Genomic DNA, 144,179 nt, shown 5'->3' with positions numbered 1-144,179 from the left:
CGTCGGTAGCGGAGAGGAGTGTGGTCTTGGTGCTGTTGTTGCTTTGGAAGCTGGATTTGGGAGGTGTCCAGGATATGGCTTTCTTTGATGAACTCAGAGATTTGGGCATTGATGGTCTCCCTGATGAGCTTGGCTAGGAAGAGGAGGAGGGAGATGAGTCTGAAGATCTTGAGGTCTGTCGGTTCGGCGGGCGGTTTCTTCAGCAGGGGGTTGATCTCAACGTGTTTACAGTCAATGGAGAAGATGGTGGTTTCGATGGAGCAGTTGATGGTGCAGGTAAGCTGTGGGGTGCAGGAGGTGGCTGCTCTGTGGAAGATGTGGTGCAGGCAAGGATATGATGGGGCTCCTGAGTGGATGTTCTTCATGTTCCTGAGTGTGTCATTTGTGGGTAGTGGAGTCCAGTTGGGCACGATCTGTTGGTGTAAGGCGTGGTTGCGAGTGGTGGTGGTGGGCATAATGGTGGGGTCATGGGTGTTGGCAGAAGAAGGGGCTGAGTTTGTTGCAGAGTTCTTGGGAGGGTGAGCCATTTGTGGTCTCGCTGTTGGGCCTGCCAAACTCCTTGACAATGGCGAAGAGTTCTCTGCTGTTGTGTGCATTGGCATTTTTTCTGTCCGTAAGGGCCATTTTGTTTGTGGTTTTGAGGAGACGGTGGTGTGCATTGACGGTGGTTTTGAAGGTTTCTTAAGTTTTGTTGTTACTCCATCTCTTCTCGAGTAATTGGCAGGATCGTCTGGACTCGTGGAGGGTGGGATTGAACCAGCTGGCTTTCTTGGACTGTTGCTTGCCTGGTGTCTTCTAAAAGGTTGCCAGAGTGTCAGTTGAAGATCTGTCGGTGCAGGTTGCGAGCTGCAGTGTTGGTGTCTGTTGGTGCTGGCAGAGTGGTCGTGCTGTGGAGGTCAATGAGACAGTCACAGTGATTAATTTGCTATTGGAAAAAATCTACAAAATTGATAACTGAAGAACCCTAGTTGTGCACAATTTTTTTATTGATCTTGGCTAATTATTTTGCACAGGATTCTGCCATTCCCGTGAATTGGCCTTCCTTAATGTTAATTGGGTTGAGGTATCAACACCCCTGCTTCGCCATGGGATGTCAGTGCCGTTCTCCAATCTGCGAGATACATTGTATTATATGATAAAAAGTGGCAGACGGAGAATAAAGTGGTTTATTCTTTTCTGCTGCCCACAGGCACTTGCTACAGTAGCTTGTAATTGGTTTGCAAAACTATATCTTTTAGTCCGTTGCTATACAGTGTTAGGCATGGTCAAGCAGCCAAGGCTTAGTGTAGAAGTAGTAAAGGGTTAGGTTCCAGGTACAGTTTACCATTACTGATCACACACAATAAAAAAAGATCAATGTTTGACAAGGGCATTTAAAAAAAAAATGGGGCCTCCTCTGGAGAAGAGACAAGTTCTTATTTCATCACAGAGAAAAGTAAACCATTGAGTCAGGGTCACTGCACATGTTGAGTGACTTCTGGGTACCTGATGATTCATTGATTCTCTTTTTTTTCTTGTCAGCCACCTGTTGCTCTTTGTCCATCATCAGTGAGTCTGGGTTCTTGGCAGCATTCTTGGCTCTTGCTGGCTTCCTGAGGCTAGGCTTCTTTTTTCCCCACTAGGCAGATTGTCAGAAGGCAACCAGGAAAAATGTCCCTCTTATTTGTATAACACAGAGAGGAGATGGCCCACCTAAGAGTTGCATCAGTTTAAAGTGTCACATTAAGTCTAGTTGTGGACCCAATAATCTAGTCTTTATTCTGTTCTAAAAAGCAGGACTGAAATAATTAGAAGTTGTACACCATTCAAAGTTCCTGGCAGATGCCATTTAGATTAAACGTAGATTCACAGTATTTTCCACCAGGTTTAGGATTTAGGTAATTTATTTGTTGGAATTGATGCTGGCTGGCTTGACTCATTTTTTGTATTCTAACCTTGAAGCCAGGCTGTTGCGATACTTCTGCTACAAGCAGCAGGATGGACACAAGTCATTGGCAAATACAAAGGCCACTGTTGAGCCTGGAGAGGTCTGTGACAACATAAGCATACCACATGTTCCTGGAAGTGCTGGGGAACTCCTCAGAGAGGTAATCTAATCTCTATCAAACAGAAAGCCATTCCGTCAGGTATACCAAGTTTACAGAAGCACCAGTTTGTTTACATTCGTAAACATACTCTGAGGGAGAAATATATTCACTTACGGGCAGTTGTCCAAATATCAAATGGATGGTGAGTCAGTAGGCTTCTTAGAAGGATTCAGTAAAACATATGGTAAACCTCAAAAAACACTGACGGGGGCTCACAGGCTCCCATAGATCCAGATGTCTCCAGGGAACTTTGTGTTCCATCTCCATCAGCGCCAGGAGGTGCAGCGCTGCATCGTGTTGAGAGGGAGCATGGCCTCTTACAACACGCTATAAAGAGCATTCTGCTGCCCCACTGTCTGGAATTCCAAAAACGCTGATGGGGGCTCACAAGACCCAGGAGACTCCAGAGGACTTCATGTTCCATCTATGCAAAGTGGCAGGAGGTGCAGCTGCTGCATCAGGTTTGGGGATGGCATGGCCTCTTACAACGTGCTTTAAAGTGCATTCTGCTGTCCCACTGCATGCGACGTGCCTGGGAAAAGCCTGGTCCAATGGTGGGCCCATCTGTTACCATACATGGATGGGCAACGCTGGGCTGGGTTACCCCCTTTGTTTTTTTTGTCAAAAGTGTCTTTATTAGTAATTTGTCACATCATGCATCAGAGCTGTACAAGAATAACATCAGGATAAATGTAAAAGCGCGGCAGTCATAAACAAACAAAGAATGATGAACGTTATTAGCTATAAACCCCCAGCCAATACTTCGAAGAGATCTACAAGAGTAGGTACAGTTTCCTTTAATGCAGGGGCCAGAGATAGTCTTGTGCTGGAGCAGCCCATGTCATTCACTCATCGTCCCAGGTGACGATGTATAACCAAAGCCTTCCAACTGGGAAGGTGTCCATCAAAGAAATGCAATCCCTGAGGTCAAACTCCCAGGGTATAGTGAAGAGAACCAAGAAAAGGATAAAGGAGCCCACCTCTGACCCTCTCCCACCCACCCCTATACTGGTGGCGGCTATCCAACTAAAATTTAGGTTTAAGGCAGAAGACTTACATAGGAATTAAAATTGGAACAGATGCATAGCTCTGATTGATGCAGGGCAGACGGCTGGCGGCAGACCCCTCGTGAGGAAAGCAACCAGTGGACCCCAGCGATACTCAAAGTTTTTGTAGTCATCTCTGAATATGTCTGCCATCCTTTCGAGGCATAATAATTTCCAAAGCCTGGAGTGCCACAGTGAGATAGCGGGGGCCTCTGCCTTCTTCCAAGCCACCGCAATTGCTACCTTCGCTGCCCCACTGCAAGTCCACATTATAGCCTTGTCGGCCTTGGTTTGGTACTTGAGTGAGGGATCGCGAAGGCCCAGCAGCACCTCTGTCATAGTAGTCGGGATTGGGTAGCCCAACCTGTCTTTAATCTGTGCGAGAATTTCCTCCCAAAAGGGTCGGATTACTGGGCAATCCCACCAGATATGTTGGAAATCCCCCAGAAGTCCACAGCCCCTCCAGCACCTATCTGATGAGTTGGGGAAGATTATCTTGAGTTTGGCAGGATGTAGGTACAAGTCCATCATAGTTTTTAGGTGGGCTTCCCGTAGTTCTACAGAGTGGTTACATTTTGTGATATCGGACCCTAGACCTGACCATTCCCTGTCTTGGATATCACGGTGCAAGATATCTCCCCACATGTGCATGTAGCGGGGTCGTGGAGTGTGTGTTGCAGTAAGAAAAGATTTATATAGATAGGAGATCACTCCTTTCATGGAGTCGACATTCTGGACAAAGGCTTCAAATCTCGTGAGGGGGCGTGTGGCTGCTTCGTGTATAGCAGGTGTGAGAGCCCAGTGCTTTAGCTGAAGGTAGCGAAAATGTTCGATGGATTTTAGCCTGTAGTCTCTCCTGCAACTATCAAAAGTTAAAAAATCATAGTTGTGGAAAAGATGTGTCAGTGCTCCACAGCCCCCCTCCCTCCACTGATCAAATGCACCCTCCTCGAGGGCCGGTGGGAAGGCCGGATTGTAGTGGATTGGTGTGTATGGTGATGGAAATGTGGTCCACTGGGCATTATTTGATAAAGAGTCCCACACTTTCAGGGTAGTCCGTGTTGGTGTGCTGAGGTAGGTGTTCCTAGACCTTTCCCTCTTGGGCCTAAATATAAGGTCCCAAATCGTCCTCCGTGCAATAGCCTTATCCATATGGAGCCAATGTTTCTCCGATTCCCTCTTCGCCCATTCAGTCACTACTCGTAGTTGAGACACTTTATAATAAAGATTAAAGTCTGGAAGGCCCACCCCTCCCTCTCCCATCAGCCTCCTCAAAATGGAGAAGAAGCACGCCCGACCCCCTTGCCATATGAACTTTAGGACAATGGATCTTACCTTAGGTAGAAAGTCATTTTCGGGGTCAATGGGGAGTGCTTGGAAGAGATAGAAGAGTTTAGGAAGCACTGTCATTTTAACCGCATGTACGCGGCCAAGCCAGGATATGAAGACTGGCTTCCAACGGACTAAGTCTGCCTGTAAACGTGTGAGAGAGGGGGGGAAATTTGCTCTATATAGATCCTCTACTTGTGGTGTCAAGTGGACTCCCAAATATTTAATAGGCCCGGAGGTCCACTGTAGGTGAGTGCGTGTCTGGAGTGCCCTGACTTCGGCCTCTGGGACGGTGAGATTAAGTATATAGGATTTATCTGTGTTGACCTTGAAGCCTGCTACCGCCTCAAAATGTGTGAGTTCTGTTTGTACCGTGGGCAGGGAGATAGCTGGGTCTGTAAGCGATAGGAGCACATCGTCTGCAAAGAGCGATATCTTGGGCATGTCTCCACTAAAAGGAATGCCCCCTATTCCCGGTGCCGCCCTGATAGCCATAGCTAAGGGTTCGATACTAAGAGCGAACAATAGGGGTGATAAAGTGCACCCCTGACGGGTACCCCTAGTAAGTGGGAAGGGAGCCGATAAAATCCCGTTTACCTGAACACGCGAGCGAGGTTGGATATAATTAGCCCGGATCATAGTGATACATTTGTCAGCAAACCCGAAGTGTGCGAGTGTGTTGAAAAGGAAAGCCCAGTCCACTCGATCAAAGGCCTTCTCGGCGTCCAGCCCGACCAAGACTGCCGGTATTCGTCTCTTATTAGCTTTCTCAACAAGGTGGATTATACGTCTAATATTATCGTGGATTTGGCGGCCTTTAATAAAGCCCGACTGATCTGGGTGCATGAGATCAGGCATGAGGTCGTTAATCCGTGTAGCCAGAATAGCCGAGTACAATTTCGCATCGAGATTGAGATTGACAATGGGACGGTACGAGGCGCACAAGTGCGGATTCTTCCCCTGCTTAGGAATAACCGTGATTACAGCTTCCGCCATTGAGGGGTGACCTCACCCGTCTCCGCCATTGTGTTAAAAATAACCCTGGGCGTAGTTCGCGAAGAAGCGCTACGCGTAGCTATGCAAAGTGCACTTCGCGAGCTATGCGTAGCACTTCGCGAACTGCTTAGTACCCTGTTCGCACTGTGCAAGATGTTGTTTTCAATGATTGCACAGTGTGGACAAGCAACCGGCACTGTGCAATCATTGAAAACGGCATCTTGCACAGTGCGAGCTGTAGTTTTCTGCTGCTCGAGTACATTTTTACTCGAGCGGCAGCTTTCTCAACGCGGACTGGTAGTTTCTCATTGCGAGCGGTCGCGAGCATGCGCGACCACTCGCAATGAGAAACCTGACCTCCTCGCGTTGAGAATCTCGCTGGGAGGTTTATTTTCCACGCTCGCGATCGCCAACTTGATGTTGCTGATCGCGAATGAGGAAAAAGTCTGGCCGGGATGTCATTTTGCTTGCTCGCGGTCGCCAACTTGACATTGAGGACCGCGAGCAAGCAAAAAATGACCGCTGCACTACGCAACACTATGCTACGCGTGTTTGCACTGTGCTACGTGCAATTCGCATAGTGCGAAGTAGCGCAAACTTCGCAAACTACGCGAGCGTAGGGTACTGCTTTGCCCAGGCTTAGTTAAAAAGATGAGTGAGGTGTGGTAGAAGATCCGGGGCAAAGGTTTTGTAGAACTGGGCCGTGTAGCCGTCCGGGCCTGGAGCTTTCTGAGTTTTAAGAGATTTGATGGCTTAAGCTACTTCCTCTGATGTTATGGGAGCCGCAAGTTTGTCATTCCATTCTTGTGAGACTTGTGGGAGCGGCAGGGTCTCTAAATATCTGTGTTGCGCCTCGGCGTCCCACGGCTCCTTCGTGTAATGAGCACCATAAAAGGAGCCAAAAATAGTGGCCTTTACTGCATCCTTATGGGTCAGCTCTCCCTGTCCAGCCTGTATGACGCCTATGTATTCCCGTTCCCGCTTCTCTTTTAGCTGGCGGGCTAAGTGTTTACCTATCTTGTTCCCCTGGGAATAAGAGAGCTGGCGGAGCTTCAGGAGGGTGTATTTTGCCCTATTATCGTATATGGTTCTGAGTTTCCCCCTCAGTGCAGTGAGCGTGCGGAGAGAAACCCTGGAGGGCTTACTCTTATGAGCTGTTTCCGCCTGGGTCAATTTGGCCTCCAGTTTTTCCCGTTCCTCAGTCTGTCGTTTATTCAAGGAGGAGTTAAGGGCGAAGCATTGTCCCCGAAAAACCGCTTTAAAAGCATCCCAGTTATTAAACACCGAGGTGTCAGTGGGGGAGTTTCGCGTAAAAAAGTCTGAGATCGTTTCCCTCAGTTCTGTACACAGGGCTCTGTCCCTCGTAAGGGATGCCGGGAAGTACCACTTGGGGGATGTAGATGCCAAATTAAAGGCAGATCGAGACCAGACAGTGGTCTGACACGGAGAGTGGGAAAATCTTAGCTTCTCGGAGAGCACCCATCAAGGTCTGGCTAATAAAGATGTGGTCAAGCCTAAAAAACATGCGGAGCACGTGGTAGTAGAAAGTATAGTCTCGAGTCTGTGGATAGAGGGTCCACCAGGCATCCCTAAGGCCCATCTCGTGAAGTTGCTGCTTAGCCTCTGCGAAAAAGGAGCTAGACTCCAGTCTGTGGGGGTGGGTGCAGTCTAGATCTGCCTGCCATGTCAAGTTGAAGTCCCCTAGTAGGAGTGTCGGGCCCTTTGCAAAGTCCTGTATCTTCCCTAGAAGTGTCTTTAGAAAGGTTGCCTGTCCTGTGTTGGGTGCGTATGTTGAGATAAATGTACAGAGTTTGCTCCTCAGAAAGCCTTTAACCATCACCCATCTCCCCTCTTTATCCGTTCTAGTGTCCGTGGGCTGTAATTTCGCTGAGGAGTGAAAGAGTATCGCAGTCCGCCGGTGTTTAGTGAGTGCAGAGGCTCTATAAATCAGGGGGTAGTGTTTGTGGCGGAGGCGGGATTCCTCCGTTCGGGGTAGGTGCGTCTCTTATAGTGCTACTATATCTAGATGGTGATCTAAAATGTATTTCCAAACCTTTCGTCTTTTCTGCGTGGAGTTAAGGCCTTTAACATTCCAGGAGCCTACAGTGAGAACCATTCCTACTGGATTAGACTCCTCCGCACTCTCATGGCTCTATGAGTCAGTCTCCTCCCCCCTCAGTGAAACCTCGTAGTAGCAGTGAACCGGTGCATGGTGTTTGTGTAGGATGCATTTCAATTGAAGCGTAACTGCCCAGAAGTCCTATAAAAAAGCCGCCACCAGCCTCCCTACTCTTCCTCCCCAACAACCCCAAAACCCCAAAACAAAACATAAATGAGAATATCAAGTGTTGGATCGGTGGTGATTGTCCAACAGTGGGCGGGGGATCCCACGTCGCCTTGACGGAGGGAGGCTGTGACCAAGGTCCCGGCTCGCTTCCCCACCGGACAATCGAAAGAGTGCAGGACACCCCATATGCTCAGTCTGGCGACGTCGCCTAGGCTGTGCGTTCGAATTCCCCCTCCACGCGGAGGAAGAGCAAGAGTGTCTGTCTGTACCTCCTGGCTTGCTATTGCGTCAAAGTAAAAGGTGTATCAGCCTGAAGCAGCATGCACTAGTAGGTCCACCCCAACTGCAGGCTTATATCGTGCTCTTGCCCCTCAGTAGTAAAGGTCTAAAGAGCTAACTCACAAGATCATGTTCTCCGGTAGTGGCACGGGGTTGTTAAGTGTGACCCTGCCATGGGGTGTGTAGGCACCTCCCGCCTGGAGGTCCTCCCCAGTCACATCAAAGCCGCATCCAGTGACACGCCCTCCAGCCAAAGGACGCTGTCATTGTGCACGAGCAGATTAAATCATCTGTGAGTTCCTCGAGAGCTTATGGACCACTGTGATGTGGAGGAGCCAGTGGCCCATGAACCCTGTGTCTTGCCCCGCGTGGAGTCGGAGTCTTCTGTGGAGAGACCCAGCAGAGCCAGTCCCTTCTTTAGATCGGCCACATGTTGCTGTTTGTTATGGTACTCAAAGCTTAGGCCGAACGGGTAGGTCCAGCATTATCTGTTCTTGTCGTCGCGCAGCTTGGAGGTGATAGGCTGGAATTGTTGTCGGCGTGCCAATGTCGCCGGTGCTAGGTCTTGATAAACGGAGCAGGAGTGGTCCTGGAAGGAGACAGAGCCTTTCTTGTGAACCGCCAGAAGCACCGCCTCTTTCACTTGGTAGGAGTGGAATTTTGCAAGGACATCCCTTGGTCTCTGACGTCCACCAGATGCGATGTTCCCAACTCGATGCACTCGGTCGAGCTTGATCTTGAGCGTCTGCGGGCTGATGATCTTGGCAAAGAGGCCCTCCAGGAATGCCTCTTCCTCCAGGTCCAGGATTCTCAGGTTCTCTCGGCGTGCCCTGTTCTCTAGGTCTTCTGCTTTCAATTGGGTTTGGCGGAGTTGATCTTGGAGATTGAGCACCGTCTCGTGCATCTCGGTTGTTTGTTTTTCCACTTCCTAAGTATGCGTCTCCAATTCCACCACTCTAGTGCCCACTGAGTCCACGTCGCTTTGGAGGTCGGTCAGCCGTGTGTTGAGGTCAGACTTCAGTTGGTTGATAGAGGTTTGGATGTCGTGGCGGAGCTCCCTCCTCAATTCCTCTTTAAAATCTCGCAAGGAGGACATAAGGTCTTCCTTGGTGAGAGTCATAGCTGTCGTCCCTTCGTCGCGGTCCACAGAACGGTGTTTGTCTGCTGGTGGGATGAAGCTTGAGACTTTATTAGAGGTTCTAGTCACTGTCTTCTTTGGCGGCATACAGGCTGCCCCGGCCCTCCCTCCCCAGTGTCGGTGCTGGGAAACTTGGGTGTGGGGACTGGGCTATACCGTATCTCCTGTCAGTTGGTCAACCAGGAGCCCGGCCGTTGTAAGTTATTCGGGGGCTTTACCCAATGCAATCCTTACGTGGTGGTGACTGCCCAGTGGGTCTTGGAGGCGGGGGCAGAGTCTATGAATTACGTCTCCATGGCGTGTTCAGGGAGTCCAAATGCAGTGTGTGATGCGAGGTTTGTCAGCTTGGGTGGGCTGCTCAAGTGTGCCACTGGCGGGGCACCATCATGCTCATTGTAGAATAAGACCCGTGACAGGCGGCAGTCGCTTCAGGGGGGATGATAGGCGGGGCGCTGCAGTAGGAATCGGAGCTAGAGCCTCAGGGCACAGCTCCGAGGGAGCAGTGCAAAGAATCAGTATACCTCCTCCACACGTGCCAGCAGCAGGGAGCTTGCAGCGGTAGATGCAGGGTCCGTTATGAGCCTGGCCGCCATCTTTAGGTCAGGCGTGTCTTTCCGAAGTGGCAGAGAAAGGAGCAGAGGATGATTCACCCCTTGAACAGGCCACCACCGGAGCTCACCGCCACAGTCCAGGCACACTACCTCTCCAGGGAGCCTCTGGTCACCCGCCCCGCCCCGTTTCACACAGATGTTACCGGGGCAGGGGCCGTCGCCGCGTCACTTCACTGGGCGCACTTGACAGCGCACCTCGCATCCCAGGTGTGCGGAGGCACAGCGGGAGGCAGATCACATTGGTAGATGCCAGTGGCAGGGTCACAGTGCCAGGGCCCCCCGCTCCATTCACTCCGACGCGATGTGAAGAGCGGCAGCCCCCATTTTGACCCGCTCCACGGGCTCCGCGGCCAGGTCGCTGCCCGGCACCCAGGGACACTCACGGGAGGAGTTCACGAGCTCTAAGGCAGCCCCAAGTCTGGAGTCATCAGGGGATGACCTTCTGTGCAGGTAGGGTGTCGAAGAAGAGCGGAATTATATCCGGGACACCAGCATAGCCCGGGAGCCAATAAGGATTAAGTCTGGTCAGCCATCTTGCCCAGCCACGCCCCCTTTGTTTTTTTTTTAAGAGGAATTTTGGTGAGCTGGACTTTAGCAATCCAACTTGGACTTTTGCTGGAGCAAAGAGGAATACACTAACTTTAAAGGAGGACTGGTAAATATAGTAAGTTTCCTTAAATATTTAGGCTGTTTTATTTCGCTTGTGTGTTTCCCTATGTGGGCCCTGCAGGTGTCGTGATAACAAGACTTTTGAGCATTTTCTTTTAAGGTCATCTCATTGTATGTTAGTCCAAGGCCAGCTTTACATTTTAATTGCCTGTATAGCCAGGAAACTTTAACGACTTTTAGATTTCTTTGTTGGTTTTATGAATAGCTTGGATTTTTCTACAAATTTTTAAAAATCATATTTAATGGTGGCAGGCCCAAAGAGCACAGACTCCTGTAGCTTGACAGCACAAGGGCAGGTTTTAACAAGGGTGGGATTTTTTTCTTATGTCGGATTGTTTCTCATCTCGGGTCTTAGCTGGAAATCTTTAATAAAAACAAGCATTTGCAATGCAATAGGTCTTGCATTACTGAAAGTTTGAGCTATTGGCATTGCTAATAATATTGCAATGCCAATAGCATAAACTTTCAGTAATGTGAGACCTATTGCAACTATTTTTTTTATTTACTTATTTTTTAAGCAATCGTTGCACCTGCACTGTACCTGAAGATGTTTAAAGTGAAACTGCAGGTGCCGCACTTGTAGCAAAAGCAAAAAATAGAAAAAAAGGCGTGCAGCCGTATTTGTTTTCTATTTATTGACTTTTGAAGCTCTCATGCACTGGGTCAAAAACTGTTATGAATAATAGGCTCTGGTCCCCAAAAAAGGAGTGTCGGTGTCCACCACCGCCAACCCCCTTCACAAAATATGCAGTGTACCTCAATGTCAAGTAGCACCATATTCTCTGTTTTGCTATTCAGCCCCACTGGTCTGGGGATGGGAAACATCTTCGTCTGATATTTTTAATTTGGCTGGTATCTGGCTCCAGAGGGTTACGGTTTGGAGGCACACAAGCACCGTCTCAAATTAAAAACTTGTTTTAAAAAACTACACCACAAACAGGGCTGGTGTAAGTGGTTTTGATTACCGTGGCAAGCTGACATTTGTGACTCCCCTATTCCTTTGTCAGTGAGGTCACATGTTACTTCTGACACTCTACCTGGTTTTGCCTACCACTGAAGGTGCCCCAACCGCAAGATAGGGCATCTGTTGGCAGAACTGCAAGGCCTTGACCCTAAGAAGTTGCCCTGGGTGGAGGCCTGAAAGATGCTGAGAATGAAACAACATTGCTGGGTCACGAAGCTTTACAATGAGGGTGACTCCTTGTTTTTTACCCCTAATTCTAACTTCACAAAGTTTCCTGCGTATTGTAGAACAGTGTTAGTCTTTCAAGATCACTTTTACTTCATTTGAATCCTATCACAATGGAAGAAGCGTGCAGTCTCTTTCTCAGCAAGTTTAGCTTTTGTGCAGCTTTACTTTGCACATCAGTAAATGTATGCAGCGTTTCTCAGCACGTTCACCTTCTGCAACATCAACTGTTGTAAAAGTAACAGTTTTTACACAATGTAACGATGCAAAGAACTCTTCAATCTTTACAGAATTGCAAAGGATTTCATAGAATGACACACAGGTTACAAAGGAAAACAAGCACTCCCTCTACTAGAAGGGGAAAATAGCCGCCATTGGCTCAGTGAGATCTGCTCAAGTCGGCATGGCATTCCTGTTGTGTTGTAGGTATCCCCACTAAAAGGAACACAGGATTCAGGGATGTAGGAACACTGTATTTCTTTATTTGTATAATACAGACGCAAGAGCGCCGGGCAAACACACCCTGCTCCGTGCCGCGGCTCCGCTCTCTGCCGTTCCGCTACTCGCGCATGCGCATTGCCCTCTAGTGCGTTCTGCCCTTGCGCGCTGCGTAGCCACGCAGCGTGCGAGAACTAGAACGCACACTACATATCTCCCTCCTTTTCCATGGCCCTGATAACATGCAGTCCTCACAGTCTCTAGGGTATACACCCTCCATCTAGTTCAAAGTCTTTGAAGCGGCTAGGCCTCACAATCACTCTGCCAGCTCGGGTACGTCTTACCGGGGTGCCGGGATTTCCAGGATCATTGCTTACGGCTGGGCTCCCCTCCATACCTCGGGGGTCACCTCGCCCCGCTCTATCCGGGCTGTGGCCTTCCTCCGTCGGTAGCTCTTCCACTTCCATCGTCCCCTGGTCTCCCTGCTCCTCACTGTACTCTCTCTCTGGTATGCCTCTTCCTTCAGGGAGTTTACTTCCTTCATTGTCTTTTGTGTATGTCTCATGGGATAATTTCTCGTTCTCTTCCTCTGGCCATTTTAGGATCTTGTTGCATTTCGCCATGCGGTCGTGGGACCACACGTTCCCATCGCTGAGTAAGGCGGCTCTCTCATATACCTCCTCCACTTGTAGAGGTGGACTGTACTTGCTGTCTCCCTTCTTCCTTCGTACTGCTAACTTGACTCTCACCCACTCCCCTTTCTCCAGAGTGGCGTTTTTGACCTTCCGTCTCTGGTTGTAGTACTCCGTGTACACTCTCTGGGCCTTCTCCAGGTTGTGTTGTACTACCGACGGAGACCATTTGCTTGTGATCGTCTTTTCCCTCCACATGACGTTGTCCTTGGTGAAGGGGTGTCTCCCCCTTAGGATTTGGATGGGGCTTTCCCCCGTCCCCGTGGGGGTGATGCGGTAGACCCACACCATTTTCTGTATCTCTTTCTCCCAGTCTTTCCCCATCATGATGGCTGCATGGATGGATCCCATTAGCACTCTATTGAAGCGCTCTACCTGTCCATTGCTCGACGGGTGGTACACCGCCGTGTGTAGCAATTTGATCCCATTTCGCTCCACGTACTTGTTTCATTTTTCAGATCTAAATTGGGGTCCGTTGTCACCCAATAACGTTCTGGGGATGCCTTCCCTTAGGAAGACCGAGGTGAGAAATTTTATCACAGTCTCTGCTTCCATTTCTTCCTGTATGTGTATCTCCGGCCATTTGGAATACTTGTCGACCAGGACACAGAGGTATTGGGGCGTTCCGTGGATGTCCAGCACCAGTCCCAGGATGTCCACCGCCACGTCTTCCCATGGCCCACTTGGTAAGGGGAATTTCCCCAGCGCCGGCCGTAGGGGAACCAGCGTCTTGTCTGCTCTTTGGCACTGATTGCACTCTCTCACTTGCCTTTCCACCTGAGCGTCCATTCTTGGCCACCAGTACATGTGCTTCGCCCTCGCCTTAGATTTTACTATTCCTAAGTGCCCTTCGTGTAGCATTGCAATTAATCGGGGAACCACTGCTGCTGGAGGAACTACTTTGTCTCTCCTGTACAGGAATATTCCTTCGTTCCCCACTGATAATTCTTCTCGTACTTCATAATATTTTCGGAGTGCCTCTCCTAGCCGTTTCTTCTCCGGCCATCCTCTTACTATGTGTTCTTTGACTTTGCAAATTTCCTCATCTTCTCCATACGCCTGTATACAGTCTTGTTTGCTTATTACCCTTTCTGGGTCGTCCATTATTGCCACCATCTCGTCTTCCTCGGTGGTCATGTCCGGGGCTCCTTCCATGGCTGCTGCTCGGCTAAGATAGTCTGCCACCTTGTTCCTCGTCCCCGGAATATACTCCACGTCGTATCTGTACTCTAGCAGTTTGAGCGTCATTTTTGCTATGCGGGGTGTGGCGCCAGCATGCCCGCTTGAGGTGAGCACCTTGACCAAGGGCTTGTGGTCCATCTTAAGTAGGGCTCTTGTGCCCCATAATAATTGGCGATATTTTCCCATCGCCCACACCACAGCTAGCATCTCCTTCTCAATCACACTGTATTTCTGCTCAGTGGGTGATAGTGTCCTGGACGCGAAGCTGAGTGTTTCCACCAGTCCATCACTTCTTTCCTGCATGAGTACTGCCCCTAGTCCTTTTTCGCTGGCATCTGTCATCAGTATCGACTGGCCGAGTGGATCATAAACTTGCAAGGGCACCGCTTGACTGATGTCTTTCTTCAGGGCCTCAAATTCCTTTTGTGTGTCCTCCGTCCATTTGTAAGTCGTTTTGTCCCTCGTTAGTTGTCGGAGGTGATGTGTCTTGGTGGCGAAGTGTGGTACGAATTTGCTGTAATACTCTGCCATCCCTAAGAAGGACCTTACTTCTTCTTTGTTGTTGGGTGCTGTCGCCTTGCATATCGCCTCCACATTCGCTCTTTTTGGGGTGATGCCGTGTCCTCCTATCTCGTGCCCTAGATACGTGACTAATGTCATCCCCAGCCTGCACTTTTCCCATTCCGTAGTCAGGCCTTTGTCTTCTAGTACTCTGAGTACCTTCTCTAGTCTCTCATCGTGGTCTCTTCTATCTGTTCCCATCACGAGTATATCGTCCTGAAAATACTGGACGCCCTCGATGTCCTGAAACAGACAATGCATCAGTTTTAGGAACACCGCCGCTGCGGAGGCGAGGCCAAATGGTATTCTCCGGAATTGGTAGCACCCGAAGTGTGTGATAAACGATGTCAACTTCCGGCTTGATGGGTGTAGGTCTATCTGGTGATGGGCTGACGTTAGGTCGATGAAGGAGAACCACTTTACCCCTTTGGTCTTGGCTAGCATTTCTTCGATGCGAGGTAATGGGAATTTCTCTACTATGAGACACTTGTTCAGATCCCGAAGGTCCACACACAAACGGACTTTCCCATTTGGTTTCATTGCCACTACCAAGGGGGCGAGCCATTCCGCACTGTCGATCGGCTCTATTATCCCCTCCTTTTCCAATCGGTGTAGCTCCGTCTGCACCGCGTCTTTCACCGCTAGGGGTATATTTCTGACTTTGTGGGACACTGGACTGGAGTTTTCTTTGAGTACTATCTTGTATGTAAATTTCTCCAGCTTCCCCACCTTCCCTCCAAACACTTTCGGGAATTTATGCTTCATCGCTTCCAGTACCGGCCAGTTCCCTGGCGCTGTCATGAGGACTTGTGTGTCGCCTCCCGGGTCTAGTTTGATCCCTAGATCCCCTTGGTCCATCCATCCCAGTATGGAGGGGCCTTTCTCCGCTATGTACAATTTGCACTCGGCTTGTCTTCCTCGGAATTCAAAGGTCAGTTTCCTGTACCCCACCATGGGTATCGGTTCCCCTGTATACGATACTGGGCGAATGTCTGGTGGTTCCAGCCTTGTTCCCAACGTGGGTTCAAATTGCTCCTTCCATACCGCTTTCTGGATGATGGTGTACGGGGATCCCGAGTCTATTACTATTTGGATGTTCACCCCTCCGATCTTCATGTCGCATTGGGGTTTGCCGGTTCTCTTCCCGTCTATCCCCAGCACCTGATCATCGACACACAGGACCTCCACGTCTTCCTCCTGCTCTTCTTCCTCTTCCCGTTGCTCTTGTTCCTTGTACTTCACCACGGGCCTCTTCATCTTCCTTCGGCAGACTTTCTCATAGTGGCCCATTATGCCGCAGAACATACACTTCGCACGGAACGCTGGGCATCTCTTGTCCTGAGCTGTATGTGCAGGGTTACCGCATCTGTATCAAGCTCCATTGTTGTCTCTAGTCGGCTTCCACGTTTGTCCAGTCTTCCCTTTCCATTTCGGGGGTCCTCTGCTCTCCTGGGCCGGTTGTTTGCTTCTTCCCTGTGCTTCTGCGTCATCCACTTTGTTCACCATGGTCTTGGGGACCACCTCTCTTTTTGCCGCCTCCGCGTACCGTTTAGTCTTGTACACTTTTGTTCGTAGTATGCATGACGATTTGGTCCTTGATGAACTCATCGTGCAGAGCTCCGTATTTGCATGGCACCGCCAGTTTCTTCAATGCCGCTACGTATTCGTCGATGGTTTCTCCCGGCTCTTGTTTCCTCTGTTGGAAGTTGTACCTATCTATCGAGACACCCACCGCTGGGCGGTAGTGGGCATCGAGGTCCTCCATGGCGTGTTTAAATACGTCATCGTCCGCGTTTTGCCGGAGTTGCGGCACTAGATTCTGGTAGACCCTTATGCCTTCCGGGCCTAAATTGTGCAGGAGTATTCTTTTCTTCCTCGCGCTGGGGAACGCTTCTCCGTTTTCATCTTCGAGGGCCGCTAGGTAGTTCTTGAAATATTCCCGCCAATCCTCCCACTTCATTTGGGGTTCTCCTGGTCTTGGCAGAAACTGTATTAGCACCGTCAGTGAAGATCATTGGGTGCTCATCTCTCCCCTCCTTCCTGGTGCCGCTCCTGGGCCTCTCAGACTATCTGGCGTGTCTCCCCTCTCTGGTTGCGCCTGCTCCTGCTGTCGCTCCTCTTCCGACCCCCCGTCGCTGCGTGCTGCCGCTTCCGCCAGGTTCACTATGACTGGGCCTCACGTGTGCTTCTTGCGGTTGCACGCCTTCTGTCGGCCTCTGCACGTGGTCTGTACCTTTTATTTACTGCCTCTGCCACGCTCTTCGTGTGTTTTCTTCTGGGACTGCTCTTCTTCCTGTCTTCCCCCTTGGCTGGCTACTGCTGCTCTGGCCTGTGCTCCCAGTCAGTGGGTCAGGATTCTTCTGCTGTCTGTAATTGCAGATATCCCAGTCTCGTTGCCACTGTTGTGTTGTAGGTATCCCCACTAAAAGGAACACAGGATTCAGGGATGTAGGAACACTGTATTTCTTTATTTGTATAATACACACGCAAGAGCGCCGGGCCAACACACCCTGCTCCGTGCCGCGGCTCCGCTCTCTGCCGTTCCGCTACTCGCGCATGCGCATTGCCCTCTAGCGCGGTCTGCCCTCGCACGCTGCGTAGCCACGCAGCGTGCGAGAACTAGAACGCACACTACAATTCCTTGTGTTTTTTTTCCTTTGCTCTTCCGTGCAAGTGTGTGTCATTGAAAAAGGTGCCCAGGCTGTAAATAAAAAGTATTGCGGTGACTCTAAAAGCACTCAATTGCCGTAATATTAGCGCTAAGTCTATCGAACATCCCGGTTCTGAAAACCGCAGGTTAAGCAGACTTTCCCAGAGGGTGACAACTGAACGGGAGACTACTGCTTTACTAAAGCAGTCTATGAGCAGGTATATAGTAGTCAAATTTGTTGAAGGGATAAAGCCCTATCTTCTTCTGGACATGCCTAGCCAGGCCAGCACCACCGTCTCTTGACATATTTGAGCCTGGATATATTGCATCAGCTCATGTTCCCTAAAGGGGTTTGGTATAAACCATCTAATCTGTCTATCTGTAGTTGTGATAACACCTCATATGCATATGCAATATGCATATAGCCTGATATGTTTGAAGTTTTCCATGCTTTGCCACAAATACCTAAGGCCTTTCTGATTCTTGGACAGATTTGACCTGCATACTTCTATCTACAACTCTTAGCTACCCTTAAACTGTTCTCTTTGGTTTCTTGTTTTTTGTCTGGTGTGCTTTATGCAAGTCATTAGTATTGTGTCTATAGGTCTCAGCTATTTTATGATGAGGATGGTAATTTTATGAACTGCCTTAATTGGAAATGTAGGGGAATATGTACAATGAAGTGGCAGAGCATGTCGTTAGCCTCCTGGGATTAACGACACGCTCCGCCACTTCGGAAACGGAAGGCTGCACCATATTTACAAGAATGTGGTGCAGCCTTGTGTTTCTCACTGCAATGGCACTAAGTTTAACAACTTAGCGACAACGCAGGCACCCTTGCACCAGAGTACAACGGTGTCTGTGTGCAGGGGAGGATTGGTTATGTGCAGGAAGGTGTCCCTTCCTGCACATAAACAATCCTAAAGTGCCATTTTGTAACTTTCATGTGTGCTGCTTCATGCAGCACAGATGAAAGTTACAAAATGGCATTTTTTTAAACAGGTTTGTTTATGTACAGGAATGGACACCTTCCTGTACATAAACAAGCCATGGCATTTTGCTTTTTCCATGTGTGCTGCACAAGGCAGCACACATGGAAAAAGCAAAAACGAGGAGAAATAATGCATTTCTCCTCGTTTCGCCAACTTAAGACCAGGATTTTCCTGGTCTTAATTTTGGTGCTGCCTCCTATATACCCCACCCTTGTACATACGGGGCAGCGACAAATACAATTGGTGTTCTGGTGGAACGCCCACCACAACACCCCCTGCATGCCCCTTTTACGCTAAACATAGCGTGAAAGGGTGCCTTATGTACAAGGCAGTGGTAAGCCACGTTTAGTGGCTTAATTCTGCCTTCTACATAAGGCAAGGCCCCAATTGCCACGGGAACGTCACAAAAAGTGATGTTTCCGTGGCGATAGGGGCTTGTATATATGCCCGTAGTGTTTTAAGTGTTCTTGTTTCCTTTTAAATTCAAATCAACAGTCAATGTATTTGAACGTATGTACTTTTGTTGTCATAATGCTTGCTATTTTATAACATGTACACTTGTATGACGTGTATCTAAAGTCGAATAAAAGTTTATTGACTATGACTATGGCAATATAGAAACCCAACTATCTGATTACTCTGCCTTCAACTGACCTTCAGTAACCGGCATTCATTGAGAAGTCAGGCAAGTGGCAGAATACAGCTAAACAATGGAAGGGGAGTTTTGGATTCCCTTCAAATCCAACAGGCTGTAGAACTCTGACGGGCTGCTTACAACATACAGTGTTATGTGAGTGCTCTAGAGTTGACTCTTGCTAATGAGCCACACGCACCTTGGAAAAGAAAGCACTTAGTGGACAGAATGCTGGTCTGAAAGCAATAGAAGTTAATCTAACCATGAATAAAAGCACAAACCAAGATGCCCAGTGGGCTTACTCCAAATAAATAATTGAAATCCCCTCATTATATCGACCCCTTCCCGCATGTGCTTCTCTGTGCCTATATGCATCTATTTCATGGGCTCAGCATAGCTATTTGTTCAAAAGCAATCAATTATTGTGTTCATTTGGGGGTGGAGTGGTGTGCTGTGCTGGTCCGATGCAGGTGTTTAACTGTACATAAATTCAGATAGAGGCACGCACACGTCACAGAGAGACCCGAAATTATTTATAAAGACATTCAGTTGTGCTTCAAGGTGTTCCTAAGTAACATGTGTATCCATTAAAATGTATTTTAAGTCTCAGTTCTGCATCATAATTTTCATACCCACCATAACATTGCAATAAGGCTTACGTCATAGCAATAGATCAGAATGATATTCCAAAATATATACTTCAATCAATCCAACCTTTGTAAAGCGCAAACTACTCACCCCTAAGGGTATTAAACGCCTGGGGGCCGTCGGGGAGATTAAGGGCCATATGTAGGTAATCTGGAAATACTGATTCCTAATTTCCAAATTTTACAGAATCAGTATTTAGAAATCGGTATTTTCGATGTACGTAATAATTCGGTAAACATTATTTAATCGGTAAAAATCGGTAAATATTTACCGAATCCACAATACCGATCAGTTTTTCCGATTTGGTAAATACCGATTCGGTAAATACCAAATCAGTAAATACCGAATCGGAAACTCTAAAAAACAGCAATTGAGGAATCAGCCAATCCTGTGCAACCACCACCCCTCCCAACCAGGAAGTGGCCACACCCAGGCAGGTGCACACAATCAGAGCCTTCTGGAGAGGCTGGGAGTGTAGAGGAGAGCAACAGAGCCACTGCCTGAACTTTTTCTGCAAATCGTGCACAATGGCCAGCCAGGACACAGAAAGAGATGGAGGGGAAAGGAAGGGGAAACTGAAATTCAGTCAGAAGGAACTGCAGGTCCTTGTGGAGGAGGTAGTGAAACAGCACACTAGGGGGCGTATCAACAAGCAGGTGATAAAAAATTATCGCCGCTTTTGCGGCCGTTTTCGGCCGAAAAGCGGCGATAATTTTATCGCCTAATCAGCAAGGTCACGCTAACGTGTGAAACCTTGCTTTAGCGTCAGGATTCCTAACGCCCAGCTTTGCATCTCTAATGAGATGCAAAGTGGGCGTTCCTGACCTGGCATGACAGGAGAAATGTCGCAAAGCGACATTTCTCCTATCAGCAAGCCTAACGCTATGAAGCATAGCGTCAGGAAAAGTAGCGATAACCCCTGTTATCGCTACTTTCCTTACGCCTGCTTCAGGACTGACTTAGCCATGATATCCTATGGAAGGTGGATATCATGGCTAAGTTTGTGAGTCCCTATCAACTAGCTAATGTGACATTATCGCTGGGTTTCCAGCGATAATCTCACGTTAGCAAGTTAGCTCTAGGATTTTTATCGCTGATGAGAAAAGCGTTGCTAATAGCACGCTATCTCAGCGATAAAATCGGCGCTAGCCGGTGATAATTATCCGAGCGCTAAGTGCGCTCAGCGATAATTATCGCCGGTTGTTGTTGATATGCCCCAAAACTGTTTAGAAAGCAGTCCCTGCAAGTTGCAGATTCAATAAAAGAAAAATCTAGCTTGGAATCCAGTCTCAGGTTAATGCTATGGGAGTGACCCCCAGGACATTGATGTGCTCAAGAAGCGGTGGTATGATATCAGGTTCATCACCAAGAGGAAGATGGCTGATCTTAAAAAACAAGCCAGCCAGACAGGAGGAGGAAGGAACAGGGCACCTGCCCTGACTGAACTTGAGCGGCTCATGGAATCCACGATAGAGCCAGAAAGTGTCTGTGGGATCGGGGATGCAGACAGCTCTGCCAGAGCTGCTTCCAAACAAGGTAACAAGCATGCACAGCATTGTGCCCCCCCTTCCCCTATCCCAAATCCACAATTGGGCTATGTGAATCCCACTCCAGTACAGGTTTTTGTTCAGACCAGCAATGCATTATGGGGGATGTAGTCAGTGAAACCCCTATCATGACAGAATTCGCACTGAACAACAAGGCATGTGACACACATCAGCGATAAGCAGGCAGAGGACAATGAGATAGTGTTGCATAAATGTATATTAATTTTTGCAATGCAGGGCTGCAGGTACACTGAGCTAATGTAAAATTTCTGTCCACAGGCGAGACATCGTGCAGGACTGCTCAGGACAAGGGAGAGAGGGCACCCCGGAAGGTCATCACAGAGAAGGCCAGTACGAGTGCAGGGCACACAACACCACCACAGCCAGCCTCACCACCACAGCCAGCCTCACCACCACAGCCAGCCTCGCCACCACAGCCAGCCTCGCCACTACTGCTAGCCTCACCAGCATCAACACCACCTGCAGTGGTTAGACCTAGGAGGCGTGCTGTTGCCAGACTGCAGGAGTTTGAGTCCATCTCAGAAGACTCGAGGGGGGGGGGACATCTACTGTGCCACTGGAGGGTAGCAATGCTGGTTTGCTGTCCACTTCTGATGGAGAACACACAGGTGCCAGACGCTGCTGCAGGGCTCGTGTGAGCAGTCCACCTCCACAGGGTGAGAGCCATGGTGTCTTCGGAGGGCTGGAGGCAACCATGGTGAAGGTGCAGCGCCTACAAGGCAAGGCAATTCAGTCAGTCCAGCAACAAATGAGGCGCCTCAATGACAACATGACCAACATTGACAAGGGCATTAGCTCAATGGCTGAGGGCATGAAGGAGATGGCTGCGGGCATGTGATGCTGCTGTGCAGCAAAATGGATGAGGACAGAGTAACACGGCGCAGGGAGAGGCCGAAAATGGAGCACCATACGAGGTACTGCAGCACTGATGTCTCTAGGGGGCTGGTAAAGGTGACCACTGCTCTTGAAGTGCTGCTTATGAGTCAGTCTGCCACTACTGGTGCTGTGGAAGTTGGGGACAGCAAGGACACGACCAGTCGGAGCAGCATTACCCCCCTGTAACAGACACCCGGAGGAGCAGCAGATGGCATGGGGCTGCCACTGGTTCCACAGCCAGTGAGGACAGTCAGTTAATGGCATCCAGCACTGTTGTGCGTGGCAGCAGACGCTGATGCAGCCCACACTTTCAGGACAGAATTGGGTGAAGTAACCCATGACTTCCTACTATGGATGTCACAAATAGGAATGCCAAGTTTGGCCGTTTGTGTTGTGGTGTAGTGCCCAGAAATTAAAACTACGTCATTACATTCAACAACTGGCTGTGTCTCCTTACTTACTTAAAAATAGTTGCATGTGATCTCTGCCCGTCTCTGTCTCCCATCTGTTGCTGGTGGCACTCCTGCTGCGTTGGGCTCTGGCTGTGCAAATTCATCATCATTGTCCTCAAAATCAGTTAATTTCACTTCTGTACCTTTCTTTGTGGCAAGGTTGTGCAGCATTGCACAAGTTGCAATGATTTTGCAGCAGATGATGGGTGTGTACTGACGTGCACCTCCGCTTTTGTGGAGGCAGCGGAGCCTGCTTTTCAATAGTCCAAACGTGCGCTCCACAATGTTGCGTGTTGATTTGTGTGCCACATTGTATCGTCTCTCACTCAGGGTTGATGGGTTTCAGTAGGGAGTGAGGATAAATGACCGCTCGGCATATGCACTATCGCCTAGGTGAGAAAGAGAGTGCCATTAGTCACATATACCAATACACATTCATCTGCAGTAATTATAAGGGAGTGTCACAGTGATTTACCTAGCAGGTATCCTTCTCAAAATTCTCCCGCAGCCAGGCGTGTGTAGATCCCACTGTTCTGGAAGATGTATGAGTTGTGGGTACTCCCAGGAAATTTAGCCACGATGTCAGTGATTATGTTGGCAGCATCGCAGATTATCTGCAAATTTATAGAGTGGGTGGACTTTCTGTTCCTGTAGATATACTCAGTGGCTGCTGGTGGGCAGATTGGAATGTGTGTGCCATCAATACAGCCTATGACATGAGGGAACTGTTCCATCTGGTAAATGTCTGTCTTGGTTTTCAGCAGTTCCGCCTGTGTGTTTGGGAAGCTAATGAAGTGATGCATTCTCTGCATCATGGCATCCAGGAACTTTCTGAAGAAACGGGACAGGCAACTCTGAGACACCCCGCCTACCACAGCTATCACCCCCTGGTAACTGCCAGATGCGAGTAGATGTAGGCTACAGAGCACCTGCACATGTGGTGGTATGGTGTGCGCCCTTGGTGTTGGGTGCTCCAGGAGTGGGTGCAGGTCCCTTATCAAGTCCAGGATGGTGTGGGGGTGTAGCCTGTACCTTTCATGGATCTCAGCCTCACTCTGTTGGAAGAGTGTGATGCGCTGTCTGTAAATGTGCTCCTCCCGTCTCCAGATCCTCACTACTGCTGCCTGTAGAAGTAGCCACCTTCCAATCACATAGAAAGCCGCCATAGTGATCACACTGTTGCATTTTGGGATTGCTTATATACACTGTAGCTGATTACCACCTGCTTTCAGTCAGTGTTAATTACAGACTCTTAAATACCGAATTTCATGAAATTCGGTATTACCGAATTTACGCACATCTCTTCTCGTTTTTACCGTTTCTTATTTACTGATTCGGTAAATAAGGAATTGGTAATTCCGAATCGGTAATTTTGAATTCGGTAACGATGAATCGGTATTTACCGATTCATAATTACCGAATCCTTCTTTTTGGCCTCCTACATCTCAATTGCCTAAATACCGGTCGGTAATGGGAATTTTACCGAATTTCGGTCTTTACCGACCGGTATTTAGCTACCTACATATGGCCTTAAGTGAGCTATTGCTCAGAGTCACATAGTGCTGAGCTAAGCTGCTGCCAGCGATCGAACAGTGAGCGGTGCGCTCCAGAGTCAGCTGCCCTGGCCACTGCGCCACACCTCTTCCATCCTATATGCACATGCAGTGCATCGCCTAACACCGTGGTTGGGACAAGCAAGCAGGATGAAGTATTGGGAGCAATAGGAATTGACTTCAAACTAGGACTTGATGATATCATTCTCAGACCACATGGCATCACAACGAAGGTTGACAGCACCATGAGGGAACTTGGGTCTATCACGGTCTCTGACAACCCAACAGTTTGTTCTTTTGTTTTCTTTTGAATCATACTGTCTCATGACCTATAGTACAAATGAATTTTCAGAAACAAAATGGACAAGTACTTGGGAAGGTAACTTGGAGCAAAGGTTTTTCGCTGTCACCTGATGTGAATTGATGAGAAAGGATAAACAACGGTTGTAAGAAACCCCTCACCCACCTACCTAGTAGGTGGCATGCTTCATCATCGGGGCCCAACTGGATTGCCTAATGCAACCCAGCTGTGCTACAAAGCCTGATTTACAGCGGAGCAGGTTGTTAAGTGAAAGGAGAGTGACTTAATATGTGACGTGAAACTATGTGTTAAAAATGTCTCTGAGAAATGCCCTTTTGACAACCGTTATTTATTACAAGGGTCCCAGGACATAAGTAAAAATATAATCGGGATCTCTACTAAGGTTTGTTATTGGCCTTGGTATCCCTTAATAATGAGGTCTACTAGTTTCAGCCTTCAGATGGTTCTTGAGGCTTTCTTCAGGACCCAAAAAAATTAGTGAGTGGCCTAAAAATGAGAGAGGCCACATGTGAGGTGAAATATCAGCACACACCCTAAAGTGTGCTGTGAGTGTAGTGGTTAGCAATGATTACTCACCAAACCCTTTGTTGGGAGTACCTGAAAATGAAAAGGTTAATCAGTACAGATATACAGTTGTTTATTCGTGCATCTATTTCTTTAAATGCATTCTCCTATATCTTGTAGCAGGTGGTAACATGCATGTGAAATAGTGGGCATGCATGTCCACTAGAAAAACTTGCGTGGCTACAATGTGCCCCAGTGTTGTGGGTATGCGGAGAATCATATAAAATGTAAAAGTAAGTGAAAAAATACGCGTAGTAAAATAGGGCACTTGGTGTTCTTAAACAGTATAATCTACAGAAAATGTGCACGTATTTGTGCACATTAGGTCTAAATGCGAGACATTTCTGCTTCAATGTGACGTATGGTGTCAAATCACAAAGACTAAAAACATACTTCAGACATACAAGATGACATATCTGTGACATGGATTATCTCGTGGCGTATAAAATCGTGCTATGGTAATCACGTGAATACTGACAAAACACCGACAAAACCAAACACTGACAACATGAAAGACTGAAAAATCGGGCTCACTGAGAAAATGAGGTCGTTATGCCTCTGGTATCCAATCAGTTCGTAACGTCCCCTCTGGACCCTGTCAAAAATGGAGAGGTAATGGGGCTCGACCAACTGATGTGAAATTATCCCGTTGAGTAAGCGGGTGTGGGCAGAAATGAAAATCAGAGCTATGCAGAAGCCGGAGTACTAGCGATAATAAAGGGTAAACTGGTGTAAGACTGGCCCGTTTTGGCAGCAAATGTAGGCTTAATGCAATAGGGCTAAGCAAAAGATGGGGCAAAAGGGTCGCAGCCTATTACTCACGTTTGACCAGGGGTTAGGTCCGCTATACCTATACGCAACCGATCGGGTCCGCTTGGTTAGCCATCTGCTGCTGAATCGGGTGGTTCTAATCAGGAAGCGGAAGGGGGAAGGTCACGTGTAGCAGCTGAAACACTAGAGCGTAGCCGGTTTCCCTGAGGATTAACTGCGCAGGCGTGCGCGCGATGTGGAATGCTCCGCTAGCACGAAGGGAAGAGCTGTATTGAAATTTGAAAGTATAAATATAAATATAAATTATACTGGCAATATATGCAAAGTGGTAAATTGAAGGGGAGTTTGACCTTATGGAGAACAGAGATATGTTTTGAAGCTGAGAATGAGTGTGTGCATTGAATGTTTCAATAAAGTTAGTAAAAAAGTTAATAAAAAAGAGCAGGACTAATTAGAATTGGCTGGGTGCTAGCCATTACCAGGTAGTCAAATGAACTTGTGATGCCTCAGTGAAGCGCTGTATAAAAGAGTAAAGACATGAATAGTCGCCATGTCATGTAAAACAATATCAGATGTTGTAGGCTGACAGAGATGGGCACAAATCTGTGTCGTAACTCACACGTAACCAAGGGAAAATCGAATATCAGAGAATGGGTGTTAGGGAACGTAAAAAGCTACCTAAAACTTGATAGTGAAACGTGTGTGGGATATATGGTACAGCAATTTATTGTGCTTAGACGGCTCATAAATATTGGGAGAACAAGTACCACAAGCATGTGTGGGGGTTATATAGCTAAGTGTGATTCTGGTTCTGGAATGTCATCATGGGCAGTGTATGCTGTTCCACGGGACGTTGTCATTCAGCCCCGAGATGTGGGTAGAGAGTCTGTATACCCATCGCTGTTCTTTTTCAAGCAACCGTTCTTGGGTATTGGTCTGGTTTGGCTCTAGTTGTTCAATTACAACCCAGGACATATCGTTGGTAGTGTGTCCATTAGTCAGGTAGTGTTCTGTAAGTTTCGTGGTGCTGCGTTTACATCGGATGTTACTACGATGTTCACATATTCTTGTTTTGATTTTTCTGCTGGTCATGCCGATGTAGCGTAATTTGCAAGGACATGTTATCATATAGATTACGTTTGCAGAGTTACAGTTTGTGTGTTTTTTGATGGTCCAAATTTTGCCTTCTTCCAGATGTAGGGTTTTGGTTGTCTGTGTGAGATGGCATGCTTACCACATGGGAAATGGCCGGTCACTTCTGGTAGACCCCATGCTTGACGTACGGTGCTAGGGACGTTCGTTTCTTTTTTTGGTCTCGTAGACACAAGGCTATCTCTCAGATTGTGAGATCTTTTGTAGGAGAACAGTGGTTTTTCCCATTGGAGTTTTCCGGAGGTTACCATTTTCCAATTGCTTTGGATTAGTCTGGCCACTTTGTTTGAGATGGAGTTGAAAGTGGTCACGCAGGTAAGTGGTATGGTTGTAGTTGTGTTGGTTTTGGGTTCTAATAGACTGTCTCGGTTTTGGTTCCTAGCTCTTTTTTTGGCTTTTTGAATGATTTTGTTGGGGTAGCCTCGGTTCTTCAGTTTTTCTGTCAATTCTTCTGATTGGGCTTTGAATTCTTTTATGTCACTACAATTCCGGCGCAATCTTAAGCATTGACCAAACGGTAAATTGTCCCTCCATGAATGCATATCACTTGGAATGTACACGCCTTTTGGATGATCCAAAAAACTACAAAATCCTGGAAGAAGGCCCTACAGATAAACTGAAGACCAAGATTGACATCATGGTACACGAGGCAGAATCTAATGGCCACATTAGTAGACAAGAAGCATCCTTTCTTACTTCAGGGGGTACCTCAACGCCATATTTCTACACAATTCCAAAAATCCATAAGAACAAAATACCACCTCCTGGCAGACCGATAGTCTCTGGAATAGGCTCACTACTTGAACCTCTATACCGCTTTTGCGATTTCTTCTTACAACCATTGGTCCAATCAACACCTGCATACCTTAAAGACACCAAAGATTTACTGAACCAAATTAACAACCTTGAGTTCGATCCAACCACATCCATTCTAGTGAGTCTAGACATAGAAAGCCTATATACCAGCTTGCCTCAAGATGATACCCTGGAGGTCATTCTAACATCCCTGGACAAAATAACTTGGGACTAAAATACACCCAAATCCTTCATAATGGAATGCGCAGAACTAGCTCTAAAAGATAACTTCTTCGAGTATGAAGGCACCCTCTTTCTACAGCAATACGGTACATCTATGGGGAGCACATTTGCTCCCAGCGTAGCGGGTCTGTATGTGTCCAATTTCAAAGACCTACACATCCTCAATCCTCAATCACCATACAACAGGGACATCACTTTCTACAAGAGGTACATTGACGATGTATTTTTGATATGGACAAATGAAAACCAAAGACTTAGTGAATTTTTAAACTGGATCAACACACTAGATCCTAACCTACGATTCACGTATACCACAAGTCGCACAAACATCACTTTTCTGGACCTGGAGATTGAAGCACGAAATGGGGTATTGATGACAAAAACACATTTCAAACCCACAGCCAAGAACTCCCTCCTTCATTTCCAGAGTTTTCACCCAAGACCATTGAGGGACAATTTACCGTTTGGTCAATACTTAAGATTGCGCCGGAATTGTAGTGATATAAAAGAATTCAAAGCCCAATCAGAAGAATTGACAGAAAAACTGAAGAACCGAGGCTACCCCAACAAAATCATTCAAAAAGCCAAAAAAAGAGCTAGGAACCAAAACCGAGACAGTCTATTAGAACCCAAAACCAACACAACTACAACCATACCACTTACCTGCGTGACCACTTTCAACTCCATCTCAAACAAAGTGGCCAGACTAATCCAAAGCAATTGGAAAATGGTAACCTCCGGAAAACTCCAATGGGAAAAACCACTGTTCTCCTACAAAAGATCTCACAATCTGAGAGATAGCCTTGTGTCTACGAGACCAAAAAAAGAAACGAACGTCCCTAGCACCGTACGTCAAGCATGGGGTCTACCAGAAGTGACCGGCCATTTCCCATGTGGTAACTGCAGCATCTGCCATCTCACACAGACAACCAAAACCCTACATCTGGAAGAAGGCAAAATTTGGACCATCAAAAAACACACAAACTGTAACTCTGCAAACGTAATCTATATGATAACATGTCCTTGCAAATTACGCTACATCGGCATGACCAGCAGAAAAATCAAAACAAGAATATGTGAACATCGTAGTAACATCCGATGTAAACGCAGCACCACGAAACTTACAGAACACTACCTGACTAATGGACACACTACCAACGATATGTCCTGGGTTGTAATTGAACAACTAGAGCCAAACCAGACCAATACCCAAGAACGGTTGCTTGAAAAAGAACAGCGATGGGTATACAGACTCTCTACCCACATCTCGGGGCTGAATGACAACATCCCGTGGAACAGCATACACTGCCCATGATGACATTCCAGAACCAGAATCACACTTAGTGATATAACCCCCACACATGCTTGTGGTACTTGTTCTCCCAATATTTATGAGCCGTCTAAGCACAATAAATTGCTGTACCGTATATCCCACACACGTTTCACTATCAAGTTTTAGGTAGCTTTTTACGCTCCCTAACACCCATTCTCTGATATTCGATTTTCCCTTGGTTACGTGTGAGTTACGACACAGATTTGTGCCCATCTCTGTCAGCCTACAACATCTGATATTGTTTTACATGACATGGCGACTATTCATGTCTTTACTCTTTTATACAGCGCTTCACTGAGGCATCACAAGTTCATTTGACTACCTGGTAATGGCTAGCACCCAGCCAATTCTAATTAGTCCTGCTCTTTTTTATTAACTTTTTTACTAACTTTATTGAAACATTCAATGCACACACTCATTCTCAGCTTCAAAACATATCTCTGTTCTCCATAAGGTCAAACTCCCCTTCAATTTACCACTTTGCATATTTTGCCAGTATAATTTATATTTATATTTATACTTTCAAATTTCAATACAGCTCTTCCCTTCGTGCTAGCGGAGCATTCCACATCGCGCGCACGCCTGCGCAGTTAATCCTCAGGGAAACCGGCTACGCTCTAGTGTTTCAGCTGCTACACGTGACCTTCCACCTTCCGCTTCCTGATTAGAACCACCCGATCCAGCAGCAGATGGCTAACCAAGCGGACCCGATCGGTTGCGTATGGGTATAGCGGACCTAACCCCCTGGTCAAACGTGAGTAATAGGCTGCGACGCTTTTGCCCCATCTTTTGCTTAGCCCTATTGCATTAAGCCTACATTTGCTGCCAAAACGGGCCAGTCTTACACCAGTTTACCCTTTATTATCGCTAGTACTCCGGCTTCCGCATAGCTCTGATTTTCATTTCTGCCCACACCCGCTTACTCAACGGGATAATTTCACATCAGTTGGTCGAGCCCCATTACCTCTCCATTTTTGACAGGGTCCAGAGGGGACGTTACGAACCGATTGGATACCAGAGGCATAACGACCTCATTTTCTCAGTGAGCCCGATTTTTCCAGTCTTTCATGTTGTCAGTGTTTGGTTTTGTCGGTGTTTTGTCAGTATTCACGTGATTACCATTGCACGATTTTATACGCCACGAGATAATCCATGTCACAGATATGTCATCTTGTATGTCTGAAGTATGTTTTTAGTCTTTGTGATTTGACACCATACGTCACATTGAAGCAGAAATGTCTCGCATTTAGACCTAATGTGCACAAATACGTGCACAATTTCTGTAGATTATACTGTTTAAGAACAGCAAGTGCCCTATTTTACTACGCGTATTTTATCACTTACTTTTACATTTTATATGATTCTCCGCATACCCACAACACTGGGGCACATTGTAGCCACGCAAGTTTTTCTAGTGGACATGCATGCCCACTATTTCACATGCATGTTACCACCTGCTACAAGATATAGGAGAATGCATTTAAAGAAATAGATGCACGAATAAACAACTGTATATCTGTACTGATTAACCTTTTCATTTTCAGGTACTCCCAACAAAGGGTTTGGTGAGTAATCATTGCTAACCACTACACTCACAGCACACTTTAGGGTGTGCGCTGATCTTTCACATCACATGTGGCCTCTCTCATTTTTAGGCCACTCACTAATTTTTTTGGGTCCTGAAGAAATCCTCAAGAACCATCTGAAGGCTGAAACTAGTAGACCTCATTATTAAGGGATACCAAGGACAATAACAAACCTTAGTAGAGATCCCGATTATATTTTTACTTATGTCCTGGGACCCTTGTAATAAATTAACGGTTGTCAAAAGGGCATTTCTCAGAGACATTTTTAACACATAGTTTCACGTCACATATTAAGTCACTCTCCTTCCACTTAACAACCTGCTCCGCTGTAAATCAGGCGTTGTAGCACAGCTGGGTTGCATTAAGCAATACAGTTGGGCCCCGATGATGAAGCATGCCACCTACTAGGTAGGTGGGTGAGGGGTTTCTTACAACAGTTGTTTATCCTTTCTCATCAATTCACATCAGGTGACAGCGAAAAACCTTTGCTCCAAGTTACCTTCCCAAGTACTTGTCCATTTTGTTTCTGAAAATTCATTGGGGAAAAGGACAAGTTACCTTGTTTTCCTCGCTCTCTCTTTGTTTACATCTATAGTACAAATGTACTGAATAGCTCTCAGAATGTCAACTTATGCACAGGTACAAGATCTTCTCATGTCCTAATGTGGCAACCAGCCTAAATCATAGGCCTCATCATTATGGAATGAGCACTGCTAAATGCTAGATTCCCCATGCTATTTATATGTGAATAACTATTTTTACTCTAGGCTTAAGTGTGACTATGCTCCTGAATTTCCAGTAGTAATCCCCACATACAGGAGAAAGCTTGTGAATTGGGCCCTAAGAGAATATGACATCATTAGCGCCTAAACTTGACATAGCTGACAGAAGTATGTCATGTTTCTCTATGTCCAAAACGATGATGGTGTAAATTAGATGGGTGTACGTGGTATTTATCCATCACCTATGTCACTTGCACTGTAGAAGATGCCAGAACATTGTAGAAGAGACTAGAACATTTGAACCTTGCTGTCAAAAAGTTGTAGATTGTATAGTGAGGAGGCTGCACTCGCCTGAACTGGCAGTTGTCATGCTGTGGCTTAGACGTATGAAATAAACCTGATGCTTCTCTTCACCCTCTGGTTTGCTTATTGCATAATCCTCCTATCTTGCATTGGGCAGCATGCCAGCCCAAGGTTCTAAAGTTAAAAGCCTGCGCAAAAACTGCTGGTGTGAAATGAAGCTTGGCACTGCAATAGATTCACAGTGTGCTGGTTAGGAGGCCTGGGGCTGCTTTTGACACAATACTGCAGGTAAATTACAGATATATTATTATGGTATTGAAGGCAAAAAGTTGTCCATTATGCACATATTGCATAACTTATGAGGATGGCAGCGACAGGAGTTATTCCACTGGTTTGGGTTACGTTTATTCTATTATTTTTCTGCTTTCACCTGACTTTGTAGTTTTATCCAACTTTTGACTTTAGTTGGAAGTATTGTGACATTCTACACTTTCAGCCCTTCATATCGGAAAACATACGACGCATTAGTAAGCTCAAAGCTAAATATTATGCAGCTGACCACATGGGATTGGGTATGGTTAACTGCCATTAGTAACTGTGAATCTGAAATATGAACTTGTCATGGTTTGCTTAGTGCCACCACTCACCTGGAGGAATGCAATCCGTGGCTGATGTATGTGCATCCTGGTGGGCATAAATGTATGCACATGCAAAATCTAGGAATTATAGCTTCAAGGAAGTGCATTGCGTATTTTTGTGTCATAGCTTATGAATGGCAATCAATCGCAGGTGACACAGCCGTGGGTGGGAGACTCAGCCATGGCTAACAAGAAAATAAATGTCTTTGCGCAGTCAGCGCTAGAAGGCATGGATTTCATTTACGTAATGTGTAGAAATAGCAGGCCCTGTGCTCTGGAGCATGCCTGCTAGAAAGTCACCCGTGACAGCCTCTGCGGTAAAGCATGGACAACAGTAACCAATCATGGCATAACTATTGAGATGCTGCGCATGTCTTTTTCCTAACAATGCCTAAAATGATCAGAAAATGCCAAATTCATGGCAACAAAGCACAACACAGAATCAGACATGAAAAAAAGCTCACAAATTCAGAACTCACAAAAGTAAATTAAAGAACTATAGGCAAAGGAACCTACCACAGGAGAATTGGACATCTAGATAAAGACAGGGTAGACTGCAGGGCTGGCTGCTGCCAAAATAAAGTGGTGAAGCAAGAGGGACAATAATATTTTTTTAAAAGCATGTACCTGCTGTTCCCACTGCTGGCTGCCTCGGTGCGCCTCTCTTCCCGGATGTCCATGGGCCAGTACAGACTCCCCACCCAATCCAGATGCTGCTCTAATGCTATTACCTAGCATAAGAGCAGCACCAAGATAGTTCTGAGCAGCCTGGTTCGGCGCTCACTGAAGTACTGTGAGCCTGCGCCTTTAATCCACCCGGCTGTACAATATAGCTGGGTTGGAGAAATCTAAGTGCACATGCCGGTTTGGCAATCTTAAGACAGCCGGCCAAACTGACATGTGCACTTACGGCCCTTTTACATGTCTGGTAGTCTGAGGACCGCCAGACTCGTGGTGGCATGGCGATGGCGGATCCAGCCACCATCGCACCAGAGGTCTGACCGCCCAATTACGACTTGGGCAGTCAGACCACCCTGTGACCATTGGCTCTGCCAGGGAACCGCCATTCCCTGGCGTTGGAGGAGCGATCAGAGGCTGCAATATGCTAGGCAGGTCCACCACATATATGCCATGCATATTATGAGTTTCCTCTCCTCCAGGGTTTACATGGAGGTTCTACCTCGAGAGGAATCAAAGGGGGCTCTACAGGGCCCCCATGTGCCTCAACTGCATGTGCATACACACAGGAGGGCATAACACGTGCCCCCCTGTGGGCATGAAATCTCATACACCCAGGGCCAGTGAATTAAATGATACTGGTGGGCTTGCAGTGCTGCTTGTGCCACCCACCAAAGTAGCCTTTCAGACCTGTCTCAGGCCTCTACCACTGCAGGGCCTGCACGCGCAGTCTACTGCCCCTGTGATGTGGCACCTAAAATGGTTGCCACATCTGTGACTCCCCTTTTACTACATATCAGTCACCCCTAAGGTAAGCCTTAGCTAGCCCTCTGGGCAGGGTGCGGTGTAGGTAAAAAGTAGAACATGTGCTTTAACTGTGTGGCAAGTACTGGTAGTGACAAACAGCCTATTTGGATTCTCACCGCTGTGAGGCTGCCCTCTCATAGGGATGCATTGGGGATTCCCTGATATGTGCTTCAGTGGTAATTCCTGACATGAGAGGGGTAGCGTGATCAAGTTTGGTATGTTTGGAATAGTGGTGATAAATGCTGTGTATTGGTGTTCACAGATTTATTATCACTATTTTAGAAATGCCGCTTTTAGAAGTAGGCATTTCTGTGTACTATGTCTTTATGCCTGCCTGTTTTGTATTGACTGTCTGTCCTTGGAGTGACAGGGGCTGGGGAGGTGCAGTGGCTCCAGAGAGTCTGTATGAGTCAGCGCTAGGCTGAATAGGCCTGGTCTGCATTTGGAGTGATGGGAGGAGTAGCACCTGCACCTGAATAGGGGTGTGCCTGCCTTCCACAATGATGACTCCGCCCCCTGTGATGTGTCTAGGGCCAGGGCTTACACTGACAATAGAGGTTGTTGTGCACTTACAAAGTGCCCCCAGAACTGGTTTGGACTGGTCTCAGAGCCTGTGCCGGGGGAGAACAAAGAATGTAGGTCTATAAGTACTGGGGCTGTAACCCCATGGCTGGTGTGCTTACTTTGGAACTGAGCTTGTTGGAACTAAGGCACTGCATAGACTCCAGTGCGCGAGGAGGAACCACCACTGGGGACTGACCTGCCACCTACTGGGTGGCCTAGTGTGCTGCCTGCCTGTGCCTAGATCTGTATTGATGATTCTTGGGGAAGGGCGCTGCCTGCTCCTTGTTTGTGGCTTCAGGTGGGAAACAGGCTGAGCACTTTTATTATTGCCCCCCTAATCCAGCGCATGGTGAGCACTGTGTCATTTGCCTTCTTGATCGGGGAAGACGTGTGGAGGGCGCTTTAGCTTCCCCAAGCCAGAGGAGCAATTATTGTAGCTTCAGCTCCCTGAGCCTAAGGAGTGGGTTCCAGCAGCGCGGGTAGTGGGTGCTGTAGCGCTGAGGCCAGAGAGCTGTGAAACCGACGGAGATTTTGCTTCGTGATTCCCAGCGTGCAGGAAGTCAGGCAGAGGACGCCTAACATTGGGCGGGGTTCCCGTGAGGAAGTGGAGCACCCCAGGGGTTCCCATAGCCTGGCTGAGGGCAGGGCCCAATGAGGAGATCGAGCTGGAGCCTCGTGAGCTCCTTGGGCAGTCAAGAAAGGGTCTTCCCACCAGCAAGAGACCGAGGAGCCCTGTGCATATTTCCCGCATCGTCGCAGCTGCGCCGCATGGTTGTGGGCAGCTACATCCATTTCTTCCGCATCAGGGGCATTCTCCAGTGAAGGAGATAAGGTGAGGCCACCCCCTTGCACATTTTCCCCGCAGCCGTCCGTGTGGCCTCGGAGGGCTCCGGACAGGTTAGCCTTTGGGCCTGTGTCTGCGGGTTGAGGTCCCGTTGCGGGCTTGTGAGCAGCTTTGTTTTCTGCGGAACTGTTGTGCTGGGTGGGGTCAAGTGAACTGCCACATTCCCTGTTGTAGGTGGGCACATGGCCCAGAAGCCTACGGTAAGGACACCGGGTGACACAGCGGTCGAGGAGTTCACCTGGGCAGCAACAGGTGTTTACCGTGATGATTGAAGGACAGAGGTACTTCTTGTGCTGGAATTTACCTACTGCTTTTGCCTAAATGTGTGCCCTACGGAAGTGTGGTACTATGGTACACTATTATTATGTCCAGTGGTGATGGTTAGGCACCCCGCCTCTATGCTCATTTGGTAATGTGTGCACACTATAAGTTGATACTTTGGTGCACTGCATAACGTACGGTGCTAAGCGCACTTCTATCAGTAGTGACTGGTCAGCCTAATGTGATTTGTTATGACAGTGGCCCGATTGGCCTAATGATTTATGTAATCCCTGCAAAGTCATGACAAGTGTCAGGTGGCACAGTGTATATATGTGATTGGTGTTCTAATGTGTTTTATGAATAATACAGAGGCTATTTTTATATAACTGTGTGGAGTTTCTTTTGTGGTGTGCCTAGTGTGTCTCTGCTGAGTGTGTTGCACAAACGCTTTACACATTGCCTCTGGGATAAGCCTGACTGCTCTGCCAAGCTACCAAGGGGGTGAGCAGGGGTTATCTTTAGCATGTAACTCCCTTGCCCTGACTGGAGTGGTGGTTTCTGCCTGGCTTAGGCACATGCCCTAGCCAACCAGAAACCCAATTTCTAACAGTATATAACAAGGGGGGGTCTTCTACACTCCACCACAACAAAGAGTTGCAGAAATGCATAGGGCACAACCAGCCCCCTCAAAAGTTCATACAGGCACCTGAGGTTTGGAAACAAGCGTAAAAAATAGCGATTGGTTAACCAGTCATTTACCAAGAGTTGAGCATTCGTAGGTGACCTTGCTCAGTAGACTCAGCGCCAGCTGGAATTCAATGATGCCAAGAATTCTGTAGTTTCTTTGCTGTGCAGTAGTGGCTGTGGAGGGGTACTAATTGCTTACTCAGGGGAAATGATGAGAAGCTACAGAGCACAACTGAAAAAATAAAATAAATACACTAACACAACAAATAAAGTGCAACATTCAGCCTGAGTGCTTCTTTGAAAAGGAATGTGCTATTAATATATAGTTATGAAGATAAGGGAATTCAAATGAAAAACAACAAGTAAATCAGAAGTATTTAGCTCTTGTAATTGTAGATATAGAACCCCTACTCAGGATTTACATAGCATAGTGTAAACCAAAGCAAAATCTCGGTTCCCAACCGAACATTTTATGAGCCAAAATTACTATACTTATCAGGCTTCACGATTTCGTGGAAACAATTGCATCTTTGGGAATCAGTGTTATTTACCAACAGTCAGACAGCCAATTAAATAATTCAGCGTACTTTTGAGAGCCAGGTGTTTCTAGAATAACAACTTCTTGACAATTTGGTGAGGATTACAAGGCTGCCTAAAGGGATCTGCTGAGGCTGTGGGGCTATGGGCCAAAAGTCCTTTAAGGACAAATTACTTGAATTTGAGTGCTGTTTTTAACTGGGCGGGCCTGGAAATCAAAAGTAGGCCAGGAAAAATTGTTCAAATTAGCCCCAGTCCCTATCCTCCCTCTATCTGGGCCCAATTCACAAAGGCAAATGTAAAACCTTTTTGAAAGTTTACTTCTTTTCGGTATTCATGAAGCTTAACTTAGACCAATAGTCTAACTTTACTACCTTTCAATATTCACAAAGGTAAATTCAAACCAAAAGTCTAACTTTGCCACTTTTCGGTATTCACAAAGATAAACTTAGGCCAAAAGTCTAACTTTACTACTTTTCGGTATTCACATAGGAAAATTTTGACCAAATGTCTAGCTGGTAGTACCTTACCTTAGTGAATACCAAAAAGTAATAAAGTTAGACTTCTGGTATAAGTTTACCTTGGTGAATACCGAAAAGTAGTAAACTTACACAAAGGTGTAAGTTTACCTTTGTGAATCAGTCTCACTATCTCTCTCTCTTTCTATCCATTCATTCTTGATCTTCCTTTCACTCTCGCTCTCAAATTCCAGAGCTGTCCCGCGGGCAGCTCCTGACATTGACAGGATCCGGTGTCATAGCGTCTCTTTCAATGCTGTAAAAGTTTGACAGATGGATCAGTCAAAAAGGACGGCTACCCATCAAACTTTTACAGTTTTTCATTTTTCAGACACAACTCCCAAAGTGGAAGTTTGTTTTTGAAAAATAATCAACTAATGATCTCCACTCCATGGGAGCTTTCTCCCATGGTCTGGGTGCTTATTTATTTTTTAATGTTCCCAACCACCATCACGACGATGAAGGACAGCAAAAATAGGCTGTCCGATCGCCGACTATAAATTGAGCGGGTAATTGGATAACTAACCTCTGATGACCTGTACTCTGTAACAACATTAGAGGAGTCATAGAAGGAGCTGGAGTACGCTCTGTCATTGACATTCCTTCTGTCCACATGCCTCCAAATTGAGTAGGTGGACCATGAATTTGGAGGAGAGGGTACTCTATTGCCATTGCAACGGTGTAGGCTTTCTGCCAAACTCTTACTAATCCCATCAGACTAACTTCATGCTCTCCAAGTTGGGTCACAAGGTGATTCTAGAGCTTGTGACTGGAGTCTTCCCTGTGGTGTATGATCCTCTGGTCCACAGAAAAGATAGATCAGTCGGGACAGAGCCTTCAAATGCTTCCTTCTGGGAGTAGGAGAATATGCAGCCCACACGTCCAACATTCAAGAAGCACCAGTCAGACCTGTGCAGCTCTGCTGAGGTTTACATCTACGAAATGAAATGCTGGCAATGGTTGATTATCTTTTCAACATACGTGGGAGCATAAATAAAAACAGGTGTATTTTAAAATGTAGGGGGCTGATGACTTTGAGTAGCCTCTTTATGAGCTGCATGCCTTAACAGTTAATAAAACTGGTATAGGCTGGTAACAGCTTCCAAGCCAGAAATGCCCTAATGAACATATTGCCAGTGTTTACAGAGGGGAGGGTGCCAGGAAGAGTGAGCTGGTTCTCTACTGAGTCACAATAAAAATCAAACATTAGGGTGGGACAGCAAAAACTAACTGCTTTTGTTGCTAATGCTTACAGTAGGTAGTTTGTCTCATCTTTCTGCCTAAGGGCATTCATCAAGAGTTTTTTAGTTCTGGCTTGGTGGTGCTGCTGTTGCCAGACCTAGTGTGAGCAGCAGAAAAAGAGCAATGAGAACCCCTATTGATAGAGGGGATTGGCTTCATCCAAATGTTCATGTCCTTGAGTCTAGATTTTGATTAGGCGAAGCTGTGTTATTCTTCTGAAAAGGAGTGCTTGTTTTGCACTCTTTGCCCTGTGTAAAAGCATATGTTTAATACAGCAGCACTGAGTTGTTTATGATGACAACGCATTATTTAAGGATATAGGTTTGATCTATTCAATATGAACATTTATGACAAGCGCAGTAGTCCTAACTCACTTATTGTGAAAATCATATGTTACAGGCAATAGTCCCTTTAGGGTGGATTGATATTACACTGTGTTAATTCCTACAGACAGGTATTTTGTTGCATGGATTCTCGGATTACTCTAATAGGCTAGGACATTTAAACTGGTTTCCCTCTCTTCTGACAAACCCTCTGGGGGAAAGACAAATACTTTGATTCATCATCCTTGTCAATCCTCTTAGGAGGGGTTGAATACAGTTTAGTTAACTGTATTTTGGTGCATAGTTGCATTTTCTGAATGTATGCCTGATGTTGCCTTGTGGGAATACTTATGTAGATTTCAGTAGGGCTAGGTTTGTTTTGGTGGCTAGCCAAAGATATTGGCTTCAGGCTTAACTGTTTGTTTGGGAAACCTATGTGAAAAACCAAAGGCCTGATATGTTTATTATGAAAAGCTACAACAAATATAAGCCTTTATGGGTAGAATTGTCAGCATTACACTGTGTCATAGGATGTGGATAAAAGATTTGCAATATGATATTCATTGTTAAGTTCTATCGAAGGGGTTACATATTGTTTTGCCAACAGGAATTTTGTATATGTTTGTTATTTTATGACTCTCTCTCCGAAGGTTGCCAGCTTATGTACAGTTTAGGAGAACTCTGTTGGTTACGGTGACAAGCCAATTATGAAGCCAAAATGCTTAGTTTGTTCACTGAGAAAAGTTATGTCAAATGCCACAGGTCTGTTCTGTTTACTATGAAAAGTTATGACAACGGTAGTAAGCCTGACTTACTTACTGTGAACTGTTTTAAGGGTGGATTGCTATCACACTGTGTTGAGGGCTGTATATTGGTATTCTTTTACATGTAGATTTACAGATTGACTTAGTAAGCAAGGGTTTTGGTTATTCCCTTGCGAAAACCCTTTTGGTACAAGATTTGCACTTGGAGAATCCTGTTTACGCAAATGTTGTATATTGGTTTGCCAACTGTCATTTTATTTGTGTTTATATAATATTGTTGACTTTTTGCCCAATGGCTGCCTTGCGAGAAAGCTTAGGTGTGATACAGTAGGACAGAGCGGGTGATGGTGACAAGCCAATGATTAAGGCAATAGGATTGATTGATGAAAACATATGTTAAATTCTATGGACCTGTAAGGATGAATTGTTATTATACTTGTTAGAGTCGGGGATCTCTGGTTGGCGCAAGGTTGCCCTTGAGTCAAGCAGGAACCCTCTCCTCCACGTCAGGGCGCAGGATAACCCCTCGCGAATGACCCTTGCTCACCCTCTAGGTGCGTGGCGTGAGCAGCCAAGGCGATTCCTCAGGCGTTGTAGGTTAAGCACTTACAATCATACACACAGTAAATTCATCAATCCCCCCAGAAACGGACACCAGACTTGGATATATATAAAAATACGTTTCTTTATGTAAAAATAAGGTATATATCTCTCAGCAGACTTATCACAAGACCAATAACGTTTTCGCTAGGCCACCAGGTTATACAGCAGGTAAATGTTCTTGGTTCGTAGTTTCAAATGGATAGTTCGTAGTCTCTTTACTTGTAGTTCCAGTACTCACAGAGATCGGTTCCTGCGAACGGGGAAATAAGGCGTTGCGGGCCCCGAGCCCGATACTGGAACTTCTTTCGTGATGTGGAGAGTCGGCACAGGTCGGGGCGACTCTCAGCTTGGGAAGTGTTCTTGGGTCCTCAATCAGCAGGTGTGGGCACGTAGGCAGGCGCGGCCAGCGACCCTTTAGCACGGCGGTGCAGGAGGGTCTCCACAGCGGGGGCGGCGCGGCCTGAGATGTCCGGGGATAGCGAAGCGGGGTCACAGGGCACGGTCAGTGCAGCTGGATGACCCGGCGTGGATCACAGTCGTCGGACGGCTTCCGGCAGGAGGGGTGATAGCGCGTTCAGCGCACTCCAATGGCAGGCGGTGACAGGGGTGCAGGCGGCCTGGCCCGGGGACAGAGAGCGGCTCCGGACGGAGCGGGGCTCTCACGGGATTGCGGCAGGCGAGCTCCTGAGTGTCACGGCCCTAGGAGGGGCGATGAGGGGCGCAGTCTCTTTTCCAGCGGGATGCACACACGGCTCGAATTGGAGGACGAGCAAGAAGCACAGAGAACCCACTGTTCCTGGGGTTCAGTTCAGGGGGCAAGCTCAGATCAAGCCCTTGGAGAATGTTCAAGCACAAAGTAGCAAAGTCTTTTCAGTAAGTCTCTTCCTCTCCTTTCTCAGCAAGGCAGGCAGCAGGCCAGCTCCTCCAGCGTCTCCTTCTCCTTCTAGTCGGGCAGAGGTTCTTTGTGGTAAACAGGATTCTGATTTCTTAGGAGCCAGGCTCCTACTTTTATACCATGATTCTTTTGTTCTTTAGCGCCAGGGGGCCTAGGCCTGGCTCAGTCCAGTTCTGGAGCACTTTGTTATGGTGACTCTGCTCTTTCCTTTCAGCAGCAGGGCAGAGACATCAGCCGCCCCACAGGGGGTGGCGCCGGCTTTGTGGTGGCAGCGCACAGGTCTATTCAAGAGTCCAGGTGTACTCCTCCCACCCATCCAGGTGTAATCTCTCTACCCACCACCTGGCAGCCAACCTGTCTCTGGGGATTCCCCAACCCTGCTCCCTACTGTTGCCAGGCAGAACACATACACACAGCAGAGGCGGACTGAGATGGTCAGGTCAGTAAATACTAACTTTCTAAAAGTAGTATTTACAAACCCAGGATACTAAAATAGACTTGACTACAAGAAGTATTTTATCATCCTGAGTTCAGGCATACTAAACTTGACACTTCTACCATGCTCTCTGAGTCTACTGGGGTCACAGCGGTGGCGTGATCCCGGCAGCCCATTCTGGCCTATGGAGAGCAGGTAGCCTTCAATAGTGAAGAACGAAAATGGCTGTAATTCACTACTTAAGACATGCCACACACATCAGGGCATGTCCTACCTTATGCCTATAATGCACCCTGCCCTTGGGCCTACCAGAGGGGTGGCTAATATGTAGGTAAGGGAAGGTTTAGGGACTGGCAAGTGGGGGCACTTGCGCAGTCAGCGCGACGGTCCCGGACCGCGCACAGGGTCTGCGGTGGCAGACCCTAGACACACTTTACACGGCCGCTTCCGTGGGTGGCGCAACCAGCGCTGCAAGCCCACCAGCAGCATTGGCATTCACAAGCCCTGGCACCCCTGGTGCACTTTTACTGGGGACTGACAGTGAATCCAATAAACCAATCATGGACATCAATTACAGGTACACTTTACTTAGGGAGCACTTGCACTGCGGCACGGATTAGCCGTGGCGCAGTGCCCTGAGTGGACAATACCAGCAAAACAGTCGAGGCACACCATCAAAAAGTGGGAGGGAAACTCACGCCAAGGTGCCAGGTCTAACAATACTGAGTTAAAGACTGTAGACAGGTACTTTGTTAATTGGAATCTTAGAAATTACCATAGTAGGCCAGTCCTTAGTGTTGGTTACACCATGTGACAAACCTTGAAGATAGATTGGCACATGTACAATCTTTGTAATGTCATTTTATTTGGGGTTGTATATTGTTTTACCTGCTGTAATTTTTCATACATTTGTCTTTCTATGATAGTATACCAATGGTTGCTTTTTGCCAAAGCTTGCACTTAAAATAGAAGGCCAAGATGGATTTTAAGACATCGAGGGCCTAATTGAGATCTTGGGGGATGGGTAACTCTGTCATTGCGGTGACGGATACCACGCCCACTGAAATATAAAGCCCATTCTATCCTATGGGATTTAAATTTTGGGGGACGGGATATCTGTCACCGTTGTGACGGAGTAACCTGTCCGCCAAGCCCTGAATCAGGCCCTGAGTTTAGGGGCCAAGTTATGGCACTTTGGCCAACCGGGGATCTTACTTATATCATTGTACAAGCTTTCCCTCATGTTTGCTGACACAAATGCCTTTTTACCAATTGTGCTCTCACTCATTGAGACATCGTCTCATCATATGGTTCTGTGGACTGAGGGAGGTTCATTCCTTTCTGGGCATTGCTTTCAAATGAGGGTATTACTGCTACTGTGTTGTCAAAGCAGATATCCCTTGAGAGCAATGATCGGTAGAGGCTAGATGTTTGTGACCCTTTTACCCTTGGATTTGCGGAGATGGGGATGACCTCCAATGCTACATAAAGACTTTTGAGAAGATGGCAATGGTACTGGACAGAGTGTTAAGGTCTTTTTGGGGGCAACCCTCGACTCAGGTGAAAAGCCCTACAATAGGGCATTTAGAGAAGATGAAGGTTATGGGATGTGTATAAAAGCCTTAGCATCTGCCTAAGGAAGATACTTTATGTGGGCTTCGATTCCAATGAGGAGAAATGGGGGGACCTGGAGTGGTAATTTACTTATTACGTGCCTCAATTACTAGGGTTTATTTGAGCTGTGGTTATGAGTTCTTACTGTTGAATGTGTGCAGAGATGCTTCATGCCTGCATTGTTCTATGTTTCCTGTTAGACCTGGCATCCTTGGCGTGGTTTTCTCCTTAACTCTTTGCCTTCAACCCTCCTGTTTGCTGACTTCGGTTTTGCTGCCTTTGGACTCTGCGCACTATACCTCTGTTAACTAGTGCTAAAGTGCTTGCGCTTTCTCCTTAGCACATAGCAGAATAGGCTTATACCCAATTGGTCTAATTAATTTACTTTTAATTCCCTAGTAAAGTGGCACTACCTGTGCCCAGGGCCCGTAAATTAAATGCTACTAGTGGGCCTGCAGCAGTGATTGTGCCAATCACGTAAGTAGCCACTTTACACATGTCTCTGGCCTGCCATTGCTGCCAGTATGTGCAGTTTTAAACTGCCATTACGACCTGCCGAAATAAACTTTTTGCCATTCCCAAATCTTCCTTTTTAATACATATACGTCCCCTCTAGGGTAGGCCCTGGACAACCCAGATGGTACTGTGTAGTGTATTTGAAAAGTAGCACATGTACTTTTCAGTTTTACATGTCATGGTAGTGAAAAACTCTTACATTTGTTTTTCACTACTGCAAGGCCTTCCTCTCCCATTGGATAGCATAGGAGTTACCTTATTACATTTAATATGTTTTAATTTCCAAATGAAACAGGTAACCAGTTTATGTTTTGTGTCCTCTGAATTGTAATAAAAAATCCTCAATCATGGTAAATCTGGATTTTTATTGCTGTTTTGAAAATGCCACTTTTAGAAAGTTGAATTGTCCTGGCTCAGTCATTTAGTGCCTGCAGCTTGTCTCTGGGTCACGTCACTGGGTGTAGCTGACAGCTGGACTTTGTGTATTTCTTCTAGACAGCCACACACAATAGAGAGCTTAGGTGTGTCTGGATGAGACATCACTGGCAGGATGGGAGGGCAGAGCTGAGCACAGCCCTAATTACACTTGAATAGGCTGTGTCCTGCCTCCACACAAAGTGCTGCGTACCCCCTGTGGTTAGTGTGGAGCCAGGATAGGGAAGGCAGGATGCCTGGAGACTTGAAAGGGAAACCTATGGAAGTTTCTCCCACTTCAAAGCAAGACCAAAGTATAAATATTGGATCCCAGATTCCATCTCTTCAGTGCACTTCTGGACCTGTGGAAGACTCTGCAAGAAATGACTGGCATTCTACTGGACTGCTACTCTCAAGGACTGCTGCCCTGCTGTGCTGGCCTGCTGCCTGCTGGGACTGGTCTGCATCTGTTGAACCCAGGATCCCAAAGTGACTCCAAGGGCTAGTTGTTGGTCTCTAGACTACAGCCTCAATGACAGAAGGCTCCAACAACCTTGAACTCAGCACCTGGACTCTGCCACCTATGAGTCCTACCCTGCCTAGTGATGCCACCCCTGTCCTGGTCCTTTGGAAGTGGGCCTCAAAGTCCTCTGCCAGTCCATCTGTGGATCAAGCAGAACTGATGAATCTCCACTGCTACGCCATGTAAACCAGAACCAAAACATTGCCTCTGCTGCAAGGAGTCTGTCTCCCAGTGCAAGGACTCCGCATTGACCTAGCAGTCCATATCAGATCTGCTGCTGCGCAACTCCTTCCAGACATTAGTACCTGCATTGCAAATCTCTCGTCGACGGCAGCCTCAATGACGACTCATGCTCTTCGGAACCGACGCATCACCTCAACTGGGTGACACATCCATGATGCCAGACTTCGCATCACAAGCCCTAGGCACCTTGTCTCGTCTGCGCAACTCATCCTCAACGCGGTACCTCGCAACGTTCCACAACCAGGAATTAAAGTACTCTTGTTTAGGGGGCCTAACTGGGTCCCTACAGCCAGTCCATGCTCCATCATGGTCGACCTGAAGTTGTGACTGGCATGGTGCGCCCAGATAGCCACAGTTGGTGCTTAGAGCTTTGTGGCACTATATTTACTGTCATCTTTAAAATTGCACATCTCTGGTTTTACTGATTGTTTATTTGGTCTTAATTTATTTATTAAAATGTAATCTATTTTTCTAAATTGGTGTGGGATTTTTCTTGCGTTATGTTTTCATTTCATTACTGTTTGAAGTGTTGCACAAATACTTTACACATAGCCTCAGAGATGCTCACACCGCCCCTGAATCAAACAAGCAATAAAGTTCCACTGGTGCCACAATAGGCATGTTTAGTGTCATACGACATACTATGTGGCAATCTGCCTAAGCTGTTCAAAAATATTACATTTTTTGAAATTCACTGAACATCTCTTTGGCAGCATTTGCAAAACCCAGTGGCTCCCAAGTGACAGAACCCATGCTGATTATCAAGGCGTTCGACGACTTAGCTCAAAAGCGTGAGGAGAAAAATAAATCTTCTGGGAATGGGGCTTCAAGATCTCCCCTTTTCATGACAACCACTACCAGTCACCACTACTATCCATTCAGGATCACATGGAACCAGCAGATCCAGAGAAAATGCCGCACCAGACAGCACCAGCTGCACGACATCCCCCTTTGAGCACCCATTCACCTTGGATAATAATCATCCATGATACTCCATCTGAAATGAAGCAGTCACTACACACCCCTTTTTCCATACTCAGAAACACTAGGTCCAACACATCAGACTCAAATTCTGAGAATTTGAAGGAACATTCACTCATCTTCGGAAGCTCCCTAGCACTCAGGCGCTCTAAGACAACCTGACTGGTCCCAACTCTCCTCGATACTGCAGAAAAAAGGAAATTATGAATAGCATGCACCACACAGTCTCACCCCACTAGGAAAAAGGCAACTGACACCAGTGCAAGGCACCCTCACTCTATCTGCTTGTGGAACACACCCGTAATCAAAAATAAGGTCACCAGCGTAGGAGTGATGGAATACCTAAGGTGGTTCCAAGTGATCCTGGTGCAAGGGACATGGGTACCCTGATGGGGTATATGGAAACCATGAAGTTTGCCACCCGAAAGAGTAGCAAAGGCCGCCCAAAAGGGGGTTTAGCGATTTACATCTCGCTTCAGGTTCAATCAATACCCTGTCCTGAGAACTGGCTCCAGGCAGTGAAAATCGAGGGCTGGGCCTAAAGGGTTTTAAATCATTCTCTAATTTTACTGACCGTATGTCTTAACCCAGAACATAAGTCAAAGCTGGCTGCGGCCTCAACCTTGGAAACAACAACTTGAACTCAGCACAGGACGCACAGCTCATAATCATTTCCGTGGACTTTTACTCCAACCTCACAACCAACAGAAATATGATGACACCTCCCAAGCACAAAACACAATATGGAGCCTCCCCCAGCAGGCAGGTCCCCGGTTAAGTCGAAGGGATCGACAGGACTCACCTTGCATCATGCCTTACAGCACTGGCCTACCTATTTTAAACAGGAAATGACCAGGGGACCCGCACATGTCTGAAAAGTCCTTCTTGATGATAGATTATACGGCAGCTTCACTAGCCCTTTTAAATACATTGCAGACATTAAAAATGAAGAGCATGAGGACAGCGACCGCAAGCCCTAGTCAACTGTAATAAACCTTCAGCCTGTCCTCCATGCACCAGACAACATCCCATCCTCTGACACACACGAGAAACCCTGCAGTGGCTGCAGAGGCAGGACCAAAGGCAGGCAGAAACTCTACCAGACTGCATGAATCTATCAAGAGAATATACGATCACACAGCAAATGCCATCAGTGACTCGGAGCAGTACTGCTAGATTTTGGTAACAAAGCACGGTCTCAAGAAAATTCCACTCCATGTATTAACCGCCAAGCAGAGAACTACACCCTGGATGACCAAAAATCTGAATATGGAAAAAAGAACATTAAATCAAGAGTCCCACCAGCTGAAACGTAACCACCTGGCAGAGGAACAGTATGATAAAGTAAGGGAAAAGCGGCAAGTGTACAAGAGGGCAGTGTAGCTGGCCAAGAAGCAACATCTTGACATATTGAGGGTGAAAATATTCTACATTTGTCGACTCGGAGACTCTAGAGACTTTTGAAAAGTGATTCACAGGCTAAATAAGGATAGCGCTGTGGTTTACGGTGCAAATATAAGAGAGAACGACTGGATTCAGCACCTGCAAAAACATTATTCAATAAGATAACCTCAGTTGAAGGAAGTCAACAAGGCTGCAGTAGTCCCCTGACTCAGGTACAATCAGTACAACACCTAGATCTGAAGATCACCGACAGGGACAGCAACAAACGAGGTAGGCAGCTGCTTTAGGAAATAGGTCTGCAGCAGAAAAGCGCAGGACAGGGCATCCAATAGGGAACAAGATCCAGTGAAACTGAACCAAAATCAAATAGAAACCATAATATGGAAGAGCAGATCAGACAAAGCTCCAGAGCCGAATGAACTACGCTCGCCTTGAATAGAGTTAATCCTGAATTATGGACAAAAAATCTCTTTCGACACTTCAGAGCCGTGATTCTCCATTAGGAATTAGGAAGTTTCTGATTCGTGGCGAGGATCTGTAATCCACCCGATCTTCAAAGGAGGTGACAGAGGCGATCCAGAGAATAATAGACTAATAGCCCTGCTTGACATTGAGTCCAAGTATTTTGCAACACTGATCATGCAAGATCTACAAGAATGGGTGGATAACTCTACTATTATCCCATGGAATTGAGTAGGATTTTGCGCTGGCCTGGGAACCTTCTCCAACTTCGCCACCCTGGCACTATGCATGAAGAAGGTCTTCATTGCAAAAACACCGATTTTAAGGCTGCATTTGACAGAGTCCCCCGAAACCTACTGTAGTTGAAGCTTAATGGTATGGGAACACCCCTGTAAATTCTCATAGCCATCCAACTCCTTTACTCCAAAACCTGGCTACTTGTCAAATTGGGTGATGGCTCCAAGCTTTCACAGAAAATCTAAACCACAATTGGTCGTAAACAAGGGTGTGTGCTCTCCCCCTTACTCTTCAACATCTATCTCTCAAACCTGTCCATGGAACTGAACTCAACAAATGCACACCCCTCAAATCTCGGGGTCGATCGCCTAACACATCTGTTATAAGCAGACTACCTCCTCCTGATGAGCATGACCTCTATGGGTCTGCAATGGCTCCTTGATGCCCTCTCAATCTTTACCAAGCAACACAAACTCAACATCAACTGTAAAAAACAAATGTGGTGAAATGCAGCAAGAAAAGAAACACCTCCGAAGCCTGGTTTATAGACGGACTTAGATTATCAGTTGAACAAAAATATATATACCTTGGGGTATTATTAGACTCAAGAGGCACCTTCACAGCGCGCATGGACAACATGAAATCAAAAGTTACCTCCTTAACCTCCAGATTTCATACTCTTTTGAAGTCCTTAAAAGGTCCAATCACAGTCCCACGTTAAAAGACCATGGCAGCAAAGCTACTCCCATCCATCTCATACGACCGTGAAATGACAAGAAAGAAGGTGGCAAGGCTGTTGGGAATGCTAATTGTAAAATCCTACTGGATTGTTTACAGGATCCCAAACTAAACATACCAAGTGCAACTACTCCTAGAGCTTGGCCTAGAAAACAATCTATTACAACAATATGTTCCTTTTAAACAATTTGTCACTGGTTTAGACCGGTGGAGGCCAACACTCTAGCTGCAAGTGTCCTATTGGAAATTAACAAGCCAAACTCAAAATCTACATTCAAACTCTGCCTTCATGAGGCCATGCAGTTGTTCCAAATATCTGAACTATGGAGCAGTAGGGCCTCTCTCAGCTTACAAAAAAAAACCTTAACAAAACAGCCAGACTCCTTTCCTTCACAGAAGATAAAGCGAGCCTAGTGCAGCATGCACTCGCCTAGCAAACTATGAACTCTTATGAGTCTTTAAAACTACAAACATACTGTAGTAATTTACACAAGACAATGTAGATTCAATTTCTTTATTCAGTAAAGGGTACTGCAACCTTCAGCTAGCTGACAGCTGCTCCAACTGTCAGCCACTAGAATACTCACCACTCTCCCATTCTACATTGCATATCATCAGTGATGTCATTTGAAATGTCATCAGTGATGTCATCAGGGATATCACTGACCATGTCATGAGTGTTGTAGTATGAGAAGCCATAAGCAGTGCATTGCAGGCATAATTTATAATTTGCTCAGGTAACTATAACTGCTGAAGTGAATTACACTTGCTGTGTACGAGTGAAAAGTGAGCCTAACTATGTCCCTGTAACCTTTGGTTTTTTAAGTTAATTTCTAAGGTTCTTTTAATCTTATTTCCTAAATGTAACCTGCAACTTTTAAAAATGAGTTTGTGAGTAAGTGCAAGAGTGTCTCAGTGGGTGTGTGACTATGCGCATGAGTGTCTGAATGAATGTGTGAGTGTTTCAGTGGGTCTGGGAGTGCCTGCATAAGTGTCTCACTGGGTGTGTGAGTGGGTGCGTTATTGTCTGAGTAGGTGCATGAGTGTCTGAGTGAGTGTCTGAGTGGGTCTGTAAGTTGGATGCATGAGTGTCTAAGTGGATCTATGAGTGAGTGTGTGAGTGGGTCTGAGAGAGGGTGAATGAATCTCTGAGTGGGTCTGTGAGTGGATGTGTGAGTCTCTGTGTGGGTCTGTGAGTGGCTGTGTGAGTGTCTGAATGGGCCTGAGAGTGGGTGCTTGACTTAGTTTGTGAGTGGGTTTGTGAGTGGGTGTGTGAGTGTCTGTGTGGGTCTGTGAGTGGGTCAGTGGATGTGTGATTTGGTGTGTGAGTGGCCAGGCCACATTTAGGTGGGATTGGGGGCTGTGTACAACCCCTCCCTGGGCCAATTTCAGCCCCGGTACCCCATGCGCCAGGACACTGCCACATTAGAATAGGGGATGGTGCCATCAAAGTCCCCCTCCCTGGGCCAATGGGGGTGGCAGTCCTCAGGGCCATGTATGGCTCCAGGAGGGGGATGCATGGACCCCTCCTTCTGTTTGAATGAGCCACCCTGGGGGGTCTGCGCAGTCTCAGCTATTCAATTTTTTTACTAAGTATTTTATTTGCAGACTCGGGAGGTGGTGGTCTAGGGGTTCGGGACAGTCCACATGGACCTCCCCATATCATTTTAAATTTGTAGCTCTAGGGAGGTGGAGGTCCCCAGGCAATGGGGGGGTCTGCGGGGCCCCTTCTTACTATTAAAATTAGCCCCAGGGAGGTGGTGGTCCATGGGGCATTTTTAAGCCCTTGGAGGAGGGCCCCATGTGCCCCCCATAATTTTTTTTATTAAACCACACATGCCCCCAGGACCTGGCCCACCCGGTGGCTATAATTAAAAAAAGCACAGGAGCTTTTTTTTTAATTCTCAACAATATTCATGAATATGTCACGAAAATCACCATGAATTTTAAAACAAATGGTTTAATGCAATAGTGGGGTCCCAGGGGCCCCTAAGACCAAGACTTGGGGATTAGGGTATTCCTACTCAGCTCCCTTTTCCTTTTTTCAGTTTTTTTGCTTCCTGGTTGAAGTGTTGCCAATCAATCAGAGCTCTGAATTTCCCTGCACGAGCTCATTAGTATTTGTGAATTTGCCATGATCGCAGATATACAACATTGGATTTCCTTAAAATTTTCAACAACTGCTGAACAGATTTACACCGGATAGCTGAAAGCGTGATCTGCAAACCAAAATCTACCTTCCCGCCAAATTTGGTGTAATTCTGTCCAGCGGTTCGGGCTGCAGTCTTGTTTAAAGCTCCTATGAAAATTAACATAGGAAACGCAGTTTCCCCCACCCCCCTTTTCCTCGGCCCCCTCCTTGACAGATCACCTCGAAACGTTCCATATGCAACAAGAATTTATGGGAAAATTTCCTGAAGATTCGTCAAACAGCGGCAAAGATATAGACAAATTTTAAAAAACGCTTTTCCTTTGGAAACATGGCTCTAACTATAACTACCTACTATATATATATATATATATATATATATATATATATATATATATATATATATATATATTCACTGAAAAAAACATAGGTTTCACACACGTTATAGTTAGGAATTTGCATTTAAAAAACCTTGCTAATTCAATGAAAAAACCATAGGTTTCACACACGTTATAGTTAGGAATTAGCATTTAAAAAACCTTAGAAATTCAATGAAAAAACCAAAGGTTTCACACACGTTATAGTTAGCTGGACATTTTACTCATAAAAAACCATTGAAATTCCCCCGTTATAGTTAGTTAAGCTAACTATAACTCGCGCGCCCGCAATGCACTGCTGATGACGTCACATATTACATCACTCATGACATGGTCAGTGACATCACTCATGACATCACTGATGACATCTCAAATGACATCACTGATGACATCACTGATGACATCATCCAGTGAATGTGTGTTTTTCTGAAAATTAAATATGTTTTATATATGTATATCTCAAGGTCGATGGAAGAATAAATGGGTATATAAGTGTCTAAATGGATGATTTGTTTTTGAAAAATTGATTGTGTAACTGACTGATTAGGTGTATCATAGTGAATACATGGCTTAGTGAGTAATGTTTAAATATGTATATATCTGTATCAGTCTTTCACTTTGTGTATAAGTGGCTGCATGGGTTGGTGAGCAGCTACATGAGTGTTTATATAGGTTATTAGTTGGTTTTTTGGGTATCAGTATAAGTGTCTGATGTCTTTATGGTTCGATGGGGGGTATTACGTAGTGCATAGGTGCATGAATGAGTGACTTACTGTTTGTATGTGTTGAAGATAGTATGTGTGCAGGACTGCATGGGTGGATGAGTGTGTGTATGGGTGTGTTAGTGAGTGAATGACTGTCTCTACAGTGTTTTTATGAGTAACTACATATGTTTTAAACTAGTATATGTGACTATTGGTGTATATAAGTGAGTATATGTGAGAGTGAGAGATTGAAAGAGTTCCTGTATGAATAAGTATGTGTTTCTATAAGTGATTGTTTAAAAGACTAAGTATGTGTAAGTTTTTGTAGAAGTAAGTGTGGTGGTGTGTGTATAACTGTATATGCCAGTTAATGGATGTTTGATTCTTTATAAGCATGAGTGACTATGTGTGTGAGTAACTCTACGGATGAGTGGCATTGTGTAACAGGATGTATAGGTGTATGAGTACATATGATGAGTGAGTACATGTATGAGTGACTGTATAGGACTGTTGGTGAATGAGTGGATGTGTATGTGGATCTTAGAATTACTGAAGAGGTTGTTGTAACTGGTATTGGTATGTCCATTGTTTTGAAAAGTTTAGTCTCTATTTATGAATGTGTGTATCAAAGGTTATATTAGGGTGAGAGGAGGTCTGCCACTCTATCACAAGGATGATGTCATTAGTGATGTCATCAGTGATGTCATTTGAGATGTCATCAGTGATGTCATGAGTGATGTCACTGACCATGTCATGAGTGATGTAATATGTGACGTCATCAGCAGTGCATTGCGGGCGCGCGAGTTATAGTTAGCTTAACTAACTATAACGGGGGAATTTCAATGGTTTTTTACGAGTAAAATGTCCAGCTAACTATAACGTGTGTGAAACCTTTGGTTTTTTCATTGAATTTCTAAGGTTTTTTAAATGCTAATTCCTAACTATAACGTGTGTGAAACCTATGGTTTTTTCATTGAATTAGCAAGGTTTTTTAAATGCAAATTCCTAACTATAACGTGTGTGAAACCTATGGTTTTTTCAGTGAATTTGTACGGTTTTTTAAATGCTAAGTTATGTATTTTTTTCTATTTTTTTTACATATTATTTTTAAAATTTTCTATCCTTTTTTTAAGACTGTGGTTAAATTTTTAAAATTCTATAATATGTTTTTTTAAAAAAATTTTATAATACAAAAAGGTAAAATTTATTAGCAATACATTTTTTCCATTTTTTTTTTTTTTTTTTAGTACGCGTACCGTAAGCTTACGGTAAGCGTACGGTTTACGCAACGCCCGTAATTTTTCTACGCTGTTTGCGTATAGTTACGCAATTTGCGTAGCCGCGCGTACTCTGCGTGGGACGCGTACGCGTGTACGCTACACGCGCACGTTACGCGGAAGTGTCGGGTAGTGACTGTTATGCGCATGCGCGCAAGCGCGTGTCTTTTTTACGCGCATGCGCACTTTTGCCGTAAGCGTACCGTAAGCGTACCGTAAGCGTACGGTAGGTCATGTGATCATGAAACACAACTTTTGATTGGTTGAAACTACTTTCAGTTCTAGAACTCTCCTACACCACACCCATTCCCCTCATTTCTGCTTGTGATCCCTTAGGAGAAGGAGCTGGGTTGTCTTTGTGATACGATGGCAGACCAGCAGAGCTCTTCTGAGAGTGAGGCTAGCACTAGCAGCACTACCTTGAGGCAGAGAGCGAGGAAACAAAAGACCTCTTATGTATGGGATTATTTTACTTTTCCTGAAGGCCAGAAAAAGGTAAATGCACCCTTAGTAACTTGCAAGCTGTGTAAGCGTGTACTTTCAAGAGGTAATCCTGACAGGAAGTATTCCTTTGGGAATCATACCATGAAGAGACACCTCAAGGATGTACACAGAAGGACACATGCTCGACTTTTTGGAGGTAACCCTTCAGAAAGTCAACCAAGCACATCCACAGCAGCTCAGCCTGGACCATCATCTGCAGGGCTGACTCCTTCTTCTGCAGGTCAGGTGAGCCCTTCATCTGTGGGGGGAGCATCTCCTTTTGCTGGCCCTCTGGAAATTAACCCTCGATTTCTGAGGGTTGATATTCGATGTGCCTCTTGTCATGATCTAATTTGTCATAGGGAGACCAGTGTTTCCCTAGTGGACCTCAAAATAGATCAGCACACTTGTCACAGAGACTAATTTTCCCATTCTTTCTTTCCTCTCTCCCTGCATGAACACAACGGCTCTTTTAAGAGCCAACCTTATCTTTCATCTTTTTTTTATAGATATTTTTAAAAACTTTTTTTTTTTTTTTTTAAAAACACTAAAAATCAATAATCACATTACAAGGACTTTGAAACACTACAATTATTATTATTGACTTACCATACCCACTCAAAAAAATATTTATTCATTTGTTTTTAAAAAAAAAAATTCCTTTAAAAATGGGTCTAGTTTTCGAAAATTTTCTATATCAATCTGAAAAAAAAGAAAAAAGTATTAATATTTTTTAAACATTTTAAAATACAGTACTCGTATTTACATATTTTTAAAAAAATATTTTTGCCTTATTTTTGCTGTTTTCAGAATATATTGCATTTCACTTTAAATTGTGAAAGCAATTGCATTCATCATTTAACTGTGTGCTAAGAGTCTGCATCTGCACCAAAAAATGGCTCCCCCTTTCCATCTAATGCAACTGTGAAATCACCAGAGCAATACGCAATAAATCTCTGCCTGTAATTCCTATTTGCACACAGAGTCATGTTTTCACATTAGTCACAAAACGAAATTTCTTTGCCAATTTAAATGCACACTTACTGCTCTTTTTTTTTGGCAAGTGAAAATCACTTTTACAGACTGACACATTATGAATCCACTTTTTAGATTTTCTTAAAAAGCCCATGTCCAAACTGCTTTTTCAGACCACCACCATGTGTATCCTCGGTGTCTGCCTACACTCCAGCAAGGGCAACCAGCCTTAGTGATGCTGAATGTATTTGCATTACTGACTGCAACCTCAAACCCTTAAAGTATTCCTTATTTTTACCAGTACACCTTAATTTATCATGAAAAAATTGTCCATATTATTTTACATGTTCCTCACATTTAAATTTCTCCCAAAACAGAAAATAATAAACACAACTTCTACAAAAGGAATTCCAATTCTATTATTCATTTCTTAATTTACCATATACATCCCCTCTCAAACTCTAAACTCACCTTTAAAATTAGTTAGTTGTGAAAGAAATGTGGCACTCAAACAGCAGATTATCAGAGCCAGGATCTCTGTTCTCTACACCTCTCTCCTCTCAGCAGAACCAGATAATGGCAAACTTTCCCTCTATTTTTCCACACATATACATGTAAGTTTCAAATCTCAGTGCTTCCCCCTTTTTTTCAAATGTAATCACACATTTCTATTGGTTGAAAACCAACCCTTTTCCAAAAGTACCCTGCCCCCAACTTGACTTCTGCCTAGTACCCTTCCCCCAACTTGACTTCTGCCTGCTACCATAGCAACAGCTCATGGAACACTGCTGTGTGGAGTTAGGTCAGATGTTCGCCACACAATGTTTCAATTCCACAGAGCAAGAGTGCTTGACTTTTCAAACCTAACAGCAAATCCATAGTACTGTTCTTTGGTAACACATTTTTTTGTACCAATACAAAACATGCTTCTATTAATTTACACATACAGCCTAGTTTTTATTCTAGAATGGTATGAAACAGCCAATCAGTTCTTTTTGTTTTGAAAAAAATATGTATGCCTCCATTTCCAAACTGTCTTTCTTTTCTTATTGCCATTCTACTGAAAGACACCTCCTGAGTGCATCCAGTTCTCCTTTGAAGATGTTCACAGTGTGGATTGTAGGGCACAGCTATGTCTTCTGGAGTGAAAAGTTTGCAGAGAAAACAGGTATGGTGAGAGACCTTGCTTTGCCAAATGTAGACATTAAATGGATTGGTCAGAGAGGGTTAAAGTGGCACCAATTGATGCCATTGGTGAAATCCTTCATGCAAATCCAACACCCTGACCTCATAATAGTGCACTGTGGTGGCAATGACCTAGGCACTTTGACTGGGGTAGGTCTGGAAATGCTTATGAAGGACACCTTTGCACAACTGTTTTCACTTTTCCCTAAAACTGCCTTTGTGTTTTCCAACATATGCCAAAGGCAAAAATGGAACTGGTCCAATCATTTCTGTCCGCAAATTGACAAAGCAAGAAAGCACGTCAACAAATCTGTTTCTGCTTTCCTCCGTGACTATGGTATGGGTGCCATTTACCACAACAACTTGCGTTATGACATGCAAGACATTTATAGAGGAGATGGTGTGCACTTCAATGATGAAGGGAACAGAGTCTTCCTCTTGAACCTTAGACTCTGCATCGGTACTTACTTGTAGGTACCACTTAAAAAATCACTTCATAAACACAACGGCTCTTTTTAGAGCCCCCTAATATCTAAACTCTTAAATCTGCATTTCATTTCTTTTTTAATTTTTTTTTTCATCCGTACGCTTACCGTAAGCTTACCGTACGCGTACCCCGTGATTTTTTTTAAAATCCATAAATGTTTTCTTTGTACTTTTCTGTCCTTCTTTGACCCCCTCACAAATGTAAGGGGGTCTGTAACTCTCCTCCTTGCCCCCTTTTCTTGTTTTCACTCTTTTTTTTCTGAGTGAAACACACAAAATGGCGGCCACCGCTTCCTGCTTCCGGCCGATTCGAATGTTTACTAAGATCTAACAGCCAATCAGAATCGCGCTCGCGCACGCCACCGTACGCGTACGGTAAGCTTACGGTAAGCGTACCGTAAGCTGGCTCAGATATATATATTGATTTAAATGCTATTTTCTCAGGACCTACTGAACAGATTTACACCAAACCTACAAAAGGCACTTCCTTGACCTAGGGACTACCTCTCTGCCAAATTTCTAGTAATTCTGTTCAGCCGTTCGGGCTGTAGCCCTGTCTAAAGGTCCTATGGAAAAATGCATGGGAAAAACGCGTTTTGGGACCCCCCTTTTTTCTCAGCCCCCGCTTGACGAATCCCCCCGAGACTTTCAGGGTAGGAGCGGAGCGTAGCGCCCCACCTATTTTGAGAAATTCGCGAGGATTCGTCGACCGGCGCCAAAGTTATTCAAAATAGAATGTTGCGGATTTCCTATGGAAAAGGGGTCCTAACTATAACTACCTACTGGCGACCGCCAGTAGGTAATATATATATATATATATATATATATATATATATATATATATATATATATCCACCACCAATGCTCACTTTGAATAAAAGCAAGCAGGACACAGCTCCAGATATCGACAAAAGCAATTTATTGAGCTTGACAGCGCTAGCTTGCAGTCCGTGAAACGCTATGGCAGACGCGTTTCTGGCCGGAATGGCCGTCTTCAGTGCCGGTCTCAACGGCTGATAGCTTTACCTTTGAGTGAGAGACCACTCCTTAAAACCAGTCTCTCAGCTCCTCCTTCTAAACCAGGTGGAAATCGTTAGTACCGCTGAACTCAGGTAAGCTGCATGATGGTACTTGCAGTCCAACGTGGTGCCTAATACAGTGGTGTAGGCTCCCCAAACAACAAGTGATGCCCCAAAGTTCTTGGCGCTGGAATGCACATTGCCACAGCCTTCCTGGATAAGTTGATACTGCTCACACTGATGTCTTTATCCTTGTCAGGCAGCCTCTCGCTGCCTCCTCTCTCCCCTCGCGCACATCACAGCCTTGGTGGCAGTAGTTTTCGCTCGGGGGGGGCACCGCGTTTGCACTCCTCGTGCTGTACCAAAAGTTTTGCTGAAGACGCGGTGCACCTGACCGGGAGGGCGTGTCCTGTGCCAGGATCAGCAAACCGGCTATATATCCACCACCAATGCTCACTTTGAATAAAAGCAAGCAGGACACAGCTCCAGATATCGACAAAAGCAATTTATTGAGCTTGACAGCGCTAGCTTGCAGTCCGTGAAACGCTATGGCAGACGCGTTTCTGGCCCGAATGGCCGTCTTCAGTGCCGGTCTCAACGGCTGATAGCTTTACCTTTGAGTGAGAGACCACTCCTTAAAACCAGTCTCTCAGCTCCTCCTTCTAATCCAGGTGGAAATCGTCAGTACCGCTGAACACAGGTAAGCTGCATGATGGTACTTGCAGTCCAACGTGGTGCCTAATACAGTGGTGTAGGCTCCCCAAACAACAAGTGATGCCCCAAAGTTCTTGGCGCTGGAATGCACATTGCCACAGCCTTCCTGGATAAGTTGATACTGCTCACACTGATGTCTTTATCCTTGTCAGGCAGCCTCTCACTGCCTCCTCTCTCCCCTCGCGCACATCACAGCCTTGGTGGCAGTAGTTTTCGCTCGGGGGGGTACCGCGTTTGCACTCCTCGTGCTGCACCAAAAGTTTTGCTGAAGATGCAGTGCACCTGACCGGGAGGGTGTGTCCTGTGCCGGGATCAGCAAACCGGCTATATATCCACCACCAATGCTCACTTTGAATAAAAGCAAGCAGGACACAGCTCCAGATATCGACAAAAGCAATTTATTGAGCTTGACAGCGCTAGCTTGCAGTCCGTGAAACGCTAAGGCAGACGCGTTTCTGGCCGGAATGGCCGTCTTCAGTGCCGGTCTCAACGGCTCATAGCTTTACCTTTGAGTGAGAGACCACTCCTTAAAACCAGTCTCTCAGCTCCTCCTTCTAAACCAGGTGGAAATCGTTAGTACCGCTGAACACAGGTAAGCTGCATGATGGTACTTGCAGTCCAACGTGGTGCCTAATACAGTGGTGTAGGCTCCCCAAACAACAAGTAATGCCCCAAAGTTCTTGGCGCTGGAATGCACATTGCCATAGCCTTATATATATATATATATATATACATAAGCCAACAAAATGCCCCTACTTTAAGGAGCATACAAGGAGCACTCTGGGTCTGCAAATCTTTATTTCACTTCGCATGACGCGTTTCGTCAAGGCTGACTTTTTCAAATGCTGTTTGAAGTGAAAAGAGGTTTTTTGGTTATCGATGTCTTTTAAGCCTCACAGGGCTCCTCCTTCGCAGTTTCAGCAAGGAAGGACTGCATTTGCAAGCAGTACCTCCTAACAGTTCTTGGCCGCCATCTTTGAGTGGTTCGTTATCATAGTACCTTCATAGTGATGTTGTCAGGGTAATTGCTCTTTAAGTAAACTTCCATCGAGTGATGGGAAATTAAAAATTGCATCAAAGATCGCGCTTGACCACTGCAGATTTCATCCGAGAGTCCCATCTTTATACCAGCCCATTCGTCAGCCGCTGTGCATGTTACTCGAGATTCCTGTGTCTGAGGGCGGCCAAGAACTGTTAGGAGGTACTGCTTGCAAATGCAGTCCTTCCTTGCTGAAACTGCGAAGGAGGAGCCCTGTGAGGCTTAAAAGACATCGATAACCAAAAAACCTCTTTTCACTTCAAACAGCATTTGAAAAAGTCAGCCTTGACGAAACGCGTCATGCGAAGTGAAATAAAGATTTGCAGACCCAGAGTGCTCCTTGTATGCTCCTTAAAGTAGGGGCATTTTGTTGGCTTATCTTATACGTGCATGCCATCTGCACGCAGGAGGCACCCGTCACGAAAGGAGTTCAGCAGCACAGATGGCATTTGTGTGGAGTTTTGACTGGTGCTGCCGGAACCGCCGCAATGAAGAGAACAATGTATCTGCCATGAAACTGGTGCATGACTACATGTAAGTGCACAGATTACTATATTTTGTGCCCTCAGACACAGGAATCTCGAGTAACATGCACAGCGGCTGACGAATGGGCTGGTATAAAGATGGGACTCTCGGATGAAATCTGCAGTGGTCAAGCGCGATCTTTGATGCAATTTTTAATTTCCCATCACTCGATGGAAGTTTACTTAAAGAGCAATTACCCTGACAACATCACTATGAGGGTACTATGATAACAAACCACTCAAAGATGGCGGCCAAGAACTGTTAGGAGGTACTGCTTGCAAATGCAGTCCTTCCTTGCTGAAACTGCGAAGGAGGAGCCCTGTGAGGCTTAAAAGACATCGATAACCAAAAAACCTCTTTTCACTTCAAACAGCATTTGAAAAAGTCAGCCTTGACGAAACGCGTCATGCGAAGTGAAATAAAGATTTGCAGACCCAGAGTGCTCCTTGTATGCTCCTTAAAGTAGGGGCATTTTGTTGGCTTATCTTATACGTGCATGCCATCTGCACGCAGGAGGCACCCGTCACGAAAGGAGTTCAGCAGCACAGATGGCATTTGTGTGGAGTTTTGACTGGTGCTGCCGGAACCGCCGCAATGAAGAGAACAATGTATCTGCCATGAAACTGGTGCATGACTACATGTAAGTGCACAGATTACTATATTTTGTGCCCTCAGACACAGGAATCTCGAGTAACATGCACAGCGGCTGACGAATGGGCTGGTATAAAGATGGGACTCTCGGATGAAATCTGCAGTGGTCAAGCGCGATCTTTGATGCAATTTTTAATTTCCCATCACTCGATGGAAGTTTACTTAAAGAGCAATTACCCTGACAACATCACTATGAGGGTACTATGATAACGAACCACTCAAAGATGGCGGCCAAGAACTGTTAGGAGGTACTGCTTGCAAATGCAGTCCTTCCTTGCTGAAACTGCGAAGGAGGAGCCCTGTGAGGCTTAAAAGACATCGATAACCAAAAAACCTCTTTTCACTTCAAACAGCATTTGAAAAAGTCAGCCTTGACGAAACGCGTCATGCGAAGTGAAATAAAGATTTGCAGACCCAGAGTGCTCCTTGTATGCTCCTTAAAGTAGGGGCATTTTGTTGGCTTATCTTATACGTGCATGCCATCTGCACGCAGGAGGCACCCGTCACGAAAGGAGTTCAGCAGCACAGATGGCATTTGTGTGGAGTTTTGACTGGTGCTGCCGGAACCGCCGCAATGAAGAGAACAATGTATCTGCCATGAAACTGGTGCATGACTACATGTAAGTGCACAGATTACTATATTTTGTGCCCTCAGACACAGGAATCTCGAGTAACATGCACAGCGGCTGACGAATGGGCTGGTATAAAGATGGGACTCTCGGATGAAATCTGCAGTGGTCAAGCGCGATCTTTGATGCAATTTTTAATTTCCCATCACTCGATGGAAGTTTACTTAAAGAGCAATTACCCTGACAACATCACTATGAGGGTACTATGATAATGAACCACTCAAAGATGGCGGCCAAGAACTGTTAGGAGGTACTGCTTGCAAATGCAGTCCTTCCTTGCTGAAACTGCGAAGGAGGAGCCCTGTGAGGCTTAAAAGACATCGATAACCAAAAAACCTCTTTTCACTTCAAACAGCATTTGAAAAAGTCAGCCTTGACGAAACGCGTCATGCGAAGTGAAATAAAGATTTGCAGACCCAGAGTGCTCCTGGTATGCTCCTTAAAGTAGGGGCATTTTGTTGGCTTATCTTATACGTGCATGCCATCTGCACGCAGGAGGCACCCGTCACGAAAGGAGTTCAGCAGCACAGATGGCATTTGTGTGGAATATATATATACATATATATATATATTCACTGAAAAAAACATAGGTTTCAGGGACGCTATGGTTACAAATTAGCATTTAAAAAACCTTTGAAATTCACTGAAAAAAACATAGGTTTTAGGGACGTTATAGTTAGTTGGTAATTTCACTCATACAAAAACAGAGAAATTCAAACGTTATAGTTAGGAGAGCTAACTATGACTCACGCCCCCGCAATGCACTGCTGATGACGCCACATATTACATCACTCATGACATGGTCAGTGATATCACTGATGACATCTCAAATGACATCACTGATGACATCATCCAGTGAATGTGTGTTTTTTCCAAAGTTTAAATATTATTATTATTATTAATGCAATTTATAGAGCGCACGGCTACCCCAAATAGGGGTGTCCCGGCGCTAGAGATAGGTGAGTGGTGACCAGAAAAAGCCAAAGGGACCTAAAAAAGCCATGTTTTCAATAATTTTCTGAAGCTAGATTCAGTATTTGCCTTCCGCAAGGGCTCTGGAAGGTTGTTCCACAGTGATGCAGCACCCACTGTGAAAGTCCTTCCTCCCAAACGAGCCTTCGCAAAGTGCGGGGCTTGCAACAGCGTCTGAGAATTTGGGCGTAACACCCGATTTTGTTTATATATGCTCAATCTTTGCTTCAGATATTTGGGACAATTCCCATTTAGGGCCCGATACGCCAAAATCATGGCCTTAAATTGGATTCGCTTCTCCACTTTCAACCAGTAGAGCTTCTGTAAATACGGAGAGACATGTTGTTTAAAAGGAATTCGTAACACCAGTCTCGCAGCCGCATTCTGAATCATCTGGAGACGTCCTATGGCATATTTGGGTAGGCCTAAATAGAGACTATTCGCATAGTCTAACCTGGACGTGACTGTAGCGTGTACTATAGTTTTACGGCAATCCTCCGGTACAAAGTGCAGAATTTTCCGTAAATTTTTCAGGGTGCTAAAACAACTAGCAGACACCTGCTTAATTTGAGCAGAGAAGGAGAGATTTGCCTCCCATTTCACACTCAAATTCCTAGTGCAGGAACCAGGTATTGGTGGTGTCCCCATCTCTGATGGCCACCACAGTGCTGGATCTGGAGCTAAGCCCTTGCCAAAAAACAAGACTTCAGTTTTTGCGGCATTGAGCTTTAGTTTATTAGCATTCATCCAGCATGCTATATCTTGAAGGCAGCCCTTAAAATTCTTGAAAGTATCTACCGACCGCTCCTTAAATGGAAAAACCAACTGGGTGTCATCAGCGTACGAAATCGCCTTGACCCCCCAGTTGGCAATAAGAGTGAAAAGCGGAGCTAGGTAGACATTAAACAACAGGGGGCTCAGGGCTGAGCCCTGGGGGACGCCACGTTTAATAGGCTTAGGTCTAGAAACAAATGATTGTTGAACAACTTTCTGGGAGCGCCCACTTAGGTAAGATTGAACCCAAGCTAGCACCGTCCCACCAAGGCCCGCATTTTGTAGTCTCTGGATCAGGATGCCATGGTCTACCGTATCAAAGGCCGCGGACAGGTCCAGGAGCACCAGCAATGCCGATGCTCCTGAATCCAATGTCCATTTTACCGACTCTGCCACCTCGAGAAGAGCGGTCTCGGTACTGAAACCTGCCCGAAAACCCGATTGCGTGTCATGAAGAGCACGGTTCTGCTCTAAGAACGGGGTCAATTGGCGTTGAACCATTTTCTCTAACATCTTACCCGGGGCAGGAAGCAGAGAAATGGGCCTCAAATTGCTAAGGTCACCCGGGTCGCCATTAACTTTCTTCCTCAGAGGGAGGAGAGATGCGTGTTTCCAAGAATCGGGAAAGATACCTGTCTCTAAGGAGGTATTCCAGATATGGCGAAGTCCCTCGATCAAAGATGGAGCTAGCATTTTCCAAAACTTTGAAGGGCAAGGGTCATCTGGTGCGCCCGACCTACATTTCAATATTTCTGCTAATGCCTCCTGGTGCGATAGCTGGGTAAAGTTTAAAAGTGTTTCCCTCCCGCCGCCATCTGCAGTTGTTTCCAGTTTTACCGTGGCCTCGGAGGGAGTAAAAGAGTCATAGACTTTAGAGATTTTGTCGTCAAAGTAGTCAGCGATTTTTTTCGCACCCTTCTGCAGAGGCTGTAACCTCGAGTTCACTAGCCTTAGGTTTAAAAAAGGATCGAACTACTTTAAAAACTTCTGTGCCAGAGTGGTTCGCATTCTGAATGCGTGCTACAAGGTAGTCTTGTCTAGCAATTTTTAAAGCCTTGTGAAGTTCTTTTATCGCTTTTTTATAAACCACTTTGGCTAAATCACAGTAGGCTACTCTCCATTGGCGTTCCAATTTTTTACAATGACTTTTTTGTTCTTTCAGGGACGCGGAGAACCAAGGCGCCGAGGGAGAGCATCTATCTGGTTTCCTCATTCTGATTGGTGCAACAGCTTCCATTGCGTCCCCAATCCATTTGTGCAGAGTAGCTGCATCTCGAGTGGGGTCGTAGGATAGCTGAGGATAACTCTCCCTCAGTATGGGGCTTAAAGATTCCGCCGACAGTTTCTTCCAGTCTCTTTTTTGCACCATCTGGATATTTTTTACTAACTTGACAGTCGGGAGAGTAATTGAAAAGGGAATTAGGGAATGGTCCGACCAGGTCAGTGGTAGTGGGGGCCCTATTACGGTATTTTGTATATTCGAAAAAATAAGGTCTAACGTGTGACCTGCCATGTGTGTCGGAGAAAGCACCCTTTGTAGGAGGTTTGCCCCCTCTAAAGATGACACAAGTTGCGCTGCTTGTACGCAATCTGGGTCGTCTACATGTAAATTAAAGTCACCTAAAACCAGAAAATTCGAATAGAGCACTGATTTTTGGGCAATCAGATCGCATAGAGACTGCACGGCAGTTGCTGCACATGCAGGCGGTCTATAAATAAGAATGCCAGCTAGGGCAAATGTAGGGGTAATCTGGAAGCAGAAATGTAAGCCTTCAATACCATGCAGGGGCAGCGAGGTAGAAGACATAAGCTCCCAGGAATCTCTAAAGATAATCGCTACCCCTCCACCTCTTTTTCCCCCTTCACGATTAACAAAACATATTTTGAACCCTGGTGGGGTAGCAAGTGAGATCGATGTTATTGCATCCGCGCTCAACCAGGTTTCTGTAAGGAACAGGGCATCCCACTTCTCTTCAATTAAAATTGACCAGATCTCCTCGACATGTTTAGGTAACGACCTGCAGTTAACCAATCCCAAATTAAGTGCGGCCCTCTGATCGGAGAGAGAGCTTTGGGAAGCCTGCCCCACCCCCACCTTACTTTGAACCAGCGTCTGACCACATTCTATGCAATAGTGTGGCAATCGGGAACGAGCCAGATCAAGCTGATGTGCCCTCCTACAGACAGTGCCCTGGAGGCTTAACAGTAACTCTCGTGACCACCTTAGGTGGCTCCTTCCAACCATCCCGACAGCGTGGCTGGCGCTGGCCGCGCGACGGACGCGGACGGGCGCAGACGGGCTTGCCTTAGGCGCGCCTTCGGCGCGCCAGCGGCGCACCCGCAGCGCGAGTCCGCTGCGCGGCCGCCGAGTCTCGCCCATCATATGCCCCCTGCACCGGAAGTCCTGTGGGAAGTGGGCGGAGTCGCGTCAGTCCCTCCGCAACAATCGGCACTGGTATGCCGTGACGGAACGAGGACTGCGACCCGCCCAGATACTGACAGCCCCAAGCAGTGGCCCCCCAAAAAGTGACAAAGTGCAGCAGCAGCAAAAGTAAGTAACAATGAAAAAAGCGTTTTTAAAAACGTTTAAAAGATCGTTTAAAAAAAAGGATCGGTGCTAAACAGATAGTCAAATAAATTCAGGCAATATAAAAGCAAGTTAAAAATTAGAATTGACAGTTTTGATCACCACACACTCAACTCGAGCTGCGCGGCCGCCGAGTCTCGCCCATCATATGCCCCCTGCACCGGAAGTCCTGTGGGAAGTGGGCGGAGTCGCGTCAGTCCCTCCGCAACAATCGGCACTGGTATGCCGTGACGGAACGAGGACTGCGACCCGCCCAGATACTGACAGCCCCAAGCAGTGGCCCCCCAAAAAGTGACAAAGTGCAGCAGCAGCAAAAGTAAGTAACAGTGAAAAAAGCGTTTTTAAAAACGTTTAAAAGATCGTTTAAAAAAAAGGATCGGTGCTAAACAGATAGTCAAATAAATTCAGGCAATATAAAAGCAAGTTAAAAATTAGAATTGACAGTTTTGATCACCACACACTCAACTCGATGTTATATATGTTAATGCCAACGTATATTGAAGAATGATGTATAAGTGTCTGGGTGGAGGATTTAATAGGTGTGTGACTGACTGTATAAGTTAGTGATTAAATGTCTCTTACTGAATGCATGGGTTAGTGACTAAACTGTGTGAATGTCTGTATCAGTCTCTCAGTTGTTGTATAAGCTGCTGCATGGGTTGATGATTAGGTACATGACTGTCTATATGGGTTACTTATTGGTATCATAAGCATTTGTATGGGTGGCTCAGTGTTTCTGTGTAAGTGGGTGGGCGGTGTGTGACTTTCTGTGAGTGGCTTATTTACTGGGTGTATGGGTTCAATAGTGCATGTGGAAATACCTGTTTTGGTGAGTGAGTGTGTGTATCAGTGTGTTGGTGAGTGAATGTATATCTCACTGGTATATGTTTGAGTAAATGCATATGTGAAAGGCAGTATATGTGAGTGTTGGAGTATGTAAATTACTATATGTGATAGTGAGTAATTGTGAGAGTGGCTGTATAAATGAGTGTGTGCTTGTGTCAGTGACTGTATAAGAGAGTAAGTATATGTTAGTATCTGTATGTCTAGGTTAGATAGTGAATGTATAACTGTATAGGTGAGTAAACTGCAGTGTTATAGATTCTTTACATGACTGGCTAGGTGTGTCAATAACTCTATGGATGAGTGATGGTATATGAGTGTTTGTATAGGTGTATGAGTACATATAATAGTGCTGTATTGATGAGTGACTACATGTATGAGTTATGGTATGGGTGAATGAATGAATGTGTGTGTAGAACTAGGAAGTAGTCAGTGGGTATATAGTAACTGCTATTGATTTGTCTATGGTTTAAAAATGACAGTCAGTATTTTAGAGTGGGTGTATCAAAGGTTATGTTAGGGTGTGAAGAGGTGCATCAGATTATCACATGGATGATGTAATCAGTGATGTCATCAGTGATGTCATTTGAGATGTCATCAATGATGTCACTGACCATGTCATGAGTGATATAATATGTGACGTCATCAGCACTGCATTGCGGGGTGCGAGTTATAGTTAGCTCTACTAACTATAATGTTCAAATTTCTCTGTTTTTGTACGAGTGAAATGACCAACTAACTATAACGTCCCTGAAACCTATGGTTTTTTCAGTGAATTTCAAAGGTTTTTTAAATGTTAATTTTTAATTATAATGTTCATTAAGCCTATAGTTTTTTCAGTGATTTTAAATTATCATTCCATTCTCAACCTGGTTAAAACAGTCGATATCGCCAGTTTTCCAGCAATAGCTCCCGTCCCAAACAATTTCCACAAATGAGAGCAACAACTAACGAAATAATATGCAAAGTGGGCGTTCCTGTACATAAATAACACGAAAACACCACTTCCCGATATTTTCAAGGAGCAGCCAAATCTGCGGTGCATTCCAAAAACAGGCGATAAGCTGTGTTAGCAGTAGGAATCTAACATCTGCCTTTTACTGGTGTAAAGTAGGACGACTACCTACAGTGTGAAAGGGAGCACAGCCCAGAATCACATCTGAAGACCAACACATGTCATAGAGCTACTGTTCATGCACCTCTGACACCCAAGAAGGCCACAAAACCCACTACCACCAACCTCAGGACCTCCCCCCAGATCCCCCCTACTACCACCGAGGCAGCGTACTACAGGCCAGCGGGCCTTCCAAAAACGGAATGGCCCCACAGCCACACAATAGCTGAATGTAGCGAGATGTGGCAATCAAACATGTGTGAAGAACACAAGTCACCCACCAATAATAATGCACACAATACCAAGACTACAGGGTGACACATTGGCGCTTGCGGCCCGGGTGGCGCAGCACTACAACAGGGACACCCGCATCAATTGATTCCTCATAGAGTCCAGGACGGAACCACGCCCAGAGCTCCGGAGTCATTGTTCACAGCCTCGCGCAGGACTGGCATACGCCAGGCCAGCCCAATCCGTTTACACATACAGGGAGGGACAACAATGCTACATGGCCTGGCTTTTCATTGTAGTGATCTGCTGCTCACAGGTCTAGTTGTCAGTACGCCATAGCCACTCCCTGATGGCTGGTTTACACCCACACCACACCCATCAAGCACAGGCGTCACAGGACACATGACCCTGCCAATAAAAACGACCGGACGCTCGTGCTCCACGCCATTTCCATTTCATACTTGGTGCACCGGATGCACTGCGGCCGGCACAGGCACACCGCCATGGGACCGTAAATTTCGGTCCACTGAGGTAGGGGCATTGTAAGTGCTGAGCGGGTGTGCAGCCTGCGATGATGCCCCGTCCTGGTGGTCCAGACAGCTCATGTTTTGTGTGCCCTGCTGGACCTCAGTGTAGGCCTGAGCCATCAAACAGCGGGGGCCTACCGCCATGTGCATGGTCTCACTGGTCACTGAGTTAGTGGCACCGCAAGGGCTGAGCGGGTGTGCAACCTGCGATGATGGTGGGTGCACTGGTATGTCCTCTGCCCTGGCAAAATCAAGACGCAGTACCAAATGTAAGACCTGTTGGCCTGCGGAAAAGGGCTGCATGATGTGGAGGGTGCCCTGTCTGCGAAAAGGTGAGCATTGAGGCCTAGGTGCGCAGCGGCAGGCAGACATCCCTGGGCAGTGGAATAGGCCTGGGCGGTAAATTCCGTTCCGTTCGCGGAATTTGCGGAATTTGGGCAATTTCGCGTTCCGCGGAGAACGCGAAATTGCCCAAAAATCTGCATTCCGTGACTTCGCGAAATTTTTTGCTTGTTCGCGTTCTCAATATGCGTGTTCGCGAGATATTTCACCCCGAGCACGCAAACAGCGATCGCGAACAGGAAAAAAGTATCGCGAACAAGCAATTCCGCGTGTTCGCGGAATTTCTGCGTGTTCGCGGAGATTTTTTACCGTTTCGCGGAGATTTGCGTAACGCAATTACGCAAATTCCGCCCACCCCTACAGTGGAAGTAGATGATGTGCAGCAGCCTGGATGCACAAAGGCGGGACAGCGATTTAGGAATGCGCAGTCGTATATACTCTGCCATTCCTGATTCTGTACTATGTTTCAGATGTGGGAGCTTGAGGGCTCCACTAGGTCCCGGCACGTGGTTAGAGACATAGCGGTGGTGTAAAGGTGAGCTGTGAGGGTTTTGTCCACAGTGTGGGCACTCACTGTCCCTCCACATCTCTTCCATTCTCTCCCTCACACTCTTTCTCTCTCTCTTCCTCTCTCTCATACTGTTTCTCTCTTTCCCTCTCTCTTCCTCTCTCTCTCACTTTTTCTCTCTCTCACTCTTCCTCTGTTTCTCTCTTCCTCTTTCTCACACTCTTTCTCTCTCTCTTCCTCTATATCACTGTTTCTCTCTCTCTTGGTCTCTCTCACTCTTTCTCTCTGTCCTCTCACTCTTTCTTTCTTTCTCTCTCTCTCTCTCTTCCTCTCACTCTCACTGTTTCTCTCTTTCTCTGTCTTCCTCTCACTTTTTCTTTCTTTTTCTCTCTCTCTTCCTCTCACTCTTTCTTTCTCTCTCTCTCTTCCTCTCTCACACTCTTTCTTTCTCTCTCTCTCTCTCCTTTGATGGACGCATGACGCACAATCTTATCTTGCTTTTTGTCTAACAAGCTGTGGTTCACAGATTGATGTCCCCCCCAACACGGAACTCCCACCACTCGGTGCCACCAGAGCTGAACGGGTGTGCAGCCTGCGATGATGCGTGGCCATCCTGACAATCAACAACCAGTCTGAATTGTGAGCTCTGCTTTACCGTGTGTCTGCACCGCCTGAGAAGGTTGCTTCGGCATGTGGTGCACCCTCTTACACACACGCCGGTGGCGGAAGGTGAGCAGAGAGGCTTGTTTCCGCAGCAGCGGGCAGTCACCTCTGGGCGGTGGGAGTGGATAGTGTGCAGCAGCCTGGGTGCACAAGAGCGGACAGACACCTCCAGGCACTGGGAGTGGATGGGGTGCAGCAGCCTGGATGCACAAGAATGGGCAGTCACCTCCTGGCACTGAGAGTGGATGGGGTGCATCAGCCTGAGTGCAGAACAGCGGGCAGACACCTCTGGGCAGTGGGAGTGGATGGGGTACATCAGCCTGGGTGCGCAGACGTGGGCAGACACCTCGATGGTGTGAAACAGCCTGAGTGCGCAGGCCAGACAGACACCTCTGGGCGATGGGAGTCGATGGGGTGCAGCAGCCTGAGTGCGCAGGGGCGAAACAGAGAATTACGGGTTTGCAGTTGTATGTACTCTGCCATTACTGTTTCTATACTATGTTTCAGATGACTAAACTTGAGGGTTGAATTATATCCTGGCACATGGTTGGAGACACCGGTGACAGAAAGGTAAGCTGTGAAGATTTTCTCCACAGTGTCAACACTCACTCTCACTCTCCCTCTCCATCTCTTCCTTTCTGTCACTCACACTCTTTCTCTCTCTTATTCTCCATCTCTTCCATTCTCCCTCTCACACTTTCTCTCTTTCTCTGTCTCTTCCTCTTGCTCTCATTCTTTCCTTCTCTCTCTTCCTCTCTCTCACTCTTTCTCTCTCTCTCCTCTCTCTCACACTGTTTCTCTCTTTCTCTGTTCCTTGTATCTCACTCTTTCTCTCTCTCACTCTTTCTCTGTCTTTCTCTCTCTCTCTCTCTTTCTTTCTTTCTCTCTCTCTTCCTCTCTCTCACTCTTTCTCCCTTTCTCTCTCTCTCTCTCTACTTTGCTTGCTGGACGCATGACGCACCATCGTATCTTTCTTTTTGTCTTGCAGGCTGTGATTCACAAATTGTCGCTGGATGACACGCCATACCTGTACCTACTTTTATTTTGTTCTTTTGTTTAAATAAAATGTTTATATGTAAATCCATGCATGACTAAGATTCTTATTTGTCCAATCTCACAAGCATCTTCTTAATAATAATTGTACGACATTAGCCAATTTTTTACGTTCCAGATTCCCTAACATGACTGTCACATTTTTTTGTGGGGGGTGGGGGTGAGGGGGGATGGCGGACATGGAGCTGCTGCTGTGGGGTGTCGGAGCAATGTTGGGTGTCTGACCTCCATGATCGTTGGCTCCATTGCATCTGTTCTCAGAGACTTGCGATTCAGGGGGCTGACTCATAGATGAAGAACTGCGAGCCGACTGGCTGGCTCGTAGAGGGAGAGCCACGGCCCGTCAATTCGCAGAGGGAGAGCTGTGGGCCAGCTCGCAGAGGAACAGCTGTGGTCTGACAAGAATAGGGAAAGGTGCGGGCCATCGGCTTCCAAAGGGATAGCTGAGGAACAGTGATGTGGGGAGAGGGAGCGTGAAGGGGGAATCTCGCAGAGAGAGACCTGAGGTATATTTCCAGTCTTGGCTTCACAGGTAAAACTGCGGGCCCGAGATGTCGCACCCGAAGAGCTGCGAGCTGACCGGTGGTTCGCAGAGGGAGACTTGCAGGCCCAAGAAGGAGCTCCGGTATGTTTTCAGAGTTGCCTCGGACAGATGCGAGCTGACGGACTGAATCACAAAATGGCTTTTCAATGCTCATATAGTGTGACTTCTCAACAATTCACACCCAGGCTCGCAGAGGGACAGCTGCGGCCCATGGGATTGACTCGCAGAGGGAGAACTACGGGCCATCCGCTCCCAAAGGAACAGCAGCGTACTAGCTCGCAGAGGTAGAGGCACAGCAGCGTACTAGCTCGCAAAGGTAGAGAGCTGCGAGCCGGCGGACTGCCTTCTAAAGGCATAGCTGCGAAGTGGTGATGTAGGGAGAGGGAGCGTGAAATGGGAATCTCGCACAGACAGAGCTCCGGTATATTTTCAGTATTGCCTCACAGAGGTAGAACTACGGAGAGATAAGAGCTGACGGCCTGAATCACAAAATGGCTGCCAACACTTCCTAGTCTCAACAGTTCGCAGCCAATGAGCAGCAAGCTCCTGCTCGTAACGCCTCAACCAATCAGATGTCAGAATTCTCAAATATTGATATCTGTACCATATGATATTTCTCAAAAACAACTGAACGGATTTACCCCATTTAAACAAAAGCGTGCTTTCTGGACCACGACCTTTCTCCCTGCCAAATGTGGCGCGTCCACTCTCTAAGAGGCACAGCTGCGTACTAGCTCGCAAAGATAGAGAGCTGCGAGCCGATGGACTGACTTCTAAAGGCATAGCTGCGAGCTGGTGATATGGGCAGAGGGAAAGGGGTATCTTGCACAAACAGAGCTCTGGTATATTAAATTGCCCCCGGCACCTTTGTTTTATATTTTCACTTGATGGGAGGCACAAGATGGCTGCTAACACTTCCTGGTTTGAACTGTTAGCAGCCATTCAGAGGAAACTTCCTGGTTTGAAGAGTTAGCAGCCAATCAGAGGCAAGCTCGTGATCGGGAGTTAGGCTCCGCCCAGATATATATATATTTTGTTCCTTTAATATCTCAAAAACTACTGAACGGATTTACACCATTTCAATAAAAGTGTGCGTTCTGGACCAAGACCTTTCTCCCTGCCAAATTTGGCAGTTTTACCTGTAACTTTGTCAAAAGTTTGCTATGGAAAATGCATTCAGAAAACACGTTTTGGGACCCCCCCTTTTTTCTCAGCACCCCTTGACCAATCACCCCCAAACTTTTAAGATAGGAGCTGATCAAGAAAGAGAAACTTTTTGGAAGATTTCATAAAGATTCGTCAAACGACGCCAAAGTTATAAGCACATGAAAAAATGTTTTTCCAATGGAAACGTGGTCCTAACTATAACTATCTACTGGCGACCGCCAGTAGATAATATATATATATATATATATATACAAACAAGCAAGTCCCATTCAGCTCCACCATTACATGGAAACAGGGTACGGACTCCAGTTTTTGTGCAAATTCAGCTTATTGTTGTTCACCGCTCCAGCTCGCCATGACGCGTTTTGTTCACCATATATATATATTACCTACTGGCGGTCACCAGTAGGTAGTTATAGTTAGGACCTAGTTTCCATAGGAAAAGCATTTTTCTTTTCCCAATAACTTTGGCGCCAGTTGACGAATCTTCGCGAAATGTTCAAAACTAGTGGCCTGCTCCGGTCAGCTCCTGTCTTGAAAGTCCCACCCCGGTACACTGCTGTTTGCTCCCGCCCTGTCATAGCAAACACTGCTTTGGATATTGGAAGCGAGAGCAGGTTTCCTGCTCTCGCTTCCGAAATCCAAAGCAGACTGGTTTTCCACAAGGAAAGCTGCATGTTAGCAGCTCCCCGTGTGGAAAAGCAATGCTGGCTCCCGCAGGAGGCAGGAAGTGGGCAGGGACCGTGGTGGCATTGGGGCTCCCCACACGGTCCCCAACGGAAAGGGCCAGCCCCGGGGGATGGGGTCCCTGGGGCCAGAAGTGGCCCGGTAATGTGGCCCCCCTCTACTGAGAAAAAAATAAATAAAAATAAAACGGAGAGGCCAGGCCCCAGGGGATGGGGTCCCCAGGGCCATATTTGGCCTTATGATGGGGGTTACGCAGCCCCCCTAAAAAAAAGAATAATAATAATAAAAGGCCATGCCCCAGGGGATGGGTTCCCGATGCCTACATTTGGGTGCTAGTTGGACCCCAGGGAACCTCAGGATTCAAGGGGACTTAATCCCCCAACTTAAAACACGCCAGGCAGCGCACAGTGTGTATTACAAGTGTGCATACACAACCCTGGTGCTTTATAAATTGGGGGATTAAGTCCCCTTGAATCCTGAGGTTCCCTGGGGGCAAACTAGCCCACCAGGTACCTCCAGTAAGTGCCACAGAGCTGTGTTGCAGAGAGGTGGTCCGAGGCCACGCCCCTTTTTACACCTCACTGCAATGCAGCTCTGTGGCACTTACTGGAGGTACCTGGTGGGCTAGTTGGCCCCAAGGGACCATCATGATTCAAGGGGACTTATTCCCCCAACTTACAACACACCAGGGGGTGCATTTGCACAGTGGTGCAGGGAGGGAGCGGGGCCTGATATGACAAGTGTGCCAATACACCCCCTGGCGCATTGTAAATTGGGGGATTAAGTCCCCTTGAATCTTGATGGTCCCTGGGGGCCAACTAGCCCACCAGGTACCTCCAGGAAGCGCCACAGAGCTGCGTTTGCAGAGAGGTGGTCCGAGGACACACCCCTATTTCCAACACTCTGCAAACACGGCTTCTGGTGCACTGCTGGTGGGGCGATGAGGTCCTCTTGTTTCCTGAGGATCTCAGGATACAAGTGGACTTCATCGTCTGAGCAACAGTGCGCCAGAAGCCGCGTTTGCAGCGTGGTGTAAAAAGGGGCATGGCCTAGGAACTCCTCTCTGCAACGCAGCTCTGTGGCGCTTACTGGAGGTACCTGGTGGGCTGCTTGGCCACCAAGGACCTTCAGGATTGAAGGGGACTTAAAAGGGATGGCATAGTTAGAAATTAGCATTTATAAATACTTAAAAATTCACTGAAAAAAACATAGGATTGAGGTAAACATTAATTTGAAATTTTTGTTTAAAAAAACATTGAAATTCACTGAAAAAAACATAGGTTTCAGGAACATTGTAGTTAGCAATTAGCATTTAAAAAACCATTGAAATTCACTGAAAAAACCACAGATTTCAGGCACATTCTAGTTAGTTCTGCTAACTATAACGTGCGCCCCCACAATCCACTGCTGATGACATCACATATTACGTCATTCATGACATGGTCAGTGACATCACTGATTACATCACTGATGACATCTCAAATGACATCATCCAGTGACTTTGTTTCTGTACAGTTTAAATATATTTTATATATATATGACAAGGTGTATTGAAGAATGAGTGGGTGTATAAGTATCTGGATGGAGGATTTAGTATGTGCGTGACTGACTGATTAAATGTGTCTTACTCAATGCATGGGTTAGTGAATAAACTGTGTGAATGTCTGTATCAGTCTGTCTGTTGTTGTGTAAGCTGCTGCATAGGTTTGTCAATAGCTACATGAAAGTCTATATGGGTTATTGATCGGTTGCCTCAGTATTTGTGTGGGAGACAGAGTGTATGTTTGGGTGGATGGGAGGTATGTGACTGTGCATAGATGTGTGAGTGGTAGATTCACTGGGTGTAAGGGTTTAAAAGTGCATGTGGAAACAGCTGTATGGGTGGGTGAGTGTGTGTATGGATGTGTTGGTGAGTGAATGGATGTCCCAGTGGTACATGTCCAAGTACTATATATGTAAAATGCAGTGTATGTGAGAGTTGGAGTATATAAATGACTATACGTGAGAGTCCGTGATTGTGAGAATGGCTCTATGGATGAGTGTGTACTTGTACCAGTGATTATATAAGAGAGTAAGTATGCATTAGTATCTGTATGAATAAGTGAGGTGGTGTGTATATAACTGTATAGGTGAGTAAATAGGAGTGTGATTGATTCTTAGCATGACTGACTAGGTGTGTGAGTAACTCCATGGATCAGTGGCAGTGTGTGAGTGTCTGCATAGGTGTATGAGTGCATATGATAGTGTTGTGTTGATGAGTGACTGCATGTATGAGTGATTGTATGGGTGAATGAGTGGATGTGTGTGTGTGTAGACCTAGGAATCAGTGAGTGCATATGTAGTAACTAGTATTGGTGGGTCGATGGTTTCGAAAATGGTAGTCCGTATTTTACAGTGGGTGTATCAACGATTATATTAGAGTGTGAGTCTGTGCATTAGATTGTCACGTGGATGATGTCATCAGTGAGGTCATCAGTGAGGTCATTTGAGATGTCCTCAGTGATGTCATCAGTGATGTCACTGACCATGTCATGAATGATGTAATATGTGACGTCATCAGCAGCGCATTGTGGGGGTGCAAGTTATAGTTAGCTGAACTAACTATAACGGCTGAATTTCTCTGGTTCTGTATGAGTGAAATGTCCAACCATCTATAACTTCCCTGAAACCTATGGGCCCGATTCACAGAACTAACTTAAGACAAAATCCTAAACTTATTACTTTTGGAATTCACAGAAGTTAGGATTTTGTCTTAAGTTTGTTTTAAGACAAACTTAAGACAAACTTAAGACAGACTTAAGACAAACTTAAGTCTGTCTTAAGTCTGTCTTAAGTTTGTCTTAAGTTTGTCTTAAGTCTGTCTTAAGTCTGTCTTAAGTTTGTCTTAAATCAAACTTAAGACAAAATCCTAACTTCTGTGAATACCAAAAGTAGTAAGTTTAGGATTTTGTCTTAAGTTAGTTCTGTGAATCGGCCCCTATGTTTTTACTTTTATCGTTATTTTTCACTTGGTGGTTTTTTCATTTTTCATTGATCATTGTTATTATTATTCTTACTGGTTCACCAGGGTTGTCTTGTACATATTACAAACAGTATCTGACCTACATGCCCACATACATATTCCCCCTTAACGATGAGGATCTCAATATAGACCTGGCCGGCAGAAAGATATAAGCGCAAAGATAAACATACATGTCCAAACGTCTAATTGATTGGGGTTGGACGATGGCATCTGAATTCTCTATAATAGCCCTGTGCATAGTGATTGCATACTGATTGCTCATATGACAGATGGATTGGGTACATTACCAATAGCAATTGTTCACACAATAACTTTTCTAATGGAATATGCAACATTTGGGCTTTTATATGACATAGGCACTTGCCTATGAGATGTTGATATTGTGGGTACATTACCCTTGTTTGCATAAATTTGTATGTATTTTTTCGTCTTTAATGAATTTGAAAGTGCCGTATATCGGGTTTTTTCGAGTCATCATGCCCTTATTTTTGATTAGGAATTTTTTCGCTTGACAATAATGTGCAATATTTGGGCTTTTGGGTGACATAGGCACTTGCCTAGGAGATGGCTGATAATCTGGGTACATTACCTATGTTTTTTGAAAACTGAAATGATATTAGAATCATTCCTTCGCCCTTTATAAATTATATTCATAATTATGAATTCTAATTGCACACGCCTGGATGAAAAATGATTGTTGATGAATGTATTTGTTTTTGTTTCATACCCCACGGGGCGCTCGCAATGTTTTTTTCATGTCTATCAACCATGACCTGTATTTCTAGGGGAATTTGGGCACAGGTCAGCAACTTGACAAAGGCTTCGCGGAAACGCGTAGTTCTGTTTTTGTGACACAATAAAGGTTTATTGTGTTCTCCTTGGTGTGCCGCTGGATTTATTTCGGAGAATTCTCAGATCTTATCCTGGTGAAAACATTTGAGGCGGAGTTGTGACCATTGCTGGCACCGGCGTCGCAAGGGAGGAGAGCGGTGATTTCACAACAAACTTCTATATATATATAAATATATATATATATATATATAAATATATGTATGTATGTATGTATGTATGTATGTATGTATATATATATATATATATATATATTCACTGAAAAAACCATAGGTTTCACACATGTTATAGTTAGCGGAAATTTTACTGATAAAAAACCAATGAAATTCCCCCGTTATAGTTAGTGCAGGAAACTATAACTCACGCGACCGCAATCCTCTGCTGATGCTAATACTGTATTTAGACACTTATTTGCCCATGTCTTCTTCCATAAATTTTTAGCTATACATATATTACAAATATTTTTTTTTCATAAAGACACATATGTCATCAGCAGAAGATTGCGGTCGCGTGAGTTATAGTTTCCTGCACTAACTATAACGGGGGAATTTCATTGGTTTTTTATCAGTAAAATTTCCGCTAACTATAACATGTGTGAAACCTATGGTTTTTTCAGTGAATTTGCAAGGTTTTTTAAATGCTAATTCCTAACTATAACGTGTGTGAAACCTATGGTTTTTTCAGTGAATTTGTACGTTTTTTTAAATGCTAAGTTACTTTACGCCATTCGTGGCGTGCGCGCCCACTTAACGCAGTTTGTTCCGTGCGCGCACGGTGCGCTTCGCGCACCGTGCGCGCACAGTGAGCACGTGGTGCGCTTCGCGCACCGCGCGCCCACTTTACGCACTTAGTGCCATGCACGCACGGTGGGCACGCGGTGCGCTACGCGCACCGCGTGCCCACGTTACGCTAGATGGGCCATGTACGCACGATGCGCTTCGCGCACCGTGCGCACATGGAGGACATATTATACGCTTCCTTGTGATAGGTAATCTGTTGAAATTTTTTGGGGAAATGCTGTGCTCTTATATGACATGCACAAATGGTGGCCTTCGGCCACCATTTGCACACGGGGTGGAGAGAGTGGATTTTTTTTTTTTTAATAATTTTTTACCGTACGCGTACGGTAAGCGTACGGTAAGTGTAATCGGCGAAATTTTCGAAAAATAAAAAATTACCGTTTTTTGCCTTGGGGGATCTTTGAAGACTCAACTAACATGGTTATGTGCATGGGCGCTGTCTAAACAGCCCCTTTATATGTTTTTGGGATTTGTTTATCAGCTCCCCCCTCAGAGTGCGAGAGAGAAAATGGCGGCCGCCGCTTCCTGGTTTCGACTGATTCGAATGTTTACTAAGATCTAAGGGCCAATCAGAATCGCGCTCGCGCACGCCACCGTACGCGTACGGTAAGCGTACCGTAAGCGCACCGTAAGCTGGCTCAGATATATATATTGATTTAAAGGCTATTTTCTCAGAATCTACTGAACAGATTTACACCAAACCTACAAAAGGCACTTCCTTGACCTGAGGACTACCTCTCTGCCAAATTTCAAGTAATTCTGTTCAGCCGTTCGGGCTGTAGCTGTGTCTAAAGGTCCTATGGAAAAATGCATGGGAAAAACGCGTTTTGGGACCCCCCTTTTATCTCAGCCCCCGCTTGACGAATCCCCCCGAGACTTTCAGGGTAGGAGCGGAGCGTAGCGCCCCACCTATTTTGAAACATTTGCGAGGATTCGTCAACCGGCGCCAAAGTTATTCAAAATAGAATGTTGCGGATTTCCTATGGAAACGTGGTCCTAACTATAACTACCTACTGGCGACCGCCAGTAGGTAATATATATATATATATATATATATCAATTACTCGCTTCACCCACGCCATCGAACTCACAGCGGGTGCCTCCGGACGGGGGGTGAGTCCGTCATTGTTGCACAACAACTACGATACGAATCTTCGGAGCACTCTCGGGAATTCAAGTAAGATTTATTAAATGTAAATGCATTTCGGCATCGGCCTTCATCAGTACAAATAAATCCATGTTTCAAACACAGCTTGGGGTTTCTTTTAAAAGCAACAGTGTCTTCCCTTATTGGTGCGGCTCATGTCAACTCTGATTGGTGACATTTTCTTTTCAGGGGTGTGTCTCTCAGGGAACCGGTGGCCTCAGTTTCCCACAATGCAGCAATACTTAATTCATTGTGTCCCAATCGGTATTCTTCACAGCGCCACTCCTGTTCCCTTCCATCTCATCGCCGCTAAAGTTGCTCAGTAATTTTATCACTTGCCGTGTTAAATTTCCCTCGCCTGCTGCATGTGGACTTCACGGGAATAACGCAGGTAACACTCTTATGGCAGTTTACCTTGGATTTGCATAATCCACATCCTTTCGGTTTGGCGCTGTTCCTGCTTGCAGTGGTTCAGACGGCGAACATAAATCAATTACTCGCTTCACCCACGCCATCGAACTCACAGCGGGTGCCTCCGGACGGGGGGTGAGTCCGTCATTGTTGCACAACAACTACGTTACGAATCTTCGGAGCACTCTCGAGAATTCAAGTAAGATTTATTAAATGTAAATGCATTTCGGCATCGGCCTTCATCAGTACAAATAAATCCATGTTTCAAACACAGCTTGGGGTTTCTTTTAAAAGCAACAGTGTCTTCCCTTATTGGTGCGGCTCAGGTCAACTCTGATTGGTGACATTTTCTTTTCAGGGGTGTGTCTCTCAGGGAACCAGTGGCCTCAGTTTCCCACAATGCAGCAATACTTAATTCATTGTGTCCCAATCGGTATTCTTCGCAGCGCTACTCCTGTTCCCTTCCATCTCATCGCCGCTAAAGTTGCTCAGTAATTTTATCACTTGCCGTGTTAAATTTCCCTCGCCTGCTGCATGTGGACTTCACGGGAATAACGCAGGTAACACTCTTATGGCAGTTTACCTTGGATTTGCATAATCCACATCCTTTCGGTTTGGCGCTGTTCCTGCTTGCAGTGGTTCAGACGGCGAACATAAATCAATTACTCGCTTCACCCACGCCATCGAACTCACAGCGGGTGCCTCCGGACGGGGGGTGAGTCCGTCATTGTTGCACAACAACTACGATACGAATCTTCGGAGCACTCTCGGGAATTCAAGTAACATTTATTAAATGTAAATGCATTTCGGCATCGGCCTTCATCAGTACAAATAAATCCATGTTTCAAACACAGCTTGGGGTTTCTTTTAAAAGCAACAGTGTCTTCCCTTATTGGTGCGGCTCATGTCAACTCTGATTGGTGACATTTTCTTTTCAGGGGTGTGTCTCTCAGGGAACCGGTGGCCTCAGTTTCCCACAATGCAGCAATACTTAATTCATTGTGTCCCAATCGGTATTCTTCGCAGCGCCACTCCTGTTCCCTTCCATCTCATCGCCGCTAAAGTTGCTCAGTAATTTTATCACTTGCCGTGTTAAATTTCCCTCGCCTGCTGCATGTGGACTTCACGGGAATAACGCAGGTAACACTCTTATGGCAGTTTACCTTGGATTTGCATAATCCACATCCTTTCGGTTTGGCGCTGTTCCTGCTTGCAGTGGTTCAGACGGCGAACATAAATCAATTACTCGCTTCACCCACGCCATCGAACTCACAGCGGGTGCCTCCGGACGGGGGGTGAGTCCGTCATTGTTGCACAACAGCTACGATACGTATCTTCGGAGCACTCTCGGGAATTCAAGTAAGATTTATTAAATGTAAATGCATTTCGGCATCGGCCTTCATCAGTACAAATAAATCCATGTTTCAAACACAGCTTGGGGTTTCTTTTAAAAGCAACAGTGTCTTCCCTTATTGGTGCGGCTCATGTCAACTCTGATTGGTGACATTTTCTTTTCAGGGGTGTTTTATCTCTTGCCGTGTTAAATTTCCCTCGCCTGCTGCATGTGGACTTCACGGGAATAACGCAGGTAACACTCTTATGGCAGTTTACCTTGGATTTGCATAATCCACATCCTTTCGGTTTGGCGCTGTTCCTGCTTGCAGTGGTTCAGACGGCGAACATAAATCAATTACTCGCTTCACCCACGCCATCGAACTCACAGCGGGTGCCTCCGGACGGGGGGTGAGTCCGTCATTGTTGCACAACAACTACGATACGAATCTTCAGAGCACTCTCGGGAATTCAAGTAAGATTTATTAAATGTAAATGCATTTCGGCATCGGCCTTCATCAGTACAAATAAATCCATGTTTCAAACACAGCTTGGGGTTTCTTTTAAAAGCAACAGTGTCTTCCCTTATTGGTGCGGCTCATGTCAACTCTGATTGGTGACATTTTCTTTTCAGGGGTGTGTTTCTCAGGGAACCGGTGGCCTCAGTTTCCCACAATGCAGCAATACTTAATTCATTGTGTCCCAATCGGTATTCTTCGCAGCGCCACTCCTGTTCCCTTCCATCTCATCGCCGCTAAAGTTGCTCAGTAATTTTATCACTTGCCGTGTTAAATTTCCCTCGCCTGCTGCATGTGGACTTCACGGGAATAACGCAGGTAACACTCTTATGGCAGTTTACCTTGGATTTGCATAATCCACATCCTTTCGGTTTGGCGCTGTTCCTGCTTGCAGTGGTTCAGACGGCGAACATAAATCAATTACTCGCTTCACCCACGCCATCGAACTCACAGCGGGTGCCTCCGGACGGGGGGTGAGTCCGTCATTGTTGCACAACATCTACGATACGAATCTTCGGAGCACTCTCGGGAATTCAAGTAAGATTTATTAAATGTAAATGCATTTCGGCATCGGCCTTCATCAGTACAAATAAATCCATGTTTCAAACACAGCTTGCATTCCCCTGATGCTGAAGCAGCTCTGTGAGGACCATGGCTCCGTGAATGGAGTAATTCATTGAATCATATATATATATATATGTGACCAAGACCACGGCTGTGGTCAAAACACGTAATCTTTCTGCCTGAATAAACATCTTGAATATTGCAATATTGCAGATTGGTGTGGCTCTTGGATCTTTAATTAACTTGCCAAAGATTCTGCCTGTGAAATATATGTATATATATATATATATATATATTCACTGAAAAAACCATAGGTTTCACACATGTTATAGTTAGCGGAAATTTTACTGATAAAAAACCAATGAAATTCACCCCGTTAAAGTTAGTGCAGGCAACTATAACTCACGCGACCGCAATCCTCTGCTGATGCTAATACTGTATTTAGACACTTATTTGCCCATGTCTTCTTCCATAAATTTTTAGCTATACATATATTACAAATATTTTTTTTTCATAAAGACACATATGTCATCAGCAGAAGATTGCGGTCGCGTGAGTTATAGTTGCCTGCACTAACTATAACGGGGGAATTTCATTGGTTTTTTATCAGTAAAATTTCCGCTAACTATAACATGTGTGAAACCTATGGTTTTTTCAGTGAATTTGCAAGGTTTTTTAAATGCTAATTCCTAACTATAACGTGTGTGAAACCTATGGTTTTTTCAGTGAATTTGTACGGTTTTTTAAATGCTAAGTTACTTTACGCCATTCGTGGCGTGCGCGCCCACTTAACGCAGTTCGTTCCGTGCGCGCACGGTGCGCTTCGCGCACTGTGCGCGCACAGTGAGCACGCGGTGTGCTTCGCGCACCGCGCGCCCACTTTACGCAGTTAGTGCCGTGCACGCATATATATACATATATTATCTACTGGCGGTCGCCAGTAGATAGTTATAGTTAGGACCGTGTTTCCATAGGAAATCTCAAAAATCTATTTTTAATAACTTTGGCGCCGGTTGATGAATCCACGCGAAATTTTCAAAACTAATGGGGCGCTCCGCTCAGCTCCTACCCTGAAAGTCTCGGGAGGATTCGTCAAGCGGGGGCCAAGAAAACAGGGGGTCCCAAAACTCGTTTTCCCCATGCATTTTCCCGTAGGACCTTTAGTCGAAGATACAGCCCGAACGGCTGAACAGAATTACTTGAAATTTGGCAAAGAGGTTGTCCTCAGGTCAGGGATGTGCCTTTTGCATATATGGAGTCAATCTGTTCAGTAGTTCCTGAGAAAATTGCAGTTAAAAGCACATAAATATCTATAGCCGCGCACCGTCCGCGCACCGTACGCGCACGGTGCGCGCACCCTAACGTGCGCGAGTGTAATTCTGATTGGTGGATTCATGACAGTCAACATTAGAATCGGTCGAAATCAGGAAGTGTCGGCCGCCATTTTGTGTGTTTTGTGTGTGACAGGGAAAAAGAAAGGTGGAGAACGTGAAAAGGGGGCAGGGTAGAGAGTTCCTGACCCCCTAGCCTTTGTCAGGGGGTCCCTGAAGGACCCCGAAGAGTGAAAAAAACATTTTATTTTTTTTCCAAAAATCGCGGGGTGCGCGTACGGTGCGCGCACCCCCAGCCGCCATTTTGAGTTTTAGAGGTAGAAGAGAGCTAAAAACACAAGTGGAGAACGTGAAAAGGGGGCAGGGTAGAGAGTCCCTGACCCCCTAGGCCTTCTCAGGGGGACCATGAAAGACCTCTTAGGTCACAAAAAAAAAAATTATTTTGAAAAAATATCGCGGGGTGCGCGCATGGTGCGCGTACGGTGCGCGCACGGCGGCAAAAAAAACATAAAAAAATAGAATTAAAAATCAAGTTTAAGTGTTTAGATGTTGGTTGGCTCTAAAAAGAGCCGTTGTGTTCATTGAGTGTTTTTTTGTACCTACAAGTAAGTACCGATGCAGAGTCTAAAGTTCAAGAGGAAGACTCTGTTGCCTTCATCTGTGAAATGAACACCGTCTCCTCTATAAATGCCTTGCATGTTGTAACGCAAGTTGTTGTGGTATATAGAACCCATACCATAGTCTCTGAGGAAAGCAGAAACAGACTTATTGACGTGCTTTCTTGCTTTGTCAATCTGCGGACAATATTGGTTGGACCAGTTCCACTTTTGCCTTTGGCATATATTAGAATATACAAAGGTAGTTTCTGGAAAAAGTGACATAAATTGCACAAAGGTGTCCTTAACAAGCATTTCCAGACCTATCCCAGTTAAAGTGCCTAGGTCATTTCCACCACAGTGCACAATTATAAGGTCAGGCTGTGGGAGATGTAGAAAGGATTTCACCAAAGGCATTAATTGGTGCCACTTTAACCCTCTCTGAACAATCCATTTAATGTCTACATTTGGCAAAGCAAGGTCTTTGAAAATACCTCTTTTTTCTGCATACTTTTCACTCCAGAAGACATAGCTATGACCTACAATCCACACTGTGAACATCTTTCAAGGAGATCTGGATGCACTCAGAAGGTGTCTTTCAGTAGAATGGCAGTATGAAAAGAAAGATAGTTGTAAAATGGAGGCTTACATACTTTTTTTTAATAAAAAGAGCTCATTGGCTGTTTCAGACCATTTTACACTAAAAACTAGGCTGTATGTTTACATTTTTAAAAGCATGTTTTGTATTGGTTCAGAAAAATGTGTTCCCACAGAACATTACTTTGGATTTGCTGTTAGGTTTGAAAAGTCAAGCACTCTTGCTCTTTGGATTAGAAACATTGTGTGCTGAACTTCTGACCTCTCTGCTCACACCAGTGTTCCATGACCTGTTGCTATGGTAGGAGGCAGAAGTCATGTTGGGGGTAGGGATCATTTGGAAAGGGTTGAAATTTGCAACCAATAGAAATGTGTGTTTCCATTTGAAAAAATGTGGAAAGCACTGTGATTTGAACTTAACATGTATATGTGTGAAAAAAGAGAGGGAAACATTGCCATTTACTGGTTCTGCTGAGAGGTGTACAGTTCAGAGATTCTGGCTCTGATAATCTGCTGTGTGAGTGCCACATTTCTTTCTCAACTAACTACTTTTAAAGGTGAGTTATGAATTTTAGAGGGGATGTATGTGGTGCATTTTGATATAAAAAATGTAAATGAGATTCTTGTTTTAAAGTTGTGTTTTACATTTTATGTTTTGGAAGATATTTAACTGCCTTGAACTTGTCAGATATTATGGAGTATGTCTTCACCATAAGTAAAGGTGTACTGGTATCACCCAGGAATATTGTTTTCTGCCTAGAATCACACCATGACTCTGTGTGCACAAAGGAATTGTTGTCAGAGATTTAATTTGTGGTGGTCTGGTTCTGTAAGACTTGCATTCGTAGGAAAGGGGCAGCTTGTTTTGTTGAAGTGTGATGGCTAGCATTCAGCACAAATCAATATTTCACAAATGAGAGGGAAATGCTAACACATTTGCAAACAACAGGGTAGATTTTCCTTCCACTCCTGCAATGGGTGAGGTAGTTCCTATGTGTTACAAACTGCAATTAACCCTTACCCCACATGTACTCTTACATACATCTGTGCAGTCTTCATGCAGTTCTGCAAGCGTCCATGCAGATCTCTCTTGCACCTGACAATACACAGTCTCCAGAAACACATTCTTAGCACACAGGCAGTAGCTTCTCCTGCAGTCCCATGCTTACTATTCAGCACTGTATGGTATTTTAGATAGTAGTGTGTAACGCTACCACATGCAACGTCACCAAGGCTCATTTCCTTTGCTCTAGTCTAATCACTCACCCAGGATCCACATGCTCATGCTCTCAAGTAGCTGTTAGGACATGTGCTCTTTTCTGCCTCTCTAAACTATAAGGAAAATGTGTCAGGCTGTTACAATAATTATCACTTGCAAAACCACAGTAGTAAATGTGCTTTGAAATTGCCAATCAAAAATCGTTTTCTGCCTAGAATCACACCATGAGTCTGTGTGCACACAGGAATTTGTTGTCAGAGATTTAATTTGTGTTGGCCTGGTTCTGTAAGACTTGCATTCGCAGGAAAGGGACAGCTTGTTTTCTTGAACTGTGATGGCTAGCATTCAGCACAAATCAATATCTCACAAATGAGAGGCAAATGCTAACACATTTGAAAACAACAGGGTAGATTTTCCTTACACTCCTGCAATGGTTGAGGTAGATCCTACGTGTTCAAAACTCCAATTAACCCTTACCCCACATGTACTCTTACATACATCTCTGCAGTCTTAATGCAGTTGTGCAAGCGTCCATGCAGATCTCTCTTGCACCTGACAACACACAGTCTCCAGAAGCACGCTCTTAGCACACAGGCAGTTGCTTCTCCTGCACTCCCATGCTAAGTATTCAGCACTGTGTGGTATTTCAGATATTAGTGTGTAACGCTACCACATTCAACATCACCAAGGCTCATTTCCTTTGCTCTAGTCTAATCACTCACCCAGGTTCCACATGCTCATGCTCTCAAGTAGCTGTTAGGACATGTGCTCTTTTCTGCCTCTCTAAACTATAAGGAAAATGTGTCAGGCTGTTACAGTAATTATCACTTGCAAAACCACAGCGGTAAATGTGCTTTGAAATTGACAATGAAAAATCGTTTTCTGCCTAGAATCACACCATGAGTCTGTGTGCACACAGGAATTGTTGTCAGAGATTTAATTCGTGTTGGTCTGGTTCTGTAAGACTTGCATTCGCAGGAAAGGGGCAGCTTGTTTTCTTGAACTGTGATGGCTAGCATTCAGCACAAATCAATATCTCACAAAAGAGAGACAAATGCTAACACATTTGAAATCAACATGGTAGATTTTCCTTCCACTCCTGCCATGGGTGAGGTAGATCCTACATGTTCAAAACTGTAATTAACCCTTACCCCACATGTACTCTTACATACATCTGTGCAGTCTTCATGCATTTCTGCAAGCGTCCATGCAGATCTCTCTTGCACCTAACAATACACAGTCTCCTGAAACACATTCTTAGCACACAGGCAGTAGCTTCTCCTGCAGTCCCATGCTTACTATTCAGCACTGTATGGTATTTTAGATAGTAGTGTGTAACGCTACCACATTCAACGTCACCAAGGCTCATTTCCTTTGCTCTAGTCTAATCACTCACCCAGGTTCCACATGCTCATGATCTCAAGTAACTGTTAGGACATGTGCTCTTTTCTGCCTCTCTAAACTATAAGGAAAATGTGTCAGGCTGTTACAGTATTTAACACTTGCAAAACCACAGCGGTAAATGTGGTTTGAAATGGCCAATCAAAAATCGTTTTCTGCCTAGAATCACACCATGAGTCTGTGTGCACACAGGAATTGTTGTCAGAGATTTCATTCATGTTGGTCTGGTTCTGTAACACTTGCATTCGCAGGAAAGGGACAGCTTGTTTTCATGAACTGTGATGGCTAGCATTCAGCACAAATCAATATCTCACAAATGAGAGGCAAATGCTAACACATTTGAAAACAATAGGGTAGATTTTCCTTCCACTCCTGCCATGGGTGAGGTAGATCCTATATGTTCAAAACTCCAATTAACCCTTACCACACATGTACTCTTACATACATCTGTGCAGTCTTCATGCAGTTGTGCAAGCATCCATGCAGATCTCTCTTGCACCTGACAATAAACAGTCTCCAGAAGCACGCTCTTATCACACAGGCAGTAGCTTCTCCTGCACTCCCATGCTAAGTATTCAGCACTGTGTGGTATTTTAGATAGTAGTGTGTAACGCTACCACATTCAACATCACCAAGGCTCATTTCCTTTCCTCTAGTCTAATCACTCACCCAGGTTCCACATGCTCAAGCTCTCAAGTAGCTGTTAGGACATGTGCTTTTTTCTGCCTCTCTAAACTATAAGGAAAATGTGTCAGGCTGTTACAGTAATTATCACTTGCAAAACCACAGTAGTAAATGTGCTTTGAAATTGCCAATTAATAAATCGTTTTCTGCCTAGAATCACACCATGAGTCTGTGTGCACACAGGAATTGGAAATAGTTATTGTTCTTAGATGATATTTTTAACATATATGTTACATTTCTATCAAGGTATGTTTTACTGAGGAGAGATTCAGGGCTTTTTTTAAACAATCTTTCAGATTGTTAATTTTTTTGCCCGCTGTTAAGTGATGAATGCAATTGATTTCACAATTTGCAGTGAAATTCAATATATTCTGAAAACAGAAAAAAGGGCAAAAAATTACTTTGTTAAATATAAAAATATGTGTACTGTATTCTAAAATGTATTGTTAAATATTACTACTTTTTTTCTTTTTTTTTCAGATCGAGAAAGAAAATTTAGGAAATTTAATCCTTTTTTCTAGCAATTAAAAAAAACTTTTATTTATAATTAAGTTATTTTGTTGGTCAGGTAAGTTTGAAATATCTGTATTTCTCACCCCTTCACTTTCATGCTCCCTTTTCTTCACTTCTCCTCACTCTGCTTTTCTCATTCCCCTTCTCTCTGTCTTCTTCCTTTACTGCTCTTTTGTAACTCCCTCACTCCTTCTATACTACTCCCCTAGGTTTACTGCCTCCATCACTACTTTTTCAACCATGTATCTCTCCCTGTCTCCATGTGTCTCAGTCATTCTAACTGCCTTACTCCTTCTCAGTTCCTTGCTCTCTGTCTCTGTTTCTGTCTCTCTCCCTTTGTCTGTCTTACCCTTAATTTGCTTCACATCTCTGGGGAAGATTAACAAGGCCTCTGCGCCACCACAACGTCACTTTTCATAACGTACTGGTGGCGCAGGGAGCTCCTTCATATTTACAAGGAGAGGAAAAGCCACCCTGCGTGACTTTTCCTCTCCACATAAATACAGCCACTTCACACGCAGCACTGTGCGTTGAAGGGGCGTTCCATGGGTGTTGTTGTGGGTATTCCCACGCAACACGCAAAGAACTAGACACATCTCCAGGTTTACGAGAAATCGTAACTCTGGAGATTCGTGTGAATGCTACGCCACCCTAGAGGTGGTGTTGCGAGGCACAAGGAGGAGAAATGTTTTTATTTCTCCTAGTTTTTTCCTCTTTTAGTGCGTCCTCCATTCTACACCACGCATTGAAAGTGGAAAAAGCCTCTTGTGATTGTTTTTGTGCAGGAAGGTGTCCCTTCCTGCACAAGAACAATCTCCCCACCACACAGGCATCCTTGTACCATGGTGCAAGGGAGCCTGCACCAGTGCATAGCTGCAGTTTGTACGCCTGCGCAGGGGAAGCATAGAGAGGTGACAAAAAAATCGTATAAAAAATAGAATTAAAAATAAAGTTTAAGTGTTTGGATGTTGGTTGGCTCTAAAAAGAGCCATTGTGTTAATTGAGTGTTTTTTGGTACCTATAAGTAAGTATCGATGCAGAGTCTAAAGATCAAGAGGAAGACTCTGTTCCCTTCATCTGTGAAATGTACACCGTCTACTCTATAAATGCCTTGCCAATCCCCTCACTATTTCTTCTTATTTCGTGGGACAAGGAGCAGAACAGGTATTAATTTTAGTTGTAAATGGCAGAAGAGCACTCTACTTCAGGGAGTGAGGAGGACATCTGGATGCACTCAGAAGCATTGGTTCATAGTAATTTCTCTTCCAGAATCTTCATACACCATAGCCACTCCCCTCACTATTTCTTCTTATTACCTGGGACAAGGAGCTGAGCAGCAATCAATTTTAATTGAAAATGGTAGAACAGCTGTGTATTTCAGGGAGTGAGGAGGAGACCTGGATGCACTCTGAAGGTGTCTTTCAGTAGAATGACAAAATGAAAAGAAAGGTAGTTGTAAAATGGAGGCTTATATACTTTTTTTAAATAAAAAGAACTCATTGGCTGTTTCAGACCATTCAACACGAAAAACGAGGCTGTGGTGCCGATTCCGATCCTGGCAAAATTTTCCCCGTACGAATCGTATCCGGATTTTTTTCCGTACGAATCGTACAAGTACCGTACAAACTGGCAAGTACGATTCGAATGGGAAAAAGTCCATACGAATCGCATTGGGAAAATTCCCCCACACGTCCTCGGGTCGGAAAAAGTGTCCGGCACGTCCCCGGATGATTATCCGTACGAATCGGAAAAATGAAGTCCGAGCGCGCAAGTACGATCTGTCCCGTCCGTCCGAAAGTACACCCGTATGGAAAAAACACCATCCGGAGCGAACTTCAATACCAACCATGGAGAAAATGTGCCCGCATATGCGCCGAACCACCCCCCCAGCCCCCGTAAGTATGCGCCGTACCCCCAGCCCCCCCACGGAAGTACGTGCCGTACCCCCACCCGTGTATGTACGAGCCGTACCCCCACCCGTGTATGTACGAGCTGTACCCCCACCCGTGTATGTACGAGCCGTACCCCCACCCGTGTATGTACGCGCCGTACCCCACCCGTGTATGTACGAGCCGTACCCCCACCCGTGTATGTACGTGCCATACCCCCACCCATGTATGTACGAGCCGTACCCCCACCCATGTATGTATGCGCCGTACCCCCACCCGTGTATGTACGAGCCGTACCCCCACCCGTGTATGTACGAGCCATACCCCCACCCGTGTCATGGGTGGGGGTATGGCTCGTACATACACGGGTGGGGGTACGGCTCATACATACACGGGTGGGGGTACGGCTCGTACATACACAGTTGGGGGTACGGCTCGTACATACACGGGTTGGGGTACGGCTCGTACATACACGGGTGGGGGTGGGGGTACAGCTCATACATACATGGGTGGGGGGATGGCGCGTACATACACAGGTGGGGGTACGGCTCGTACATACACGGGTGGGGGTGGGGGTACGGCTCGTACATACACGGGTGGGGGTATGGCGCGTACATACATGGGTGGGGGTACGGCTCATACATACACGGGTTGGGGTATGGCTCGTACATACACGGGTGGGGGTACGGCTCGTACATACACGGGTGGGGGTGGGGGTACGGCTCGTACATACACGGGTGGGGGTACGGCGCATACATCCACAGGGGCTGGGGGGGGTTCGTCGCGTACCGGTCCCCCAATTCCGCTCGCATCACGCCGTACTTCGCTTTTCCGGCACTTTTTGGGTGCCGTAAAAATACTGCCGTCCGGACTGGTGTTGGTACGATTCGTACTTCCTGGTTCGTGAAATGCAGCCTGCATGCGTCCCGACGTCACGTCGGCGCTGTCCCGAATCACATTGGTATGTGTTTTTACAGTCGGTCGGTGTTTTTTCCGACTCGTACGGAAATGGTGTTTCCGTACGAATCGTACTTGCAAGTTTGTAGGGTTTTTTTTACCGGGTACGAGTCGGATGGAGAAAACCCTCCGACCGACGGTTCGTACCCGGTTTTTCCAGGATCGGAATCGGCACCTGTATGTTTACATTTTTAAAAGCATGTTTTGTATTGGTTCAGAAAAATGTGTTCCCACAGAACATTACTTTGGATTTGCTGTTAGGTTTGAAAAGCCAAGCACTCTTGCTCTTTGGATTAGAAACATTATGTGCTGAACTTCTGACGTCTCTGCACACACAAGTGTTACATGATGTAATGCTACGCTAGCAGGCAGAAGTCATGTTGGGGGTAGAAATCATTTGGAAAGGGTTAAAATATTCAAAAAAAAGAAATGTGTGTTTCCATTTAAAAAAAAAAAGGGGAGAACGTGAAAAGGGGGCAGGGTACAGAGATCCTGACCCCCTACCTTTTGACAGGAGGTCCCTGAAGGACCATGAAGGGTGAAAAAAACATTTTATTTTTTATAAAAAAATCGAGGGGTGTGAAGAACCAGAACCTTTTGGGCCTGGCGGCGCAGGGTACGCCTTAATCTCCTGGATTCACCTGCTCAGCTACACAGAGACACGGGACACTCTGTCGGCGTTAGAAGATCAGAATTATTAGCTGCAGCTAGTACAGTTATCCTAGAAGTACACAAGGTAGGTTCTCAGGAGACTGCCACTTCACTCTGTGGCGCGCAATCTTATATACCATATAGAAACATATACATTAACCAAATATACACCCAGAGCATACAAGAAAGAGCCAATAAGGAAAGTTGGAAAACAGGATAGAACCAATAGGAGACATTGGAAAACAAAGTGTCAGATGACTCGAAGAAACCCCTCCTCCAACTATGTTTGTCACCCCTCCCTCAAACTAATTTATTAACGGATTTGTAACTAACTTACAGGTGGCGAGATACATTTGTGTGTGTTGGAGGATAGTTGTAAAACGAGAGAATGCTAGCAGAAGACAGTGAAGGCCAGATGATAAGATAAAATCAGAAAAGAATAGTGTGAACCAACAGATAGTTGAGACGAGGATTAGAAAACCAGACGGGGATTAGTGTACTCGGCCAGTTCTAACACCAGCTTTGCAAATAGAGGCAGAAAGGCTGTTTTTGACACGAAGCTGCAGAAAAAGCAGAATAGACTTTGTTCGCCGTGCTGCCTGAGTGAAGGCAACACAAAATGGCGGTGGAGCACAAAATGGCGGGTCGATTCGATCGCGATCGGAAATCGAAGTTCCTCAGACCCTCCTTTTGCCAGAACTCAGGCAAGATAGACTCATGTTAATCTGAGTCAATGTCGATAGCCATAAGGTCATCGAGCTGTTGCTGTAACATAATTCTTATATTTTCTGTTACTTGTGGTTTGGGTTTAGGGATGCACATAGTAGCACATAGGTCACGGATGGCGGGACCACAGTGCATACAAAGGCAACAGGAGAAAATAATGGTCAAAATTATTCCAAGAAATGTCAACGCTTTCCAACCCCATTTGGACAGTAGTCCCCAAAACCACTCCGTAAAAGACCAATCTCCTTCGTCCTGATGAATAGACTCAGAGATTATGTGCAACTTGGAGATAGCTTGGTATACTGTCGGAGCGTCATTTGGTATGAAAATACAGCAACTTGACCCGATCAATTTGCACACTCCACCATGATCTGGGAGAACAAAATCTAAGGCAACTCGATTTTGTAAGGTCATAAGACGGTCCGCCTGTAGTTCTGGCGTGATATTACTTAAGGCTCCTACAGTGATGTCTATTGTAGTTTCTACGACACGAACCAGTTGCCTTATATTTCTGCTCTTAGCCATTGGACCCCAGAAGGGAAGAAATCCTTTGAGGAAATCTCCTCCCTCTTGTTCTGCTGTGTCCTTCGAATCAATAATCCCTCTGCCGTATCTGTTTCGATGATGATTTGCGGAAGCGGTGTAAGTAGGGGGAAGAAGGAAAGCTATATAGCAAGTACCAGAGAAACCCGTTGGCAACCACGTATAAGCCCTATTATAACAAATGAAATATGTGCCCTGAGACGACACTAGAGGAGGCGAGTTTTGAGAGGAGTAAACATACATGTGGGAACAGCTATTTCTTTGTATAGTGTCAGAAGAGCGATCGTTAATTTGCAGACAGAAATTTCCCTGATGAGGAATCGTCCAAATTGGTGGAGATTTTCTTTGTTTGACCTTATCACTAAGGCTAGTGACGTAATGGGTGACATTCCAGTTTGTATACGCTTTTCTTTCATCAACGGAAATCTTACTATTTTCCATGATTTTAGCCATAACTACCATTCCCTTGATTAATGAGCTATGACTAAAATCTGTACCACCAATATACGAATTAATGGACCGTTTGAACTTGCTTTGGTAGGCATTGGAGAAGATGACAAAATAAGCCCAAGCAGAACCCTCATAAGAAAACGGAAGAACTAATTATGGCATTCCTTTCTCTGTGGTATGCGGCATAAGTCCACACACCCAACAGTCAGTCGTATTGACCACTAACTGGTGTTGGTGTAACAATTGGACAAAGGAATTGTTATAATATTCAGTTCTTCTAATGAGTTCATGTTGAGGAAGTCTATGAAAGAGATGTGGAGAGACAGTAGAAGAAGACGAAGAGGAAGAAGGAGAGACAACTTTTTGCTGCAGAGCATAAATAATCCAACCTATAAACGCTAAAGTAATACACAATAATATAATAATACATAAGGTTATATTAAAACGACTGTACATTAATTTACAGGATTCTTTCTTTATTTCATCCTTTCTTTCTCTTTTCCCTAGTGTAGTTTCCATCTTTCTAATGGATGCTCATGTCAATCTTCCTCGATCACTCAATCACGATTGTCTGCCGTCCTATGACACTGCAAGTCCTGTAGGCCTATTGCCACTACTCAGGTCGCACTTAAGACTCCTACCGTGACCCTGCAACCGGGATAGAATACTACACAAGAGAGAAAAATCCTAAATGTTCTTAGTTCTAGGTCTTAGATTGTAGTGTCCTTTTCCAGGTGTGGTTTGATCTTGGAAAAATGTTCGAGGATTAGTCGTATTCCAGCGACGATGTGATGGTATCGCTTCCTGCAGAATGTCGTCGTCCTCTTTCTCAGACAGTGTCCCATTCAGGCGTGCATCACTAAAGGGCATGAACCTTTTCATTTTCGAAGTCACCAATGCCCCTGCGCACCCATTGATCGTAAGGTAAAGGCAAAGGCACTTTCTTACAATGCACGCCGTGAATCCAATTTTTCTTTCCTTCGACTTTAACTGCTGTTCTCGTGGTGAGCAAAACCATTCGGGGCTCTCTCCACCTGGGTTCCAAATTTCTCGTCCTTTGGAAATTCTTGGTACAGACCCAGTCACCTGGTCGGATGGAATGACCCGGGTCGATGGAAGCCTCCGGTAAAGCACTCTGAACCTGTTGATGGAGAACACGCAATTTAGTCGTAAGATCATGCAAGTAGTCAATCAACATTGGATATGGCAAGTCTGAGTATTTCTTAGGGCGAGGGACTCCCCATACGTTAGCTGGACGTCCAAAAACCACTTCGTAAGGGCTAAGTCCCAAACGAGAGTGTACTGCAGTTCTGGTGGACAGCAGACCCAATGGCAATGCATCGGGCCAATTGAGTCCTGTACTAGCCTGAACTTTTGCTAGTTTTAACTTTAAGGTTCCGTTGTAGCATTCTACTAAACCCGCTGACTGTGGATGATTTGCCGCATGGAACTTTTGCTTGATACCAAGACCTGCACAAACCTTTTGCATGACTTGGCCAACAAATTCGCTCCCATTGTCACTCCATACAATGCGCGGCAAACGAAACCTGGGAAAGTACTCTTTTAATAGAACTTTAGCTGTGGATAAGGCTGTGTTGTCTTTTAAAGGGTATGCTTCTATCCATCTTGAAAAGGCACATACTACCACCAGAACGTATTTGAGGTTGTTGCATCGCTCCATATGAATATAATCGATTTGCAACACCTCAAATGGATATGTTGGAGGAGCAAAGTGACCTGCTGGAGTTGGGGTTCCCTTTCCTGGATTATACATTAAACAAACAATACAATGTTTCACTATATTGTCTGCGCATTTTGGGATTTGTTCATTTTGCCACACTGGAGCCAGAAGTTTGCATATACCTTTTGCACTTAAGTGGGCTGGACCATGCGCCATAGTAACCACTGGAAGTACATAGGCATCTGGTAACAGCCAACGTTGGTGTTCAGATAATTCCACCCAACAACCCATCTCATCCAACATTCCTGTACTTTCTCTCCACTTGCTTAACTCTTTCTCTGAAGCCTCTTTTTGAATCGCTCTTACACTTTCCACTGTATCCTCATACATTCCTCTCTCTCTAACCCAATTCGCAGGACCCGCCACATACATTTGACTTGTATCTCTCGCTGTCTTTTCCGCTATTTCATCTGCAAATGCATTTCCTCGGCCAACATCATCTGTAATCCTTTTGTGTGCACTACACTTCACAATCGCTATTTGGGTGGGTAAGGCAAGTGATTCAAGGAGATCAGTCACTAACTGACCATGTTGTATTTTGGTGCCATGTGAAGTCAGAAAACCCCTTTCCTTCCAAAGACGCCCAAAATTGAACGCTACACCAAAGGCATACTGACTGTCGGTGTACACGTTCACTCTCTTCCCTTTTGATAATACACATGCTCTCGTTAAAGCTATCAATTCTGCTGCTTGAGCTGAATTATGTCTGATGCATGCTGTTTCCACAATTGTATGCAAAGTAGTTACAGCATAGGCTGAAACTGTATCTCCATTAGGCATTTTAAAGCAAGAACCATCTACCCATAGAGTTCCATCCGGATTCTCTAGCGGTGTGTCTTTCAAATCAATTCTTCCTTTTGTCTCTTCCTCAGTACAGAAGAAACAATCATGTTGCTCCTCAACACTTTTCTCATCTGGAAGGGGCAACAGAGTAGCTGGATTCAGGGTATTATATTGTTTGATGTGTACATGACTAGCCAAAAGTGTCAGCTCGTATCCGGTTAAACGAGCACTCGTAAGATGCTGCGTTTTTGTTCTGTTTAGTAAGGTATCCACTGCATGTGGTACCATGACAATGAGAGTGTTATCCAACACTATTCCAGCAGACTGTCGAATAGAAATTGCTGCTGCTGCTGTCGCTTTGAGACAACTAGGCAATGCTTTAGCTACAGGATCTAATGTAGCCGAAAAATAGGCACATGGCCGTTGTTTGTCCCCAAATTGCTGTGTTAAAACTGACAACGCACAACCTTCTCTCTCGTGAACATAGAGTGTAAAAGGCTTACTGTAATCAGGAGTACCCAATACAGGAGCAGAACACAGAGCAGTACGTAAGTCGGTAAAACTCTTTTGGCACTCATCAGTCCATGGAAGGGGCTGAGGCGTATCTTTCAAAGTGGGTGCCAACAAAGGCTTGGCCAACAGAGAGAAGTTAGGGATCCACTGCCTACAATAAGAAGTAATACCCAGAAAGGCACGTACTTCCCTTTGTGTGGATGGCACAGACATTTGCGTAATCGCCTGAATTCGTTCTGGTGTTAATCGCCGTCCCTCCTTTGATAGGAGATGGCCCAAATAGGTAACCTCTCGACAGACATATTGTAATTTGGAAGGTGAAACCTTACGATTCAGATTAAACAAATGGCGTAACAATGCAACAGTGACATTTTTGCAAATATCTTCTGAATCAGCAGCGACTAACAAGTCATCCATGTATTGGATAAGAGCTGTACCAGACGGCAAATGAAAATTATCAAGATGACATTTTAAAGCTTGGCTGTAAATGGAGGGACTTTCACAATAGCCCTGAGGTGCGAGCTTAACCCGGAAGCTTCGGCCTCCAAGAGAGAAGCCAAAAATGTCCCTACTCTCTTCTGCAATGGGAATACTAAAGAAGGCATTCTTTAGATCAATAACAGAGAACCAAGTCGCTGTGGAAGGTATCATCGTCAACAGAGCAGTGATATCTGGAACAACAGGAAATTGTGGTACAACAGTTTTGTTTACCTCCCGCAGATCAATTACGAAACGATATACAGGTGGCTGAGAAGCATCAGTGCATTTAAGAACCTGAAGAATAGGACTATTGCATGTGTTACCTCTTGTTTCCTCAACCACACCCTTTTGAATTAAATCATGAATGATTTCTAAAAGCGCTTTTTCACCTTCAGTGGAAATTCTATACTGCGGGATGCGCGGCAATTCAACATTGGGCTTGAGAGTGACAACATAAGGTGGAATCTCAAGACAACCCACATCATTCGGACCCGTGGCCCAAAGCGTTGCTGGAAGAGAAAGCAATTCAGGTGGGAACTGATCTTTGGACAAATACATTGGGGAAATCAATTTCTGTCCTAAAATAAGATGTACACCAGAAGGAGAACAATATATCGTAGCATGCATTCTTTTCAATAGGTCTAGACCCAATAGATTCTCACCACAACCATTCGTCAACAGAAGTGGAGCTTCCAAATTGTAAGGGCCAATTGAAATAGGCAAAGGGCAAGAAACCGGATTACTAACAGGGGCGCCAGAAAATCCTACAGAAGCATTCGTTAAGCCAAACAAAGGTGCCCCAGGGAGTTTAGAATGAATGATAGAACTTCTCATCGCCCCAGTATCTAGAAGATAAGGCTCTGAAACACCCATTGTAGTGACGTTAACATAAGGTCCATTCTGATCTACTGGAACCGACACAACTCCCTTACTTTGTCCATGGCTGTCCTATTTAGCATGAAGACTTTCATTTCCGTTTTCAATATCATGGTCTTCAATATAGTACTGAGTAGACCTAACATTTTGCTGATCGAAGTAGTTCATGGTATTGGGAGAAGGAAGGACATGCTGTTCTTGAGTCAACACACCTCGACCTCTACCTCTGTTTGCTGACTGGAGGCCAGCACGACCTCGTGGAGCAGATAATGTACCATTGTGCTGCAATAAAACCGGACAACTACTCTTAAAATGACCTTCCTCTCTACAATAGGCACATTGATTAGGTCCTAACAAAGGTCACGGAATGTATGGCTCAGGCTTTTGATACAACCTCTGAAACTGCGAAGGCTGCTGTAACTGAGGCTGAGCATAGCGAGGAGGATAAGCTTGTTGCAAGAGAACCTTTGTTTTTAGTTCTTTCGTCTTTTTCTCTTGCTTCTCTTTTTCTTCTTTATCTCTGTTTTCATAATATTGTGCAGTAGCCAATATCTGGGCAGAAGAAGAAACAGCCCATGAACTTTCTGAATCTTTCAATTTGTATGACAGCTCGGGAAGCAAATTAAATACGAATTTGTCCACAAATAATCGCTGTCCACCTTCTGTAGCCATATCTTGACCACTGTGATCAATAAAGGTCTCCTCGAAACGAGTAAAGAAATCAGAGACACTTCCATCTTTCTTTTGTTTGCATGCTGCTAATTTATCCCAATTAACTCTCAATGCAGGCATCATAGTTTTCATTAATGTAATAATCCTACCAGGGAGTTCTGAAATCAATGCTTCAGGCTTTGCACCACCCACTTGGTCTCTGTCTGTGGTAGTTATAACATCCCAAGTAGCACCTAGTTCCTGGGCGTGATCCTCTTTACGAATCTTAGCCCATATTGTCTGTGGAACTACATTTCCCATTAACATATCGCTATCAGCTAGGTTCATGATGCAAGCATCAACTGTCTGTGATAATTCTTTATAATAACCTGCAGGATTTTTACGAGGATCCGGTAGAGTCTGCTTAAGGGCCAAAACTTCAGATCTCTTCCAGGGGACATGTACCCATATACGTTGAAAATGTGCAGGAATAGCTGGATTAGCACCTACTCCCGCAACCTCTTCCTTCCATACTGAAGGAACCTCTCTCATGGGATAATTTTTCAGTGTCAATTTAACCGACGGATCAGAATCAAGGAAAGCCTGAGAGAGCAACAAGGATCTATAAGAAATAAGTGTCCTTACAGCTTTCTCAACCTTAGAACCCACAATAAGACCTTTATCAAAATCAGTCTGAACATCTAACAGATCTTGTGGGATCGGACTCGAATTCACGTCTTCCCATTCTTTAATGAGAATATCGCACATTGCATTAAAAACATATCTTTGCTTAGGCGCATTCCATTGTGAGAAGGTAGGCATAATATCAAGCACACTGTATTGAGGACCCTTTTTGATCCATTTACGTGCGAGAGAGTCTAACCTTTCTCGTTCTTCAAAATCTGGGAACTGACTACGAGACTGTCTTCGAGCAAAAGCCGGAGACACATTCGAAGCTCCAAAGAAAGGAGATAGAATACCAGTGACAGTGTCTGTGAGACGCTTACGCACAGACGGAGAATTGGGCATAAGAATTGGAGACAAAGTATTAGGAGAACTGACAGGAGGAGAACCGATTATTGCAGGAGGAGCAGAAGGCAAAGGAGATCTAAGATCAGGAGATGAGGGCAAAGAAGTCGAAGTTAACGGAAAAACAGGCAAAGGCGGTAATACTGGAGGAGGCAAATGCGGAAGAGCCGGAACAGGCGGAGGTACCGCTGGCGGCTGAACAGGCTGTAACAATTGGGGTGCATTGGCACTTTGTGCATAGGGCGGAGGCAACCTCAATAAATGGGACATTAGGGGATCTTCTTCTATTTCTTTCTTGTTTTCAGAAGGGGAAACAGGTAACACCGGATAGCATTTATCTATCGCCATGCGATGCTGTCTTTCTGAAATTTCAGTCGCATTATCAATTTCATCATCTTTGAATTGTTGGGCAGCCTGTATAATTGTCATACCCTGTGCTTTTCTATCTCGTTTTGCTTGCTTAATTTCTTTCTGTTTGGCTTCCTTACGCCAAAGGCGGAAAGAGTCAAACATTGCCGGCCGGGCTTTTCTTTTGAATAGAACTGCTTCTAAATTATCTAGCACATCGGGATCAAAACTACCATTTTCTGGCCATTTTAGAACACCATCTTTCTTTGTGTATCGGGTCCATGCCTCGTTTAAGGCAATGGGGCCAATACCATGTTTCGAATAGAGCTCATATGTCGGAGTTCCAACCGAAGGAATCGGATGAGAGTCCTCAAGTCGGGAATCCCTATTACAACCAAAGCAACAAATTCTTCCAAACTTAGTCAGACCAGGCATCTCGTGATTTCACTGGACTGTTCACAAACTTCAAGGGGGTAAAACTCAGTTTACGCAGCACAAATGCACTTACCCTCGGCTTCGGCTATTGCAATAGTCGAATCTAAGGACCACAAATACTAAGAAAACAAAGGACAAAAATTGTGGGCGCGACCCACGAAGATACTTAACTAAGGACATCTTCTCACACCAACAGAGGTCCGTCTATCGTCTCGCCTTACCATACATCATCAAAGGAAGGGCCAAGGCAGGGCAGCAGTCAGGGCAGCGGTCATTAGTAGCCGTCAGGAAGGAGTAACCGTGCTGTAAAAGACCTTCGGACCACTTTCGACATACAGGGGTGGCTTAACGTGGCTCGCGAACCCTCCGGAATTTTCTTGCGGGGTTCCTCACGACCTTCGGGCAGAACCGGTACCACTGAAGCCGCCCCACATTGGGCGCCAGTTGAAGAACCAAAACCTTTTGGGCCTGGCGGCGCAGGGTACGCCTTAATCTCCTGGATTAACCTGCTCAGCTACACAGAGACACTGGACACTCTGTCGGCGTTAGAAGATCAGATTTATTAGCTGCAGCTAGTACAGTTATCCCAGAAGTACACAAGGTAGGTTCTCAGGAGACTGCCACTTCACTCTGTGGCGCACAATCTTATATACCATATACAAACATATACATTAACCAAATATACACCCAGAGCATACAAGAAAGAGCCAATAAGGAAAGTTGGAAAACAGGATAGAACCAATAGGAGAGATTGGAAAACAAAGTGTCAGATGACTCGAAGAAACCTCTCCTCCAACTATGTTTGTCACCCCTCCCTCAAACTAATTTATTAACGGATTCGTAACTAACTTACAGGTGGCGAGATACGTTTGTGTGTGTTGGAGGATAGTTGTGAAACGAGAAAATGCTAGCAGAAGACAGTGAAGGCCAGACGATAAGATAAAATCAGAAAAGAATAGTGTGAACCAACAGATAGTTGAGACGAGGATTAGAAAACCAGACGGGGATTAGTGTACTCGGCCAGTCCTAACACCAGCTTTGCAAATAGAGGCAGAAAGGCTGTTTTTGACACGAAGCTGCAGAAAAAGCAGAATAGACTTCGTTCGCCGTACTGCCTGAGTGATGGCAACACAAAAGGGCGGTGTAGCACAAAATGGCGGGTCGATTCGATCGCGATCGGAAATCGAAGTTCCTCAGGTGCGCGTACCGTACGTTGCGCGCATGGCGGGGAAAAAAAATAAATAAATAAATAAAGTGTTTAGATGTTAGATGGCTCTAAAAAGAGCCGTTGTGTTAATTGAGGGACAGAGGAAGAAAAGACATGGCAAAAATTATAGGGTGCCGCACGTGTGCTGCTGTATCTTGATCTCTATTAGGGGAATGCTGGTCTCCCCCAAAGCAAGAAGAGCATTACACGTATTGCACCGTATATGCACCCTCTTAAACAGAGGGTGTATATCCAGAGGAGCAGAAGAAGGTGAAGCTGGCGCCGCAGATGAAGTGCTCAGCTGAGCTGCCGATGATGTACTCGGCTGAGCTGCTGCGGAGGTGCTTGGCTGAGCTGCTGGAGGGTTTTCTCTAGCAGCTCGAGCATAAGCCACAGGATGTACATCCCTAACGTGCCTGATCATAGTGAAGATACTAAAAGAGTATTTCTTTTAGGATCTCCTCTTGATAAGACACGATCACAAAGAGTGCAGGTGACTTTGGGAGCATTCACTTTCTTCTGCCCCTGTGGAAATGTAAAATATTGCCATATGAAAGAGTCTTTCTGTTTCCTCTGTCTCTGTCTCACAAGGGTCTCCTGCTCACTCCCAGAAGATGACTGCTGCTCTGCCATTCTGAAGTACTGAAGTACTAGAAAAGCTGCTCAGCTCCTTCTCCCAGGGAATCAGAAGTAATAATGAGGGGAGTGGGTGTGGAGTTGGAAGTTTCTGGAACTGAAACTACTATAAACCAATGAAAAGTGTTGTTTCTTGATCACATGACTTACCGTGCGCGCACCGTACGCTTAAGGTGCACGCACGGTACAAGCACGCATGCGCGTACTTAAGTCGCGTGCATGCGCGTACGGAGCACGCGCGTACGACGCACGCGCGCATGCGCGAAAGAAGCACGTGCGCATGCGCGCACGGAGCATGGGCGTACGCATCACGCACGAAGTAAGCATGCGCACGTAAATCACGTACGCTTGCGCACACGGAGCACGTACGCATGCAAGCCACGTGCGCGCACCGTACGCGTACCGTACCGTACGGTGCGCGCACGGTCAAAAACCCTTAAAAAAAAAATTCTTTTGAGGTTTATAGAAGATATTAACTATGCTGTTCAACTATATCTAAAAATTTTTAAAAAGCTGAGCCATTCCATATTGCAGAATACGGTAAATCTATAATTATATACATAGGTAGCATATTGTAAAATAAATAAATAAAAAATATATTAATACATTCATAAATTAGCATTTAAAAAACCTTGCAAATTCACTGAAAAAACCATAGGTTTCACACACGTTGTAGTTAGGAATTAGCATTTAAAAAACCTTGCAAATTCACTGAAAAAACCATAGGTTTCACACATGTTATAGTTAGCTAGACATTTCACTCGTACAAAACCATTGAAATTCCCCCGTTATAGTCATTTCAGCTAACTATAACTCGCGCGCCTGCAATCCACTGCTGATGACGTCACATATTACATCACTCATGACATGGTCAGTGACATCACTCATGACATCACTGATGACATCTCAAATGACATCACTGATGACATCACTGATGACGTCATCCATGTGATAAGTTACCACATCTTCTCACACCCCAATATAACCTTTGATACACCGACACAAAATTTAAGAGTTCCATTCTCAAAACCATACATACTGCAATACCAATAACTACATACCCACTTATTAACTCTTAGGTCTACATACACCTCCACTCATTCACCTGTACAGTCACTCATACTTACAGTCACTCCATACAAAACTATCATATGCATTTATACACCTATATAGACACTCACACACTACCAATCATCCATAGAGGTACTCTCACACCTACTCAGTCATGCGAAAAATCACACTCCCATTAACTCGCCTATGCGGTTATACACACTCAAGTTCACTTACTCATAAAAATAGTATCACATTCTTACGCTCTTATAGAATCATTGATACAAGCACACACTCATCCATACAGTCACTCTTACAATCACACACTCTCACATCTACCCACTTATATACTCTTACACGCATATATACTGCCTTTCACATATGTAGTTAGTCACAAATGTACCACTGAGATATACATTCAATCCCTAACACACCCATACAGACAGTCACTCAACCATACAGTCCATCACAGATGCACTCTTAATACCATGCACCCATAGAATCACCCACTCACACATCTATGCATAGAGTCACACACACCCTACCCACACAAACACTCAGGAACCCATACAGATACTGAGACAAGCAATCAATACCTCATATAGACACTTATATAGGTATTTACAAAACCATGCCGCCACTTATACACCAACATACAGACACATACAAACATTTACACAGTTTAGTCACTAGTCTGCAGTAAGATACATTTAATGACTCACTTATAGAGTCAGTTACGCACCAAAGAAAATCATCCATTTACAAACTTGTACACCCACTCATTCTTCAACAGGCCTTTCCCAATATATATTAAACATATTAAAATTGTTCAGAAACACATACTCAATGGATGATGTCATCAGTGATGTCATCAGTGATGTCATTTGAGATGTCATCAGTGATGTCATGAGTGATGTCACTGACCATGTCATGAGTGATGTAATATGTGACGTCATCAGCAGTGGATTGCGGGCGCGAGTTATAGTTAGCTGAACTAACTATAACGGGGGAATTTCAATGGTTTTGTACGAGTGAAATGTCTAGCTAACTATAACATGTGTGAAACCTATGGTTTTTTCAGTGAATATATATATATATATATATATATGACACAATCCAAGTCGGGTCCTTCCGGGATCAGTCCCTTAGTCTGGTGGTGCATGGTGCCGGTAAACCCAAACCGGTTGTCAATATCCAATGTGAAAAGAGTAAATTACGCACTCTCAGAGGTCTGCTTGCTTGAACCATAAGCTTTATTCCTTAACCACTACGCGTTTTGACACACAATGTGTCTTGATCGCACGATCAGACAGCTTCATAAGGACGTGCATATATAAACAACAAACATGGAAGAGGGACTCGTTTCCTCAATAGCCCACATTACACAGTCAATTGTGGTGGCCATTTTGTAACATGTAGGAAAGTATTCAAGATCGATACTTTATGCTTCTCATTACATTACGGTCGAAAAACACTGTTTATAAACGGTATTAGATATCATATTGCATGTATATGATATGATTATTGGGTCGTACCGTGATACCACAGACAGTTTGTCCCACCATTGCCTATGAACTCAATGCGAGTCGGCGAGGTACTTAGCTAAACGCGGACTAGTTCCACAATCCCCATGTACCGTAAAGTATTTACAATCTATACTTTGCATTCTTCAATACATTTCAGTTGATAAAAATATTATAAACAGTACTAAATAACATAATGTATGTATATGCTGTAATGGATGAGGTACATCGATGACCTTTTTATTGTATGGAAAGGGCTGGGTAATTACCAACAGAGCCAGAAAAACATTGACAAGTATCTAAACCACATAGATCATTCATTGTATGAAGAAGTGAGTTCTCTATCTGTGAGAGGTGAAATTCACAGAACAAGATTGCTCAACATCGACTGAAACCAGTCATGTTTTAGCAGTTTGAAGGCATGCTACAATTTGTAAGGGGAAGCAAGGATCAGTCTCATAACATTAAAGGCTCCTAGCACAAAGGCTATCAACAAATTTACAAACTGTCACTCTTTTGACAAGAATAACACAAGTATTCAGAACACCTTCTCTGAGGGCATGAAAACCATCAATGATTGGATGAGTAACAACTCAGAAAACAGAGAATATGTTATTTAAAGAAGCAGTCACTAGGTGGTCACCTAACTGGTGGCCAGGAGAGCTAGGCCCGGCCCCATCCCCAAAAGAAGTGGTGAAGAACTTAGGGGTCCAAATAGACCAGAAGTTGAGCCTGGAAGAGGATGCTAAATCAACCGCCAGGTCCTGTTACCATGTACTCAGCCTTCTGCTCAAAGTTTTCCTCCTACTCCCACTATCTACATGCAAAACCCTGATACAAGTACTGGTCTTCAGCCGTCTGGACTACTGCAATACTCTGTTAATTTCAGTCACGGAATCTTCCTTAAACAGACTGCAGGTAGTCCAGAACATGGCAGCCCGCTTAGTGACCAATGCCCCACCCAGAACAGCCTCACTTCCCCTACTCAGGAAATTGCACTAGCTACCCATTGGCAAAAGAATAAACTTCAAGATCTGCTGCATGGTGTTCAAAGCCCTGAACAACATGGGACCAAGATACATGTCAGATATGTTGGTCAGATATACTCCTTCTAGGACCCTCCGCTCAGGGTCCAAAGATCTCCTCCACATTCATCGGATAAAACAAGCGAGACTATGGGGTAAATCTTTTTCATATCTGGCTCCATCTATATGGAACCAACTGCACATCCAGTTACGTCTCTGCACCAACTACCTATCTTTCAGGAAGCTGCTGAAAACCTCATTGTTCTGATCTTCCCCTTTTGGTTGCCTCAGGATGTTGCAGCGCGGAGATACCCCGGTTGGGATGATTCATGCGCTCCATAAATGATATAAATAAATAAATAATACATGCCACATATCTGATCCACCAACAAGCTCTTATATGACAGACGTTAAGGCTTAGGGGTGGGCATAACTTGCATAATTCAGTGTATCGTAATCATAGGGAATTACCCACAAATTCTATCAGATTATGCATGAATTATGCAAGAAGAGTAATTCTGTGTTTAGCGCTACTTCTTAATGCAAAAATGCACGCTTGCGTCCAAAATAAATGCAAGGGGGCATTTTTTACTAAGAAACTGCACTAAATGCAGCAGGACATGAATAGTGAGCATTAGTGGCCACTCATGCTCGCTAAATGCACTCGCGCGTTAGGATTTTTTACCTCAAATTACTCTTAATTATGCAAGGAGGATTATTCGCGTAACTAGTGGTAATTCTGCATCAAAGAGTAATGGGGAATTACCAAAATTACTCCAATTACTACGACTTAATCGAAATTCTGCCCAGGAGTCCAGCCAATCATATTACTGCCTCCTGACCATGGCAACACCACCAAGGAATGGCGGTTCACTGGCAGCTGCAGCGGGGCTGTGGTGGACAGACTGCCCATATCGTAACAGGGTAGTCGGGAGACCGCCATCACCGTGGCCCTGCGAGTCTGGTGGTCTGTGGTACACCAGACTCATAATCGAGGCCTTAGTGAGTGAAAACTGCAAGCTCTGATGCTGCCTGTGCTGTCACTGTTGCGTGTACTAGGCTTTACTCTGTAACTACTCGTGCTTTTACCAGTATGTTCAATGCCATAGGTTTGATCTATTTGTTATGAAAAGTTATGTGAAGGCAGTAGGTCTAACCTATTTATTGTGAAAAGCAGACCATAACAATGCATTGCTTCCACATTTAGGGACAGTCTGTAGACAGGTATTTTGTAACATGTATTCTCACAGATTATTCAAGTGGGCAATGGTTTTGACGATGGCACCACAAGATCATTGCTTTTAGGCCCTATTGAGAAGGATTGTATATTGTTTTGTAGGCTTCATTTTTCTGCATACATGTAATTGTATCTGTACATGATGGTTGTTAGTTTATAAGCACTTGAATAGTCCTGTATTAATTATAGTGGCATGCTACTTAGAAAGGCTATAGGCCTTATCATTTCATTGGGAAACATTATGCCAGATTACATAGGTGTGGCCTATTTATTATGAAACATTATAACAAACCAGTAGGTCAAATTTACTTTTTGAGAAAATCATGTGTGAAAGGCAATAGGCTTTTAGGGATGGAGTATTATTACACTGTGCAAAAGCCTGTAGACAGGTAGATTGTTACCTGGAACATCACAGTTTACCATAGTAGGCAAGGGTTTTGATTTTGATGACCCTCTTGAAGAAACGGTGAGGTTAGAAGATGTGCACTACAATAATTCCTGTTTGGCTGTTTTCGGAGAGATTTGATATTTTGTTTGACAACTGTGCACATATTTGTAAATTTATGATATGGTTGCCTTATTGGAAGGCCTATGACCCAACACAGTAGGTCTGAGCCCAATGATAAAAGTTATAGGCCTAATTGTTTGTAATGAAAAGCTACAGTAACGGCAGTAGGCCTGACATATTTATTTTGAAAAGCAAATGTTAAAGTCAATATGCAGCACACATAGAAAGAGGAAAAGAAAGTGGGGAAATAAAGATATTTCTCCTCATTACTCCTCACCTGGGGAAGCATATCTTTTTGGCCCATTACCAGGTTTACCAGGTTTGATAAATCTGGGAATGCATCAAAAAGTAATGGAATTCATATGGCAAAACCCACTGCAACATCCATGGAATGCCTCCCTTGTGCATAGTAATGCAACGCAGTGATTTGATCTGCGTTGCACTACTCCATATTTTTTAGGCCATTCAAAGTCACGAAAAGTGGCTTTGCCTGGCTTCATAAATATGACTCCGAGGTTTGCGTAGTGCATATACCGCGTTGCGTGGTGCAAGCATGATTAAAAGCTCTTATAAATATGCCCCACGGTAAATATCCCCATGTGGATGCATATGAGTGTGTGCGAATGTCTGGTGTGTGTGGGTGCTTGTGCGTAGCTCACACTGTTATATTGAGTGGAAAAGCAAAAACGTTAGTTTGCCAGTCTTGTTTGTCCAGCATTTTGGGCCTAAAATTCCCCGAGCTGCCAATAGTTACCATTTGAAACAACATAAAAAGGTCTCCTTAAGGATATATTAATACCTTTCCCATCAAGAATAGCAGTATAATTTAATTAGCCAATTCACGTGAATGCATTGAATATAAACCCCGCTCTAATTAACCTCTTTTTGTAACAAAACTCACCCATAAAAATATATTAGTTTGAACAATAAACTCATCGGGACACATAAATTATTTCCTCAGTAAATTACAAAAACGTCTTAAACTCTGCTAAATAGCTCAAAATTGCTTTAAGAATCTCTTGTGAATTAAAAGCAAATTAAATACCACCCAAAAATCTAATTCATCAACTCCAATGAATATATCTGCGACTGAAATAGAATTTCTTCTCAAAGTCTTATTTAGTCCAATTAATCTACAGTGCACAATTCATAATAACTCTGTACAAAACCAGTGTAATTAACTGTTAGCTTAACGTCTTCCTAAATCATTTATTCCACCCACATCATGATACAGAAAAGGACAAATTCACGAAAATTATAACAGCGTTAAAGTACGAATTACAGTTTATCTAGCTCAGTGACAGTCTTCCACTAACAGGTGATTAATTGTGGTTCTTGCATAGAAATAATTGTAAATTTTCCTGGGCTACCTTATTGAGTGGAGGTTTTTATTTAAACTCCGGGGGGGCTGCAGAGAAGTTGGGTTTTATAGCCCCCGCTTGAAAAGGTGAAGACTTTCTGGTTTCCTTTTAAGAAGTATTTTGGGGCATATTAACAAGGAACGGGGAAAATTAACGCTAAGGGCGCTTTGTGTTAATTTTTTTAACGCCCGCTATCGCTGGATAATATGGCATGGTTATCGCGTTATTAACAACGCTAACCGCCTAGGCGATAAAAAATCCAGCGATAGCGGCATTTTGGGAGGTTATCGCTGGTAATGCAGTGATAAAACTACAAGCATAGGGATATCCTTGTTGATAGCCCATGGTGGACTTAGCCATGTAATCCACCTCCCATTGGATTACATGGCTAAGTCTGAAAATTAGTAGACGTAAAAAAGCAGCATTAACCGTGGTTAGCCCTGCTTTTTTTGTCTCTAACAGAGTTAGCGTGAAGCTTAATAGAAGAAATGTCGCTTAGCGACATATCTCCTATTATTTTGCTCTGGAACGCCCACTTCGCATCTCAATAGAGATGCAAAGGGAAGCGCAGTGAAAAAGGGTGCTAACATGCGATTTTGCATGTTAGCACCCTGTTGTTGATAAGGCTATATTTTTATCTCCGCTTCTTTGGCTTTTAAAGCCAAAAAAGTGGAGCTAAAGCCCTTGTTAATATGCCCCTTAGTTTTGGGAACACTTCCTCTTAGAACCAAGGATGCAAACCTTTTACAAAGAGGTTTTGCTCTTCCACACTTGCAAAGGGCGTCATGATCGTAGTAATTACGAAGGCCTTCTGGAAACTAAAACTCCAATCCCGATGGATTGATCAAATCAATTACTTTTCTCCTGCGTGAACTCCAAAAGAAAAAATCACTGTGTAGCCTATTAGACCCAAGCCGTGGGCTGGTGTACACAGAGAATATCCATGTACCAACCCTCACCACACACCTCTTCTCAAACTTACATGCTTTCCCTGTTAAACATGACGTAAATGTGCTCACCAATCACTATAACAATGCATTCCCCAATTACTACAAGCACTTCCATAACTAAAAAATCAGAACTATACGCCATTCAAACTAAAAAGGTAAAAAAAATAAAAAAATCTAACAGGTGGTACTTAAAGACCCTGAACAAGAAGAGGAAATCAGTGAGATCAAAGACTGCATCTGATGCCAAAATCCATGCTAGAAAAGTCTACAAATGCTGCCAACTACGTTTAAACAATACAAGAAATATATATATATTTCTATATATATATATGTATGTATGTATGTATGTATGTATGTATGTAATGTAATCTATATATATATATATAAATTATCTACTGCCGGTCGCCAGTAGATAGTTATAGTTAGGACCGTGTTTCCATAGGAAATCCGCAACATTCTATTTGAAATAACTTTGGCGCCGGTCGACGAATCCTCGCGAAATTTTCAAAACTAATGGGGCGCTACGCTCCGCTCCTACCCTGAAAGTCTCGGGGGGACTCGTCAAGCGGGGGCTGAGAAAAAAGGGGGGTCCCAAAACGCGTTTTCCCCATGCATTTTCCCATAGGACCTTTAGTCCGAGCTACTGCCCGAACGGCTGAACAGAATTACTTGAAATTTGGCAGAGAGGTAGTCCTCAGGTCAAGGATGTGCCTTTTGTAGGTCTGGTGTAAATCTGTTCAGTAGGTCCTGAGAAAATAGCATTTAAATCAATATATATATCTGTAAGCGCGCTCCGTGCGCTTACCGTAAGCTTACCGTACGCGTACGGTGCCGTGCGCGAGCTCAATTCTGATTGGTGGTTACATGACTGTAAACATTCGAATCGGTCGAAATCAGGAAGTGTCGGCCGCCATTTTCTGTCTCTCGCACTGAGAAACAAAGGTGGGGAACGTGAAAAGGGGGCAACGAAGAGAGTTGCAGACCCCCTAGTGTTTGTCAGGGGGTCCAAGAAGGACCCAAAAGTACGGAAAATACATTTAATAATTTAAAAAAAAAATCACGGAGTGCGCGTACAGTAATCTTACCGTACGCGCACGGCAAAAAAAAATAAAAAAAATAAATAAAGAAGTAACAATCACATTTATTAAATAAATTAAAGGACCCACAAGGGAGAAAAAAACAAATGTTACTGTGTAAAAAAAGGCGAGGCGCGCACGGCATGGACTGCGCAACGTGGGTGCTCGGCGCGCGAAGCGCACCGTGCGCCCACAGCGCGCGCACGGTGCGCGAAGCGCACCGTGCGCGCAGGGTGTGCGCACAGTGAAAAACCAGGAAAAAAATAAATAAATAAATACATAACTTAGCATTTAAAAAAAACGTACAAATTCACTGAAAAAACCATAGGTTTTACACACGTTATAGTTAGGAATTATCATTTACAAAACCTTGCAAATTCACTTAAAAAACCATAGGTTTCACACATGTTATAGTTAGCTGTACATTTCACTCGTAAAAAACCAATGAAATTCCACGTTATAGTTAGATCAGGTAACTATAACTTGCGCGACCGCAATCCACAATGTGTAATTTCAGATGTCATCATTGATGTCATGAGTGATGTCACTGACCATGTCATGAGTGATGTAATATGTGACGTCATCAGCAGTTTATTGTGTGCGCGCAAGTTATAGTTACCTGATCTAACTATAACGTGGAATTTCATTGGTTTTTTACGAGTGAAATGTACAGCTAACTATAACATGTGTGAAACCTATGGTTTTTTAAGTGAATATAAATATATATATATTTTTTTTTTTTAGGCTAAAGTAACATTCCTCTTCCTCTGATCAGTAATTGACTTAGCCAATGGATACCCACAAACACCATTTGAGATGTTAAAAACAACACACAACCCCCCCTACACACACTTCAATGACTCATTTGAAAACAGGAAAACAGTAGTCCGATTCTTTGAAGAAAAATTCAAAAAGATCCCAACCTTCTCTCTGTCATCCAGAAATAAATCTTAAACCTGAGACTATTCTTCCAAAACACTTCTCCATATGGATCACGTGTCACATAAATCACAGACTCTCAACTAATAAGCACGGATTAAAAGATCAAACGCTCTGCCCACTTTTAACCAAACAGAAGAATACTTTCCTCACAAGCAGAGAAGTTCCAAACTGTCTGAAAACTGGTCAGGTCACACCCTTGCTGAAAAAAGGGTGCTGTCCCAAAAGACCAGAATAAGGTCTTTCTTATATCCAACCGACACTTTGTCACCAAAGTGCTAAAAAGCTGAGAGGAATCCTAGTTTAAGAAATGCATCATGAGAATACCCTTCTGGACAAATTCCAATCAGGTTTCACAGCGAGCTGCAGCACTGAATCCATAATACATTAAGTTGTTGATTATCTACTCCGCATCCTGGACAAAGGAGACTCATGCCTCTTAATTCTGTGAGACCTGCTAGACACCTTTGACATGGTAAATCACTCCTCTCTCAAACAAACTACCCAAAAACTAATGGAACTTAGGAAAAAATTTCTCAGTTGTTACTCCTCTTAAGCAGACACCCAAGCTCTTTTGTGAATGCTGTATTTCCCGTAAAATATTTGAAGTGCAGCGATACCTGCAAATTTGATTAACTCAGCCACTATAAAAGAACAAGCATTTGCAATGCAATCGGTCTCGCCTTTGGGACTTTATATGCAGCACATTAGCCTGGGTGCTGAAACATCTACTGTTCTTTAACATTGAGGGAAAGTAAGCACAAAACAGAGTGACACGCCAGGTATAGGAACACATTGAGAGAAACATTGCCTTTCAGCGGGAAATGGTATAGTCCAAAGCTCTGTTTTTAATATACAATCAGGTCCTTCGGTGGTCATATCACGGAAAATACAAGATTTGAAAAAAATATTATTGTCTATGGGTGCTTGTGGAAGACAATTTCTATGGAGTGGAATCTAGAGAATGCTAAAGTGATTTTGGTATTTTACTAACCTCTGCTGGTCATTTTCTATCAAGAAAGTTAAATAGAGGCAGTTGCCAGAAAAAAAAAAAGAAAGTCCCTCAGCAGAAAGCAATTCTGGTATTTTACTGACCTCTACTGGTTGTTTTCTATCAAAACAGTTAAATAGGCAGTTGAACAGAAAAAAAGTGGAAGCAGACACATCCTAGGGCTGAACTCCAGAGCCCACAAAGTACATACATATATAAGTATATACTAAAGTATATATAAGAGGGCTCGACTACTCGACCTAAAAAGCACAATCTCGAATGCTCGATCTAAAAAGCACAATCTTTGAATTGCGTTTGGTTTCTTTGCTTCAGTGGTAGTTCTGGCTAGAGGGCAGCCTCTTCTTTCCTGCTCTGTATCAACGCATTTGACTACCAACCTGCCTAAGGGGTCTAAAGAGGGGCACAGAGAAGCCTCCTGCGGGTTGTTTGCTCTCATCGAAAGCTGTGGCCAAGTTGGGAGCAGGGATCAACCTGAACAACCGAGGTGGGGGAGGAGCAGGTAATTGAGATGGAAGCCGAACTCGAGGGAGAGAGCAAAAAAAACAAGCATTGGCATAGCCAATAGGTCTCGCCTTTGGGACCTTATAAGTGTTTAGCCATGCAACAGTTGCATAACTAAATACTTATAAGGTCCCAAAAGCGAGACCTATTGGCTATGCCAAGCGGCCGTGCGGCCGCAAAAGTGAAAGTAATCGCAGTCAAGCGCGGTGCGCGCGCCCGCGCACATGCACTATAGCTCTAGGCTGGCCTGGTAGCACTTTTTGGAGCCCTCTCAAAAAGTCTCGCCAGACCAGCGCATGCGCTGGGTCAGGCGAGACCTAAAAAACGCCCATGGACTATTGAAAGAAAAAGAAAAAACAGAGGAAACGAAAGTCATCACGTAGGAGGCAAAGCACATTAGATTGACAAGAAAGCCAATCAATGGAAGCAATGGGCTGGCCCAAAGTCTGCTATGTACACAATAAGTATTCGAAAACAGGCTGCTAATGACAAAGTAGTGATAATGGTGATGGTGGTTGTAGGAGTGATGGTGTTAGTAAAGGTGGTTGTTGTAAATATTCACAAGAGAAAAGCATTTAAAAAAAGATACTGTACTAAAAAAAATACAACAAGTATTGCATTATGAAGAAAATGCAATTTAAAGATAAAGAACTGAATGTGTCATAGTTGAGTGTGTTTTTCAGGTTTAAAATATTCCCTCAAGCACTATAATGCAAGCAGTTCGTTGCAGGGTGAATGGCACACCAGATATCATGAGATCAGAGAGGAATATTCCACCTCGTAGAGCCAACGCTCACTCCATGTGTATTTTAAATAATTGGTAACAATATGGCTTGCTGCACTCTCAAGCCAGGACGACCCCTCAAATTGTATTTCAGTAATGAGCCTCTGGAACACACACAGACAGAACTAACCCTTACTCGGCATAACTTTTAGTGCCGCTCCAAATTTCACACAAGCATGAATGCCCTGCAGCAAAAAAATCAGCCAGCAATATAAACTATGAAATTCAAATTGCTCATTATGAAGGTATACGGTTAACACGGTTTGACTGCGTCATTAAGCCAATTCTGCCTCATGGCAGGAATTCTGGGGAACTGTTCCGAAGCAAGACATTGTGAAGCGGGACATGACCCCAACGGAAGCCATGCGTCTGCTGTTCAGTGAACAGACAGGTACAGTGCACAGAACCGCCCTCTGCAGCTAACAAGCCGGATTGCAATCCGTTTCCATGTATACTTAGAGATGTGGCGCCTCAGAAGTCTTCTTAAATGTGGCAGACCTCCAGTTTGTTTCTCTTGGATGTGTCTTGGATTCCTTGCATCCACTTCCTGTGCCCGACCGGAAGGAAACATGAAAGTAGGAGGATTGCACATGATACCTCATCAAACTATTCACTTCTATGTTATTGTCCTTGATACCATTTAGTCCCAATTGTTCTGGCATCGAAGGCATTAGTTTAAAAGGGAGTGAAACCCCCTTCAAAGTTTCATGCATGGAAATGTATGAGTAGCTGCCTAAAATGTTTCCAATACAACAGATTATGCAGCTACCCCATACCAGTGACTAACAAGAGTTACCAAAAATTGCAGAGCCCATCTCAAAGAAAATGTAAGGCCTACGTAGAGGTCAAGATCTCACAGCAGGTGAAACAAAGACAATGTTGCACTGTACCATTTGTTTTTGGAGCCACAATAAGTATATAATTCATTGGGGTAATCAAATAATGTCACAACTAAAATATATAATGCAAATGTTTAAACAATGGCTACAGTCCTGCAGAATACGTAGTCTGAGTACATCAAACATAGTTGTATAACAACATAATGATGCTGGAATCCTAAACATTTGAAAACTGGCATACTTAGAAACTTGAAGAAGGCAAGGCCCCTAAGATGTGAAATGTTGACCTTTGGAACAGGAAACTCACTTTCCTATGTACTGTACCCAATGACTTAACAACGAAGACACACTGGGGCATATTTACAAGCCCCTATCGCCACGGGAACATCACTTTTTATGACGTTTCTATGACGATAGGGGCTTCGCCTTATTTCCAAGGCTTAAAGCTGCCTTGAAATAAGGCCCCCTTTCATGCTATGCTTAGCGTGAAAGGGGAGGGCAGTGGGTGTTGCCACACCCATTGAGTCTGACGCTGCCTCCTTTTTACAAGGGAGGTGTAAATAGGAGGCAGTGCCAGAATTAAGACCAGGGAAAACCTGGTCTTGCCCTTGCGCAACGAGGAGAAATATTTAACTTCTCATTTTTGCTGGTTTCATGTGTGCTGCATTGTACAGCACGCATGAAAACAGCAAAAGACCAATGATTGTTTATGTACAGGAAGGTCCCACTTCCTGCACATAAACAATCTTCCCCTGCACACAGAAACCCTTGCATTACAGTGCAAGAGGGCCTGCGTTGGCACTAGGTTGCTAAGTGTAGCACCAGCACAGGGGGAAATGCAGGGCTGCCCAATATTCTTGCAAATTTGGTGCAGTCCTGCGTTTCTGAAGTGGCAGAGTGAGGCGTTAAGCCAGGAAGGCTAACGCCTCACTCCGACACTTCCCTTGTAAATATAACCCACTCTTTTAGAATTTTTGCAATGACATTTGCAATCTTTCAAAATCTCAATGATGAACAAAAAAAAGGGAAATCCTGGTAGCAGAAACTCTGGGGTAGCAAATGCGGTGTGGGCCCTCAATATACAGTAGGGAATGTAGTTATGCCTTAAAAATATAGCCAAATTGTAGAGGAGCAAAATCAACAGGTAAGTATGTTTGGATTCACTATATCTAACTCCATATCTATGAACCTTGATGATACATATATTTTCAAGGTACGTAGATGTGGCGTTAAGAATAGTAATCTATACTTCCCGGTATGCACTTATCTTTTGATGTTTTGATATTTTGGCTACGATGTTAAGGTATACCAATCTCCCCTACTTGATATTGCAGATTTCGATTATAGATCCCATTGTGAGATATCTACAAGTGGCAGTCAACAACTTCCTGCCACCTCCCTCCCTCCCACCCTTAGTGTATGCTGCAAAACTGACCAATGTTACAGAGTGTGTCCACAGCTATCGCTTAAGCCCTTCTGTTGGAAGAATGCAGTCCTGGGGCATATTTATAATAACTGACTCATCCCTGCATATCAGCAGGGATGCGCCAGTTATTTTGCGCCCCAGCTCCGCCATCATGGATGCGCCGCATTTACAATGCGGCGCACCATGTGGCAAAAACGGCACAGATGCGTCACGCATCTGTGCCGTAAAAGTGGCGCATTGCTGGAGTTGCGTCGCAAGCGCGACGCAGCTCCAGCAATGCTCTGGGGGGCCCTATCTGCACAATGCTGCGTCAATCCTTACGCCTGCTTCAAGCAGGCGCAGGGTTTTGACGCAGCATGGACTCAAAAGTGACTGAGTGAAATCTTGTAGATTTCACTCAGCCACTTTTAGGAGGCGTTCCTGCGCCGGAACGCCCCCACTTGCCCTGGAACGCCTACATGTGGCGCAGGGCTTTACAACGTGACGCATCTCCCAGATGCGTCACGTTGTAAATACCCCGCACCATGGCGCAGGATTTGCGCCGCTGCTGCGTCACAAAAGTGACGCAACGGCGGTGTAAATGAGGCGCAAGTCAAACATAAATCTGCCCCCTGGTCTTTATAATCCTTTTGGCTCATCTGGGGTGTGTGACCTGGGAGAGTTTTAAAGGGATTAGGGGTATCTGGGGCTCATGAGTTCCCTAACTTCTAAAGTTCTCTTGATAGGAATGACAATAAGGGAGACCAGTTAAACTCAAATGACTTGATTCTATTTCCAAAGAGTATGCAAACTCCTCCATTGCCAGGATTTCACAAAGCCAAAATAGCCAGTCTCTAAACTTCTACATCTCTGCCCTCCTCCACACCCTGAGATGGCTAGTATGGATTTACTCTTCATTATGTTAATTATTTGACTCTTTGTGATTTGGGAGAGCATTCACCTTGGAAGACCATGCCCAGAATGATCACTCTGGATCTGGTGAGATCCATTTCTCAATGATGGTAGCAACCACTTCAAGAACCTCTTCCCAAAATCTGCCCATCTTTGGGCAATTTCAACTGTTGGAGAAGTTCTGTTGCTTCACGTTCTCACCAACACATTTTCGTCTTTGTTTTGTCCCTCTTCAATATAATATCTAAGATTTGATACCAGTACAAGAGAAAATTGTGTTGGGTTTCCCTCGCTTTGACATTGTGTCGCTTTCTTGGGAATACTTGCCCATTCTTTGCCAACCAGCTCTAAACCCAGTTCCCTACCCACACTATTTATGGTCCAGACTTGTGTTGGGGTGTATAACTTACTGCATACGTTTGTACAGTTCTGCTACTGCAGACATATCATGTTATCCATCCTTCGACCAGCATTCCAAATTGGTGAGGGAGCAACATGCCATATTCTTGACTAAGGGCAGTAAGTCCCAGTGCTTTGACTGAAGGTAGCAAAACCATTCATCTTCAAATATGCCTTCTTGACTTCTTTATGTTCATTAATATTCTTCTTATTGAACAATGTCCCAAACATTGAGGAGTTGGCCTAAAGCCCAGGACATTCGACCTCAAATCTGGGGAAGCGAGTTCGAGACTCGGCAAGGACGTGCTACATCCTGTGACTCTGGGCAAATCACTTAATCTCCCCGTGCCTAACAAAAATTAATGTGTCCTCATGTAACGCAACTGGTGCTCGTGTAAAGCGCTCTGATACCCGATACTTTTGGGTCAAGTTTGCGCTATATAAAACTCCGTAAAAAAAAGAATTGGGCATCTCCAGTAGCTCTGAACATGCACTTTTCAAGGACTGGAGTGAAGCCTGGGTTATTGCCTATGGGAGCAAACAAAGGAAGATGGGACATGAATGCCACGTGAGAGCCCAGCTTGTCCCATATTGCCAGGGCCATTCTCATTAGGGCTAGAGTACAGACCCCAGCCACTCTGTGCTTTTTGTAGGCATGGAACTACCAAGAGAGGGACTCCTGCAATCAAACTGCCGATGAAGCACTATGGCTTTTCCGTCTTGATCTTCTCCCACTTGACCAGAAAGCGCAGTTGAGTGGCATGAAAGTAGGAAAATAGATTTGGTATTAATAGTCCCCCCATGACACTGGGAGATAAAAAAAAACTACTTTCTATCCAAATAAAGTTTGATAGTGGAATTAAACATTTTGATTAAAAATAGCAGAAAGCACGACCCGATCATATATAAAACAAGTTGAGTACTTTAGGAATTACCGTCATCTTAACAGTGGCCACCCTTCACAGCTATAAAAAGTGGTTCATGTGACATTTGTGAAGGCAGGGCCTCCGATCCCTTAAAATTAATTGAGATGGAAGGTGCTATTTGAGTAGCCAAGTACATCAGCTTTGTAGCATTAATGCTCCAGATTTGATCACGTTGATCTTGAAGCCAGATATCACTTGAAAGCAGTCGGGCTCTGTTAATAGATGGAGCCTGTGGGCAGTGGATCTGTTACAGGCACAATAATGTTGTCTGCAAATATAATCAATTTGACCACATTCTTTACTTCTTTAATGTCTAATTCGTGTCAGACGCAGTTTGTGAATGGTTCACGTGTGAGAGCACAAAGAAGGGTCAACAGGAAGCAGCATTTCTAAACTGTGGTGAACTTATGCCATTAACCGTGATGTGTGCTTTTGTGCTTCAAAGTTAGCAAGAAGCTGTTCCGTGAAGCGTGGAATGAAGCCTACAGCCTGTATTACTTGAGTCATGTACGTCCAACCTACCATGTCAAACGCCTTCTTGGCATTGAACAAGAGCAGCAAGACATATCACCATGTTCTTGTGTGGGTTCAACAATATGTAATGTTTATGTTTTGTCTGCATATTGTCTTCCTGAGATAACGCCCAATTAGTCCAGGTCAAACAGACGCGTCATTAGGGCTGGTGTTGCATGGTTGTGATGTCAGTAGCTCCGTATCCAGACTGATAATGAATGTGTGTCTGAGCCAAATCATGCCTACACCCCTTCAACTCCACTGCAGCAGATCTAGGGCTATCTATCACTGGTCAGGAAATTCACTGGTAACCAGATAGCTTCCGCTATCTCGGTATCAGGATATATCACTATCCTCACGACCTACTAGGAGGTAATGTCACACTCGCAATAACTGCCACGTGCTCGCAGAAGTCATTCTGGCGCACTCTGCTGCTGGCGGTCATGGACCACATCGCCCTGCTAAAAATGGTGGTGCTGCCCAGACCGCTATACTCCTTCGTTAATCTGCCACTCTACATTCACCCGCCAATGTTTCACTTTCTCAAGACTGTGATGTGCGAGTTCATCTTGATTGGCTCACGCTGCCTAGTTGCGCTATCCAAACTGTACCTTCCGGTAGGTAGACCAAGGGGTCTTGCAGTACCCTACATGGAACACTACTATCTGGCAGCACAACTCCAGTGGGGCCCAGATTGATGGGTGGCCAACACATGCAAGACACAGCCACGCGGCATCAGGCCTTGTCAAATTCATTTATTCTAAGGCGCTTCCATCTGGGAAGTCGGGACAAAACCCAAAGCAAATATTGTGAGCATTGGCCCACAGATGCTTCAAGCACACCTTATTTCTCACCAAACACCACACTCTGTACGCACCTGCCCTCCTGCTGGTGGGCACTCCAAGAGGGCAAAAATCTGTTGCCAGTACAGACCTCTATATGTGGGAAGCAGCAGGGATAAAAACACTGGGAGACCTATACAGGGATGGACAGTTGACCCCTTTCCTGACACTAGCAACGGAGGAAGGACTCCCCCATGGGCAGTTCCTGATTCACGCTTCGCTACTAGCAGAATTGAGAGAGCGCTGTGGCGACGTATTGCAGGAAACGGCAATTCACCATACCATACAATATATACACACTTTGGGAACAGGGAAAAGGCTAATCAAATGGTTTGCTGACTCACTGCGCATGCACAAGGCACACCGGCTACATTCACTCAGAAACCACTGGGACACTGCCTTGCAAAACCCCAGTAATGAGAAGACATGGGAGGCTATACTACAGGGTCCAGTTCACATACCCAGAAATGCATGATTCTGCCTCATACAATTCTACATCCTACACAGGGCATACCTTACACCTGAGAATATTACCAGAAACTTCCATCGTGCAGACGCTAAATGTCCTCGATGCCACCTGGTGAACTCTAGCCTGTTACATATGCTATGGGACTGCCCCACACTGGCCACTTACTGGCACACTGTCACCACCCAGCTCACAAAATGCACTGAGTGCATGGTGTCAAATACATGGGAAATCTGCATCTCTGGTCTGTATCATAGATCCAAACAGGACAAAGCATCATCACGCTTCATCGACAGAGGCCTGATTACTGCCTAGAGCCTGATCACCAGGCGTTGGAAGCACCCGCCAGGAAGCCTGGCACCATTGTTTCCTCAACTGGGCACAAGCAGAAAGTGTGGCATTGTGCCGGGTGGACGCACTAGGCCTCTGCCAGATCCCACTTGCAACAGCCTGGGATGCCATGCTCAGAGACCTACATAACCCCAGCCAGACATCCCGCTCTCCTGCATCAGACATGCAACCTGAACCTAACAACCACTAATGTCCCCAATGAAAAGGCCCTCTCACATTCCCCTGCACTCTAATTTTCATCACTCACCAACACATGTACTCCTCCCCTGGGTGAAGGGTCAACAATCAGCACTCTAAGGGCAGATGCAACTGCACAGTGAATAGCTTGGGCACATAACTCGACACACTCGGAGACAGCGTGACCCCAGTTATGCCCCAAACCCTTTCCTCATGCACATCTGAGCCGGTTCGAGGTTATCAACAATCGTAATATTGTCCCGTCACTATGCACAAACCTTTTATTGGTCCCGGTTGCCATTCCATGGTCGCGACCTCAATCCATAACAAACGGGTAGGACCTCACACCTATACTCTTGACATGTTGCTGCCTCGGACATATGTCTCTTGCTCTTAACTTACCTCATGGCTGCATACGTGTTAACCCTGTCTGTAACTTTAAAAAAAAAATGCGAATAAAGAAATTTCAATAAAAAAAAAAAATCATGTGGGTAATTGAAAAGATGCACTAATGTTATAGAAGGTGGCAGTATACACATACATGCTCAGAGATGTGTCCATTTGGGGAGTTCTTAGACAACCTGACCGATACTTATGCCAGCTTTTTGGTGAAAAAAGCCCAAATCACCTCTCCTAGTTCTAAGCTGATCAAGCTATCAAAAGATTCCGATTGGTCATTGCGGGTTGTCTGGGCTAGATGTGCATTCAGATCAGTCTCTGTGTCAGTGGTTGCCACTGGTCCTTCATCATGCAATTTTCATAAAAAGTACAAAAGGCATCTGCATAATTCTGTTCTCTACAAGGGTCCACTGTGTGCCAGTTTTTTAGGTCTCGCCTGACCCAGCGCATGCGCTGATCTGGTGAGACTTATTGAGAGGGCTCCAAAAAGTGCTACCAGGCCAGCCTAGAGCTACAGTGCATGTGCGCCCACGCTTTACCGCGATTACTTTAATTTTCGCAGCCGCACGCCGCTTTGATGTTTGATCGTGATCACGATCACTTTCACTTTCGCTTTGCATAGCCAATAGGTTTCGCTTTTGGGACCTTATAAGTATTTAGTTATGCAACTGTTGCATGGCTAAACACATATAAGGTCCCAAAGGCGAGACCTATTGGCTATGCCAATGCTTGTTATTTCTTATGTCCTCTCTTTAACAATTTGTGTGTTCAACTGAGTTACGAGAAGCCTACCAGTTTTATTTCTGGAGGCATGGTATATCTGTTCAGTTCTAAGGAGGGCATGTTTCTCATTGTTGAAAGATAGTTATAGAAATATAAGAACAACCATAAAGCCATATATGAACGTTGGGTAAACATATTATTTACAAATACAATGGCTCATATTTGATATGCAAGAAAATTATTCAAATCTCAGTAAGCATAGCACGACAAGCAGTTGTCAACAGCCATTACTGGGCAACTGGAAGAGTTTTCTCCACAGTGATATTTGGATCTATATTTCTCATGTACAATCAGTTAGTATGTGCTCATAGGTGATCACACAGTGAAGTGGCGAAAAAAGTGAGATAGTGTGTATTTACAGAAATGTACAATTGATCAAGGAGCAATAGCAAAAAAGGTAATTCAAGATTTAGAATACCCAGGGATGTAACAAATATTAAGCTGCATTCCATAATCAGATTGTACACATGATGATGGTGCTTTGACCTCATAGAAATATTTAAAAAGCTGAAAATCTAGGATGTCCTCTATGCCAGGTCTTGGTTGAGGAGGTTCTTTTGTATTTGTTCTTCAGGACATGCAGTTGATGTTGTAAGCTTACTCCAGTGATACTTGTGCTCGAAGACCCTCTGAGAGCCCTCCCGGCCCTCTTGAGAGACCTGGAGGACCTCAGGAAAGCAGCAGGCGTTCACGTTAATTTTCAGAAATCGCAGTCCATGATACTTCTGTGTTGCTGGCAATGCAGGCTTCATTAACCACCCAATACCCACTCCAATGCTCATCTACCTCAATCCCTTACTTGGGAGTCCAGTTGGCCCCCACAGTGCTTGCCACGGTGATCATCAATTACCGGAACTTGCTTCGGATGTTCCAGCGAGACTTAGCTCATCTACCGTCTTTCCTGGTTGGCTCGAGTGGTGCATTAAAAATGACCATTCACCTGTAGATTCTCTTCCATTTTCATGCCCTTCCGCTTTACCCTCCAGTGGTTGTGCTTCAGACACTACAAGGGGACCTGAACCAATTTGTTTGGCCTGGGAGAACCCATATGAGTCAAGAACAAAGCTACCGTTTGACCCAGGGGGGCTAGGGTTCCAAATTTCTTCTATTATTACCAGGCCACACAACTTCGATTCCTAGTCGAATGGACCCAGAATGAATCTGAGAAGTGTCGGCACTTCATGGATAGAGTAGTGGGAGGTGAACATCCATGGAAAATTCTGTTCTTTCATAAATCACAGAGGGTGTGGGGCCTATAATCTTCACCTATCACTAGGGTTACTCTGGAAGTGTGAGATCAGGTGGCTATGTGGAAAGTGTTGATGTTGTTTCCTTCCCGCTGCCCCCATCTTGAGCAACCTCGATTTTACACCAGGGTTAGGCCAAGCCAGTTTCTCCCCATCGCTATCGGGGGCTGTTGGTCTATAGGTCATCATTTTGATGACAGACGGCCTCTCTCTTTTGAGCAAATGCAAGAGGACCTTGCATTGCTGGAATAGGAGAAGATGCACTATTTACAGATGTTGGACCTGTCAGCCCTAGGGTGGTCTCCCCATTTATTTTTGATCGTGCCTCATTTTTCCACCCTCATTTTAATGTTGGACTTAGGTCTCCGGGCGCCTTTTCATTGCCAACCAGTGTTAAGGTGCAGGTGCACCCTTCTCCCAAGATGGCTGCCACAGGCCCCTGCTACTGCAGATTGGTCTTTTTAGTAGCACCCTAGCTGCCAGGAGCTGGCTGGAACCCCACAACAATGTTGCGACACCAGCCCGCCTTTTTTGTCCCATAGGTAGAATGGGGAAGCTCCTGGAATGTGCTGGAACCTTCTAGAAGGGAGGTGGGGTTTTACTTTTGCCGCCTTGGCTAGAGGTCACCTGACCTAGGGATACATAAGTGAGAGGGGGAACTTTTTCTAGTCAGTTGGCCAGTGGGGTAAAGCAGAGCTGGAGAATCCATGCAGGAGTGTAGGCGGTAGGGCCTAGCCAGGGACTTATGCCTCTGAGAGTGACATGATTTAGGTGCTGCCTCTTAAGTGAGTGAGGGATCCTGTGAAACCCACTGATCTTGCCCAGCAGTAGGAGGACCCACGGAACCTCTGCCCAGCCTGACTAGGAAGGACCTAGTCGCCAACTCACTCCCTACCCCCCTGTAACAGAACCCCTTAAGGGCGCCAGATACATCTGCGCCATCAAGACTTTCAAGAGCAACTGATTGCCGGAACTGAATGCTGAGACTGCGTGTCCAGACTGAACCTTGAAACTACCTACCTAACCGATTGTGGTATCGCTGAGGATCAACCAGGTCTTAGCGCTGTGACCCCTGCGCTCCCTGACCTGGCCTGGGATCCCCGGCAGCGTGCTCCGTTAAGCGCGGAGCCCCCCAGCTTAATTTGAGCCTCCCCCGTGGCGTGGAGGCTGAAGCGCGCTCACCGCTGCGGCCCGGAGGCTGGAAGAGTGCCCCTCAACGTCACGTGGCCCGAGGAGAAGCCCGGGGCCCCGTCGCTGCCGTCGCAGCTGTGGTGAAGGTGCGTGAGGCCGTGACCGACCCCCGTCGCAACAGGATCGCCTGTGGACTTCGGAGCCGGTGTGGACGCCTTCCCGACGTCGAGCAAGGTAAGCCCGGAGGCTTGGGACTTACCCCAGTGCGCCACCTACAGGCTGGGAGCCACACCGCACCCTGAGCCCGGGTTCCCTCTCTGTGGGAGTCCCCTGGTCACCACGACAGAGAGACCCCTCCGAGGGATTCGCCCCTTGTTCCCCACGGACTATCCCGGTATCCCGGAACATTTTGTCTCCCGAACTGCACCGGAGGATGAGAGACTCACTTCGCGCGACTCGTTGTGCTCCGTGAACTGCTCCGTTCTGAAGTCCTCATTGCTACTGATTACGAGTAGCGCGCTGGTCTAAATGCTCTATTCTGAAGTATACATTGCTATTGATCACGAGTAGCGCTATGTTCTAAATGCTCCGTTCTGAAGTATACATTGCTATTGGTTACAAGAAGCGCTATGTTCTAAATGCTCCGTTCTGAAGTATACATTGCTATTAGTTACAAGATGCGCTATGTTCTAAATGCTCCGTTCTGAAGTATATATTGCTATTGGTTACGAGAAGCGTTATGTTCGAATGCTCAGTGCTGGCGTATTCACTGCTTTCTGATTACGAGTAGCGTTATGTTCCAATGCTTAGTGCTGACGTATTCACTGCTTACTGATTACGAGTAGCGTTATGTTCCAATGCTTAGTGCTGACGTATTCACTGCTTACTGATTACGAGTAGCGTTATGTTCTAATGCTCAGTGCTGAAGTAGTCGCCGCTTCCTGGTTACGAGTGGCGCTATGTTCTAGTGCTCTGCTCTGAAGTATGCACTGCGTGCGGGTTACGAGTGGCGCTATGGTCTAATGCTCTGCTCTGAAGGTGTTCGTCAGATTCGTCCCAAGGTAACGGTAGGCCCGTGAGGTCTGCCCTGGGTCCCTGCACGCCCCCAGGAGTAGCGCTACAATCCCCAACCCCTACCACGGGGAGTAAAATATACAAGGTACTGGTGAATATCATACTGGTGAATATCATACTGGTGAATATCATACTGGTGAATATGGTGCTGGTGGATCAACCGCTGACATAAGTGAATTGCCATTGTCATCTCCCTAACTGAATTTATATCTCATGAAGTGCATATATATGTTATGAACTGCATTTATCTCGAACTGCTTGGATAAAACTTGAGTTATTTGCATAAATCTCTACAGTGTGGCGTCCCTTATTGTGTGCGTTCATGGCTTCAGTGGATGTGCGTGTTGTATGGTCGCTTTACACACAAGCCTTTGGGTGCCCAGCCGCTCGTGTCACGTTACCCCCTTAGGGCCTGGAGACCCCAGGTCTTACAACAGATATGCCATTGGTTCACCCATCAAACTGTCCAGCCGGAGGCGCTGCACATGCTTACACCTTTATAGAGGTGGCTGGTGACCAAGAGTACTGACAGTCACTTGATAACTCAACTCTACTCTATCCTCCAGCCAGCCTCTCCAGTACACAAGTCCTTGGGGCAGAGGAGATGGGAGTTTGAATTGTGGAGGACATTGTCCTCTAAAGAGTGGGATGAGATCTATTATAGGGCATTACATACAGTTTAGAACACTGCCAGCATAGAAACTGCCACTAAAACTGTTACCTATTGGTACCTTATCCCTGCCAGATTGCATATGGGCAACCCAAAGCAAAGCAGACTAAGCAAAGCAGAGCTGTGCCTAATTAACGCCGATCCCTCCCTAAACACAAAATCAAAATCTGCTTGTTATTAGAGGAGGCAAATCTCGATGCCTTGTTTATTACCGAAAGTTAGCTCAACTACAGCTCCACCACAGATATCTTAATGGCACTCCTCCAGGATTTCAAATCTATAAATTGGACCACATAGGGCAGGTGGGGGTGGACTTGCTGTCCTGCTAAAAAATGAATTTAAATGTGTCATCAACCCCCTCTCCAGCCTTGGCTGTCAAAGCTGCCAATTTACCATTACTTTTTTGCCAACATACACCTTTTCAGGGCTACTAATATACAGGCCACCTGGCCCATATGGGGACTTCTAAGACAGCCTGACCGATACTTTAGCCAGCTTTTTGGTGAAAAAGCCCACATCACCATTTTAGGAGACTTAAATCTTCTTTTTGGGGACCAGAACCTCCCTTGTGTCAAGAGGTTGTTGCTAGATCTTGAAGGACTACAACTATCTCAGCTGATTACGTCTCTCACACATATCAAGGGTCATATACTTGATTCATTAATTTCAACCAACCCTAATATCTCAGCCGCCCCTCCAACACCAGAAACCATGGTCAGATCACTTTATTATCGCGTTTGCACTTGGCAACAGGGAAGTCCGAAAGGAAAAGTATCTACCTCTGCAAGCTATGAAGACAAGAAACTGGTCTAATCTGAAGATAGAAACGTGGGGGCATCTCTAACTTCACTGGCCAGGAAGACACAGGATAAGGTTGAAGTAGTATACTCCAATGGGGAAAGTTGGATTACACTATCACTGGATAAAATGGCCCCAAAATGTCTACTAAACCAAAATCCACGCCCAAAAAGGCTCCATAGTTTAACACTCAACTAGTATCTTTAAAGAAAAACTGCAAAAAAATCAAAAGGGGATTGGAGGAAGACTTATGACTGGCAACTAAAAGCCAAGTATAAGACAGCGATTAGACTGTACCACAATAATATGAAAGAGGCACAGGCAAAACAATTTGCTAAAGAATAAACAGGCTCAAAATTCCTCGTAGGAATTCTTCGCAGTGGTCAAATCGCTAGCCTCTCTAACACACAACAACAACAAAGCTGAGGTTATGGAGGAAAGATGCAGCGATCTAGCCATCTGCTTCCTCAAAAAAGTAACAGATATTTATAGCTCCTTCATGATGGAGGGAGACATCCTTGAGCCAGGAAAGAGTTCAGGCACAGATCCTCTCTAAGCCTACTTTCACTAGCTTCCCACCAGTTAACACATGTAACTAATGGATAAGGTGAAATCAGGCTCACCTTTAGACCCTGCCCCACCTTATGTTCTTAAAAAAGTTACAAATGTTCTATTCCTGACACTAGCTAAAATCATGAACTTCTCACTAGAGTCAGGTGGAATACCAAGTGCATGGAAACATGCAATAATCAGACCACTGTTAAAAAACCTAACTTAGACCCAGCCCAACTAGGTAACTATCGTCCCATCTCACTCCTGCCATTTGTTGGTAAACTGTTAGAGAAACATGTAAATGGAGTGCTGACAGAGTTTTTTCGAAACTAACCAATGCCTCCATCTCACCTATATGGGTTTCCCTGCACAGCACAGCACGGAATCACCACTCTTGGCAGTGGTAGGAGAACTAAAAATTATGCTGGACCAAGGAAGGTCTGCCGCTATACTACTTCTTGACCTTAGCGCAGCATTCGATACCGTCGACCACCATACTTTGCAAACAAAATAGACTGCTGGACCTTGGCATTCAAGACAGCTGTCATCTTTTCTGGAGGGCAGAACTTTTCAAGTTTTGGAAGCCAACCTTTTTTCTAAGATGATGCCACTGACTTCCGGGGTGCAGCAGGGCTCCTCGCTTAGTCCCACATTGTTTAATGTCTATATGGGACCACTAGCATTGATAGACGAAGAGTTTGATGTCTCTAATATTTCCTATGCAGATGGCACACAGCTTGTGGTCTCCCTAGATCCCAGATCCAACGGGGACTCTGACAGCTTAGCACCCTACATGGAAAGGGTTGTAGATTGGATGAAATACAGCTTCCTGAAGCTGAACGGGGATAAAACGGAGCTGATGGTCCTCGGAAACAATGCAGTTCCAGGCCTTTGATCAGCTGGCGTAACCACCTGGGTAGTCCACCAACTCCGAATGCGACTATCAAAAACTTTGTTTTTTGGCTCCATAAGGATCTAACAAAGGAGATCCAAGCCAAGAAATCAGCAGGTTTATGTTTTGGACTACTCAGAATGCTCCACAAAATTTTGAAACGTATCCTTGCACAGCTCAGAAAGACAGTAGTCCATTCCTTGGTCACATCACGCTTGAACTATGGAAATTCACTCTCCCTAAGGGCACCAAAATATGTAATCAAAAGACTCAAAGTTGTGCATAATGCGGTGGTAAGACTGCTGTGCAAGGTCCCTGTTAGACTTGGGGGTCTCTAGTTGGCACAGTTATGCACTTGTGACAAATAGGGACCCTCGCCTCTAGTCAGGGTAAAGGGGTACACTCCTAAAATAACCCCTGCTCACCCCCTTGGTAGCCTGGCAGGAGCAAAGAAGCTTATCTCAGAGGCAGTGTGTAAAGCATTTGTGAACACATACAGTAATCAAGTGACAACACTACAGATGGACACCACACAGGTTTTATATCAAAAATAAGTATTCTTTATATAGATTTACCACAAGAACATAAACGACAAAAATCCACAATACTGTTACTTTAAGATGGTAGAATTTAGCTTAGTTCTCTTTAGTTCTTAAATGTAACACTTTAAGTCAATGTACCTTTAGGTGCGACACGCAGGGCAGTGAAAGTGTTGCAACGATGTTGATGCGATGAAAGTTTGGTGCAAAGAAATAAAGACGTGAAGATCTTCCAGATGCGGCACGCTTCTCCGATGTTGCGAGAAGACTCGTTTCGAAGCGTCAGCTGCAGCGGCGACACCACTCTACGCGATGCGACAACAGCGGCTTTTGCGGCAACACTCTTCTCCGACATTGCGAAACGCTTCCGCTCGATGCGACAACTGCAGCGGCAACACACTTAACGCAATGCGACGCCAACAGCTCAGACAGCGGCACGCTTCTCCAAGGATGCGAAGTGCTTTACTTGATGCGGTGCAATGCGACAGCTACAGCGGCTTCATCCAAGATGCGATGGCAGCATCTGCGACGGCGACCCGCTTCTTCCTCGATGCGAGACTCTTCTCTTGATGCGGTGCAATGCGTCAGCTACGATGGCTGCGATGGCAACACGCTTCTTCGGCATTGCAAGACACTTCTTTGATGACGCGAGAAGCTTCCGCTCGATGCGGCAACTGCAGCGGCGACACACTTTACGCGATGCGACGACAACAGCTCCGACGGCGGCATGCTTCTCCTTCTTGAGTCGCGCTTCCAGCTCCTTGCGACACACAGTCCCTCAGAAGGCCCCAAAACAGCAGCAGGCACTTCCAAAGAACTCTGGGGAGCTGGTGGTTGAACTCTGTTGTTCCTGAGACTTCAGCAGGAGGCAAGCTCTTTTCCAAGCACTTGGAGATCCTTCACAAGTTGAGCAAAAGTACACACAAAGTTCCTTTCTCCTCTCTTTGGCAGTAGGCATCCCCTGCAGGCCAATCCCCCAGTTTCAGGGATAGTCTCTCCTCAGTTTCTTCTTGGTTCCTCTCCTCAGCAGAGGTTTCTTCTTCTTTTCCCAAAGTGATCTGAATTCTTGGGATCAGGGTCCCAATACTTATACCCCAAAATCCTTTGTCCTCTGAGGGCAGAGGGGCCTTTGCCTTGTTCAAACCGGTTCTGGTCAGTCCTGGAGCACTTTGTTTACTTGACTCCTTCTTTCCTTTCAGAGTGCAGGGCAGAGACATCAGACGCACCACAGGAGGTGGAGCCAGCATTGTGGAGGGAAGGCACAGCCCTATTCAGGTCCCAGGTGTAACTCCTCCCTCCCATCTAGAGGCAGATCTCTCTATTCACCACTGGGCTACTTCCCCCTGTCTCCTGGAAGTCCCCAGGCCTGTCACTCAAACTCCAGACAAGGAATACACAGCCTAGCAGAGGCAGGTTTGAGTGGTTAATGCCTACTTTCTAAAAGTGGTATTTTCAAACACAGAATGTTAAAACCAACTTCACTTCATTCTGAGTTCAGGCATACTAAATTCTAATTTCTACCATGTTCCCTGAGTCAGTTAGGATTATAAGATGTAATAATCAAACTGCCCATTCTGGCCTATGGAGAACAGTAGCCTTGCAATAGTGAAAAACGAAAATGGCTGTAATTCACTATTAGAACATGCCACACACACCAGGGCATGTCAGACCTTACACTTACAATGCACCCTGCCCTGTGCCTACCATAGGGGTGTCTGATATGAAGAAAAGGGAAGGTTTAGGGACTGGCAAGTGGGTGCACTTGCCCAGTCAGCATGACAGTACCAGACTGCACACAGGCTCTGCAATAGCAGACCTTAGACACACTTTTACAGGCTGCTTCTGTGGGTGGCACAACCAGTGCTGCAAGCCCACCAGCAGCATTTGGATTTTCAAGCCCTGGGCACTCCTGGTGCACTGTACTAGGGTCTAGGGTCTGACAGGTAAACCAAATCAACCAATCATGGAATCACAAATTCATACATCAATTTACAATAGGGAGCACTTGCACTGTGGCACTGGACAACAGTGGCACAATGCCCTGAGCATCTAATACCAGCAAAAACACATGAGGCAACAACAAAAATGGAAGGGAGACCCACGCCAAGGTGCCAGGTCTAACTGTCCCAATACAGGAATCAACCGGAAAGCATCTAAAGGTTATTCACTGGTCCTCACTGAGGCCAGAATCAAGTTCAAGGTATGCTGTCTGACACACAGAGCCTTACACAATAAGGGTCCTAGTAAAATCAAAGACTTGTTGACCCTCTATGTCCCAAAAAGAAGCCTCAGATCCTCCTCTGAATGGTTATTAGAAACTACCAGAATTAGGAGAGCCAGATGGGGAGGCAGATCGTTCGCTCATCTGGCTCCTAAACTGTGGAATTCTCTTTCGCGTGAATAAAGACTTCTGGAAACTGAAGCAGCCTTCCAGAAAGCGATTAAACCTGACTGTTTCATCAGTGTTAATAATTCCCCTCTATTCTCTCTTTGATATTGGTCTCCTAGTGCTGGGAATCCTTTGGGCAGCGACGTGTTCTACAAATCTCTCTTAATCTTAATCCTAATCTTGGACGGTCTGTGGATCCGGGGGACATTGCTTCATCGGCTCTCGGATTGTCTGAAGCTTACACGGTATTGGGATGCAATATTGTCAATCAATCAGCATTTGCATAGTGCAGCACTGTCACCTCGAGGGGTATCTGGACTCTGAGGGTGCTGTGTCTTGAGTTTCCTTCTGAAGTGCGCCAGGGAGGGTGCTGTTCGGAGGTGGAGGAGCAGATCGTTCTAGGACTTGGCGGTGATGTAGGAGTGGCCCCTTCTGCGGCTGCAATCGATACGGGGGGTGTGCAAGGGCGAATGAGGCAGAGGATAGGTATCTTGTGGGAAGGTGGAAGTTGATGGTTGATGTAGAACGGCCCTTGATCATGTTGTGCTTTGTATACGTGAGGATCTTGCACAGGCATTTCTTCTGCCTGAGGAGTCAATGGAGGTTTCTTTTTTGGGGGGTGATATGAGACAGTTTGGGGAGGTCCAGGATGAGTCTGGCTGAGGTGTTCTGTATGGTTTGGAGTCTTCTGTGGAGCTGGATGGAAGTTCCTGTGCAGAGAGCCTTGCCATAGTCAATAAGGGCTTGCATGACAGTCTTTCTGGTGTTGATTGGGATCCATCTGATCTGCAGAGCATGCAAAGGGTGTGGAAGCAGGAGGAGGCAACTGCATCAACTTGTCATTTCATGGTCAGTTGACTATCTAGGATGATGCCAAGTTTGCGTGCATGGTGTGACGGTGTGGGTATTGGTTCGACATCTGCTGGCCATAAGCTGTGGATCCATACAGAGGTATTCTTCCCGAAGATCAGCACTTTTGTTTTCTCTGAGGTAAATTTGAGGCAGTTGTCGCTCATTCATTTGGCTACGTTGGTCATGGCACAGCAAAAGTTGGATTTGGTGCTGGAGGGGTCCTAGGTGAGCGAAAGGATTAGTTGAATGTCATCTGCATAGGAGACTATGTTGAGCCTGTGGGATCTGATGATGTTTGCAAGGGGGTTCCAGTAGACAGAGTGGGGCTGAGGGATGATCCTTGGGGTACATGGCAAATGATATCCTTGGCATTGACATCCACTTTGATACGCAATTACCCAGATTTCCTGCTTATGTCTTCTAGGTCTACCAAATGCAATCACCTTTCCACTCAAGTCAGGCAGGGGGTGCATATTGGCCTTTCATTTTGGATCAGCTCTACAGATCAACCCTACAGAATGGCCTTACCCACTTGGGTATGGAGATACTCCCATCCCACACTGGGTGGTTACATCGGCTTTGGCACACATTGGGGATGAAGTGACTGACCCTCACAGTAACTAACCACGGAGACTCATATAGGCAGCTTCAGCGTACAAACAAAGTGCTTCGTTTGGCAGACGGTCGAGAACTTACCTTTCCTCGATATCTCAGTTTACTAGGCTTGATGGAGCCAGAATCCCGGGAACTTGATCTGAAGTGACACTGAGGAGAGCAAGTCGAGCACGTTTGGTTGTCCCTTTATTCTTAGCGAGGGATCTTGGAGTGAGTACCCATAGGGTGAGGATGGGTTTTTGGGTTGTTTGATTGATTGTTGGTGTTTTCATATGGACTTGTTATTTTTGCATGAGCTCTTTCTTGCGCCTTGTTGTTGGTCATACTTAAATGCAATTAAATGGTTTTGAACCTAAGCTTACGTTTGTATTTGTGACGCAGCGGCGGCGTAAACCCTGCGCCATGTTGCGCCCCATTTACATCGTGACGCATCTATGGAGATGTGTCACGGTGTAAAGCCCTGCGCCACATGAAACCTGCGTCAGGTTTCATGTGGGCGTTGCTACTCAGGGGGGGCGTTCCGTCGCAGGAACGCCCCTGAAAAGTGACTCAGTGAAATCTATAAGATTTCACAGAGTCACTTTCCCAACGCTGATGCGTCAAAACCCTGCGACTGCTTGAAGCAGGCGTAATGCTTGACGCACCATGTTAGGGATAGGGTAGGTTGGAACAGTCCTGGAGTTGCGTCGCGCTTGCAACGCAACTTCAGCACTGCGCCAACCTTAAACCGGCAGATGCGTCACGTATCTGCTTGTCCTTGCGCCACGATGCGCCGCATTGTAAATGCATCGCATCTGCGGTGGCACAAGGGCAAACTTACGTGACGCATTTTCCCTGGAGCATCCATGCTGATTTGCAGGGATGCGCCAGGGAACATAAATCTGCCCCTGAATCTTCAGGAGCCCCAGAGCATGTTGTCTGTTTGGACAGGTGGGGCCTCTATTGTACCCGTTTAGAAATGCCAAAACTAGGAACTGAATTTGGTGAATTTATAGGTTTCATCTCTTCAATCTTTCGCTATCTTGTTGTGATGGAATAATTTCCAAGAGTCTTTGAAGCCATAACTCTACTGTGGGTCTCACCTCTTTTCCTCCAGAGCCCCATTTTGGTTTCTTTGGCTTCTCACAACAAATGTGAGATTCTCTTATCCCTGGATGAATGGAGTGTGTACAATTAGTTTGACAGTGTCCCTGAGGTAATGGCCATCAGGTCCTTGACTATGTCCCTCGCATCAATGTTGGTCACAGTGCAGAGTATTGCTTCCCAGAACGTCTTTAATTTGGTGCACAGCCATATGATAGGAAGGAGTGAACTGGAGTGTCTCAATCACATCCCTGGATGGGATGTGTTCCATAGCACGAAGGTATTCCATAGTATAATGCCATTTGAATAGCATCTTGCACATGGTTTCTTGGCTAATGTGCAGGATCTCCAAAGTTGATTATTGTCCTGTAAATAGCCTCCAAATGTTTTTGGTCCAGTGTGACCCTCAAGTCCCTCTTCCAACTCTTCCGGAATGCCCTGTCAGGTCAGAGGGGTTACATGTTGAAAATAGTGTAAAGTTTGGACATTAAGGGCTTGATTCACAAATTGCACTTGAGTAAGTTTATACTTTTGTGTAAGTTTACTATTTTTAGGTATTCACAAACTGCACATTTGTCTAGAGCTATACATGGTCAACAACTGGTGCTGCAATACCTTCCCATAGAAAATATTGGACATAGGCACTTAAAATAAAACCACATAGGAAATAATGTTAAAGTAAATTCTATTATTTAAAATACATAGAAATATAAAAAAAATGTAAAAAGTACATTAAATAATATAAATTTATTATTTACCTACACAATAATTCAATCAATTATAAAATGTCTAACTAAATTACTATGTACTATTTTATGTAAGTTTCAAAAGTATTTTATATTTATTTATATTTTTAATTATTTTAAATATTTTAATTTAGCAATATTTCCTGTGAGGTTTTATTTTCAGCCCATGCCTATTTATAACAATATATTATAAAAAAAATATTAACTATGTCCTTTTGTTATATATAATTGTAGCATTCATTTTGCTAATCTTCTGTTTGGTGGGCATGTTTCTCAGGTGGGATGTCCGCCTTTGTAGATGAAAAGCTATTTCTTCATGGGTGGAGTAGCCGGTGTGGGAGGGGAAGCCACATGGCCAGATTACCTCTCCTGAGGCATCTAGTATGGTTAGGAATAACCTTGGGTGCATGCATCAGTTAAGCTGGCTGTTATTGCATCCTGCATGCTCCTGTCTGGGCATCCCCACACACTACATGCCACAAGTAGGTGTGAAGGGGTGCTGGGAGGCTTCACAGCAGCCTGCTTAATGTGTTACTATAAAGGCTTGCTGCTCTGGGTTCTCTTGCAACGTTCCGGGGCTGTTACATAGCTGTCCTGCTGTGTTTAGGGTTGTGCTCCCTTGCTCAAATAGGCCCAGAGGGCCACATCACAGGCCCTTTCAATAAAAACGCAATGGACCCCACTCTCCCTCCATTAGTTATTTTCCTTTGGTCCCTGGCTGAAGGAAGAGGGTGTTATATCTCTAGGGGTGGTGGTACCCCTCACTCACCACCTTGGATGTGGCAACTGCGCTATGAGGTCTCTCTCACAGTATGGGGAGTTTGGTGTATGGGCAACCACTCTGCGGATCCCAGGATGCATCTCTGGGACTTGAATTCGCTGTCGTCCCTGCTGGGTGCCCTCCCTGAATCCAGGTGATGGTACGCTTATGCCCTAGATTACAAAGTCATTTAGAGGGCAGGGTAGTTGGCCCGGCAGCTGCCAGGTTTACCTTCATAGAGACAGGCCACCATCTTTAAAAGCCTCATGGACCGTGCAACTAGGAAGGGGGCTTAGGGCTTCTCTTTTGCTATTGGAATATCAGACCAGTCCTGAGGAGCACAATGTTGCATTGCCAGTGTGGGCTATCTGTCTAATTTTCGGTCACTTTTGCCATTTGGATGGCTGGGGATCCTGGCCTCTGGAGCCAGAGCAGCACACTCGGGCCTCTGCCATCTTCGGCATCTGAACATGCCCCCAATAACTTATTTTCAGTCAGTTATGACTGAGATATACTTTTCTAACAAGTTTTACTGTAACCCATTCAGAGTTACTCAATGTAGTGAAATGGAAAAAAAAAGATTCAACAACCGCACCAAGTTTTGAATCAGTGGCCTGCACAGTGTTCACAGAGCTCAGAAGCAAATTCTTAACGTACTAAGCTAAATTAATGAGAACACTTTGATTTTGGCCATTGTTAAGATGCTTTTTGGATAGCAGGGGAACAATGGTCCTTATTTCCAACTGCACAATTGCCTGGAGAACTACACAGCCTGGATGAAGGAAGACTGTCTGAAGCTCAACACGTACAAGACCGAAGTGCTGATCTTTGGCAACCATACATCCCTTTAGAATGACACCTGGTGGCTTGCTGGTCTCAGACCTACCTCCTCACCAAAAGGCCATTCCCGCAACCTCAGCATCATCCTGGTCAGCAAACCCACCATGAAACAATAGATCAGCACACTCTCCTTGGCTTGCTTCCACACTCTGTGCACACTCATAGAATCCCCACAAGCACCAGAAAAACAGTCACCCAAGCCCTAATAACCAGCCGTCTGGACAATAAAATACACTGTATGTAGGAACCACCATCAAACTCATGAGAAGGTTCCAGACGATACAGAATTCAGCAGCCAGAATGAGCTTCAACCTGCCCAAATGGAACCACATCACCCAGCACCTGAGGAACCTCCATTGGCTCCCCATCCAAAAAAGATGCCACTTCAAACTACTGACACACACCTACAAAGCCCTCCATGATCAAGGACCAGCATACATGAACAACCACCTGAACTTCCACTAATCATTCAGAAACCTTCGCTATGCCTCTTTTGCATTGGCAGACTCTGCACATCCACCATAGCCACAGTGAAGGTGGCTCCTTCTCCCACCTTACCACCAAACCCTGGAATACCCTCTTCCTCCGAACATCACCCTCAATGACAGATTTCAGGAAGAAACTCAAGAGCTGGCTCTTTGACTAAACCCAGTAACCCAGCACCTGGGTAACCTCACAGGTAAGAAGCCCCACTCTACAAGTACAGATTGATTGACTGATTGATTCCTGAAGTGGCCAACCCTGCTAATGATGCTATTTTGTGTGGTTTGCCAGATGGTGAACAGAAATCCACACATCATATGAGAAAAAACAAATGCAATCTTTTTAAGTTCTGGTCGGTACACCCATGCAATTAAGTTCTCTATATAAGACAATCGATCCAGAGGATAGGGCACTGTAAGATCCTTTTCTCTCTATGGTGTACCAGAAGACACTCAGGTGGTGATATGATGAGCTTTTTGCCAGACATGAACCCCTGGCTTTTTCATTTCCGATATAGGTAGCCCCTAGAATTTCAGAGAGCCCATCAGGATCAGTACATGTGTTCAGAACTGAAGTGAGAATCCATGCAAAATCATATGACTTGTGTTCTTTACCATCACATGTAAGAATTACCCTCATAGCAGTGAAACATAAGAAGGGCTTATTTATGATTGATGGATACCCAATCTCTTTCTTGGCGGATTACTCGGCACACACAAATTTTAAGCAGAAAAAAGACTCTTCCAAAATGACTCAGGCTGACACAATGGGACCTTAAGTTTAGCTTATTCATCCCTTTTTGTATGGTTGTGACTCTAGATGATAAGCAAGTACATTAATGGAGCCAGCTGATCTAGAGGCTTTACTGGGCAACTTTTATAACTTGGCAATGGACAAAGCACTTCCCACACTAGAGATGATGTTACTTTGTTGAACCATTATAGAGCTCTTACAAAGTACCTGAGAACACCAGGATCTTCTGGGTGGAAATCGGATGAAGCTGTTTTACATCAGGATGTTGAGGCACACCTTAGAGACAGAGACAAATTCTGCTTCCTGTTAACATCCACTGCACAGGGTGAGACTGTTGACATCTGAATGGACTTTGTTGAAAGACTAAAAAGCCTGGTGAAATGTACTTATTGTCATAGTACTTCTCTTCTTTAGACTATTAGGCCTCTCAAGCCCCTGTCTATCTTCGCAGGCTCTTATTTCTACAATCTAGAATATTTGATAGCTATGATGTCTGTCACATAGTGGGAATGATTTGTCTCTGTCTCATACATCTGCTGTCCTGCTAAGGCCTGTTGATGTTTCTTGATCTGACACCCTCTCTTATGGACATGACTCCATGCCAAATAGATTCTGCCCCTTCATACTTTGCCATGTTCACTCAAAAGGTGTAGTGTTAGATGGCGCCTAGTGGTGCAAGCACAGGCTTGCTACACACGGTTCCATGTAGGGGTGGGCAGTAAACTCCATTCCGCTAGCAAAGTTCATGGAGTTTTGCCCACTCTGCACTTTGCATGGAGTGCGGAGTTCCAGAAAAACTCAATGAACCGCTACTTGGTGGAGATTTTCTCGGCGAGCAACTTGCCAGCATTAAGTTGGTGAATGTGAGCGAGGAAAATTGAGTGCTACGACGAGTCCAGGCATGATTTGTCAATGTGGGTGGTTGCACCAGGCTGCTACCATTCACATTGAGATATATCCATTACTTTATGTACTCAAGAAAAGAAGGGTAAGATAAGATTTAGGGGGTCTATTATGACGTAGGGCGGATCGCCACCGCCCGCCAGACATTATCCCCCGCCCGCCTCCCATTTCCCCCGCGCATATTATGATGGCGGGGGTACTGCGGCGGACGGGAGGACCAGGCGGAAAAGAGTTGAATATGGTGGCGGTGCCTGCTAGACACCTCCATCCATATTACAATTGCAGCAGGAAGCAGCTTTTCCATGGTGTCATTACCGCCACGGAAAGGCATGCTGATTCCACAGTTGGGGGCCCGTTGTGGGCCCCCAGGATGTTGGGGGTGGAGGGGCACATGGGGGTACCTATGGTACCCCCCTGCATTTGCATAAACGACGTGGCAGGCACCGCACGGTGACTGCCACGTTGTGCATGCAAATGCACAATGTGCAGCCACAGCATTATGGAGGGCGGTGCTGTGTGCACCGCCCGTCACAATGATGTGGATGGGGGATGCCACCGTGGCATCCTAATTGCCGGTGCTGGACCACTGCACCACTGGCGGCCGGTCCCAGCACCGCTAGGGTGTCCGCCCGCCATCCTTATAGGCCCCTTAGTTTTCTTAGCTGATGGAAGCAACTTCCCATAACATAGTAAATCTATGCTGAGAGTGCAATGTCAGCATCAACGAGAAATAGAGCATTATTCACCTTATTGCAGACAGGAAAAGGCTTCCAAAATAGTGTAGGGCTAAGAAGTGCAACTAAGGTGCAATGTCCTTTGGTACTGCACATGATAACCTCTGTGTTAGTCTTCTCTTGCCAGATTCATCCTGTCCAACATCTATCTGTACCAGGTCCTGCTGCCCTCTGTCCAACTTTGGGCCAAACTCTTAGGGTAGCGTATTGCGAGAGTAGCAGTCATTTAAGTGTGTTTTATGCTTGGACTGTATCCTGGGCAGGCATAAAATACCATCAGGAACAGCTAGACTACCTTTCTTAAGTCAGTGTTATGTTGTACTCTGCCTTTGTAATGTGTTGTGGTCACCAGTGTCTCTCAGTTCTCTGCTGAAGTATTGTATGTGATATTTTTAGGATCATCTGCGATGCAAACTGTAGTGCTAAAGTGCTGTGTAAGTATGGACCTTCATGAATTCCATATGCTCTATGTTTTTTTTTAAATTTGCCCTTTTCACTTAACGAAACATGAGCAACTTTTGCCATGTGCCTGTCATTTAAAGAAACTAAATTTAAAGGCAAATAACCGGGCATTGAAGGACCCTCACTACAAATCCATCTCTACACATTGTCCTGCAGAGGGAGGGCGTTAAGGCTGTGAGGGAACAATAGCTGGTGTTGGGTCACTGAATACCAGACACAAAAATATTGTGTGGACAGAATATCATGTCAAAAATATCGAGGACCAAAATAAGGAGAAGATAGCTACAAACAGGTAAGTATAGATTTACTATTCCGAACCCTACATCTATGTACCTTGAAGTTATAAATATTGTAAAGGTACATATGTGCAGTTATAAACAGTCGCAGCAGGTACGGAACAAGGGTGGCAGGGTGGCAGGGTTTAAAAAACAAACCTTATTTACCTTTAAAGGCCGCCAACTCTCCTCCATTGCGGCTCTCTTCCACTTGATCCGGCCGTAACAGGAAGCACAAACAGCATTGTGTTTGGCCTGTGCGCCGTGGTTTGGCGCTCAGACAGGCAGTGGGTGCCTGTGCATGTTCCCCACCAGGCTGCGCAGAATAGCCTGGTGCGGAACATGCTAAGTGAGCATGAAAGTTTGGCAGGCCAAACTTAGCGCACATTATTCCTCCTCCCCCAGCTGGCTGCGATGACAGCCAAGCCCCACCCCACCCCTGCTTCAGCACAGAAAAACAAAATGATAACAACATTGTGTTGTTATCATTTTACTTCTCCTTCTTTGCACTGCTAAAAGCAGTGGGGCAACGCCTTAGCGGAGAAGACACCACTGGTTATAAATAGTAAAACTTTGCTTACCTATAGAAACTTACCTTCACAATATTTGTGTTCTCTATATTCTTGACACAATGGGGCAGATGTAGAAGTCCCTATCGCCACTACAACATCCCTTTTTCCGAGGTTGTGGTGGTGATAGGGGCTTAGCCTTATTTTCAAGGCAGCGTTAAGCCCCTTAACCCCTTCGCCGCGGCACGAATTCCGCCGCGGCGCTGGGGGGGGTTCGGGGTGTGCGCGGCGCCGCCATGCTCGTGACGGAACCACTCCGTCATGAGCCACGGGCGCGCTGTGCTCATGACGGAGTGGTTCCGTCACAACTCCGCCCACATGCATTGTTCGCCCGCACAGGCAGGGAATCAGTGCCACGTGGGCGGAGCGGCCGCAGCGGCCGCAGCATGACGGAACCACTCGGTCTTGAGCTCACGGCTACCCGTGGCTCATGACGGAGTGGTTCCGTCATGAGCAGGCAAGGGGTTAAAGTGGCTTAATGCTACCTTGTAAATAAGACCCCCTTTCACGCTATGGTTAGCATGAAAGGGGTTGGCAGTGGGTGTTGCGGTGGTCGTTTCAATGGAACATCCATTGATTTTGACGCTTCCCCCTTTGTACAAGGGCAGCGTACATAGGAGGCAGCGCCAAAATTAAGACCAGGGAAAACCTGGTCTTAACTTGGCGAAACGAGGAGAAATGCTTTTGTGTGCTGCATAAAACTAACGCCCCACTCTGCCACCTCCTTGTACATATCCCCCAATATTTTGTCCCACAATATTTTTGTTTCCGATATTCTATCTAACCACCCTGGTGTCACTTGAAACAGGCTGTTGCAAGTTACTTTGCTGTTTATTTGTGACATACATTGACCCCAAAAATCTTCTACTTTGATTGAATAATGACAAAGGTCTGACAGTATTCTAAGGAACATTTTTTTACTTTAACTCAAGATGTAAATTGACTTTGCCTCAGATCTTTGAAACGTTTTACTTCACATTTTGACCTTCTTCTCTTTGACAAAGCTTTACTGCTTTGTGTTTGTCATTGCCTAAAGTGGCCAAGAAGCAGAGGGTTGTGGTTAATGTAAGTTTCTGCTTTGAAGGCAGATACTGTAGAGTCATTCGCCTCTTCTGTTTAATTTATCCTTTTTGTCCAATTAACTCAAACAACTCTTTGATGGCGTGAGTATTACTCATGCAGCCTTCAGCTATTGTAATGTCATGTTGAATGCATTGGCATTCTTTGTGTCATTTTATAGGTTAGCAGCCCCACCCCCTACAAAATTGTTGAGATGTCAGACATCTAGACAAAGGCTTGCACTGCTTTTATGTGTCATTAGAGTGCATTTCGTGATATTTCTATTGAAAACCTCCATCAAGGCACACTGCCTTTGAGTCTTGTAAGTGATTGAAATTTTAATTATAAATGTAATGTCCCTACATCATAAAACTGGTAAAAAGAAAATATGCCATTTGTTTTCTACAGAGTTCTTCGAAGGAGGGACATTATTAATTTCGTCAGGTAGGTCTACTGCTTGCTCCGTCCTTACACAATTCATCATCACACATATTTGCGTTTAACTGTATATCATCTGCATCTGGAAAAAAAAATACAACCAAAAATAAAAGCAAATAAATGTATATAAATTCAATTAAATAACGAGAATGTAAACAAGATATGTAGGTGTAGTTTTACTCAGCGATGTCATAGTATGCACATGTACTTGTTGACTATTTCCTTTTACAACTGACTTCTGGGTTATTCCGTTGTATATGCCCTGTTCATGGGCCCTCTATGTCCATCATTGTTAAAACATTTTCCTGAATCTAAGTGAGTTACATTTCTAGTTTGGACAATGGCCTGTTCCTCTATTATGTGATTCCAACTCTATTATCTAATCTGTAAATCTGCTTTTCACTGTACCATCATTTCCCTTTGCTGTTGTCAATATTCCCTCTGACAGAAGAATCATAATTTGCAGACAAACACCACTATGACACAGCAACCAGACTCTCCACTCGGCTAGCTCAATCTAATCTGGAATATATAACACTGTTTTTCATAAGTGCATTCTGGAATAGCAGAACTTGCAATTTTAGGATGCGGAACGTTTTAGTTACCTTCAACGCAGTCGACCATCCCACCCTTATCCACAACATAGAGTCTCAAATTGGATTCACTGCAAATGCCCTTCACTTGTTCTCTTTCTACCTTCCCAACCAAAACCAGTTTGTTCACAATGGCACCTCCAATTCCCAAAAGAACCCTATCGTCTGTGGAGTACCTGGTGGTTCCATACTGTCCCCTGTCATCTTCAACCACTACAGGAAGACCCTTGGTGGGGGGCACTACTTTTAGATAACACCAATATGCTGATGAGACACAACTCCACATGAAAGTCTCCTCGGTGGCCGACATCCAATGCCTGAACCACTGACTGCACCTCATCTAGACCTTATTGTCCAGTGCTAACCTGAAGAAGCCTAACCCAACCAAGTAAGAATTTCTTTTGTTTGTCAACAGCAACAAGCAAAAAATAGCACAAACCTGGCTCAATGACATGAACCTTGATGACCAAGTCACTTGGATTCACCCAGAATATCAACCTTACACTCAAGAAACACATTGCTAAAACTGACACTTCCTAGTACTAGCTCACTCTTGCAAAGAAAAAGAAAGCGTTTCTTCCTGAAAATGATTTCAGAACCACTGCTCAAGCCCTCCTGCTGTCACGTCTCGGCAATGGTAACACTCTGCTACATGGCCTCTGATGCGCCGCACTGCCACCCCTTAAAGGCACCCTACACGCCACTGCATGTCTCATCCAGGACCTGAAGAAATCAAGACATTTGAACACATAACACCCATCCTAATGGAACTCCATTATCTTCACATGCCAACCTGCACATCTTCAAAACCAGGTGCACAATTTACAAAGCCATCAGAACCAGCACCCCCATTTCTCTTGCAGACAAACTCACCATCTCTGGTGGAGCTCGGCACACCGGCCTCGACATCATCAGACTGGAGGAGAAGAAGTGCAAGAAAGAAAAGAAGAACCAGGAATCAATCCTTTTTCATCTATGCACCCAGGATCTGGTACAACATCCCCATATCATCAGGGCTGCACCAATGCTGTTCCAATTTAGGGAGAATTTGAAGATTCCCCTCTTTAAAGAACACTACATCACAGTGCATTAACTGTAAACCTTTGCTCCCCATGACCCATCTACCTCACCTATCACTTGTTGACTGTATTCTTGTCTTTGACCCTTTAACAAGCTATGCTGCCTTTTGGCAGGTACGCACTATACCAATGCCACATACATACATGTATACATATGACAGTGATGAATACATGAAAGCTTTGTCTCAGAAATCCACAACTTCATGCCACTGTATATTGATAACACTGCTGGGGATGTAACATTCCAAAGACATAAAATATATAGAGCCACTATGTGGTACAAAGTGCAAAGTTTGTACAACCATTCATTTTCAGTCCTAATAATTCGAATAAAAGTCAAATGTGTTCTGGGTTGTGGTTAAGGACCAATTAATTCTCTGAATTTAGGATTAACATGGAAGTGTTCTCTCTTCTCTAGTAAAGCTGATTTTTTAAAATAAAATCATGAACTAGATGGCTTGCTGGGCAGTAGATTTATGCGCCCTCCCCTACTTAGAAATGAAATGCACAGGTTTGTACATTTACAACAAAATATATTTTTTCTACCAACTTCCTAATTACCAGCGAACATCCGAACTCTACATACGTTGAAATTCGGAAGGTAATTTAAAGCAACTGTGGCGAGGAATATGCAATCTGCGCAGGGGTGGCTCCTCCGCTATGGAGAAGGAACGTCGCCCCACTGTTTTCAAGCAGTGCGGGAAGAGGAAAAATAATATGATACTAACATACAATTATTATAATTTTATGTTTCCTTTGTGGGCAGGCGGGTTGGCAGGGCTGCTCTGTGCACAGGGCAGTGGAGGGGTGGTTTGCCCACTCCCAAGTGAGCAATGACTGTTTAGTCGGCCCTATCCGGCAGCCCAAACCAGTCATGCACTCTTTCCTACTTCTCCATGCAGGCTGCATTACAGCCTGCATGGAGAACATGCCCACCCTTCCAG

The sequence above is a fragment of the Triturus cristatus genome, chromosome 7, assembly GCF_964204655.1.
Source record: "Triturus cristatus chromosome 7, aTriCri1.1, whole genome shotgun sequence".
Lineage (NCBI taxonomy): Eukaryota > Metazoa > Chordata > Amphibia > Caudata > Salamandridae > Triturus > Triturus cristatus.
The sequence above is the reverse complement of the archived record's forward strand: the minus strand, read 5'-3'. Positions refer to the sequence as shown.